Source organism: Lygodium microphyllum, chromosome 13, assembly GCF_053477565.2.
Source record: "Lygodium microphyllum isolate KBCC chromosome 13, Lygodium_microphyllum_v1.1.10, whole genome shotgun sequence".
In the NCBI taxonomy this organism is placed as follows: domain Eukaryota; kingdom Viridiplantae; phylum Streptophyta; class Polypodiopsida; order Schizaeales; family Lygodiaceae; genus Lygodium; species Lygodium microphyllum.
The window spans coordinates 77,152,414-77,283,994 of record NC_141147.1 but is presented as its reverse complement, the minus strand read 5'-3'; the positions used below and the strand labels follow the sequence as shown (position 1 = coordinate 77,283,994).

The window sequence follows — 131,581 nt, the reverse complement described above, 5'->3', positions numbered from 1 at the left end:
AATTTTGATTTGGGATTCTCAAATGCAAAGACCCAAAACTCTAGTGCAAATTCATAATTGCCATTGGCATATGCTTGAGTAACCTTACGAGTGCAAGTCCAAGCTCACAAGTGCAATAATAGACTCATTGGTTATGATTTGTTAGCCTATGCCAAAAAAGGTAAGGTATACAAGACATTTTTAAAAGTTGGTACAAAAACCTTTAACCTTGATAGTTTGGAAGTTTTTTCTTAGATTTTTGGATTTTTTTGGTCATTTAATAACTAAGACAAGCTCACAAGTGCAATAATAGACTCATTGGTTATGATTTGTTAGCCTACACCCAAAAAGGTAAGGTCTACGATACATTTTTAAAAGTTGATACAAAAATCTTTAACCTTGATAGTTTGGAAGTTTTTTCTTATATTTTTGGATTTTTTTTGGTCATTTAATAACTAAGATGACCATAAGGTTTAAAATCTAAAACCCTATCTCGATTAAATGTCAAAATTTTCCCCCAATTTATTAATTCAGATGACACGAAACCTTGGTTATTCAATATTGATTGTGAGGAAGCCTTGTGCTCATGGGGCTTTGAGTGATTTGGAGGGGAGGGGGTGGATTTTAGACCATCTAAGACGCAAATCCCCCATTATCAACTTTCTCAAATCGATGTTTTGTTCTTGCCTTTTGTGAGGGCCCAAAATGTTGAATATACAAGATGTAGTTGTGATCATCATGAAAGTGAGGTTTTGCTTAAACATAAGGTCTAATAGAAATTGATTTGACTACTTGAATGCCAAAACAAATGAATTTCACAAGTCATGGAATGAATATTGAAGTTTATATTTGGAATTTATTGTACTGCATAGAAGAAGCAAAACTTATACTTTATGATTCAATAGATATATGAAATGATATATATGAATTTTATAGGTTTCTAATGCGGAATGGAACCTTTCTTGAAAGATCTTCCATTCCCTCTTGCTGTCTTAGTCCTAAAACAGTAGGTATATCTCTACCTCCACTTTAGCCAAATATGCTTGTTTCTTTCTTTGCATTAGGCATTGAAAGTTCAATCAAGCCTACCTATGCGTGGTATCCCAAGTAGTTATCTCACGCTTTAACTTTGTCCATGACTCACGACACTCATCATCATGCCAACAATTGTGTTGTGGGGTAGTATTGTGTGGTGGGGTGGAAGAAACCATAGTATGAGTGAAGGCACGTGCCATTGATGCATGGGAAACTTGTCATTATCTCATCCAAAGAGCAATATGGATCCATAGTGAATAGTCCATCATATACTATAGCTTATATACACGAGGATGTCCTGTAGAAACTGGTATCTAGGGTTTCTAAAAACTAGAATAATAAGTGAGTTCTTGGTGCAATCTATCATGGTAAAACTCAAACATGCATGGTCCACTTCTAAACCAACAGGTCTACTTGAAAGGGTAAAGCCAATTATATCTCGCAATAAAGAGTGTGACCCAATCAAATAAGTCTACTATAGTTGATCCCCCCTTGGGGTTCCAATATGTGAGCCCTCTTGAACTTGGCCATTGTGACATGCCATTAAAGATGACCATCTTGTGTGCACTCCCAATGTGATGAAATGTCTACCATACATTGTTATCTCCCAATGTCACATGATCTTTGCATGTTTATACCTTCTAGGGCAATATCTTGATACATGGCATCATGTATGCCATACATTATGACATTAAAATCTCTGACTAGCAATATGTTGCCCATATTTGCAAACCATATAATATCCTCATATAGGGGCATGTAAGAGGACTCCTTTGATGCATACCTAGTAACCATATAATATCCTTGTATAACGGCATGTAAGGGGACTCCTTTGCTACATATCTAGAATTGATTGGTGGAAAGTAGCAAATTGCTATGTACAACTTTGAGAATTCATATGGGCTAGAAAATCACTTGCAATATCAAATTTGCTAAGGATAAATGCTTAAGATATTAAAGAGACACTATAAAGGTGATGCTTGAAAGGCAAAACATACAGGCAAGATCAACAGACACAAAAAGGGCATGAAAGGTCAACTGGTGTGTTGAGGAAGAGGCAAACATGGTGTAAAGAACATATGGAATAGTTGTGTATAAGAGTCTATCTCCTTCATTCTTTCCTTTTAACCATGAAAGTTTACAATGTTAACTCTTACTTTCTCTTTTAATGTCATTCTACATCCATGCCACTACTCTTCTCTTATCTTCTTACATTTAATCACTTGCTTCCACAAAATCACTTTAGTGTGTAATTGGGAGTGTGGGAATGACTATTCTTATGCAATATGGATCAAGGAAAAATGTGCTCATGTGGACATATTGACAATGGGTATGATAAATATGAGTCCTATGTATTGTCAATAATGTGGATTACCTAGAAAACGTGTAAAATGCGAGTTCTAAAGCATTACATTCATGTGAAGCACAACGAATGGTTTACATACACTAGGCTTAACTTTATTTTCCCTAGATGGCAAATCCAAAACATTGAAGTACAATTAGGATATTTCAAAAATTAGTAACACCTTAGTTTTAGGATTATGATTAGTTATGTTAACTTAGAATTACAAACATTGAATTAGAATGAGAATACATTTCCATCACAAATGCCTTAGTTTTAGAATTACAACCAATTAAGCCAAGTTTATACATTTGGTCTAATGACAAATGCTTACATTACAAAATATAGGATATTTATATGTTGAGAGGGAAGTAAAGGCAATGTTGTCTTTCAAGTCTCTCATGAGTTGCCCCCCCAATAGAAAACATTTTGAGCCTACCGTTTTCGTCAAGTAAGCAAACAATGAAACATAACTCTTTGATATTATTGAGATCACTAGAGGCTCTCTTCTTGAGATTGCTTTTCTTATGTGATCAACAAGGCTCTCAATTGTTATAGGTTGGAGTCTCACACATCTCAAATTTTGTTGGCTAATAAATTACATTAGAGAAGATATAGCATTAAGTTATAGCCAATGGTGTCAATACTAGTCATAATAAAATGCCATTAATGTTGAATGCTGAAGAGTGCATGAAGATAATGTTTAGTGGTTTTACAACTTACAAAACAAACTAGCAACGGCTAAAGTATGGAGGTGATTGTAAGGTGTTTAACTTTCAAGCTTTTGTTCTCTACATGCAATATCCAATGTGACAAACGTTATTGCTTATTGTGAGAATTCCAAATATAAAAAAATTATGCCATTGGTCCGTAGCATATGCCAATGGGTGAAGCAACTTTGAGCGACAAACAACATTGGCTTAACCCTTGGTGGACACACTTGTATTTCAAATGAATATTTATTTCAAGATGTTTCTTGTCGAGGTATTTTTTGTTCAACATGTGTTAGTAGATGCTATTATGCCATCTCTCTATGATAACATATTAAGTCGCATAGTGAGATGTTTGCTATTTTGAGAAGTTTGCCATCAATATGTATTGGCCAATGCGGGATAGGTTATTAAGTCGCATAGTGAAATGTTTGTTGTTTTGAGAAGTTTGTCATCAACAAGTATTGGTCAATGTGAGATAGGTTATTTCTCTATATAATACATTTTGAAACAAACGTGAAGTTTTGATACGAAAAAAGTTATATTTGACTTTAGCATTTCAAGTGGCCACCCTTAAGATGTTAAACATATCTTATGGAATTGTGGAGGTTCCAAAGCATTGCCTTGCAAGCACTCTTTATGGACTTGTATTTTCCTATGGTATGTGGAGGAATGCATTTTTCTCTTGAGAGTGGTAACCAGCGAGAGAAGTGCTTAAGCAACTATATAGAAATGATCGCATTGTCCCCAAGTTCTTTGTTTTAAAAGATCGTAAGTATTCATTAAGTAGGTAGAATAGGTTTTGGATCAATAGTTTGTGAAAGCACGTCATATATTATATGTTCAAATTGTAGTAGATGGGAATCAGGGCAGTATAGTGGGTAGAAAAGGTTTGGAATGAATATGCTTTAAAGCATGTAGGATATGCTAAGAAGGTAGTAAATGGAAATTAGGTGGTATGGGTTAAAGATTTGACCGAAGAGTTTGTTGAGAAAGGGATTAACATACAAAACGAGTGGTGTGAAGTCAACTTGGGAAAGGCGTCAGGGATGCGATACGTGTGGTCGTTGCCAAATTTTCTCTAATGCGATTTCCATTAACGTCACTTTTTTGACTAAGGACACATGTTGTAAAGCTGCCATTCACGCATTGGGATTGGTTGATCCCGTGTGCGCTAAGGTCTTGGATGTTACGTGTTTGACTCAGCGTAGGGTTAATGGAGTCCTAATTAATTACAAATAGCAGTATTGAGGGAGAGAGAGAGAGAGAGATTCGTGGGACGTATGACTACATGATGATGATGATGATCTCCCACGCGTAGATGAGTTGTTTTCATGGGGGGGACTATTATTCCAAGAATGAGCAAATGAGATAATCGATGACGCAACAATTGATTCATTCATCCATCCGAGTCATTCAAGAAGGTCCATCGCACACTCCAACGCACGACATTCGCCCTTGACGCAAAGTTCAACCCCCAATTTTAAAAAAAAGGGCAAACATTTAATAAAAGGTCTAAAGCTTACCCCCCCATCATCCCTTAGACTAGCCACCCATTATCACCATACTTTCAAGCTTTACTTCTTCCCCCAACCCCCTCCCACATAAACACAAAGGTAAGGGATCCTTGTCACACATCTCGCTTCCATTATCTATAAAACTACTTCGCCCTAATTCATCAAAGCAGAGTTGACATCTCCTCATGCATCAGCTTTGCACTTCCTTAAGTCGAGCGTTTTTAAAAGGCCTACTCAAAATATAGAGGCCAAACCCCTCCTTTATCATTTTTAAGGTCCCCTCCTTCCCATCCATTGCTATTAGATGGTAACAAGAGTATGCATCCTTTCCCTCTCAACCCCTTCTTTCCATTTTTAGAATGTCTTGAATGCTCTCATGAGTTCAAGACTCCCCTAGGGTCCACAGCTATTAAATAGTAGCACGAATGTCATTTAGTGGTAGTCTCTATTTCCCATCCAAACAAAGTTGATTTGATGTTATTCCTAAGGCACGCTCACAAATGGTGTTGTAGATATTTGTATAATACTACTTTTTTCAATTAAACAAACCTGTTGATATGTCAAGGTTGTTTCTCCTACCACACAATTATTAGGATCCTTTCTAGCATGCACATTCACCAAATGATTTTTCCATTGCCACAAGTCATTAGATCTAGGTACTAGATATAGATAGAAGTGCTTTGCAAAAAGCAAGCATGGTTTTGAAAAAGAGACTAAGGCCATAATCATGAATGCCAAAGGTGGATTAGTAGGGAAAGTTCAAAAAAGCTTTCTTAAAATAGGAAGGCACATTACCTTGTTTCCAAAAGTTGCAACTTTTTTGGAGCACCCCCTCACCAAAAAGAACAAGGTAATGAATGTTACATAAGGGAAACCCCTCCTCAAATGAACAACATGACATCAACACAAGGCATGCATGAAAGAAGGCTTCACCTTTTTACACCACAAGGGGCCTACCTAAAGCAAGGGTCGAAACAAGTATGGATCTTATGATTTTTAATGTTAATGTTTTGTAATGAATATTGAGCCTAAGGTTGAACGATGATCTAATCTAGTCGCATAATTAAAAAATGTGACATATGTAGCAATGTGTGATGTTTATGTGAAAAATTGACTTCCCTACAACATACCTCAGTGTGCAAAAAGTATAGTTTATACACTCTCGAGATATAAATTATGATCTCAAAGCTTTAGCTAACATGTGCCATGTAATTTGTGGTTAGTATGCTTTGGTTAAGATGCAAAAGAAGGGGCCTTAGAGAGTAATAATTGCTAGGCCACATGTTAGTCTATTGACTTGCACATCCATAGGTTGATTGGCTAAAGAATTCGTCCATGCATAAGTATTGCTTGCCCTAGACCCCATGTGAAAGGAATTTCAAAATTGTTTGAGAAATGAGCCTTATCCAATCCGTGTTTGCCATGTGAGATACTTGGAGGAGCGAAGCTGATACCCCTCTTTTTGGGTACTTTGTATACTTGGATAAGTCCCTTGTTTTAAAAGGAATACAAGTCTATGACACTCCTCCACATGCAAACGTACTTGAGTATGTTGACTTATGTACATCATATGGCTCTAAATGATGAAACCCTCGCATATAGATCCAAAAGAGTAAATGTGGCATGAAACATACATAAAGGTATAGGTGCACAAGCATACATGTGCACACACATATGCACATATAGAACTATTACCAATATTTATTGAAGCAACCACAAAGATAACATGTGTAGAAGATTTAAATGCCCTAAATTCTCAAATAATAAGATTTTGTATGTAGTCATGATCTCAAGTTTTTAAAAACCACAAATTTTCCACGTAAGAAAATCTTAACCAAAGAGATAACAAATGCAAATGCCAAAGATAGAACTAATCTTAAATGTAGTTATGAACTCAAAGCATCAATTGGGTTGAGCGAAAATTTGACAACATTTTATTTGAAGAAAAATCATTGTCCCTACATGTTTCATGAATGAAAAGTACGTGATATAACCTTCCATTGGGTGTCAATAGAACTAACAATGTATTATGACTAGTCTACAAATGGACAAAGAAGAAGAAATAAAAGCAATGTGTTGTAGGGGAACACATTCCATCCATTTTATCCACTCCTTTTACTTCAAACAATTTTCCATTTATGTTCTTGGTAACTTATGAATTTAGATTGCATATGTTGTATTTTGAATCGTTTTTCATAATCAACACCAAAGTCATGGAAGATGTGTATGTCTCACTTCTAATTCCTTGTTCATCCAATATGTCAACATAGCTTGTGATGTGTCTTTGAAAACATAAATTTCCTATGGAGAATTTGTGAGTTTTAGAAAAAGACACTTACTTTGCCTTTGATCACATAAACTAAATAACAAATGTTAATTGATTAAAGATACTAGATTAATATCTCATTCCTAATGTTGGAGCAATGTATAGAAGTAAAACACGTGTTAATTGATGAAAAATAATTCCAAGTTTTAATACGTTTGTACTCTTTTCCTCATGTTTTTTCAATTAATTGATTTAATGATCAATGAATTGCTAATAAGACTAAAATAATATTTCCATAAAAAATACTTACAAGCATCACTTAGGATGCATGGGGCATTTTACCAAAATAATAAGTTTCTTTCTTGATAAACTTGAATTGTATCTTACACCCATATCATTTCTTCTTTGAACGTATAAGGACACCAAGACCTCTCTAACAACTTAGCTAAACAAAAATTTCTACTCAACTTTCCTTATTAAAGGCGGCTATATTCCCGTGCTTTTAGATAGACCTAATTGCAGTAGCATTGTTACATGCCAAAATTTAAGTGATTCATCATCAATATTTTTATTGTAGCCAAATTGTGCCATTTTGAGAGCGATCTTAAGTCCCAAACTTGTGGCTTGGACCCATTTCTTTATCCTGCTTCACAATCTTGCATTGACGGACAATGCTATAAGGCATCAAGGACATTTTCCTTCTTCTTGAGGTACATTGGGTACTATGGTGATACCCACAAGACCTTAGCCACATGGTCTTTAGTGCCACCTCTTTATTCCTTTCATAGCCATCACTTTAGACAACTTCCAATCTTTGGTACTACAAGGGGAGGGGGTAACAATCTTGGATTGCATAGGGTGTCACCCATGTGCTCATTGCTCATTGTTGCCAATGAGCCACCATCACCTCTAGGCCTATCTTCTACCCGTTTGAATTGATTGAGTGTTGATTTCTAGCTTTTTTAGATGTTATTAGCTATTTTGAATTTTGTTCTTTCAATGTCAAACTTAGCTAGGAGCACATAATGCAAACTAAGCTTAGACGATATGCATAGGCATGTTGTTGCCATCCAAGTCCTCATTATGTAGGCCTAAGGGACTAATTGAGCTATGGAGTAGCTTGAAGAACATCCTTGATGCTTTGTGTGAATGAGTCAACACCCAAGCTACCATTATCTTTGCTTTCACATATTAGGATATCCCATGTGATTGAGTGCTAGTTCTTGGTGCCAAAAAACTCCAAATAAACTCTCTAAACTTCTCCTCCAATGCACATCAATTTGCCTAAGTAAATGGATAAATGGTTGCAACAAAGGTGGCACTCAAGCTAATGATGGTATTCAATGTTATAATTGTGCCACTTAGGCTTATTGATAGCCCCCTGTACTTCTTTAGCCCCCTATCAATGAGTTTTACCAAGTACTTTTGTTCAATGAATATATTTATTTATATTGACTTGTTGGTCATAAGTATTATAGGATCAGTAAAATCAAATGCCTAGAGGGCCAATAATACAAGCTATTGCTTAAGATTAAGTGGTATGCACAAAGCAAACACAACATAGTTGTAGTTTACACATTCTTAAGTGCACCATCAAAGTAAGAACCTCCCATAATGCTTGCTTCAAAACTTGACTTGCTACTAAAAAAGTAGATTTTAACCCTCATGACTTAGCATGATGCAAAATCTTTTTATTATCTTATCACAAAAATTTAGAATTTATTTTATTTTATTGCAAAAAAGGTGTGTCTAATTATAGCACATGGAATAACTCTAAAAAGAAACACATATGCTCAACAATATCATTAAAGTTGGTTGAAAATAAGAAAATAATCGTATATACAAGCATTTCAGGGTGGTTTTTTGGGGGGGAAAGACCGGGGCGGGGGGGGGAGGGGGGGGGGGATGTATCCCCACCTTGGGCTAGTTGCTTACAATATGAAAAACAAGTCATTGCCGCCCTAAGTAAGAATAAATTGAAGTTAGAGCTCCTAATGGCTTCGAGAATGTTGAGGATTTTCCTATCCTGGACAAATCCTATCTATTAGTCACACGAATGATTCCTGGAGAATGGTGTGAAGTTAGTTGCCAGTCATCTTTGTTAGTGGCTAATAAGACACTAACAAAAAATTAATCGACCACCATTGGGTTAGCTCCAAACAATCACCTCCTTTTTGGAAGAGTTTGGTTAGGCTTATTGACATGCTTCTTCACATCTAGCTTAAATTGAAGATCTCTTGGAAGGCTTGTAGGAAGGGGTCCTTCAGGAAAAAAAAAAAAAACTTTAGATAGTCTCTTGGGAAAATTTTCCTATCCTTGGATTGGAAAGCATGAAACAACTCATACTTGGTGAAAGGGGAAAAGAGAGACTATCCCATCATATTTGTCACTAGGGATGGATGTAATCCCACATGTGATGCTTGCAATGACTTGCCTAAGTTGAGACCATCTCCCACTAGAAAATCTATCTATGGAAGTCAATGGTGAGTCCCATTGCCTCGTTAGAACATTATTGAACCCTCTCATACCAATCATGTAGGCTATGGACTTGGCCCCTTGAGGGGTGAGGTTGGTGCACTTGGAACAACTCTCTACACATGGTGGCCCCTTTCCATGCCCAAAAAATAGTCAAGCTATGGGAAGAGAACTCTTTCATCCTGTCTTGTAGGCTTCTAAGAGTAGCTTTGAGCATGGAGAGTGCTCATTAGGTGACTCTTGTAGCAATCTTTGAACTCTAACACTGATATTGAGCTTGGAGAGCTACCACTTGATATATCCTCCTGACTTCTCCCAAGGCTTTTGCTACTTCATATAAATCCCTCCATTGTGCACCCACTTTGTAATCCAAAGCTATCTGATCTATCTCCTTAAATCCTCACACGAATGTAGGTCGAATACTAGATCTGTGGGGTTCAAGGGCTCAAGTAAGAGCACCAAGGAGATGATAATTGGGGCATGTAATAGGATGGTTCCTATTGGCTACCCCACCTATCCTCCTTGAATGCAATCTCACTACTCAATCTAGAACCTATCCAACTATTCTAAGCGGATGCCATCAAGCCATCTATAGCAATAAGAGAAGTCCATAAGCCATCTTGCATACAAAAAGTGAAGTTTCTCTAAGCATCAGAGGCTCCTATTGCAAAAATGAAGGCCTCCCATGTGTTATGCTCCTCATCTACTATGCCTTAGAAGTCCTTGCCTTTTCCTTGCTGATCTTAAAAGGTCTCCAAGTTGCTGACATCACCTACAACAATCCAAGAGTCCACCTCAACCAAACTAGCCATGACCTCCAACTTGAAGCCAGTGTGTGCCCGAACCTCTATGGATGCATTCAGGATCCCAATGCATGAACCCCCAATGTCTAGCCTAAGCCACAAGGCACTCCTTGCAACAATCATCCCATGATCTCACACATAGGACTATAAGCTCAAGCTAATTGGGGTGCATACTTGTCCACTCTTGCCATGGGTACTGATAGCATACTCCCAATAGGTGTGAGAACTTGTTGGAGGCACCTTCTTTACTCTGTTGGCTTGGGAGGAGAAGAGCTTATTCTCCCTGAGAAGAAGAACATTGACACATCCTATAAGGATTGGCTACATCTCCTATCAGAAAATCAATTTCTAGGGACCTCATGCCCCATTAAAGTGGAGTTTGTCCACATTCCAAGATGTGAGGTATATGCTCATGGGGACGCTGCATAGTTTATCAAACATACTCTTGCTTGATGTGGTCAAAGATGAGGATGATGTAACTTGGTGATGTGCAACTGTGCTTCGAGACTAGATTAGTAGCCAAAATCCACCCTTGTGCAACTGTGCTTGGAGACTAGATTAGTAGCCAAAATCCACCCTTGTGTGGTGGTTTATGGCCATATGAGGGGGTGATGTTTCCTCCTTGAGCTAGTGAGAGTGCCTCCAAGAGCCATATTGATAATCAAGTCTATGAGGCCTAATAATATTGCGCAACTTGGGCTAGTGGCCACATGTTCACACCCAAGGGTAGGCTCCACTTAGGTATGTGGCATTGAGGTGTGGTTTAGCAACTTACCGATTAATGTCAAACCTACATCTAGACCATTACTTTGAGAGTAACTCCAACTCTAGCTTGCGTAGCTAATGTGAGACATCCTCAAATACCTAGTCTCATATGACTTCCTCAACTTGAGCCGCCTTGATTTATCCACTAGAGTACAAATTTTAGAGGAAGGAGTAATGCATCCCCATCCCAAGAGACTAGTACATATGGTTGCAACTTAGAGAATTGCATCTTACACGAAGATCCCCACGTTGAAAGTAAGTGGAAACTCCTCATAGCTTGTAACTCTCATGTATGTCTAGAGGGTCCACAATGGTAAAACACTTGTAGTAGGAATTGGGCATGTCATGGAAATGTATGGCTTCTTGTAGTGCTAGCTCTAGAGCAAGAAGGGCTAATTGATTGCTTTCAGAGAGAGGATATGGGTGCGTGTGGCTCATGATTGCCTATCGGTGGGACTAAGAGTGGGTTTGGGGGTGTGAGGGGGCAGTATCCAGAGGTGGAGGTGAATGTGGGTGTAGAGTGTCAGGGGAGACCAATCTACTATAGGGTAAGCTATGGAGGGGTGGATGGGGGTGGGGGTTGGAAGGTGTCGTGCCAAGGGTGGGGGAGGGGGGGAACATGATGAAGGTTACATGGATGGAAATGTTGTCGAGAGGGAAGCAATGGTGGGATTTGCCATCGAAGCTATAGAATGCACGAGGCTTGAGAGAAAAAGAGAAGCATATTGTTTAGTGGATACAAGGAATGCCATTCTTTTGATTTGTTATCTTCATTTATATATAATTATACAATGTGTAATTCTACAAGGGCTGCTTGCCTAGCTAATGGCTATTGGCCTTTGTCCCAAAAACCTCCCCTTTAAAGGCTAATCTGCCTTTATGAGAGTATAAAGAGAAAGTGAAGATATTATCCAATGGCCATTAGCATTGCTGCATAGTGTGCAAAGTGCTCAGAAGGTAAACCCTTCATAAGAATATCTACAAGGTTAAAATCTATTTGGACTTTGATAAGCTCAATACTCTTGTTGTCCTCAAGTACCTCCTTGGTGAAGTGATACTTTACCTCAATGTGCTTTGTGTTTGTACAAAAGACATGTTTTTGTGCCAATTGAATGGAACTTTGACTATCACAATGCATTGCACCATTTGTGAAAGTAAAGACAAACCTATAATAGATCTCTTACAGTCTACATTCCCTACAAAATAAATGTCTACACATTTAATAACAAATGCATTCTTCCTTTCAAAGCATATGCATACAACTCTAGTACCACTTACGTATCTCGTGATACTCTTTACTACCTCCCAATGCTTCTTGCTAGGGTTTTCCATATCCCTCCTAACCACTCCCCATGACTACATATGCAATGTCTAAACATGTAGCAACCATGGTATACATCAAGCTACCGAGTCTCCATGCATAAGGAACCTTGGCCATTTCAGCATCAGGTCATCTAACTTGGGCAAGTCCTTCATGCCAAAGATTTCATGCGATTGTTTCTTTAGTGTGTCCACATCCATGAATGGCTTCCCAGCAATGACCACATCATCCACATAAATAATCAAAATCTTAAAGCTACCATCCACAGTGTTCCTAAAGTATAGGCAAGTAACTAGTCTCACTTTTAATATACCCTTGAGATTGTATAAAGGCATCAAAATTATGATACCATTCCCTAGGAACCTGTTTCAAACCATATAACTGTGGTGTCAAAGCAGAACTCTCCCATGATATACCACCCAAAGCTAAGGCGTGGCTTCCAACAACACCATGGGAAATGATGCAGGGAATGTAGCTAACCCATATATTGGGGATTGAAGACAAGAAGAAGAGTCAATGTCAGGAATGGATAAAAGCTCATGAAGAGAAAGTAGCTGGATTGGAGAAGCAATTAGAGGACATGTCAAGCCTATTGGATTCCATCTAGAGGAGCATGCAGCAAAAGGAAGAAGAGAAGGAAGGGAGAAGAAAGGCTAAAGAGGAGCAAGGGCTTAAAGAGTGGATGAAGCAACAAGAAGAGTAGGAGAAGAGATGTAAGCTACAATAGGAGATAGATAGATTAGCTCTAGAGCAATGAGGCATAGGGTGGGACATCTCTTAGAAGGACCCCGATAACGGATCTTTGATAAAATTGATAAAAAATTATGTTATATTCTATGTGCATGGTTTTTAAGATATGTCCAAATGATGTTTTGAGAATTCTGAACATCCTTGTGGATATTATGAGTTGGATATTAATTATGTCCTTATGACTTGAATGCCTAGATCATTCCATCATTGGGAACAACCCAATTTGTATGTGAATTGAAATAAGGTGTAGAAAGCTCTTCTAACCTTTCATACATCTATTCATGTTAGGGATACTTAAAAAAAAAAAGAATGGGGCAAAAAAGTGCAATGTTAAGTATAAAGCTTTTGGCTAGAAGTCCCTAAAGGAAGTATAGAGGCTATTTATCACCTTTTTGTGAAGTAGATAAAGATTGACCAAATTACATTTTACCACACACAATCAGTGAAAGCTAATCAAAGTTCTAGTTTGGCCTCAAAATTGGCCCTAATGTGAGAGTTTGTTTAAAAGGAAACAAGCAAAATGGTTGTTTCTCTATAGTCCTTCTCTTGATTACAATGTGTCTTTAAAATTAGAGCCACTAGTATATAGATGGTCTCATTTTTTCTAGACTCTTTGGATAGATTCATTGGTGTGCAACATGTTAGTACAGATATTATTGTGGCCAATACTAAATCGATGGTACTTTCCTAGGCCACATTCTATTTTCATTGGTTATAATAATAGTGTCTCCAAGTGGTCGAGCATTGGCACAATGTTCTTCAAAATAAATAAAGATGGGGGCCTTGCCCTAGTTGTTGAATGTGCATGGCCATTTTAATAATAAGCTTGGATTGCCATGCGTAAACTATACAATTGCCTAGGTTACGATGGACATACATCCTTAGTCTTGCACACATGTTTCTTTTACAACCTAATACACAACTTTAGAGAAGTATTCTGGGAAAACCTGCAACTATGCATCTCTTATGTGTCAATGGTGTCCCTCTCTTGATGAATTTACCCATGGCAACTTATTTGTTGTAACGTTAGGCCATGTTTAAAATGTATAGATCTCCCTTTTGGAGGGGTAAGCATTGAATCATATTTCCTAGGAGGAGGACAACATCAAGTTACAATATGAGTGGCGATTTCTAGGTCTCTTGTTTCCCCAAAAGATGCTATAGTAACAAAACCACGATCCACAATAGTCAATGAGTGAGACTTTGTGTGTGTGTGTGTGACATAGAAAGATTTGGGTTTCTTGAGGATGTAAGGGTAGACTAGAGGCTTAATGATTCATTAGGTTTCAATATGAACCTTAGTCTTTAAGAATGGTAGCATATACTAGTAGGTAGTTGATGTAATCGTTGATGCATTCGAGAATTTCCATTATAGGAGGACTCTATATGGTGCATCTTTAACTTTAGGTTAGAGGAATCAAACTATGGACTAATCCTTGGGAGCTTGAAGATATCTAGGCTATATCTTTTTAATGGTACCTAATGAATGATCAACATAAATGTGTACATTCATTGAACCTCTCTTTTCCTTCATTGCACCCCACCACATGGACCTCATGATTGATTGATTTCTAACATGTTATCAAATCCATCTCTCGACTTTTTCCTCCTTAAATCTCATGTGGTCTCACATTATACAAGTTTCTTATCTCACATAGATATTGATTGATTACCAAATTCTTATCTCCTTGCAAGTGTGTCTTTATCTATTGTTCATCTTGTAGGGCCTAAAGAGTCACATACTGTCTATTGTTTTCACACAAGACTATGGAATTACACAAGCCCCTAAGCAAATATTGTTGTTTCACATTTTAGAGGATGTGTGTCTATTTCCTAAAACACTATTTTTATCTAGAATCACTTGCTGCAAACTCATTGAAAACATAGAACACATGTTTAAAAAAGTAGGATTATTTAGCAAACATAACCACATTAATGTAGTCTAGGTTGACATACTTATTTGCATAGTCCCTTTCCTTGAACTTGTCAACTACACACCACAAGCATTGTAGCATTCCAACACCATAGCCACACACTATGAGTGGAAGATTAATCATGTTTAGCCTTACTTTCCTTTAGAAGATAATCACCTTCCATGCACTTCTTGTATCTTTTTCAAGCCATTTCTAGAAGATAATCACCTTCCATGCACTTCTTATATCCTTTCCAAGCCATTTCTAGAAGATAATCACCTTCCATGCACTTCTTGTATCTTTTTCTCATGACTACACATACATGAAAAGAAAAACTTCTATTCATAACCATGCTTAGTTTTCCATAAGTGCAATATTTTGTCTTTGAACAATATCTCAAATAGGAGTTTATTGCACACTTCTATGTCTAACCAAGTAAAAGAAATTGTAACACTATAGCAACATGTAATTGCTTTGGCAAATACATTTAGTTTCATTTTCTACTCAAGAAAAAACTAGGGTAGATTTAGGTCACACTATGATGCATCCATGCACATACCTGCGTGCGCGCGCACACGTGCACGCGCACATGCACACTCACACGCACACGCACATGCACACATGTAAGTGTGTGCACAATCACATTTATACAAGTAGGTTTAAAGCTATTGGTGGAGATGATCACTTGTTGCATGGCTTAGGAATTCAAACTAATCAAAGATTTTGGGGGGGGGGGGGGGAGATGAAGCAACTAGACTCAAATGATTATATCTCTAATGGAAGTTGGAAGTTTGATGGGAGTGTAAGTGATGGATTTCTAATTGGGGGATTCCCTTTGTTATAACCTAACATAGCAAAAATTAGGTTTTTTGATTCAAGATTGATATTTGCATATTCTTTATTACAAATATGCATATAAGTACAATTGTCAAAATTTCTTGAAATAAGAAATGGAAAGTTCATTTTTAATAAAACCTTTATAAGGCATCTTTCCTTGAATTGTAGTGGTTGATATATGATTTTCCCAGTAGTTTTAGCCCACAATGTCCTTGGAAAATCTCAAACTAATCAAACAATGAAGAGAATGAAGCAACTAGACTCAAAGTATAATATCTCAAATTGGAAGTTTGATGGAGAGTGTAAGTAAAAGATTTCTAATTGGGGCATTCCCTTTGTTATAGTATATCATTAAAAAAATTAGGTTTTTAAAATTCAAGATAATTGTTTACACATTAGTTATTAAGAATATGCATACAAGCATAACTATCGAAAATTCTTGAAATGAGAAATGGAAGGCTCACCTCTAGTAACACCTTTATAAGGCATATTTTCTTTAATTGCACAGATTGATATACAATTTTCCCAATAGTTTGAGTCCACAATGTCCTTGGAAAATGAAAATATAAACACCAAATTCTACCACATTTCAAATTGCTACCTGGCATGCACCATATATCAAAAGCAAAATCTCATTTGTTCAAGTACATCTATTTCTCCATCTTAGTAGCAAGTCAATAAAATGGGAACGAACACCCATAAATATTAGACAAAACTAAACATACACAACTCTAAACAATTCTAGAGTAAACGAACGTTATTCACATCTAGTTCTCCATTGGTAAACTATTGTTATTCACATCTATTCTCCATATCAAATAGTAGATTAGTAATATGGAGATGACCACTAAAAAAATATTAAAAAAATCCCAAATATAGATATTACAAGCTTTAAAGGAAAATGATGAGGCCTTAAATAAGATGATGCACTATAAGAAAGGAACCTACTTTGCATATCACCACCCATAGCATGCCCAACCAAGAGCATATCCACACTCCTAGCCCTGCCTATTTAGGGCTAAACCTTTGTTGCCTTCTCCTCCACTCTTGAAAACACAATCACAATAACTAAATCCTTACATGCCCCCCCTCCCATGTGGTCCCCATTAGTTGTGTAAGAAGTCACATTCAACTTTTCCCTCTCTTTGCTGTATCATTCTCTCCAAAAGAACAACACAATGGAATCCTATGGTCCAACATAATGGAAACTTGTGGTTTGACACAAGAGCACTCCATTGGTGCCCCTAAATCAAACATCTTATGTGCTATTCTCACTGAGCAACATCTTGGGTTAGCTTGTGTGATTGAGAAAGAATAGGAGAAGACCATTGTTTCTTGATCCAGAGATACTTTAAACTAACAATTATCATGTCTAGCATGTAGACACATGTGACATCAATTACATAGAGAAAGAGGTAGTTATTTAAGATAATATTTTTTTTTGGAAACATGATAATAACAAATATCAAGAAAAAAAAGCAAAAATTTGAGCTGATATTTGAAATACAAGACAATATAGTAGTAGAACATATAATAGGATTTTCCCTTAGGACTTTGATCAATTTAAGACCATAAATGAGGTCAAATTTCCCGTTCCATTCATTTTGAGTATGACATGACTCCAATTTAAGCCCTAGAGTGAAAATTGTGGCCATTTTGAGGTACAATTTGCTTGGAGCTATGATGACCTACGAGATAAATTGAAAATGTCAAATTTTTCTCCTAGTGCACTATAGTATCTAAGTCAATTTGAGGTCCAAGTTTTGCTAATTTACATTGTTCTTGGATTATTTTTTGCACTTAAGTACAAATGGTCCAAGAGGAGAAGAAAATAACAACATCATTTGTTCATACAATGCCCCCAAGATATTTGGACATTGGAGAGGAGATAGGAATTGATGCAGAAGCCTCAAAGCAACCTGACATAGAGGAAAATTTTATTGGATAAGACATTGCCACTGGAGACAAATCCATAGCTGAGAAGTTGTTTTTCTTTCCTTTACAAAGATAGATGTAATATAATCTCCCCTGGATATTTCAAGTCACTAGCTATCTCAAAATATCCCTAATATTCAAATCTTCCTTCAAATTGTGAAAATATCAAAATCTTATGATTACTGATCAATGGAGGTTTAAAAAATTCAAACTTGATTGTATCTAGATTATTGAATTTGCAAATATGTAAACTTAAACTATGGCCTAAGAAAGTGCAAAATATAAAGTCTTTTGAGTAAAAATATTAGGAATGATTTATTAGATTTTAGAAGGATCTTTTATTTTGACAATGAGAGAGAAATATTCAATGCACCATTCAACACACAAAATGTCATCTTGTCAAATATGTTATACTCTCAAGAGGAGTCCTAGAGATTTAAGAAAATGGTGGAGATAAATAGAGTGGCTACAAAGTCCAATACTTTTATCCTAGAAGCTTCCTAAAGATTATAGAGCAACATTGGAATGTTCATCCCATAAGTAGAGGTGTGAACTGTATGCATTTTGTTCAAGGTTGTGTGCTTCTTTACCTACCAAAAGAAGTTTAGTTGATCAAATATGTTGAATAGGAAAATATAGATATTAAGGGGGTATTGCCCATTGAGGAGTAAAGACTACACTAGTGAAACTCAACAAAGCAACTTTTAAAGAGGTAATTTGATAGAATAAGAGGAGGAAAAAGGATAACCCTTAGGCCATTGAGCTATTTAAGTAAATATTCCCTCCTTTGCCATAATCATTGAGAAGTTTTTTTTTTTCTTAGAGAGGACTACTACATGCGTATTATTGTAGAGGAGGACTTTGTGGATGACTCAAATGAAGAATTCTCCTTCCTCTACACCAATGCCATAAATTGTTTGGATTCCACTAGCACACTTGGCTTTTACATGTAGAAATCTTAAATGTAGATAGGGAGTTTCCTAGTGAAAAAGAGTTTAAGGATATCCAAAGAAGATTTGGTGTTCAAAATAGATGGGGAAGGAGGTGGATAGGAGTATTATTGTAGAGAAGACAAGAATCATGAAAATATGCGAACCACCATTATATTTAGATGGAAATTCTTTAAATGCTTAAATAATCTATTGTCAAATACTAACTTGAAATTTCAATTCTTTTATAGGTATTAGTTTATGGTGACAATCATTTTCTAGCTTGTTCTAGTGGAACATGAACTAAGTTTAGGATGCATTTTACACTTGCCCATTATGTACCAAAGGCCTAATCAAAACATTTTGAATCCAAGAATTTTGAAACTAGATCATGCCAAGTACTAGGATGAGCCTATCATGTTGTTGTATGTGCTCAAAATATTATCTAAGTTTTTGGGCTTTTCCCACATGCATTTACATAGAGACAAGACTATACTTATTGAAAAGTATGATGTTAATAGAATTTTTTGCTATGATCCAAGTTTCAAAGGTTCAAGAAGTGGCTATCTTTGTCTTGTAAAGTATTCCACATTACAAGCCTATATGAGACAAAGATATCTCATGCATAACAAAAAAACTACTCTCTTGCTAGAAGGAAAGAGGAAATATGAGAAACCTAAAAGTAGAGAAAAAAAGGTTTCTTGATTGAATTCTTTACAAACTAAATTTATTCAAATCACATATGTTGTAAAAATACTCATCATACTAATGAGAAACTTCATATGGAAAAAGTTTCAGATCTTCTTATATGTTTTCTTTAGTTTGTTGTGAAGTGTTTGATAAACTTACACGATGAAGTTGCCTTCTTTAAAAACTATAGAATATCTCAAATAAGGATTTTGTTTTTGTTAGCTTCTACCATGTCTTATGGTTATATTCTTGTTTGATAGAGTAGGATTTCCCCATACCTTGGGTGTTCCATATTGCAATGGTCCACAATTCTCAATCAAGAATATTCCAAACCTTATTAAAATATTATCATAAGGAAAAAAAACCATGCTTCACTTTTGAAAATATATAAGATATGAGCTCAACTTGAAATATCTAAAGTTTGATGTCCTTGTACCTAAGGTTTTAGCCTTGTGTCTATTGAAAGAGGAGGTCATTCCATCCATACAAGACAATCATGGATTTGATGTTTTCTTTTCCTCCAAGTTTTCAAATATAGATTTGGTTATTTTTCTCCTCTTTGAGAGCTTCTCTAATGGAACCCTCGATGATTGTAACTCTATATTTACCTTATTTAACCTACTTGCCTATTGTTTATATTTTATCTTCTAAGCACAATTATTTTAATAAATCATTTGCCTCATATTATGAACCTTAATTTTATGTTAAGAGTGCAAATGATTACAGTTACATTCTTGTAACACTATTTCCATCACCAATCAACCTAATCATATCATAAATTGTGTGAAATTTTGGTGTCTTGCATATTAATCAATCTATTGGATATAACCCTCAAAATATCAATGTGCTTTTTGTATTCGTCTCTTAACCTTTTGTGTTCAACTTAATTGGCAAGAAACTTGTGGTTCTTTCCTATCCATGTGGGATATGGGTGTGCACCACTAAGTGTGTATGGATTTTTTAATTTATTGGAGCTTCATCCATGTCTCATAGAAGGAAGAAAAATGCCTATAGCAACCAACACTTCTTCAATATATCATAAATACAAATAAGAATTTAAGAATTGAAATTAATTGAGAACATTCTCAAGGCAATATTTATTCTAATCCATAAAGAAAGAGGACCATTGAAAATCCAAATAAAAACTTTGCGTATCTTCTTATGGTGTGTTCAAGTACCTAAGGGAGAGGAGGGAGAGAGAGAGGCATGTGGCAATCAAATATATGTTTATTATGACTTTTTAAAGCCACAACAAATATTGGAATCCCAAACAAATTCTTGATGAGTTTCTTGTTTCTAGCAATCCAAACAATACCTTAAGCTTTCAATGGTGCATATAAATACAAAGAATGAGAATGAGAAATGGTGAAAGATGAAAGAAGATGAAGAGAAAGGCCTATAATAATGACACTATACTTATTAATCCAAACACAAAGAAAAGTATGCTCTTAGTTTTAGAAAACAATACCTTGTAAGTTTCTCTCTTCTTGCAATCCAAAGATATCTTAGTTTCTTTAACCTTTTGTCTTCAACTTGATTAGTGATGAGAATGTTGTGGTTCTTTGCTATCCATCTAGGATATGGCCATTCACCATTCTATAAATATGACTTTTCCTCTTTGTTGAAGCTTTATCCATGTCTCATAGAAGGAAGAGAAATGCTTATAGTATTCAACACTTCTTAAATATATCATAAAAACAAGTAAAAATAAAAAGGGACTTCTAAAACTACTCCAAATGCAAACACAAAGAAAAAGTGTGCTTCTAGTATTCCAAGAAATCCCTTGAAAGTTTCTCCCTTCTTGCAATCTAAATGGTATCTTAGGTTTCCACCAATGGCGCATGTGAATGTGTGAGAGAGGGAGAGAGAGTGTGAGAAGAGAAAGAATAGGATAGTTTGGAGCCATAGTCAAAATATTTGAGAAATGGGATGTCTCTAAGAAGGTCCTAGCTGAATTTTTTAGAATAGGGCTATTAAACATGAAAGAAAAGGGACAAGAGAGGAAAGAGTGAGGTGTTTCCACTATTTCATGCTGATATTGGCCTAAGTTAGAGAAAAATAAGCATTAATCTATCATTCTCTTCCTATTTTTATCTAGTTAGAATGTGATCAAGAAATTAATAAAATTATCTCATGACTTGTTTGGCCACAAAATTGGCCCTAGTGACTTATATAAAAACCTACCAAAAATTCCTTAAGAAAGGAAGTTATAATGTAACTTTGACGTCTTTTTTTCCTATTTCTATCTAGCTATAATGTGATTAAGAAAACAATCTAATTCTCTCATGGCTTGTTTGACCACAAAATTAGCCCTAATGATTTAGATAAAAGTCCTTAAGAAAAGAAGTTCTCATGTAACTTTGACATATTTTTTCACTATCTTATGTGGGTGGTACAATCTCATACATAGGACATTTGGATTCTTTTCATATGGAATATAGCCTTTTAGATGGTTACTTTTTTTGCCCAAGGAAGAAAAATATCATGATGAGATATACTAGGAGATTGAGATGATGTAGTTGGTGAGGATGGGCATATGCTTAAAACAAGATTAAAAAACTTGGAAATAACATGTAGCTTTGTGTTTGGACCCAAACTTTATTACAATAATTGCTATACCCTACAAAACTAAGCTTCTATTAAAAACTAGAGCACATCTCTTGATGAAATTTTCATATAATATGCATAGAGAGAAGAAAGAAGGAAGGTCACCATTATGATCCATTTTTCCTTATATCCTTGGTTGGTGAACAATGGAAAACATTCCTTTTTGTTTAAGTAGCACCTTTCCATCTTTGTAAAAATGAAGGCTAACCACATCTCCTTATCAATTTCTAGAATGAAGTAATAATCAAATGAATATGTATGATCTAGTCCTCTAATACCAATTTAATAATAATGGATTCAATCAAAGCCTTTTACTTTCGAGTAATTTGAGGCTTATTTATGTTTTGTCTGCTACATTATGCAAAGTTCTCTTTTCAGATTATTCTTTAAAAAAAATCTAGCCATACATGTCTTCCATGTGTTGCTAAGCGTTAAGATTTCTTTGAATTATCCTTACCTTTCCTTTCTTGACACATTTCCATCTACAAATTTTTGGAATTAATCTCATTGATTGTGCCCATATTCTCTCTTTTGTGATACATGTCACTACTTACTTTTCTTTTAGAGCCTTTTATGTCCTTTCTAACCCATGCCCACACATAACTTTTCGGAACTAACATTGTTGAGTGTGCCTACATGCATTGTTCTCCTTTTCTGGATACATATCACTCCTTGCTTTTCTTTAAGAACATTTGAGAATGGAAAAATGTCAATTTTACATGTCATATGTCGATTTGAATCTCTAATGTATTTTATTCAGAATCTTGAATGTAAGTGTCTCTTAATGGAGTAAACATGGAAATCATATGTAATACTAAGCATAGTCTTTTGTGTGGGATTGATGACCATGACCCACTTATACCTTGTGTGAGATTAGATGACATGTGTTTATGCATTAGATCGATATGATGTGACATATGTTACATGATGCTTGGTAGAAATTGAAGAGCATGTAGTGATCATTTTTCTTTTGTGTGAGGTAAGAAGATGTGTTCCTAAAGAGTGAGCTTAAGCATGTGACAAAGTAAGAGTCTCTGGTAAGTAGACAAACACAATCCTTGTTGAGTCAATTGCAAGCATACATTTGTATTGCTCTATGAATGATTTACTTGCTATGTGTATATTGGAATTCAAGTCGATATTCTAATAAGATTAAGTCCCATAGCTTTCCGCTTCAATAAACAACTTTTAAAGCATTCCATATAAGAAGTGTGCACAATCTATAGGTTGTTAATATTTTACTACTTAAGGCTATATTTAAAAGGGTTGATAGACCTTCATAGCCCTTAGAAACAAGACTTGATGTTTAGTTAGCAAGTGGAGACATGCTATAAAGAGAGAGCTACATTGAAATAGACTCTACCAATCCTCTTATATTTCAAAACCTTGTGCTATTAGTATATATCTTATGGAGAAAATGAGAGTGGTTCTAGAGATTTTGAAGGTGCATAAGGGATCCCCACAATATGCATAAGTGTCTTATGAATCGGAGGGACGCATGTTGTGATTTATAGTTATAATAATGTGATTAAGGTGACAAATTGTTGCAAAGGAATAGATAGTATATATGGGGATATAAACCCTTACCACTTTTAGTATCCATATCTCGAAAAGAAATAAGGTAAAGATGAGGCTTACTAGTTGGCGTTTCTTGAATATGTGGACTCTTATAGAAGTATCCAAATCCATGAAATTGGATAGATTGTTGTTTGCACTCTTTGGTTGTGTATTAGTGTTTTATTTAGGATTGTAGGAATGCACATACATAGATTGGAGAAGAAGAATCCTCTGAGAGCATCCAAACAACAGTTCTTGTGCCACCCTTTTCCCAAAGCTTTGTATAAAATTTTAGAATGTCTTATACACAACGCCAAGAGGGAGATCAAGAGAGTATTTTTAGTGCTATTGCAACCTCTTTTATCTAAACTTACATGTAAATAATTTGATGTACAAACATCAATGAGAGGATTTCAAAATAAATATATAAAGTATGGAAAGTTGAAACAATAAATAATTCTTTCATAGTATAAGTTAAATGTGATATTGCAATCTTATTGTTGTAAAAAAACTTAAATGTAAATGGGTCAATCATTTACACTAAGGCAAAAGGAGAGATGAAGCTTCCACACTAATCATTGTAGCGTCATGATGTTCGAGTTTGTTTGACAAATGTTGCTTGGGATTGAGTCATGCAATAGGCAAGATGATCCTCAATGTTTGCATTTGTTATCACTAGATTTATTTGAATCTCAATGTTTGTTGCAATGGTGTGACTCTTACTCTCAACAAGCTTGATCCCATCATAGTTTGAGGCCTCAGTCTCAACATCATCACGATTGGACATTCACATGGCCATTCCCTCGTAGTCGCTACTCTCGAGAATTTACAAGATCTTGCCATTGCAAAACATTTATTCGAACTTCTGAGCCTTGTCTACAAACAATTTGTTTTGAATAGTACTATGCACATATTTATACATGCTCTACTTCCTGCTTCGAGCTGGAGTTGCTAGTACATTGCACTAGCACACACATAGCAAGGGGTCTCAAATGTGGACAAGTATCCCCTAGAAAATATGCACAAAATCAACATGTTCTATATAACTCAATATAAAGAAGATTTGAAGGGCTATTACTTTCAAAAATATTGCACAAAAGGACAAAATAGCATGCATAGGACTAGCAATAGTGCAAATAGAGGTTGAAACGAACCTAAATAAAAAATCTAATGATGCTAAGCCCTTAGAGGTTGTCCCATCATATTTGTTGATCTACAAATGCTTGTCAAATCTTGTCCCAATCTAAGGAAATCAAGTACAATGTATTGATGACTTTGGCAAAGAGGTTAAAGCTCACTCTAATACCAATCGTTGGATTTAGGGTTACAAGAATAGACATATATAGCTTGGAGAAGAAAAAGATTAATAGAGCACAATTGATTTACAAGTCTTAGTATGCTCTAAAGTGAATAGGCATGTATACAAGACCAAGGGGAAAAAACCTCCTATAGAGGGAAAAAATGCCCAGATAGGTCTAAGTGTGTTCTCACACATATCACTATTGAAATATGGTAATAATTAGAGTTGTGCTAGTATGGGCTTTTTAGTTTTATACCATAGTTGTCCTTTGGTTGGAACATGATAAAGAGATGGATGAAGGTTTCGGTTTTAATTAAAACATCAAATATAAAAACAAGATTTTTGGAGATGGACTCTCAATGAGGACAAGTTTCAATAAAATAAGATTAAGTCTAGCTAAGGGAGTTACTTTCCATGCATGTGTAGCTTTTTCTCTAGGATTTTAGAGGGCTAAGAAAATCTCTTCCTCCAAAAGGCCCAAGTTTTATTGAGGTATTATAAAGGCCCTTTTTGGAAATACTTTTTCTTCCTACAATTTCATATCACCTTACCAACGAGCAATCAAAAAGCTTTGTATGAGCTTGAAAATTTTGGTCCTAGCTTGTTTAAGAAGAGTGGGATGCCCTCTTTGGCCAAGATAGGACCCTATAGAAAATCTAGCCTTGAAACAAGAGCTTCCATGGAATGATGGTCTCACCTCCACTCTCTTTTGCCATCCTTGACCTTTGTGGTGGGCTAATGAAGAATCATGAACATCCACCCCTCCTCCTTAAGATTGAGTTCATATTGTTGATTAAACCATCAAGCTTTCAAATCTCTTGTTGTCCTACCTCTTAAATGTCTAGGTGCCTTCTAATACCCTTAGAACAAATAGCTTCAAAGGTTCTTAATTTATCAAGAGTAAGATTTAGAAATTTAAAAAGATCTAAATATTCTTCATAAGTGCAGAATCACCCCTCTTGTCTTTTACACCAGACAACTTGGGAATTTCAAAACAATTTCAAATGTTTGAGTAAATATAGGAACAATGATCATTGATTTGAGAAAAAGCATATACATTCATCCGACATTTGTCCACCACCCTCTATGTATTTGGCAACTAGTAATCCAATTCATCAATAGAAATACACACTCTTCATCACAATCCAACCTCTTGAAAAGGGAGAAGTAGAGTTTATTTGCTTTATCATTGAGCCTCTTTATGTGACTTATCTCCATCGTTCTTGTCTATAATACAAAAGTAGAGTGCTATAATTACATATCCTTGAAACCTGTAATCTCTAAATGATTTCTCTATCCTTGCCATGTAAACAATCTTAATGAGATAGAACACAATAACAAATATGCTCAAAGAGGTGAATGTTACCTAAAGGATCACAAGCTTGCTAGAAATTTAAGAGGACTAATACAAATTTGCAAATTTTGATGCACATTTTGGACTTGAATCATTGCTTCATAGATATCCCAAGTATAAAAAGAATGATCTATGTTTGACATTCATATACCCATAGTCCATCAACAAATTCTGAGGCTCATTCAATCCCAGAAAGACTAGTTCCATTCTAAGAAGAGGCTTTATAATCTTTGCAAAGAGGAGAGGGGCTAGAGGACACCCTTGACTAATTGAACACCTCAATACAAATGGATCCAAGGACCACACACACACAGACACACAGCATTGCAAAAATAGTGTCTACCATTTGGATGAAGATAGGAAGTCTTGAGGGCTATCCCCATCGAAACTCACAGCATGGTCCATGGAAAACATAAAATTTAATATTGCAACATGAATCTTCTGCATATGACCAGGCTTGAAAAGCTTAGGATAAACAAAACATGGGAAGAAATTGGCTTCTATAGGCCAATACCTTGGCCATTGACTTGCACCTAATGTTAAGCATAGTTAATGAATGCCATTGAGAGATGTCTCTCCTATCCATAGCCTTTTAGATAGGACGAGTTAAGACATGTCTTGATGCCCCATGCAAACACGTCTAGCTTGAATTGATGCCACTTGTGAGGTAGGGGGATGCTTTTCCAAGTGACCCACAATGGTGTTGATTTATTTAGAAAACATAATATACACAATATTAGTTGTGCGTGTGTGAACCATTCGCCCTAGAGACATGGATTTCTTAGTTAGTTTATGCCCTCTATTCAAAACCCACCCTTCATTATTAACATCGCCCTATTTTGAACCCACCATTAATTAGCAAGGGCCCTTGGCATAGAGCCCAACACCTTGCAATGCCTCAATAACCACTCACTAGAGCACAGATTCTATGTAAGAAGACCATCTAGCGTTGGCAAATTTCCCTGTTCATTTTGAAGAGGGCATGTATACCTTCTTCTTCCAAGAAAGGTCTCTCAAGCCTAAATTTGAAAAACCTATAGTAATGTTTTGGCAACATTTTATTAATAGGATAAAGCTTAATGGCATGAAGAGAATCCTACATGATGTACACCTATTGCTATGTTATTTTCCATATTCATGCTTTCCATGATGGTCTGTAGCTGAGGATATAGCATGAATGCACCGCATCCAATTCACTTCGCGATTACGATAAGTAGACCTAGAGTCACACCAAGCTTCTTTGAGATGCTTGAGAAAACCTACTTTCCTTTAAAAAGCTAATGCTTAAGACAAAAGGACCTTATTGTGATCGAGTGCATAGCTCAATCCTAAAGATAAGGTAGGGGAGCCAATAAAAGAACACTTGTGAAGCTATGAAATCTTAAAGGTAGGATAGAGGAGACACTAAAATGACACTTAACCTGCACATATTTAGAGTACGATATGAGGCTAAAACATCTTTTGGAAACCTAAGGGCCCTATGGTACTCTACTACACAGCATGGTCATAAAAGGTACACATAGTCGGCATGTGATTTGAACAAAAACATAATTTAAAAGCCTTTAACTACAATTTGTATTAGTCTACCATGAAGCCCTATGATTGGCAAAAATTCTATAAGAATTCGCTCATCTCCATTAGAACCCATTATGTTTGTTGTGCAAAGTGGACAGGAGTCAAGGCCCTTGATTCAAAATTCAAGGGGATTAGAACTCATGACAAAGAATGAATGCCTTTTAACTCTCTTACCTCTTGACTTGTCCAATCTTAAAGGGACACATAGTTTGTACCATACTAATTATTGGACTAGCTCGTTCAAAAATCCTCAATGTATATAGCCAAAAAGGTTTGTAGCATGCATTTAGTGCATTGTCTCATTATCATTCACCTTTCTCAACTATCTTTTATTGACACACTTTATGCAATTAATTGTAATTCAAAGCATATTCAAAGTCCTTAGAGATTTGTTCGTTGGCTTATTATGAAGTTTCACTTATACAACCAAATATTTGACTTTAAACATCTATTGTGACCAAGTTTGATTTGTATATGACGTTGGCTAATATAAAAATACAACTATGATGATGGTGTGCAAGCATAACAACTTAGTCCAAATGAACCAAACAATACTAGCAATCAATTCACATCGTGACACTATCTAAGTCCCCTCTATCTATAGAAGTTAGATAAATTTAGTGTGGAAATTGTACAACACTATATAAAGGATTAAGAAATCCATGAATTGCTAAGTTTTTGATATATCATAACAAGCAAAAGTACTCAATAACATATATTATTTTAATGAAAATGTCACTAGCTTATGTGATGCATGCTACCTTCCTATCTTATTTAATAGTTTGACAATAGTCTTCAATCCATCCACAAGAGCTCATAGTTTGAAGCTCCTCATAATCTAGCATAGACCCATGCATTCTTCAACAATAATGGTTTGAATCACTTCGCTAAAACCCATGTCATGCTGCAATCCAACATACATAAGCAAGCATTCAAGGCACACAATACATCAAAATAGGAAAACCCCCCCTAATCCTCAACTAGTTCCATAAGCTCCAATAGATTGCCTAGGGATTATCCTCATGCAATAAAAAAGTCAAGTAAATGTCCTCAACAATACCTATTCTAGCACCTTTCTCTTCAACTCGATTGACTACTGATAGCACCAACTTTTACATGAATATCATTATCAATTTTTGTAAATGAGAAGTGTTTGTATAAATTTGGAACTCTTAGAACTTGACAAAGCTCACCATGTCTTCAACAATACCCATTCTAGCCAACTTGTACATGATCATTATCAATTTATGTAAATGAGAAGTGTTTGTGTAAATTTGGAAGTCAAGAATGTCTTAGCCACATCTCATCTTAGAACTTGAGAAAACTCATTTGAACTTGGAACACCTTCACGATTCTGAATGGCTAATCGTGTAGCCCACAATAATTATTGTCCAACATAGAGATCAAACACATACCTGACATCATTTCAAACACAATTGTAGAATATCTTCCTTGTCAACTTCGTTAACCAACATTGGCAACCTCCCATGCAGAAAGTAGCTTCCTAACATCCATCAATCTCATCAGCTTTGCACTATGGAACATGCCAAAGTAAACAATGTTACTTGTGTGTGTCTGTCCTTGCTTCATGATCTTCCATTCTTGTAGCCTTGTATTATCATAATCTTTTGGCTCCATGTGTATCTACAACACGTCTTTGAGTGTGCTTGGTTGGCCAAAAGGCCTTTTGTAAACTTTTTTATTCATTAATTCGAACTTCATGAAAAAAAAAGAGAAATTTAATAATTAAAAAATTGTGCTCGTACAGTACATGAACCATATTGTATGATTAAGAGAAAACCTAGTATGAGCATATATACCAGTGTGCACAAATTTACTGATTAAGCCATTTGCACAAGAAAAGCTCTAATTTCAGCCACAAGGCATATCTATATTACACACGTGCTTGTTTTGAAGACATATATGCTAGAATAACATGTGGGCAGTTCAGATCCTGAATAGTGAGGTTGTCCACAATGTTTAAGAGTCTTTAAGATCATTGATTTCATGAAGAGAATTCTTAAATAATTGGATCCATGTCACTTGTGGACACACAAATATCTTAAATTTTATACCTAGCATATGGAGACATCCAGATTGTTAAACAGTGAGGATGCTGGTATCATGAATGTGATGAAGATATGGGTCTAACCAAAAACTACCCAGAGCAACTTTCTTCACAGCCACAATTAGTCCACAACATCAAAGCCCTGATAGCTAGAGTGATTTACATCATGTCATCGATCCTCACTTCTACCATCTTCATGCCTAAACTATGCTTTTTCAAACTTTTCTTAAAGAATTCCCGTGACATGCAGTGGGTTCATTTGACTACAGTAGATTCATACTTTGTGCCACTGAACTTGTCGGGTCCAAATCAAGCAGACCAACCCCAGAATTATGTAGCTGAACCAGAAACTTTAACTTCATTGAATTAAAATTTTGAATGACATATAGACAGTAAAACGATGTTAGACTTCATTATCAATTGTATTGTGGTCTCAATTTCTATCTAACAACACCTGCACAAGACTTCAACACATTCTATTGCCTTCAGAAATAAATCACGAGACAAACAAAAGCTCATTCCCCAGAGCCTGTTCTTAGTTCCATCCAATGCTAAAGCTTTACAGCTTAATATGATAGAACTCTGCCTGCAGGACTCTCATGTATCTAAAACCATTCGTGATTATTGTAAGAACCACCCAAGAAAATTCCTGGATCCACTGCCAGTTTTGATTATGAATTTAGTTCAAATAAGGGGATGCATGTCTACTATTTACAGTGTCATCCCAATCTTTACATAAGTCATTATTTACCATGAGGCATCTCAGTAATATGGTGAGTTGAACCATACTCTGAGCATCTTTCTGCTCATGGTGTCTCACTGAATATCATTTCCTGCATAAGAGAAAATATCAAAACAATTGATCACTGGAGGAACCATGCACAACTTAAACCTTGTTAAGGCTGTACAATCACTACAAAATATAAATAAACAGTATCCTAACTGGTAACTCCAATCAGTAATAAGTGTCAAAACAAGTTCTGAGGTACTGAACACCTACATTCTGAGTAATAAACACCTGCGTAATGATTAACAGAAAAGTTGATCTGATATGAATAGAAACTTCAGAGGCTGTCAACATACAACAAAGTAAGATATTCTGGCTGAAACTACCCTGCCACCACACCTGCCTGCTGTCGTGCACAGCCTAAAGCCCTTTCACCTCTTCCCTCATGCCCTAATTGCCTCGTATGCCTCCTCAGCCCTTCTCCTACCACTGCCAAATCCCTCTTGCATACTACCGTGCTGCACACTGTTATGCTGGACGCCACCTGGACTTCCTCCTCAGCCCTCTCCTGTTGCTGCCAAATTTATTCTGCGCACCCTGCTGTGTTGCACACCATTGTGCTGCATGCTGCTGTCCACCACCTGCACTTTCCTCCATCAGCCCCCTCCATCCATACCACCTTGCTTGCTGCTCACCCCCCTGATCATCTCCCCTCGGCTGCCTTGCCCTTCCTCCCACTCAAACTTCTCCCCACCAGCCCCTCACCCTTTGAGGCTGACCGCTTCACTCTCCTCGGTATTCCCTTATGTTGCAGCAGCCTTCCAAAAAGTCTCTCACTTGCAAGCTGTTGGCACAAGAACACATGTAGGGTGTGCACAATAGAAACCCCCACTCCAAGCTGGTGCAACCAGCTGTTGCACACTGGAGTCCCGCCACTTGGTAGAGGACTTTGGTCACCTCTTTGGCACCACTTTGCCAACATCATTTGCAGATGCATTGACTGGTGCCGGGTACTGAAGATACGTCAAGGATTCCCACCCATCAAGATGGTCACAAGATCCATGTAGATTTACCAAAGTTACTGTCACTAGATGGCCCAAGCATCACCGCCAAGGTACCATGAGTTCGATCAGCACACTGCCAAGTGCACTTTGTTTGGTGTTGCGAGTGCAAAGTTGCCCAAGAGTCCACCCCATAATTGGAGCTGAGCTACCAAGGCATGGCACAACTACATAGCAGTGGGATGACCACCTCCACCCTAACCCCCTCTATTACATCCTTGGACATCTAGATGGGCATTGGTAGCATTGGGCACAAAGCTTATAAAGTGACTTAGTGCGAATGCACTAAGGGCACTTCAGAGTTAGGGCAGCCGAGTCCTATTTACAAGACTCAAGGCACTATTGTGCACATCATTGTGTGATTACCACTCTTGGACTCTTGGCCTATAGGCCAACACATCCATACATTGGGACAGTGTAGGCGCATGGTATGGGACAAAAACTCTTGTTGTGACCCGAGTACCTACTAGCTCCTAGGATCATGAGTGAGCCCATTTGGCTCTATGGCTTGGAGATATTGGGTATGGAGCTTGTATATGACCAGTAAGAGGGTGAGGTTCCATGAGAGAGAGAGAGAGAGAGAGAGAGAGATTGCAAGTACAAAACATGCCGAATAGATTGATGTGATAGTTGTTGATGGAAGTACAATAGTTAGGGCCGCATTATATAGGCCTAGGGTTTCTCCCAAACTGTTGAACCTTATTAAATGCTAGAGCATTGGAGGCATAAAAGGTGTTCACACCTTTGACACACATACACACCTAAGGTGTGTTCACACATGGAAGCGTGTATAATACTAATAAAACCCCTTTCAGGTCATGGGTGGCCGAACCCGTGACACGATACACACAAAGCAATGGGTAGGTTTTACCTCAAAGAGAGAGTCTCATCCTGTATAATGATTCTGGAAAAGGAAATACATAAGTGAAATAGGTGCAATGGGAGGATGACATGGTCTACCGAGAAGCTTTGGGACCAAAAGTAAAACATAGTTCAGAGGTGTGTATTGGCTTAGAGGCTGATCAAAAGCTAGCATGGCTCAAAGGCAGGCACTGGGCACATGACCAGAGATCAAATACATGGGTATGGCTTTCGGGATCAAACTTAAAGGTCATGTGTAAAGTAATTACAAACCCCCTCAAAATAAAACTTCTAATAGAACCATGAAAGGAAAGTACAAATCTTTTTGGATAAAAATATGGGCAGAATACCTCACACAATAAATGGATGTGTTTGGAAAGGCCTTAATAGATGCATTGGCATGGTCAATGCCTAACATATTATTTATTTATTTATTTATTTACGATCTAATTCAAAACGCATACTAATAGGGTTCATCATTGCCAAGAGACAATGATTGAATAGATACATTAAGGGCCGTGTTAAGATGTAGTAGGTGGCTCATCAGGGTCGCTATTTGATAATGTATTAGCAACGGCACATTAGGTGTGTTGCTTGTCTTATTGCATGTCCTTCTTCTTGTAGCATTGGTCGACAGTGTGACCAATACCAACACTTGGTGGTTGTTTCTTGGTATAGAAGATTTTCGGTGCAATGTTAGCATCTTTGTTGTGCATTTCATCATCCAAAAGAATGGCAACCATTTCTTCATATTTCATCTCTTCAACCACCTTGAGAGTTGTCACGGTTTCATGGAATTGTGCTTCTTTTATCAAGCAATGAAGAAGTACAGCTTGTTTATCATTGTCATCCAAACGACTATTGAGAGCAATCAATTGTTGCTAAATGAGACTTAAATGATCAAGATGTTTCTTGAGTCTCTGAAGGACTATAAGAGATGCATAGAAGGGCTAGAAGATGGCATGCCATCAAGGCACTTTGTTCTCCACACCACATAGAAAAGTGATCATACGACTATAGACGAAGATGGGCAGTTGCAAAGTGTCGCCAAGTAGGGACAATGGGTTAAAGACTGACAGGCGGTTGCATATCTGTCATAAGTAGGTAAAGAAAATATGCCAAACTTCAGGTATTGACCAAGGCAACACACGTTTGTAGCAGGCGTTGACAAGACATGCCACAATTTCTACTCTTGTTGTCATGTGTGGGACTAGGTGACAGGAATAGGTCACAGATTCTCTTCTTGTTCTTGTTGCACATGCAGCCACAAGGAAAGACAACTCCTAGTGTCAGAGTGAAGCATTGCGGAAGTGAATGACCAAGACAAAGAGTGAACAAAGAGAGAGAGAGTGAAACACAGAAAATCTGCAATGAAGAATGCTGTATAAGGATGCAGAATTATACACGGGTGCAAAGAGAATATCTGCGTATGTCTCCACCTTGAAGATCTTAGTCTCCGTCAGCCCCCCAAGGGCAATCTCCATAGTCTGCAGCCTAAAATCTGTGAAAACAACTAACTGAGGCTGCTGAAAACAAAGCCTATAAATAGGCTGGAAAAAATGCCCCAATGAATGCAAGTCAGCTGCATTAAATGCTGTCCAACTGGACTGCCTTCCACATGGCACTTGCAATTGGCCGACCTGCCACATGGCATCTTGCCTGTCTCGGAGATGTCATGCTCTAACACCCCTTCTCATATCCTGGACATGATAGAAGGCTAAGGGATCTAGAATGCTGCCAAAGTAAAGCCTGGGGAAGCGCCTTGGTAAACAAGTCTGCAAGGTTGTCCTCTATCTTGCAATAGACCAGGGAAATGGTCTCATCTAGAATCTTCTCCCGAATGAAATGGTACTGGATCTCAATATGCTTCGTTCGAGTATGAAACACAGGATTCTTGGCCAAGGCAATGCAACTCTCATTGTCGCACTGGAGAATAGTAGGACCTATCGGCGGCAAGTAGCCAAGCTCCTCCAGAAGCATAACATAGGTCAACATGGGTATTAAGAAGCCAAATCAAGGAACCAACCAACTACTTGTAACAGATAGCATCCACCAAAGCAGAATCGCAATGAGTTGTTATAACGTGTTTGACAGTAATACGGGACTATCTTCTGCAAACGCCCCTTTGAGCTCTATCGAGTCTTGAGGAAGCACAAGAAATCTCTATCTCTCCACCCAACCACGCTCAAGAAGATGCTGGAGTGGAACCCCATCGCGACTCCTCTGCCAGTCGTCATTACTTGGTGAGTTATACTATTTTTATGACTCACTTACTTCCTAAGCTCCCCTTAAACCCGTACGGGCGCCCAAGGCCCTCGGACGGTCATCTCTCGCGCTTGTTTCCCAATAAGTTACATTTATTGATGTAACCTTTTCTCCCCCTTAAGAATTGGTTTCATCCTTGAAAACGATACTTGGAAGGTCCAACTATAAATTGTGAAACCTTTTTCTTAAAGTGCTTACTCGCTCCCATGTTGAGCTTTCTTCTAAACAATCCCTCCATTTTACCATACATTCTTGATAAATAGTATGCCTTATTCGTCTATTACAAACATTTAAATTTCTTTTTGGTTCATGTGGAATAGATTGGTCACCTAATAGCTCCTCAATGTTATCATTTAATATTAGATTATCCATATCACCCAGCTTCTTTCCTAGCTTTCTTACATGAAAAACTAGATGTATTTTACTACCAACAGGTAGTTGGAGCTTGTAAGCCTCTTTTCCCACCCTATTAAGTATTGTGAAAGCGCCACAATACCTGGGTGAAAGTTTTGGACATCGTCCCATTTTCATGGTTTTAGTTTGTCCAGGCACTTTAGCATAGACCAATTCCCCTTCTTTAAAGGAGATGTCTCTTCGGTGAGGATCTGCATAAGCTCTAGCTCGGTCTTGAGCTTTCTTAATATTTTCTTGAGCAAATTTTAACATACTATTCATATCCTCCAAAAAAATCCTTTGTTGCCTGAACCTTTTCCTTATGCAGTCCTACTGCATGAGGAGCTCTGGGCTGAAACCCATACATTAGCATAAATGGACTATATCCGGTGGAAGAGTACTTGACACTATTATATGCAAACTCTGCTATCGATCAATACTCTTCCCAATTAGTTTGCCTTTTACTTACATATGCTCTCAACATATCTTCAAGGATTTGGTTAACCCTTTCAATTTGCCCATCAGTTTGCGGATGCTCCGCCGTACTCATGCTAAGTTTAGTATCCAACTTCTTAAATACAACGTGCCAAAATTGACTATCAAATTTTCTATCCCAATCAGAAACTATATTTGCCAGAAGGCCATACAATCGGTATATGTTCTCTATGAATAATCTAGCAAACTCTGGTGTTTTAACATCAATTGAAGTTGGAATAAACCTAGCCATTTTGGTTAACCTATCCACAATCACCCACACAGAGTCGTGCCCCCTCTGTGTCCTAGGTAATGCAACAATGAAGTCCATGGAGATACTCTCCCATTTTCCCGAAGGAATCTCTAATGGATGGAGGAGTCCTCCCACTTTCAATCTTTCAACTTTATTAACCTGACCTTGCATCATGCGAACAATGTATTGATGCTCACTCTCCTTATTCATTCCAAGCCAATAGAACTACCTTTTAATAAGACTATAAGTCTTATTAACTCCTGGATGTCCCGCACTAGGGGTATTCTGCTAAGCGCATTAGTCACTATATTGTACTTTCCTTTTCTATACCTTATCTCATAGTCGAACTCTTGAAGGAGTTCGGCCCATCTGGATTTACGCCCTTGTAGATCCGGTTGGTCATTAAGACACTTAATGCTTTCATGATCCGACAAGATCAAAAGTTTGGCACCGTACAAATAGTGCCTCCATTTCTTCATTGCATGTACTATTACATACAACTCCCTCTCATAAACGGAATAATTCCATTTTGCACGGTCTACTTTCTTGCTTTCAAAAGCAACCGGTCGACCCTCTTGTAATAAGACCGCGCCTACTGCCCTCTCACTAGCATAAGCTTCAACCACGAATGGTTTATTGGGATCCACAATTAATAGTAATGGAGCTGTAGCAATAGCTACCTTAAGTTTTTGAAAACTTTCATTTTGGTCTGTTCCCCAATTAAAGCTCTTCCCTTTCCCTTTAAGTTGTTCCGTCATTGGAACAGCTATCTTGGCATAATCTCAAATGAATCTACGATAAAATCCAAATAAACCTAGGAAGATCTGCAGCTCTTCCAAGTTCCTTGGAGATGGCCATTCAATAATTGCCCTTACTTTTTCCGGATTCATCTTGATTCCCTTTTTTGAGATAATATGCCCCAAATATTTAACTTCTTGTGCGAAGAATTCACATTTAGTTTTCTTCGCATAAAGGGAATGGGTTCTTAACAATTGGAATACTAACCGTAAGTGTTCCAAATGTTCTTCTCTTGATTTACTAAAGATCAAGATGTCATCCAAGAAGACTACTACAAAGTGTCCTAGATAGGGCCGTAACACACTATTCATCAGTTTCATAAAAGTAGTTGGTGCATTAGTGAGACCAAAAGGCATCACCAAAAAATCATAATGCCCGTATCTAGTACGAAATGCCGTCTTAGGAACATCTTGGACCTTAATTCTTACTTGGTGATAGCCTGATCTTAAGTCAATCTTTGTGAAGAATTTTGCCCCTTGTAATTGATCAAAAAGATCTTCCATTCTGGGCATAGGAAATTTATTATTCACCGTTATCTTATTAAGTACTCTATAATTAACACAAAGTCGCATAGAACTATCTTTTTTCTTTACCAATAAAATTGGCGAAGCCCAAGGTGAATTGCTGGGTTGTATAAACCCCTTATCAAGGTAATCCTTGATTTGTCTTTCGACTTCTTAGTGCTGTGTTTCACTTAGCCTGTAAGGTGGTTTAGAAACACGGTGTATATCCCTATCTATGTCAATTGGGTGATTCACATTACCCCTATCTGGTGGAAGGCCATTAGGTAAGTCAGATGGAAACACATCTTTAAATTCATCTAACAAACCACTTAATTCATTATTTACATTTAACTCACAAACATACGAAAATTGTTGGTTTATATTACAAGAAGTAAAAGTGTCTTGTACATGAAAGAACCATAACATATATACCTCATAAGCTTCCTTCTTTATCAGCTTCTGAACTTCAAGGGAACACATCAAAGGGTTATTAGGTACTTCATGTTCACCTTGAATCACAAAAGTCTTACCATCCCTTTCAAATTCCAGTGTATTATGATGATAACTACGCTTTAAGGATGGTTCCAATCGCCATAGCCACTCCCTCCTTAACGCAATATCGGCTCTTTCCATATTCATAATCTGGAAATCAAGCTTATCTTTATATCCTTGGATCTCGATTTCCAAATTGGATACCATTGTATCCCATATTTTATTATCCTGACCTTGCATCATGCGAACAATGTATTGATGCTCACTCTTTTGTTAGGGAAGTTTCAACTTTTTGACAAGTGCATAACTTATGAAGTTGTGGGTGGTAGAGTCATCAATCATGAATCTAACCCTCTTTCCACCTATCAATCCATGCACTCTAACTAAATCATGTAGTCCGAAGGTAGGTTGCCACATAGAAGTTGACATACAATACTTGTGTTATACATCCTTGTGCAAGACCTCTAAAGATTTATACTTTTCATGCCCCTTTAATTCCAGGGTCTGCACTACATGGATTTGTTTCTCTTTTCTCTTGCCCTTGTCCTTATCCTTTTCTTTATCTTCCCCCTTCTTTCTTTGAGAGCAATTTCAAGCAGCATGGTTAGGGAACAGGCAACTGAAATACAGCCTTTCTTTTTTGACCTTATCAAAGTTATCTTGACCTAGCTTCGGCCGTACATATTGTTTCTTTTCAAAGGGTTGTTTCTTACCCTTAAGGAATGGCATTTTCTTTTTAGATTTACCTACAAATTTTGAGGTCTCAAATTCCTTAGTCTTAGGCTCCGTATCGGTGAGACTAGTGAGTGCACCTGGACGCGTATTATCTTCATTGATTAATGCAAATTTAATCGCCTCTTCAAGCGTCTTGGGTAAACTCCTTTTCACTTCCTTTTTACAGGCCTTATCTAGTCCCCTTATGAATCCTCGTCTTTTGAAATTCATCTATTTCTTCCAATTTGAGGATTATCTAATGATACTTCTCAAGATATGTCAACAAAGGTCTTCCCTTTTGTCTGACAAAATCCCAATCTTCCCAATTTCTTTCCATTTCATTTTTAGGAAGGAATTCTTTCAAAAAGACCGACTTACCAAGTTTCACGTATTTTATTTGCCTTCTTTTAAGTCCACCATTTATATGCCTTTGGCCCCAAGGTTAAATTGGCCTCCAGCGCTTGAAGATGTGGTGGAGTATTCTTTAATTTATGCAAATCCTCCCATTTTTTAAGGAAGTTAAAGATAGTATCATTATTTCTATCTTTTTTCTCCCCATAAAACTGAGGGGGTTTCATAACTTTTAATACTAGGTTATCCCTCAGCTTTTGGTGGGATTCCCTTGGGTCTTGCATAGTCACATCTACATCTTTTGATGAAGATGGAATATCCGAAGTCTCTATCTTACCTTTATCCCTTTCTAGTAATAAAGCTAATTGGGATTTTATTTCGGTGAGTGCTTGAGTTATCAACTCCATTTGAACCCCCTGTGCTTGCACACGAGGAGTTAAATCATCAAATTATTCTCGTATAGCAAAAAATTCTTCCCAATGTTCTTGTTGCATTTCAGTTTCACGGGGATCCACCATAGGGTGGTCCCCGGAACTAGAGCCTTTCGTTGCCCCCCCTCTCTCTTTCCCCTCTATCTATGCATTGGAATTGGGAAGAAAAAGTAAGAAATTTGCAGACAAAGGTGGGGTACTTTCCTAATTACGAAGGTAGAACAGATGTCGACGGCCTCTATAGCTCAGTGGTAGACATGACGTGAGAAGCGATGCGGCTTTCCTTAGATCTACACTAGTTGTGTGCAAGTTGCATTACACAAGAAACAAGGCCTGTCAGCAAAAACACTGAATAGCGTGTCACTAGACATGGCCTTGAAAATAATGAAGAAATTGGGCATGTCGTGGCCGGAGTAATGATTGGTGTGGCCTGTGCTGAGGCAGGACGTGGCCGAAACGGCTAGAGGCAGGACGTGGCCTGACTTGAAGCAGAACGTGATCGGAGTGGCGATTGACATGGCCCGACTACAATCGCCAGCGCGAGACGTGATCGGAGTGGCAATTGGCGTGGCCTGACTACAGCCGCGAGCAATCCATAGCAACGATACCGGTTTCCAGTCGCGATTAAATCGCCCATTTCCAAGTTCCCTGCTCTGATACCAATATAACGTGTCTGACAGTAATATGGGATTGTCTTCTGCAGACGCCCCTTTGAGCTCTGTCGAGTCTTGAGAAAGCACGAGAAATCTCTCTCTCCACCCAACCATGCTCAAGAAGATGCTGGAGTGAAACCCCGTCGTGACTCCTCTGCCAACCGTCATTACTTGGTGAGTTATACTATTTTTATGACTCACTTACTTCTGAAGCTCCCCTTAACCCCGTACGGATGCCCAAGTCCCCCGGACGGTCATCTCTTGCGCTTGTTTCCCAATAAGTTACATTTATTGATGTAACAGCTGTAGCCTTCCAATTTGGGTCCATAGGAGTTGCAAGAGACTTGCATCCCTCCATCTCACATGTAGCCAAGAGTTCCTGTACATATCGCTACTAGGAAATAAAGATCCCCTGACAGATCTCATGACCGAGAAAGAAGTGAAGAAATCCCATATCCGTCATTTCAAACTTCTCATGAAGTGTTGCATTCATCTGCTCGACCATCTGAGTATGGTCACCTGTCACAATCAAGTCGTCCACATAAAGAACAAACAACACATGACCTCCACCTGAGGTATGGCACACAACTTGGGGTCAGCTTTAAAACATCGATACCCTAATGTCTCCTAGAGGAATGAGTCAATCTTCTCATTTCAAGCACTAGGAGCTTGCTTAAGGCCATAGAGAGCCTTCCGCAACCTATACGCCTTACCATCAAAAGAACCAAAGCGTGGAGGCTGCTCAACATAGATCTCCTCCAACTCTTCATTCAAGAAGGCATACTTCACATCCATCTGATAAACTAGCCATCTTCTGTGGCTAGCCAATGCAAGAACGACGCAAATAGTGGTCATCCGAGCTGTAGGGGCAAAAGTATCATGGAAGTCAATGCAAGGGCACTGTGCAAAACCATTAGCAACAAGGCGGGCCTTGTGCTTGTCCAATGTACCATCACTGCGGTACTTGGTCTTAAAGACCCATTTGACTCCAATGATCTTCTTATGAAGAGGCGTTAGCACAAGATACCAAGTGCCATTCCTTTCAATTGACTCCAGCTCCTACTCCATTGCTTTTTGCCAATGATCATACTGTGAAGCCTCCTTTACGGAAGTGGGCTCTTGATCTTGCATGACACGAATCGTCAAATAGTAATCAGTGTAAACAAGCTCAGTGTGGTTTGCTTGGTTCCTCCGAGAACGCTGTGGGCCATCTTGCAGCTCCCACTCCTCAAGGATCCCCTCAATCCCTGCATCACGAAGAGAGTCACGAGCCCAACGACGAGAAGGCGAGATCTCACCTTATTGCTCTCCATCTACCAAAGTTTCTGCAAGGTCCATTGACGGCAAGGAAGCAATTGGTGAATCCGATGTTTGGAAACTAAGCTTCTCATCCGAAGAGTCCACAAACACCTGTCTTTTGGAAGCTGCTTTAAATTTGTCACGATGTGTCTTCGGCATGTGAACATAGGCATCACACCCCAAAACCCTAAAATGAGAAACATCGGACTTGAACCCAAAGTACGCCTCATATGGAGTCATACCAACAATAGCGGAAGTAGAGGGACGATTAAGGATGTGAAGTGCGGTAGCCACAACCTCAGCCCATAGGCATTGAGGTGTCTAACAATGCTCCAACATTGTACAGGCCATCTCGATCACACTGCGATTTTTTCGCTCCAAGGTGCTATTCTCCTGAGGGGTGATTGTATTGGGAAACTCTTGGTGAATACCACGATCTGCAAAAAAATTAGCAAACTCATTAGAAACAAATTCTTCGTCCTTATCTGATCGTAAAGTCTTCAGCTTGCGACGCGATCGGTTCTCCTCAAAGAGCAACCAATTCTTAAAGTTGGAGAAAGCCTCTAACTTCAGCTTTAAGAAATAAGCCCATGTTATCCTGCTGTAATCATCCACAATGAGCATGAAATACAAGCTCCCTTTAAGGCACTCCGTCCTCATCGATGCACAAAGATTGGTAGAAGCAAGCTCCAAGGGTACTGATGAAGACCGCCTTGAAGCCTTGTTGGGACCAACATCACGAGTCTACTTTCCACGGATGCAAGATACACAAGGCTGTTGGCTCACCACAATATCTCGCAAACATCGAACAAGTTGTCCCTTTTGACGCCTTCTAAAGGTAATCATAATTAAGGTGGCCAAACTGATCATGCCAAACCTCAGACCGAGTTTGTGAGGTAAGAAGAAGAGAAGCCAAGGGAGAAAAAGACCGCAACTTGTAGACACCGTTCTTCTCATAACCTGAAGAAAGAACTTGTCTCGATCCTTGATCAAGAATTCGAAAAGAATCCACATCAAATTTGACCAAAAGGCGAAGGGCACAAATCTTGTGCACCGAAAAAAGATGGTGTCCCAAAGCCTGCACATAAAGTACCTCGGATGTATGGGGACCACCATGTCTATCTAGAATAAGATGCAAATTGCCCCATCCCTATATAGGGATAGATGAACTGTCAACAATGTGAAGGCCGCAAATGAGCAACACCTGCTAACGAAGGAGTCATGTGCCAGGAGGCACCACTGTCAACAATCCACTCCCAAGTGTGTGGGGCCGTCAACGCAACGTCGGAAGCTATCTTGGTCAAATCCTCAACCACCTCCAAGCGAAGGAAAGCAACTGATGAGGGAGCAGCCACCGTTCCGGAATCCTTTGAAGATTTTTCCTTCTCGTTCTTCTCCTTGTCAGAGCGATCCTCCTTCCAGTGACCTATTTTGCCACAAATGTAACAAGTAGACTCCTTTCCTTTCTTCTGAGAGGACTGACCAATCAAGGCCTCAAATTTCGAAGCATTGGTTCCTTTTAGTTGCTCCTCTTGGTCCAAGACCATAGGAACTAACTCTTCCCACCGAAGAGTCCTAGACCGCCATGAAGCAATCAAGGCGGAATAAAAACCACTGAAGCGGGATGGTAACTGTGAAAGAAGAGTTATCGCCATGTCTTCAAAAGTGTTATCACCTCCCTTGTGTTTTGAACCTACAAAGAGCAACCCCCTTAGACTATGAAAATACAGCTAGGGCTATGGTTTTCTTGTCCCGCTCCTCCTCCACCCGCCGGAGGCGATAAAAAGGTAAAATCTGCACTTGAAGGCCCAAAATGCAACCTTCTTCCTTCTCTAACAACAAAAACCAGCAGTAACTTCAACAAATCTTCTCCTTTCTCACATGCCCACACTCGCCTCAGCCTTTTTCTGATGCGCAGCCCTCCTGCTCCCCCTTTGTAATGTGTGTTAGAGCATGTATCATTTCAAGATGCAAATAGTCCTATTTGACCACTATACATAACGCTGAAAACGCAGCTTTCTGTTGCACTGAAATCTCCTCTTCAAATAGGTCCCCACCCCAAGTCAATCCTTCAATGCTCTGATACATGTCAAAGTGAAGCAATGTGGAAGCGAATGACCAAGACAAAGAGTGAACAGAGAGAGAAGAGAGAGAGAGAGAGAAAGAGACAACAAAACACAGAAAATCTACAGTGAAGAATACTGTATAAGGATGTGGAATTATACACGGGTGCAGAGAGAATATCTGCGTATGTCTCCACCTTAGATATGCTCTGTCTGCCCCGAGGGCATTCTCCACGGTCTGTAGCCTGAAATCTGTGAATATCTGTGTTTGTCTCCACCTTAGATATGCTCTGTCAGCCCCGAGGGCATTCTCCACGGTCTGTAGCCTGAAATCTGTGAAAACAACTAACTGAGGCTGCTGAAAACAAAGCCTATAAATAGGCTGGAAAAAATGCCCCAAATAATGCAGGCCGACTGTAGGCTGAGTCCAATTGTCCACCATGTGGCACTTGCCACTAGCCAACCTGCCACATGGCATCATGCCTGTCCCAAAGATGTCACACTCTAACACTTAACATAGACTAACTGACAGAGTGGCAACGCTAGAGATGTGACAAGCTGAGATGGTGGTCCCGCTCTAATACCATTGTTGGGTATGAAGCTTGCATGTGACCAGTAGGCTATGGAGGGTGAAGCTCCATGATTGAGAGAGAGAGAGAGAGAGAGAGAGAGAGAGAGAGAACTCGTGCAAGTACACAAGTTGAATAGACTGATGTGATAGTTGTTGATGAAAGTACAATGGTTAGGATCCCATTATATAGGCCTAGGGCTTCTCCCAAACTTTTGACCCTTATTAAATGTTGGGAGGTGTAAACAGTGTTCACACCTTTGGCATACAAACTTACACACCTAAATGTTCACATTACAAGAGCGTGTATAATACTAACAGGAGGTGTAAATAGTGTTTACACCTTTGGCATACAAACTTACACACCTAAATGTTCACATTACAAGAGCGTGTATAATACTAACAGGAGGTGAGTTTAGCCTTCATTCCTCATATATATTTGTGGTTATAGCTTGCATCATGTCTCGTATACAAGTTGGATCCTAGGTGGATGTTTCATTGGTATCAGAGCATCAACTTGCTATTTGATGCAATATTCAATGACGTGCACAAAACCAAGAATGTTTGTCTTGTTTAGGATGGTATGAGACGCTTGTCACAAGGATGTGAAATTTTGATGCTTCGCTTATATCATAGTTACCTGGAACGGGGAACAAGAATGGGACCCCCTGGAACGGGGAACAAGAATGGGACCCCCTGGAACGGGGGGAACGTCCAAGGTCGGGGAACGGGAACGGGGGGAACGGCACGTCTTGAGTGCCCCAAATATGCTTTGCATGACCCAAATTGCCCCAAAGAATGTCCCTCTAATTGCCCCAATACTCACCAATGCATGAAATTGACCCAAATGTCCCAAAATTGACTCGATTACCCCCATAGCTCCAAATTGCAATGAATTTCCCCAATTTTTCCAATTTTCCTTGAAATTAGACAATATAAATGGATGAATACCTTGAAATTGAGGATCAGCTGAAATTTGATTTTGATTTGCAAGAGTTGATAATGCATCAAATTTGAACTTTGCATGAACTCCTAATTAGCTTGTGGGTTGTCTTGACACTTTGAATCTTCAACCCGAGAGAGAGAGAGAGAGAGAGAGAGAGAGAGAGAGAGAGAGAGAGAGATTAGTGTGTGCACATTAGGCAATGGAGATGGGGAATATGTGGTAGAAGGACTGTGACCCAAGCAAAAAAAAAAGGGGGAAAAACATCAATTTTCAGTCAACAGGCCTAGAACGGCCGTTCCAAACAGGGAACGGTAGGGGGAACGGCAGGGAACGTTCCCTGGCCGTTTCACCTCCTTGGAGGGTTTGGAACCCGTTAGGCCGTTCCTGTAGGCCGGAACGGCCGTTCCCTATTTCTATGGCTTATATTTTGCTTGGCATTTGATTAAGTTACTAAGAAAATGTGCAAATGTGAGATGCACATGTAGTGTGCAAGTAAGCTACTTCACAATATCGGGCCAAGGCCAAATTTCACTAAACATTTTGAGACTTGCCATTTTTGTGCAATATTTCTCAAATTTTCTCAGGTGAAATTTGTAGCTTTTCTCTTTCAAGCCACAATTTCACTAAATTGCATCATAAACATTTAGGGGTTTCATGAAATTTGCCCAAATTCATCGACATTGAGGCTCAATTTGTCATCTTGTGTGACATTTGGAGACATTGCAGAAAGGTTGCTTTGATTTTTCGGCAATCAAGTTCTCCGTTGACATCTAAGCCACAAATTGAGAGTTTTTGAGCTTCTTTGCTTTCTTTTTGTGTTGTGTCTCCATTTGTACTTTGGACATAAGCTAGTAAAAAATACTAGCAATTTGCAGCACATAATGGCTACTCAAAATGACTTGCTCAACATATTTTATAACAATGACAAGTTGGATAGGACCAACAATCCCATGTGGGCATACATGATGAGACTTGTTATGGTTGAATGGGAATATGTATCCGCCCACAGAGGAGGATGCAAGCCCTAGTATGCAAAATGATGCAAGTGCATCTAGCTCCTCTTCAATGAGACTAATGAAGACACTAGACTGTTAAAGGGCAAAAGACGAAAAATCTCATTGAGGGAGATGCCACGAGGACGTGAAATTTTATTGCTTTGCTTAGCATTTAATTAAAAGTTAATCCATCCTACAGGAAACAGCAATAGTTTGGGGCCCGCCAAGTATAGGTGACAACAGCCCAAGATCCTTTTGATACAGGTGATAGCATACAAGAGGGGGAAACATTCTTTCTAGTAGTCCTAAGGTATAGGTGATAGCTTTCATGGTTGTTTGAGTAGGGCAACAACAGTTCTTAACATTTCTCATGATGAAACTCTAAATTTTCTCTCTCCAACATTCTCACTTATCCTCTAGTCATCTCTCAAGTTGTCTAAACAAAATCTAGCCATTTGAGTCATTAGAGGTGGAGATGTTGGAAAATCTTTGTTGTAGACCCTAGAAATTAAAGTTGGACAGCCACCTTAAAATGTGTACTCACAATTGAGAGCCCAAGACTTGAATTCCAAAAGCTAAAATTGAGGGATTTTAGGGAGATTCAAGAGGCCAACTAGCCAATATCAGATTTGGGGCTGAATGCGTCTTTCAAGGAGTAGAGTAAAGACCAATTCCCGAGCAAACCAAGGGGCAAATTGGTTTGGAGACTTGCTGATCAGTTTTGACAGCAAATAGCACTTGGATTAATGGAGGAGGTCAAAGGATCTCAATTGTACTTCATCCATTTGCAATAAAAGTTAAAGAAATACACAAGGGGCGCCAGTTTTGGGACCAACACATTGTCCATTATCCGAGATTAAAATAGTAAAATGTGCATGTCAATTTATGTGAATTTTATGCTTGCTCTAATTGCTGTTAAATCAGGTTACTACCACCCTATCCAGGGAGGGAAGCTCGTTTCAATGTTCTATTGCCGGGATACCATCAAGTCCCTTAAATTGGTGGGACTGGGGCAACTGATTGAATATCAAAAGCTTTGCTCTAGTGCTGAAATGGTATTCAGCTGAGCTATTACAGAAATGGAACAATCAAAGCATATGCAAGGCCAACTTGGAAGTGCCAATCCAATGCTTTTTGGACAACAAGGCATGTATGCAATTATGGAGCAACCAAGGTACTTTGGTGGTGGAACTAATTTCCATGCTATGGTGGGTCAGGGACCACATATGGAGATGTATGGCATAACTCCTTATGGTATGCAGCAACCAATGTATGGTGTGCAAGGCCCAATGTATCCGAGTATGGATGGTGATATGTATAACCCCTTGTATAGCAATATTGATATGATGCTGGAGCACAAAGTGGGAAGTTTGGCAATACATATCCATTGTGTTTGGGACTCATGGTATTGATACTGGTCATGCAAATGCTCCATATAGTGCTGGTCATGAGGAAAATGCAGCTATTAATGTATGCAATATATGGGAACATGTATCTTGGTATTGTAGGAGTTCTAAAGCAAGTGGTGGGGAGAAGGAGAGGGGTGGGAGCTCTACAATCAGAGATTGATGTTGCAGTTCATCAACAAAGGTTTGCCTCCCATAAGAAGGCAGTGTGCCTCACAACATACTTTTGATCACTAGGCATCCTAATATAAGAGCAGTTCTGCTCTTTGGCACCCCCCTAGAAACCTTTTTTGTCTAAGAGGGCAGGCTCTCTGGACAGTGGATAGCATGGACTAGCCTTCCCTTACCTCTAATGGAGGACCTATGTCATTCCGTTGTAAAGAAACCCTTGAAGCTAGACTCACGCATTGCTTGGAGGGAAATCCCTAGGTAGCGGTTGTGTTGTGGGAGGGCTGCACCATGGATGAGTTGGACAAGAGAAAGTAAACTTGGCCGGTCTTTAGTTTCACAGATTACCATGAGTTTCTTCTCTTACACCACTTGGATCAAGGTACAAGAGAGAGTAAACTTGACCAGTCTTTAGTTTCACAGATTACCATGAGTTTCTTCTCTTACACCACTTGGATCAAGGTACTCACAGCTAGCATTGAGCAAAGTAGACCATTTTACAGTCTTTCACATGCACTTTCTGAAAGTGCTTCTGGATAGTTGGTCGTGCCATGGAGGGTCTCCTTTCTCTCTTGTAGCTGGTTGCCAAGAGAATCTTGCAGTGTGTAGATGGTTGGCACAGATGCAGCAGGGTGGGGTTTGCCAATGCTGCCCAGGCACCCGGAGCAATGTTTGGAAACCCCAATGTAATGTTTCCGGTCATGTCACACAACCCAATTGGTGTGGAGAGGGTCCTGCAGGACTCTCCACCAAATAGAGCCTAGCCAGATGTATTTCGTGGGGAGTGCCTTTTGGTGTCAGTTAATTATCCAGGGATGGCATTTGCTTTGTAAGGCTAATATGCGGGACACGATATTCATCACAGAGGCTGGTTCATGTGCAGTGGTAGAGCTGAAGGCCTCACCCGGCCATCTTGACATTGAGATCAAAGGTGTAGGAGCTCCTTGGGAACCTCATAGGGTGCACCCTCTTTTGTAAAAATTAAAACAAAGGGTCATAGACACCAAAAGCCTGATTAATGAAGTTAATGAACAAGTATGACAACTGAATACTGACCACTCGTGACTCTATAATACATAACTTAGATAAGTAAGCAAAAGAAGGTTCACCAGCGTTCAAATTGGGTACTCCTGTCTGTTTCCTGTGTACCTTTTCACATATTCATAGTGCTTTTCTGAAACCCTATTCACAGTGCCCCTTCAGCTCAAAGGAAGTCTTCTAATCATCTTCATCATGCCCCATCAGCTCACAGGAAGCCCTCTAGCTCAATACCCCATACTCTTTGCATGTCACAAATAGGACACCAGACATTTGAAGTGCTAGCTTGGTAATTAGGACTTCGGCTCATAACCAAGAGTTGTATGTTACATATGCATGATGTATGTGGCTCTTGGAAACGACTACTACTGCAGTTGTTCTTTTCCCTAAGGTTGCACTCATTGTGGGAAATTGTTAGAAAAAAGCATGGTTCTCAATCCCCCTTTCCCACCAAAAACCACAAAAAGAAATAAAAAACAGAAACAGACTCACTCAAGTGGTAAGCCTTTAAAAGCTATCCAAGGCCACCACACATATTACCACCCAGCAACTTCTAAGCACCACATGGGCACCTTAACTTTTTCAATAAGGACCCCATCTAGGCTTATGGGCATATCAACCCACTCCGCCTTTCACATACCTTCTGGATCACACAGTTATAGAAGGTCGCCCAATGACTAGAAGACCCAGTCTTCACTTGAAGATGCTAAAGCTCCTGTCCCTTCTGCTAGTGCTGTCATAGGCTTGTCATTTCACAGAGAACTCAACTTGTCCTTCTTGGCCTTGTTCTTTTATCAAGAGAGAATCTATCCAGCTGGCTGCCAGATTGATTACACTCTGTCTCAAGTTGAAATCTTATTTTCTGAGTGTGAATAAAATATCCCTGTTCATCAATATCAAAGCAAATACTTGAGCATCACAACTCTTGGGACTAGTGCAAGTGAGACATCAAAATCATCATCAGTAAGTTTGAAAATTTCCATCCATTTTCCACAGATTGCAAGCCACAAATTGGCTCTTGCCTTTTATCTTTCATGATGGATAGTTGATTCCATCCAACTTCCTTCAAAATCCCAGTGGTAGAAGTGTAATGTGAAGGGAACTCTGACCCTGATGGGCTTCCCTCTGCAGTAAATCAATAGGGTGTCAGGTCTGTCTAGGTCAGTGAGTACTAAGGCAATCATTGATGGGCAGAAAAATTTGATCCTTGAGGATCAAGTAGCAGGGGTACCCCCTAGCTTCTTAATTTTCCTTCTGTTCCAAAGCAGTGGCTTGCTTCCTTTGAGCCCAAGTCACAAACCTTTGTTACTTAAGACTGCCTGTCAAAAGGGAAACATAGATTCTGGATTGTCGATGATATGGCCCATCAAATGGAAGAGGACAATGTGGCGTTTGAGAGACTTCAGCCAATTGTAAAGGCCTTTAATCTGGCCTATCAATTGATGCAAGTCAGTTTAGTCTTTTCCAAGACCTACATGTTTTAACAGATTGGGGAACACACTAGGGATAAAGAAGGCAGTCAATTTAGTTTTGGGGTTTCAGGAGCCTGGACTAATTTAACAATACATCAATTTATTCCAGTTTGGATTCCACTGCATGGAAGATGACCTGCCAGAGCAGAGCCCACACTTTTCTTGAGCGAAATTGCAATGAGCAATTATGTCTTATAGACTTCCATGCGTAACTAAAATAGTCATCATAGGGTGATAACTTGTTGTGTTATCACATAGCTATGTAGTTGGTTGTAATGCAACATTGCTATTTCATAAATGTATATCTACACATATACCTGATCGCAAACAGGACAATACTTGCTTCTTTCCATCCATTCATATATGCAGCCAAGGTGGAAATGATGCCCACACTGCGCGCTTATTTTAGGGTTCTCCTTTGTGTAACCTGCCAAAAGATGAAATAGCTTCATCGGAGTGCAACAGCAATCCCTGATTTTTATAAGATTGTACAATACCAATCGCCCTTCTTTCCAAATGTCCTAACAAATACCTTCTCCCCCAAAAGTACACATTTCTAAAGCAAAAGTGAAAAACAGTACTAAAGATGTAGAACCTTCATTACCTTGATGCCCTTTTTCACTCTCCAAAAGATGGAATAGAATCATCAGATTTTAGAAATAAGAATATGCCATACCAAAGCCACACTTCAGTTATTTCCTATTGCTGAACAACTAGACATTTTCAAGGAAAATCTGAAAACAGTAATGAACATGTAAACAAAACTTCAATGGCATACTTTAACCTTCAAGCAACCTAGATTTCCTCTTTCCATTTCTCCAATTTTGAGCCTGTTACAAAATGCTAGAATGTATAAAACACCATAATGCTTCATAAGTAAAAGCTTCAGGACGTATCTTTCGTGCTTCCAGCAATTGCACCACATTACCATATCATAAGGCAAAACAAGCTAATAGTTATCATAATATATTGAAGAGAAAATCGCTATGGTACTATTGACATCACGTTGAAAGGCGAACCGGCCCCTCCCCCTTGACAAGAATTTATTGAAACAAAACAATGGGCACCAAGTGCTTGAACCATACACAAAAGGGCTGATTTGCCGCAATTTTAAAAATTAGGATTTTGAAACCCTAATTTCTACAAACTTCGAGTCCGAGCAATAAGTTGGATTCTCTTCTTTAATGCTTTGATTAGATCAAGCTAAGTAGAAAGTGCTTCTTGGATAAGAGATAGATAGGAGAGTACAAAGCATATGGCTGAAATTTCGGCACGAGAGTTTGTTTCAAATGAAGAGAGACACCTTCCATATATAAAAAATGACAAGTGTAGGGGGCACTTGTCTCTTCAAAATGACATATGTCCTCTTTTAGATGCCACATGTCACTTTTCTAGAGAAAAAAGTTTCCAAACCTTCTACTCTAAAAAACTCTCAAATGGTTACGAAATTGAGATAGCTACTGACGACAAAATTATTCCTTGTGAAATTCTGAAGCCTTTGATGCGAACAAAATTTCCATTTGAGCAACTTTCAAAAATAGTACCCTCCTAAATTTTAGGAGTTGCCAAATTTAGCTTATAGAGAGCTTCATTATATAGATTCAACAGTTCATGGTTTGTTTCTTCAATCGTGAGCATTTGGTTTCACTTTTTGAAACCACTCAATATAGGCTTCTAATCAATGTGACTATCTGAGTGTAAAAGCCTTAACCATCTGAGCTTTCTGGTCAATTAACTAAACTTTTAATTTATCTTAGGCATCTTCTCAATGATGACCCAAGTATAATTATAGGATGTTCTCGCTATTGGCCACTCTTTTAAAAAAATATGAACATTTAATCATAGTTTGAAACACTTGAATAATACAAATCGTCTTTCAAAGTACACAAGCATCAAATTAATTTAAAATTATTGACCCAATATGCCTTGGTAACATTTCATATACAAATCATTTGTTACATCTCTCTCTCTTAATATCTGTCTTATCCTCAAGATGTTGCTTGAAGTATTTCTGATCCGACAACTTCTTCATGAGTTGCAAGTATTTTTGAATAGTCTTTAAAATACTCTTCTGACATTCATTTAAAATCTAAATGAGAATAATTTTTAAATTTCAAAAGGAAATTTCTAGAAATGTTTCTTTCTTGTTTTCCAATCATATAAAAGACTATTTTCTCTAGTTGAAGTATCTTCTCTATTCATCTACTTCAAGTGGATTCTCTATTAGAGGTTTCAATGGTAGAGCATCTACTTCAAGTGGATTCTCTATTACAGGTTTCAATGGTAGAGGCTCTTCATAAGGCTTTAGAAGATAGATATAAAAAGCATTGTGAAATCTCCAATGCTCTAGAAATTGTAACCTGTAACAAACACCATTAATTTTTCCAGTGACCTGAAATGGCCCATACTTTCTTGATGCAAGCTTAGTGACTTGAGATGAAGGTTTATTAATATCTTCTTAGACGAGCTTTGTCAAATTTCAACAACACCCAATCTCCTTTTTATAAAATCAGTTGCCTTCAATGCTTATCTGCTACTTTCTTTTGTTTTTCTTAAGATCTTTGGATAGCTTTAACATGGGCGAAAGCTGTATCCATATCATGCACATACTCATCGACATGAAATCTCTATTCCCTGGTTTTGAGAATAGGTAATAAGAGTGGTTTTTCATATATTATCTCAAGTGATGCTTTACTTGTACAAATATGAACTGTATTGTTATAGACATATTCTATCAAAGATATACTTTTTCCATTGTTGGTTAGCTCCATGGCAATAGCACTTTAGCATATAAAATATTGTGAAATTGGCTATCTCACTTTGGCTCTCTCTTTGAGGATGATAAGAAGAAGAAAATGTAAACTTTGTATCCAAATTTTCAAAAAGAGCTCGCCAAAAGAAACTAGTGATTCATGAATCTCTATCACCCACGATGGATCATGGTAACCCCTAATATTTAAAGATAGTCTTCTCGATTGAAATTGAACAAGCGTGTTTGCTAAACCGATCAATAATAGTCCATATGCCATCATTGTCATTTGTTGATTTTGGTAAGCTAAAAATAAAATCCATAGCAATGCTTTTCCAAGGTTGGCTAAGCGTTAGTAATGGTTGTAAAAGCCCTGTAAACTTTTGGCGATTAAACTAATCTTTTGACACACTACATTTTTTGATAAATTGTTCAATGTCTCGTCAAAGACTTGGCCAAAAACAATACATTTCAAGTGCCTTGATTATGGTCAAAATACCACGATGAGCCATGTAAGGAGCCACATGACATTCTTCTATTACTTTAGGCATGAAATCTTTAGTAACACATAGCTTATTTTCCATCAAAAGAAATCCAGCTTTGATAATGTAACTAGACTTCCTTCTCGGATAGGGTGGTAAATAACCTGATTAAGCACTATTTACAACAATTAAACAATTCACAAAACTAAAATGCACGCTTTACCATATAATCCTGGACATTAAACACCTTGTTGGCCCCAAAACTAGCATTCCTTTCGATATTTATTTAACTTAATTGAAGAAGAAGTTGATGTACAATTGGATTCTCCCAATCCCTTTCGGTATTCAAACTTCCCTCACTTTCCAAACTGACAAGCAAGTCTTCAATCTAATTTTTCCCTTGATTTGGGCAATCAATTGGCCTTCGTCCGCTTTGATGGAGATGAAAAATACCCCGAATTCATTGATTTGCTGGTCCCTTCACTTGAATTTGACTAAAATCAGCTTCGACCATATTGAATCCAAGTCTTGGAGCTTCTAATTTTTGGAACGCTTCTCAAGGTTCTTGCTAAACCCTAATTTCTGCTGCAAATTAGGGTTTACACCAAAGAAATCTGAAATTTCTCAGCCTTTGGTGATCTCAATGCTATAATCTTTGAAGCAAGGTTGTAAAAGGCTCGGAGATGAGAGAGAATACAGAGGACAGAGAAAATTTAGACTTTCTTTACAAAGAACAAAAAAAAATCTGTCATTTACTGCGTCTCAACAGCTTGTAAATGCAAAGAACTAATAAAAATCAATCATTTATTGTTGCCCCTATCTCAACAGACTGTAGATGGTCACCTGCTTTTGATTTGTCTTCTCCTCCTCCTGGCTGCCTCAAAAGGTCCACCAAAGGCTGCAAATTAGACCAGGAACATCTCCTCACTCTCTCTTACAGCTGAATACACTAAAATGCCTCTCTTCAACCTCTAAAGACATTTTTCAATCTTACATGGATATTTTTGACAAGTTGCAACCTTTCCAAATGATTTTTCCAGTATTATCTATAATAAAATATTTATTTTCAGTCTTTAAATATTGAAAATTAATCTAATAATTATTTTAGTATCCTGAAAAATAATCTGACTGACTAATAAGGAAATTGGCTAGACAACTTCCATTCCCGAGTGTCTCTGCCATCTTTGACCATCAGATTGATGTTATGTACTATTAAACGTCACTTCTCTAGTGTCACTAACTGACACTTATGACCAAATGAATGACCTAGATCAACAATTGACACCAAATACCACTAAGTACTTGTGTAATATAACTTATAGCAACTTTTGCCTTTGGCATCCCATGATTTTATTAGGTCTCGGGCTCATAAATTTAGTCTAACTCCAATTACACCTCATATGTCTAACATTTACTTAACCACGTGGTTAAAAAATAATCCACATGTTAAGTGAGGTTTCAAAAATACATGTCCTCATGACCGATAATTTAGAAGTTTATCCTTTTACCAAGTTGTAAACTCTCCTAAATGATTTTAAAATCTTCATCAGAAGCATACATGTCCCTCGTATTAGTAAAATCTGTATGATGAATCATGGACACTACATGAATCCAAGATCTTCTTAACAAGGCATTAGCTACCTTATTTTGCTTCCTAGGAATATGTAGTATTTGATTAAATTAAGCTAAATAATTGGCCCATCAACTATGATTTTCAGAAATCTTTGATTAGTTGAGAAAATGTCTCAAACTTTCATGGTCCGTCTTGATGAGAAATTCTCCACCTAAAAGATAGTATCTCCAATCTTTTAAAGCTTGAATAATGGCCATTAACTCCTTTTCATAGGTAGTAACAATTATTTTTTGCATTTTGCAACCTTCTAGTCGCATAAGCAACTGCATGCTCTTCCTAGTTTAAGACTACATCAATGTAGTCTTCTTAAACATCACATTCCACAAAGAAAGGTTTCGACAAATCAAGTATAATCAAAACAAGTCCTTCGCTAATATAAAACTTTAGAGCTTTAAAATTTTACTTCTCTAATTTGGTTCATCAGAATGCCATTGCTTTCTTGATTAAATCGTATAATGGTCCAGCAACCACCACAAACCATTTAATGAATTTCCTATAATAAGAGTAAAATCCCAAGAAACTTCAAACTTCATGAACACTAATCAATTCTGGCCATTCTATAATAGCCTTGACTTTCTTTGGATCCATCCGAATCCCATCTTTGGATATAATACGGCCCAAGTAGTGAATCTCTTCTAAGAAAAATTTACTCTTTTTTCCATTCACATAAAATTTGTATTTGTGGAGTTCTTGAAACACTATTTTCAAGTGTTGCTTATGCTTTTCTTTATCTTTTGAATGAATCATAATATCATTAAAAAAAGTATACGTAAACTTCCAATGTGCACTAAAGATTCTTTTTATCATTCTATTAAAGATTAAAGGAGCATTGGTGAGACCAAATGGTAGCACAAGAAACTCAAATAAACCAAAAGTTGTCCTAAATATTGTTTTATGAATATCTTGAGAAGTATTCCTTATCTGATGGTAGCCACTCTTCAAGTCAATCTGGCTGAATACTTTGAATCCAACCAATCTATCCAAGATATCATCAATTCTTGGAATGGGAAACCATTTCTGAATTGTAATTTTGTCTAGGACCTTGTAGTCCACATACATGCCCCAAGATCCATCTTTCATTTGCACTAAGGAAAATAGAGAACAAAAAGGTGAGGAACTAGGTCTTATTAGACCCTTTTCCAAGAGATCATTCACTTGCTTCATGATCTCCTCTTATTGTATTGGACTCACACGATAGGGTGGCCTATTTGAAGGTAAACTCCCAAGAATGAGATCAATGTGATGATCTTCTGGCCTCTCTAGTGGTAACTCGTCAAGTAAAGTGTCTGCAAAACAATCATCATACTCCTTTAAGAAACTCATTCAATCCTTGTTCATATCTAAGATGGGCTCTTCAATTCTAGACTCTTTGTTAGAAACTTTGATAAAAATCAAGCACGAGAAAATAGACTTTTTCATTGCTTTACAAATTTGTATATGGGATAAGATGAGAATAGAGTTTCTTTCCACTCCCACATCAAAAGATACATTTTTACCCTTGAAAGGGAATCTAAACCTATTTTGGTTCCATTCAATGGTTGGATCTATTCTTCTATGCCAAGGTATTTCTAATATAACCTCAAAATAACCAAGATTTCCCATTACAAAACTCACATGATCTACATAATCTTCTGTCTCAATTCATAGTTTTCCAAGAATGGACATAACTTCAAACTCCATTCCTTGAAAAGTAGCACCTGCCATTTCTGGTATCCCAAATCTCTCCTTTGGTAGATGCAGAGTTTCAAGAATCTGAGGAAGAATATAATGATATGTAGCCCTTGTATCAAAATGAATGAAAACAGGTTGATTAGCAATCTTACCCCAGGCCATAACAAGCTTACTTTTCTGTGACGGAGTTTCAACCTATTGCAAGGATTCCTTAGGTACAACATTTGCTTGAGGTGTCTTTTGGGGCTCATTTTCCTTCTTTGCCTTATTAGAACATTGACCAGCCATGTATCCTTTTTCTCCGCAAGAGAAACTCCGTCCCTGTCTTGTATATTCTGCTAACTACTGATATGTTAGCTTCTTTTAGATGGCAAAGATGGCCTTGATTCTTGTTTATCTAACTTCTTTTGGTCAAACATCTTCGTTTTCTTCCTTTGTGGTTCTTCTTTTGAGGCTTTATGAAATATCCATGGCAATATATAATCCTTCAGCTTCTAAGCCTGCATCTTGGGCTACTTCCAAAGTATCAGACTTTGTCATCTTGACAGCCCATTCCACTATCTAATATAATCCATGGATAAACTTTCTCATCTCCATATTGAAAGAAACTTCATTAAGAGATGTAAATTTAAGAGAAATAGCTACAAACTTGTTGATATATGTTTCAACATTGTCTCCATGGCTTTGCTTTAGTTTATCCTATTCTTGTTCCACATCGGCTTCAAAGGATGAAGACATAAATTTTTTGTTAAATTTGTCATTAAACTCTTTCCAAGACTTTGGTTACTTTCCCTCTTAAACAACTTTGAGCCATCAATTCAAAGTAGCATCCTTTAGATGCATTTTAGCCATCTTAATTTTGTATTTTTTTGTATAATCTTCACCACCCAAAGCAACATCAAAGTTCTAGTAAAAGATGCAGCTTTCTAAGAATCTCTCTTACCATAGAAAACATCAAACTTGGCACTCTTCTCTCCATGCTTGAAGTCTCTTTTAGCATTGTTTTTATTTGCTAAAAGCATCTTTGGAGATTTAGCTACCATGGAAATAGCCGATTCTTTGACTTTCTCTGTGCCCTTCTCCATGGAGGGATTCTTGGGACAAGAGGAGACAACTTGTTTATGATGAGACTTTGAAGTCACCGCTTTGGGTGGATCCTTGAACGATAGATAATATGTTACCTTTCATAGACTTAGTTGTGTCAATAACATTGATACCTTTCATGTTGAGATAGACCTTCGCAACTATAATTCCATCTATCTCAAGAGCCTTCTCCGTAAGGCAATCTTCAAACACCTTCGCTTCAGACCGTGCTTTAGCCCTTCTCTCCATCAAAGCTTGTATTTTTAAATCACTTTCTAGCTCCTCGTATCTTTGTATCTTCCATTAATCAAAGAACCATACACATATAGAGTGACCGGAGCCTTTGCTCTTCACCTCTTGGCATGGTGAGAAAGTTAGGCCCAAAGATCGTCACCCAGAAAAGTTCTAGCAAAGAAAAAGTCCTTGCTCTGATACCAATGTAAGCACAGGGAAGAACGTGAGAAACAATACTTTGAACTTCACTAACTCGATCAATTATTACCATGAAAATTAGAAGAGAGAGAGAGAGAGAAAAGAAGAGTCGATGCCATGCTGAAAGGGAAACTGGCTCCTCCCCCTTAATAGAAATTTATTGAAGCAAAACCACGGGCACCAAGTACCTAAACCATATAGAAAATGACTAATTTGTTGCAATTTTAAAACTTAAAATTTTGAAATCCTAATTTCTGCAAACTCCGAGTTCAAGCAACAAGTTGATTCTCTTCTTTAGTACTTTGATTCAAATCAAGCTAAGTAGAAAGTGCTGAGAGTACAAAGCAAGCGGCTGAAATTTCAGCACGAGAGCTTGTTTCAAATTAAGAGATACCTCCAATATATAGGTGTGGGACTTGGGTGCTCAAAAGCGGAAGTAGAGGCTACAAATCACAAGTGTTTGCTAAAAATGACAAGTGCAATGACACTTATCTCTTCAAAATGACACATGTCCTCTTTTAGATACCACATATCACTTTTCTAGAGAAAAAAGCTTTCAAACCTTCTACTCGAAAAATCTCTCAAACGGTTAAGAGTTTGAGATAGTTGTTAAAGACAAAGCTGTTCCTTGTCAAATTCTGAAGCCTTTGACGAAAACAGAATTTCCATTTAAGCAACTTCCAAAAATAGTAACCTCCTAAATTTTAGGAGTCGTCAAATTTAGCTTTAGGAGAACTTTATTATATAGGTTCATTGTTTCATGGTTTATTTCTTTGATCATGAGTATCTGGTTTCACTTTCTAAAACTACTAATTATATGGGCTTCTAGTCAATGTGACTATTTGAGTGTAAAAGTTTTAGTCATCTGAGCTTTCTAGCCAATTTAACCATCCGACTAAACGTTTAATTTATCTTAGGTATCTCATCAATGATGGCCTAAGTATAGTTATAGGGCTTTTAGCCATTGGCCACCCTTAAATAGAAATATGAACATTTAATCATATTTTAAAACACTTAAATAATACAAATTGCCTTTCAAAGTACACGAGTATTAAATTAATTTGAAATCATTGAGCCAATATGTCTTGGTACCATTTGATATATAAAACGTTTGTTACACATACATACATGTGTATCTGTGTGTGTGATTCTTTCGTGTATTACCATTTCTTCCTAGGAGCAGAACTTCATTTCAATGGTCTCTCAGCCCTTTTTGTTGCTTTGTTTCTGAAATTCCAAGCAACTATGGTATGTTGGAATGAAGCTTAGGGTGGATTATGACAACCACATGCAAACTATCGAGAGCTTTGGGCAAAAGAGTACAAATGGGAAGAGAAGATTATATATATAAAGGAAGATTTCATACATATGGAGAGAGATTTAAAAATTTTCAATAAGAGAAAATACAAATGTGGAGTGCGATGACACTTGAAAGCACGATAAGGATACACCTGCATATGAGACAAGAATGCACTATAGATGAAACTCGTCTTTGTTTTCAATACAAATATAAACAAATGAATAAAGCAAAGGAGAGAGGGAGAAGAAGAGGCGAGTGGTGTGATCGGTCTCCACTAGGATAGCTCCAACCGATCTCCCCCTTTTGGGAGAAGACTAAAAAGACCTGCCAATAAACTCCTTGGCATCTGTCCTAAGCCAAAAATCTCCTAAAAGGCCAGTAGTAGAGGGTCCTTCACCACCTCCCAGTAGGTAGTGAAGAAGGCCTTAGACAGACCATCCTCCTTGGGCATTTCTGTCCGTCTTGTGCATTGAAGGCCTTAGCTAGCTCCTTCTCTGTGAAGGGGTCTAGGAGGGAGCGTCCCATCTCCTCTATGACCAGGGGCAGAATGCAATCCCAGACCTGCTGTCTACATTGCTATACTCTGGTTGAGACTGCCTCTTACTAAAAAAGTTGTCTATAGAAGTTGGTGGCAATCTCCAACACCTCATCTGGGCTAGACCGAATCCTCTTGTGCTTATCACAAAGGCTATGAATCTGGTCTCCTAAGGTGTGAGTCTGATGCACTTGAAAAATTTCCATACACATCATGTCCCCCTTCCGCACCCAAAAAGCTATTGAGGTACGGAAGGAGAACTCAGAGCGCCTGTCTTCAAGGCCAGTGAGGGCTGCCCGTGCGCACACCTCCTACGTGTGGAGAGTGGAATCCCCTGGTGCCTCCTGGAGTAGTCTCTACGTGGCTGCTAGGTCTCGCCGGAGTGCTCTCTCCTCCTCCCAACTCTGCTACCTAGCCTATAGGGCTGTCTCCTAGCAGATCCTACTCGACTCAGCTTAGGCCTCTGCAACCTCCTCTACGATCTGGTCCCCCTTGGTCCACTCCCTAGTCTAGAGCTACTCAATCTACCTCCTCTCTCCTGTAGATTGAATCTCGGATCCGAGAAGATCACGCGCCATGGGCTAAAGAGGGAGCATCAAGAGTGAGAAGAACCGGGCAGTGATCAAACAAAGTGGTACCAGCCAACTGCCCTACCTGGCCTCCGTGAGAGTACCCCCACTCTCCCACATAGAACCTATCCAGCCGTTCCAAAAGAGCTCCGCCCAACCGCCTATATCCCCAAGAGAAATCCAGCAACCTCTCCCTCTTGTGGAAAGTTCGGCCCCGCCAAGCATCATGTGCTCCTACTGTGAGGAGGACTGGAACCAGGTGCAAGGCGAGTCTCGAGCCCGTCCAAAACTCCGTTTTCACTTTGTGCGCACTTGGGACGGCCATGACCTGTTCTTCATGATGCAAGCGGGTAGCCCCAGATGGTGTTCACCCACCCCCCCCACCCCCCCCTCCATGGCTTCTTGCCCCCAACCCCCCCCCCCCAAACCACCTTGAAAGGCTTGTATACATGATGGATTTGTGATTTGCATCAGCTCCAGCTAGCCTGTTGAGCATGTGCACTTCGTTGTATTCGGCCTTCTGAGTAACATAATTAGCCACACTTTACTTGCCCAAAAAAAAAAAAAAAAACAGCATGCATGCTCTGCTGTCCAAAATCCATTGGATTGGCACTTCCATGATGGCCTTGCATTTGCAATCCTTGCCCCATAAGTACCAATTGTTTTGCTTCATTAACATCTTTGGGAGCTTCACATCAAGACTTTGGCATTTGCTTCGGTGCACCTGGCTGTCTCGAAGGTGTAGAAGATGACTTCTTCTTCTTGCTCTTACTATCCTTTAAAGCATTCAAAAATCATGTGAACTGAGGATCCTTTGCTAATTCAGCAAAGAGATTTGCTACTGTCCTCATTCGATTCTTAAACTGGTCATCAAATTTCTATTCACTTTCATTGTCATTAGCCTCCTTATACCTTGAGGACCCTACATCTTGCCCAACAACAATATTTTCAACTTGCTATCCATGGTCTCCAAGATAAGGCATTGCATTTCCTTTATTCCAATGTGAATGTTCATACTGAGAGGCATCACCATTGCTTGATTACACCTCACTATATGAAGACATATTGCTGTAATTGCTCACCAAAGAGCCAAAATCAGCACAAGCACAAGCTTACACTTGCAATCAGGTGCCTCGAGCCCATCAAATCAAGGGATTGAGTGGTATCCCGGCAACGGAACCATGAAACTAGCTTCCTTCTTGGAGAGGGTGGTAATTCCTTGAGTAAGCACTTAATTGCAACAATCAGCAAATAAACATAAACTGAAATATGCCATTTACCTAAATATAATCTTGGATATTGAATACCCTGTTGGCTCCAAAAACCAACGCCCCTTTCGGTATTTCTTTAACTTTGATCGCTAATAGAATGAGTACAAGATGAGATTCCACAATCTCCTTAGCTATTCCAAAAGCCCCTTGTTGTAATAACAATTAGCAATTTGGGCCATTTGCCCCTTAACTTTTCACCCATGACTTGCACAATTGGAACCACAAACTGGAAAAATGCTACCCCAATTTACAATGAATGGGTTGGCATCTAAATTCCCTAACAATTACACAAATTTCAAATACCAATTTCACAATGAGATGCCTTCTCCTATTGGCATGGGTCTTAAGGTGGCTGTCAAACCCTAATTTTTACAGAAATTTAGTATTTACAGTAGAGATCTCTCTGCTACCCACCAAATTTGGCTGAGATCTAATCCCAATGGCTGAGAAATATCGAGAACGACTGAGCACAAGTTGGAGAAGGTGAGAGAATGCCACAAGAGAGAAATTTCTAATTTTCACGTAAGAAAAACCTGAAATCTGATTGCTGCCTGTCAAACAACATTTAATATTGTCACCAGCCCCAATCTGCTTCGCTAGTTCTTGGGAAGCCAAGAACTACTGTCACCTGCTCCAATTTGGTTTTCTCATGTCCCTAGCTACCTCAGATGGTCTTCCAATGGATGTAGATCAAACCAACATCTCCTTCCTCTCTCTTGCAGACTGAATGAACTGAATCCCTCTCTCCAACCCCTCAAAACATTTTCTAAGTCTTAAATGGGCATTTTTGTCCAAGTGGCAACCTTTTAAACCCATTTTTAGCACTATCCAACTACTTAATTAATTTTTAAAAATTAAATAATTCTGAAAATTAATTTCACCCCTTCTGACCCTACCCAAAATTAAATGTAACCATTCATAATTAAATCGGCTAGGCCATTTGCAACCTAGAGTCATCCCTAACCTCTGTTGACCCTTAGGCTAGTTCCTAGTATCGTCACTGACAGTTATTGGCCAAACACCTGTCCTAGGGTCATAACTGACACTAGCTAACCCCAAAAGCCCAACTAGCATAGCTTATCACAACTTTTACCTTTGACACCCACTATATCCTCAGGGTTCTTGGCCAGTTATCATGAAATAACTGCCATGTGCATCACATGTGCTAAACAACCTTACACATTTGATTAATAACTTAATCAAATGTTATCGACAAGATTAAAGCATCTCAAATTTTCAAATCCCCGTGACACATTACAAAGCCCTTCAAAAAAGGGGTGCAAAAATTTTGGGAGAAGGGAGGAAAAGCAAAGTCCACTGTGGTTCCATCTGCCTTTACAAGTCCTCGTAGGCTACTAGGCCACCGATGAACACCCTTTATTCGATGCCTTGGCCTCTCCAAGGTGATCACTTGGGCTTCCTTGGTAAGATAACCATCATCTCTATAGTCTTGGTAGGCCATTGGACAACCGACATGCATCCTTTGTCCATAGCCCTCGTTGCTTTGAGGTGGGGCACCTTGATAAAAAGAAAAAGGTATGGGCTTCGGCTAGTGCAGTCCCTTTCTAGTTCCAATTTTGGGCCTAAGAGGGGGTGTTGAGCTAAAAATGCATTGCCTGCTAATTAGCCACTTAAAACAGCCCCGAAACAAGGTTAGTTGAAAATTACAGGAAACTTTCATTATGTAATCCTAGAGAGTATCAATGTCCCATAAGCCAAACCTAATTTGGAAGGACCTAGCCATCTGTAAATATACAAGCTGCCCACCACTCAGCCTAAATCTTGTTTATGCAGCCTGCAAGTGCCTTCTCACTGCTGTCCACACCCTCTAAGTAGCAAATATCTCAGCCAGAGCTGCTGCTCATTGCTATCTACCATCTGACCTTTGTCTTCAAGCCTTCTGCTGTACTGGAGCCTTCTACCAACTGATGCCTGCTGTTCTAGGCCGGAACAGCCTGCATTTACTGTTTCCTCGCCTCCTCCTGAAGCTGTCGTACAGCCTGGTAGCCTGCCAGCATGCTGCTGCTACGTTTGCTACTGCCAGTGGACACTCACAAAGGCTACCTACTGTGTTTCGGAATCCATCAGAGTACAACACACTCTCCCACTCATACTCGCTTCCCTGTTCCTCGAGATGCAAAAGTTCAGGTGTTAGTTTTTACCTTGCATAGTGTGTTTGTTGCGTTGAGCATTGTATATATTCATACATTATTTAGATTTCACTATCTTCTATGTTCATTGTAGCCCTAGCTGTGTTTCTTTATCAGTCTATGCATTTGTAATATGATTGTGTTTGTATTTTGTAGATGAGCGTTCTTTACAGTTCAAAGAGTATTAATTTGACTATAAGCATGACACCTGTTTGACAAGGTTGCTAGCATAGCATGCTGACATGGCAACAACCTGAATAAATAGTCAATATTCTAATGCTTTCTTCTTTTTTAACTGCTAAAGCTGTCTTTTGCTGTATAAAGCTGATTCTTGCATTTTGCTTTGCTTTTCTCATACAGAAAGAAGATGTACCAAGTTGGGATCAGCATAAAGATGGCATAGTGATGCTCATCGCAAGTAGCTGAGTGGCATATAGTAATCTTCATGGTTGGCTCTGGTAGTAAGAATGTTGCTCTAGATGCTCATTCTTCTGTTAACAGCAGATCCACTACCAATTCTGCCTGACGAAGCTAGTGGATGCCCTAGGGATGGTGTTTTCTCCTAGGTGGAGCTGTCCAATTTCAGACAAAACTGTTCTATAGTTGTTCGTGGTTAGTTCCTCTATTGTAGAGGCTGATTGGTGGTTGTGCTACTGTTCAGCCTTCATGGATGTTGACAACTAACTACTGTTCGCAGTGTTCTCGACCTGAGACATGTGGCAAGAGTACCAAATTATGTTAGATCGGCTGAACCAATCCAGTGTATGCCTGTTTGCAACTGAAACCATGTACCGGACTTATACTTGAAGGATCTAGGATTGCTCGTGAGTGGCTGAAGTGCCAACTTATGGTACTTTCATGTCAGAAATAAAGAGCTACCACCAAGGGTGAAAAGGTTTTGGGCCAATGCTGTTTCAATGTACTAGAGCATCTGTGCAAGAGCAATGTAGCTCCCCCTATATCTTTATTCAAGTTATTGGATCTGTTTGTATGGTTTTATTGAAGGCTGGTTGCACTTCCTCTTGCTGAAAAAGCCTCCTATAATACTTTATGGCTATATACATCACCTCCTCAAGGTCAGTCAGAACTCTCCCAAACTGATACTAAGGTCAATCTCTCAAAGCACTAGGACAATCAACCTCAGAAAACCCCCTACACATGGTGTTCCCCTTCCAAGCCCCAAAGATTGTAACCAATGCAGTAAAGCCCCAGCATATGCTACAAATAATGTCAAGGTATTGTCAATCACTCCAAATTACCAAGAAAATAAGCAGTGTATCCTTTCAGATGAACTTCCATGCAAGTCATTTAAAAGAATACATTGGACAAGGTGAATTGGTAGTCCCCATCAAGGAAGACCCATAGCTCAAGGACGCTACTCCATATAGTGTGTTGGAACCTAAAGTGATTCTTATTATAAAATTAAACAATCCCAAAGGACCATTTACCCAGAATCTTTAGTCAAGTGGAAACTTCATCTTGAGGCGGAGGCAAAATGGGAGTCAATTTGCTCAATCAAGAGTCGTTTTCTCAACTTTGTCTCTAAGAATACTGCTTAGGACAACAATCGTGCTTCAGAGGGGATCTAGGCCAACATTCCCTCATTTTTCCCCACACCAAGTGGTGTGGGTTGGTGGTATGGGACGCCAGCACTTATAACATGAGTATGGCCCATTATGTTGTTAATACAAAGCTTAAGGGTGAACCTGTTTGCTTGTATGGTCAGGAGATGAGCTTGATGTCCATATATTATGCTTTATTTCTACATGCCCATGGTTTGTGTTGTCCCTTGTGTGCAGGTTGGATCTAGGTGGCATTTCATTCCTTGGATTTCCCTGGTTTATAAGTTAGCAAGTTTCATTTCTCTCATTAGCTAAACAAACATTACCAATGTGGAAAAGAAAAAACAGCATAAGGTTCTAGCATATTCTTGGCTGGCCATTACGTAGGATGGCGAGCATAAACACAAAGCAGTGCTAAACAAGGGTGAGAGAGGACACAACTACAAAGAGGAATACTTCTACTGATTTTCTTCTCTTCTACCTTAAGAACAAATCATATATTTCGAACCCAGTCCTTATCTCCAGTAACAAATAATGAAGATCCTCGAAGTGCTGTAAACAAATCCTAGTAGCTCTATTAACCCCAACGTGGATTTAAGTGACTACACGTGAAACAGTTACAACCAGCCATATGCCAATAGATAGCATCGAGATATTCTGCTCCAACTTAAACACTACTCCTATGAGGTAAGAGCCAATTCTCTTGTTATCTGGATACTGTTGTGTGATGGCTTTGAGAACTGTTGAACATTTGACAAAAAGAGGCATTTCGTGAAACATACACACCAAGTTGATGAGAATTTGTGCCTACAAAGGCTTCAAATCAGTCAATGTTAAAAGATCATCATTGGAAGTGTTATGGCCATAAATAGTCTAGTGCCACTTAAATGACAAGTTGAAAATTTACATAAGCAAACTTTTATATAGTGTATATGATCAAGTATAGATTGATGCAAGGAAACGAAAATTAACAACGACTCGAGAAAACTTGATGAGTCAGTATGCATTGTGTCTTTTAGCTATTCTTGGATTTTTAAGAGAGAGAATTTTTATAATTACACCAGTTTTCTTGTGACATTGTGCCATGTTTGTCTCTCTAGCTGCAGAAACATAAAAGCAACCTGATACATACTTTTCTTATGAAATCAGAATTCATACAACAACTTTCATCGTTTAATTCATTAAAAATACATAGCATAGCTATTCTTGTTAGAAGGAAACACAAAAGGTCAAAATAATGACGTCATGTCTACACAAATTTCAAAGAAAAGAGCAGAATGCTTACCATCAAGACAAGTTGGGCAAATGTCCTCATCATCACCGAATGACATTATGGACTCCACTCGTGCCATTGACTTGGTTGACTGGCGTTTACCTGGAGAATCAGGCTTGTAGCCTTGGGTTTCATCATCATACTCGATACCATTCCGTCTTTGCATTGTGATCAGTTGCTCTCCCTCCTCACTGTTGCTCCGTCGCAACGGTTCGGTCTCCCCACTATGCACATGGCTCATACCTATCTTTTCACGCCTTGAAACCAACCCATCCCTTTGTAGCCTAACATACCTTGGATCCACATCATAAGGAAGTGGCCTTGGGGGAGCTCTATAAGTATCTGGAGAAGTATCAAGAGCTGTTGCAACTAATAAACCAGCAGACGAAGGAGCCCCCACAGTTTGCATTGCAGCAGCTAAGTCACGACCATCTGGATTGTGAAATAAAGCACCATACTGCAACAAAGGCATTGTAAAGAACTCATAAGAAACCAGCCAACAATAAGAAGCACCTGCGCACCTTTTAAGCATTACAAACAAAAAAGCTAGACTTAATTCCGTGATTGACTCACACTACAGAATCTTCTACATGGAAAAACAAAAAGCTAAAACCACACCTTCACAGGCACTATTTGAAATGGTAGACACTGATGAGCATTATAACTACATTGGTCCAGAACACAGCCGATTCACAGATGTCCATCTGGTACTCATCTCTAGTCTCAATTTCAAAGTCCATTTAAGTTTTTTAGCCAACATGTACCCTGATGTGTCCAAATTTGTTGCAGCTAACCTTCACACACTTACTCACACACATTTTACACAGGAAACATATTTGTTTTAGCCTTTTCAATCTGTTCCCGTGTTTCTGTCAAGCAAGGTTTACAGACTCGTCATCTGACCTCCAGAGATAGTCAAACGTGCATGTCGTTGCCAAGAGAACCTTGAAATCAAAAAAGTGGATACTGGGCAAGTAATCCAGCTCTAGATTAACATCAAAGTGCTAAGTTTGCAGCAGACATGATGCTTCTACATGCATTTTCCCATGCAATTACCTTGTAGAATGGATGCTCTTAGATACCCATCTAGCCAGCTAAAGGGGAGCCTGGTATATGCTATGCTTAGATCTCCAATTATCAAGCCCTCATATTTACATACAACAAGATTACTGAACCCAGTTGCTTGTATTGTCAACACATGGTGGCAGTACTGAAAACCTAATTTTTACATGTCAGAGACATCTTCATTCACTACCCTCAGTACCAAAGCACCATATATCTAACACTATACCTATTCTTGTTGGTTACTCACTTGGCGTGAGGATATAACAAGCACATCTAAACAAGTCACCTAAACAAAAGAGGTGGATTTGCATGTCCCACAAATCATGGGATTGGAGGGAGGTAGCTTCCTTTCAAAGAAGATGTTCACCCACTTGCTCCAGTGATTGCCGTTCCACATTGGCTTGGTCTCTTTTCATTGGAGACCTAGAAACAAATGTGGCTTTTTAGGAAAGACAAAAGAAACTCTAACACCTCAGCTCCCTCCCAGAAAATCACCAACTTCTTTGTAGCCAACAGGTAAGAGATCCCAGAGCTGTTTCATAACCCCACTACCATTGAAAGCTAGTGAGGAGTGACAGCAGGTTAGCACTCGTGACTACAAAGCCACTACAACATTCAAAGCTTATTCAACCTACCAAGTCCATATTAAAGAGACCATCCAATGTTAGGGTGATCCCACTATTTTAACACCTACTCATAGAATACAGAACCTCCCATACTAGATAAACCCAGTATTGGACATTCTTGAGCACTAGTTAGACCCATTTCTGTAGAAAAACGGGAGGAACAGATATGTTTATTTGATCCAGCATTAGCCTACACCCTCCCTCCATGCCCCAAAATCCTGATTCCCTTCGTGCCCCCTGTCCCCCTTCTTTTCTCATCTCGTTACTCCATAACTCTCTCATTTTCTTGCTCTCACTCCAATAAAAACAAAAGACAATTTTGAATCAATTTGCTATGTTTTTTCTTCCAATAATGACATAGATGACAAGGAATCCAATGAGGACTCCAATTTTAGCAGAGGCAAAAACACACACTTGCACAATCGAACAAGCACATATTCAACATCATTGTCATAAGGTTCACCAACCCAAAAGTAGATACATGCATTTAGCTGCTGTGATCATAGCATAATATCCTGAGAAAAACTCAATGGTATCACCTAAAGCGGATGCAACATTGATACATACATCCTCGAGCCTGAAAGATGAGTTATGTGATCATCGAAAAAATGAACAAGCATGCATTTCAACTCTTATCATGGGTCTGCCAACCTTAAAGTAGCTACAAGCATACAGCTGGTATAGCTGCTATGATAATAGCATACCATCCTGAAAAAAACTCGAAGGCAGCATCTAAAGCAGAAGCAATGTTGATAAATACACCCTGAAGGATAAGTTGTGTAATCATCGACATCTTCCATCCTTGGGCAGCAGCACAAAGCTCCCATTTGCTATTTTGAGCTTGCTAATATACAGTAAATAGTGCAGTCCTCAGTCTCTTGAGTAGATGAAGTTTGTCATGTCTCTTAAAGCCTGCAGTAAGCAGAGCAGGGTTAGAATACAGTACTCACCAGAAACCTCAATTAGTACAAGATTTGATGGCATCCATTGTCTCATACAAGGAAAAGGAAAACCTGTATTTCAGTCCGCATGCGAAATACAGATACTTGTTTCACCTAGTAATAACTGGCAATAGAATTTTCTTTGATGCTGAGAAGATTACTACATGTATTAACTCACATGCACCAAAACTTTAACAAACACATTGAGATGCAAACTCTGCCACTTCAATAAATAAAGCCTCCTCTATATAAAGTGTAAATCTGCCGGGGTCCATCTTCTCCGTCATCAATGTTAACCTTAGGACTCCCTCAACCTAAATGTGGCAATGATTGTGATCTTGCTAAACATAATCATGAAAGGCATAATGACAATAATCCATCTCGTGTCACCAATGGTACTAGCAGCTTGTGCAGCACCAGTAGCTCATACTCCAATAAAACTACGCCCTCTGTCATCAGTGTTAACCTTAGGACTCCCTCAAGCTAAATGTGGCAATGATTGTGATCTTGCTAAACATAATCATGAAGTCATAATGACAATAATGACCCCTTCCTCCCCCCTTCCCCAAGTGGCTCTCCTCTCACAATAACCAATGGTACTAACAGCTTGTGGGGACCAGTAGCTCCTACTACACAGCAACTATGCCCTTCAGCCAGAGCATGTGCTTCCAACATATGCCTAGATAAGCTCCCAATCCCATCTACACTAGAAGCATTGGCCATGGCTACACACATTAAGCCACTAATATTAGGGTTTGCACTCAATCATAATTATGGTTCATTAAATCTTAATTTAGTCTCCTTAAAACAGCCCCAAAAAGCTATTAACACAAAATTACCAAAAATAAGTTGCTTGTTTTTGACAATTGGACAAATACACCCCCAATCCTCTATACACTGAAGTTTTGTGTGTGTGCATCTTTAATCCCTCACTACAGTCAACTTCTCTCAGCACACTATCCACTACTACCTACACCCCATCCCAAGGGACATCTCAGTTCATGGAACACATCTGCGAGCTGCCCCCACTAAGTACAAGCTCCTCATAGCTTGGAGACCTTGTTTAGAGAGCCTCTTCATCTTAAGCACCATCATTACCTCTTCATCTAGCCTCCTCCTGCAGGATGTTTGAAACCAGCCTTCCTACTCCAGAAAGTATACAAAAATTGAAATGCACACTTTACCACTTTAATCTTGGACAATGGACAACCTGTTGCCCCCAAAATTGGCACCTCTTGTAGTATTTCTTTAACTTTTATTGCAAATGCACGGAGTACAACTGAGATCCTCAGACCTCCTCTACTAATCCAAGTGCCTCTTGCTATCAAAACTAACTACCAAGCCTCCAAACCAATTTGCCCCTTAGTTTGCTTAGGGATTAGCCTTCACCTTGCTCCTTGAAAGATAAATTTAGCCCCAAATCTAATATTGGCTGGCTGGCCTCTTGGATCTCCCTAAAATTTCTCAATTTCAACTGCTAGAATTCAAGTCCTAGGCCCTCAATTTTGAGCACACATCTTGAGGCAGCTCTCAAACCCTAATTTCTGTTGTAAATTAGGGTTTCCAATAGAGATTGACTGAAATCTCTTCCTCTAATGGCTCAAACTACTAGAAAATGCTGAGATAACTTGAGAGATAGCTCGGGGATGAGAGAAGATGTTGTAGAGAGAGAAACTTCAAAGTTTCATTGCAAGAAACACTAAAAAGCTACTTATGCCCTACTCAAACAACCATAGAAGCTATCACCTACAACATAGGACCATCAAAAAGACTATTGCCCCCTTTTGTATACCGACATCTACACCAAAAGGACCTTGGGCTGCTATCATCTACTCCTCGAGGGCTCCAAACTACTATCACATGCTGTAGAACAGATCCCTAGCGGCTCAAACCACATCAACAACCTCTCCTTGCTCTCTAGCAACCTTGTTCCCTCTCGCAATGGCTAGAAAGAACTTCCACGAACCCCTAAAAATATCTTTCCCACTTACATGGGCAAGTTTTGCCAAATGCCGCCTTCTAATCTCATTCTCCAACATTATCCACCCAGCTTATTAAATTGATTTTTAGAATATTAATTTTGAAAATTAATTTAATAATTGATCTAGTACTCAAAAAATCAATTTTTCTTGCTAACAATTAAATTCACTAAGCTAAATTGTCTTCTAAATATCCCTAAGTAGTTATTGACCCTTAGACTGGCATTAATTAATTAATTAATGTCTAGTCTCTAATGTCACCACTGACATTAGTGGCCAATAAATTCGTCTAGGCCCAAATCTGACACCGAGTACCATGTAGTATCTATCAAGCATAACTTATTACAACTTTTGCCTTTGGCATTAACTAATATTTCAAGGTCTTAGATTCCACACTGTGAAATAATTAACTTGCACCTCACATATGAAAATCAAATTAGCACATTTGATTAACTTTTAATCAAATGCCAAGCAAAGCAACAAAATTTCACGTCCTTGTGACAGTGTCTACTGCCTAGCAATCTATTCCAACATACGCAGCAATTGTGTTTTCTGCTTTCTGCTACCACCCAACAAATCATGGATTCCTTGTAGCGTTCGACGTTTTGCTGCATCCCAAGCTGCTCAACATCCATGACATCTTCCTAAGCTTCCACCTACATCTAATCTATTGCTGCTATTTATCAAGCCGCTGCACTTGCATTTCCCATCTACACAGGCTGCCCTACTATTCACCTAAATCCTGGAGGTTTCTCGGCTTTATTCGACATCATAGACTCCTTGACTGCTGCCACATCACACAAACTTCTACAAACACCTTTAGATTGCTGCTGCTATGCTTTGGGATCCAATCGAGTACAACACACTCCGGTATCACCTTCATACACCTCTGTCCCAATGCTACCGAAATAGAGGTTTAAGGCTCGCTGATTGTATCATCTTCATTATCATTCCCACATTCTCATTCAACATTCTACAGATTGTGTTCTACCTGTTGTCATACAATTTTTGATTTCTATGTTTGCTATATCATTTCTCTACATGGTCCAAAGCAAAAGTGCTCTAAGAGCTAAAGATCCCCCCTCTCTAGGAAAAACGAAGTTTGGCCTTTCAAAATCCAAGAACACCTTTTGTTGACTTTCACATCATCACGGAAGCAATCTCCCTCAAAGCCTATCTCAGAAGTGGGTGCAATGATGAAAGTGTAAGAATTTATTATAATAGACTACACAACACAAGAAAGAAGAAAGATTGCAAAAGAATCCCATATCCCAAGACATGAGACAATCAAATAATATAATGAGTCCCTGGTTGAGTTGACACTAGCATCGACTCCCACTCCCTAACAAGACCTGCTCAAGAAGTCGGCAAAAGTGATGAATCACTCGATGAGAAAGAGCCCAGCTAGAAATATCCAAGATCATGTCAACCAATTGAATAAAATAATAATAAAATATGTTGGTTATCCAGATCAATATATAACCAATAATAAACACTCAATCACCAAAAACAAGCCCCAGTAGATCACGCATCTACAAACTAATGTGCCTATACCACAGACTCACACATGAAATGACTAATCTGCTAACACTTTCTCTCAAATCATAGGTGATCTGGTACAATACAATGGTACAATGATAATGGCTCATCATAGTACATACAACAACGACCATCAGAATAAGACCATGGATAACCAAATAGTGGGTGATCAAGCCAACACCAAGGTGCCTCAAAGAGAGAACTTGATGTCGATATAGATCATATTAGCTCCTGAAAATAGAGAAGAATCATAGCAACTCTCTATGTTTGTCAAACAATGCCTCGCAATAGCATATGTGACCATGGATTTGTTGGGCTAAAAAAGATGCATTACACAATAAATCTAGCTCAATAAATCAACCCCAAAACTCAAAGATTACCAAAGTTTCTGTCTCTAAGTCAAAACCCTAATTTTGGGAGGATCCACATCTATAAATAGGTGGCTACTCAGCCACTCTTCTTATCCCTTATCTTGCAGGTTTCAGCTATCAGCTCTCCCTCAAATGGCTGTCCAGGCCACCACGATTGTTACCACCACCCCTTCATCACCTAGCGACCTCTATCTATTGTTTCCCATCTTGCAAGAGGTGCTCTATGGCTCTGTTTTTCTGATCAACTGCCCAAGGACTGCATCATCCCACTTCCATCACCAAACAATTGCTCCAACTTAGCAGGCAATCAATACAACCCTGTGTTTGGTGCTTTTGCAAGCCACCTTACATCAGATCTTGCTCCTACAACTAGCACCCAACTCCAACTTGCTACTGATAATCATCTACCATCATCTTCAAGCAATCACATTGCTGCATTTACCAGACTGTTGTGTTTTGGTTTCCAGCCTTCTACCTTTCTAGTTTCAACATCATCTCAGCTCCAACTATTGGTTACAACATCTGTCACATACAGATGTTACTCTCCAACTACTCCTTCAGCCCACTCCTATGAGCATCATCGGTTGGACAGCTCTACCTTCGAGCATCTTGTACACTCTTTCCTTCATTTACAACATTCATTCATTCACTTTAGAGTTCTCTTTCTTCTCTGTTTGTGTTTTTTGTTTTGTGTTTGCCATTTGTGTCTTAAGTTCTCTGTGTTTCAATCCATGGTCATACACTTAGCATTTTCTTTTGCAAACCCTAGCATATCTTCACAAGATTCCCCGCCTTTAGGCAAAGTACCAAAGTGTCCCCTCATGTGAGCTCGAACTAGGAGCCAATCCCACTCTTTGTCAAGAAAACCCATCATGAACTTGGATGTCCATCCTAGCTCTACGATTTCAAGACCTGTCAAACTTCAATCAATGTAGAAGCAAAGTCCCTCTCTGAATCCTTTGCACTTATATGTATACCTATATAGATGAGACTCATCTAACCCACCTCACCACCCTCTCTCTCTCCCTCTCTGACACTACAGAGTCGTAAGGGATGACCGCATCTATCACGAGGACATGAAATTTTATTGCTTTGTTTAGCATTTGATTAAAAGTTAATCAAATGTGCCAATGTGACTTGTACATGTAAGATGCAAGTCAATTATTTCACAATGTGGGACCTTGGACCACAAGATATTAGTTGTTGCCAAAGGCAAAAGTTGTAATAAGTTATGTCTGACAAATATTGGGTGATACCTGGCGTCAAATATTGGCACCAGGTATCACCTAGCATTTGATTAAAAGTTAATCAAATGTGCTAATGTGACTTGTACATGTGAGATGTAAGTCAATTATTTCACAGTGTAGGATCTAGGACCACAAGATATTAGTTGTTACCAAAGGCAAAAGTTGTAATAAGTTATGTTTGACAAATACTAGGTGATACTTGGTGTCAAATATTGGCCTGGACCAATTTATTGGCCACTAATGTCAATGATGACATTAGAGACTAGGGATTAATTAACTAATGCCATTCTAAGGGTCAATAACTACTCAAGGATACTTCCAAAACAAATTGGCCTATCCAATTCACTTGTTGGATGGAAAATTTGATTTTCTACGTATTAGAATAATTATCAAATTCATTTTCAGAATTAATATTCTGAAAATTAATTTAATAAGCTGGATAATACTAGAAAATGGAATTAGAAGGCTGCCACTTGACAAAACTTGCCCATGCAAGTGGGAAAAACGTTTTTAGGGGTTGATGGAGTCTATTCCAACCACTGTGAGAGAGAAGGAGACTGTTAGAGAGCAAGGAGGTGCTACTAATGTGATTTGCAGCTACCATGGACTAGTCCTACAATAGGTGACAGCAGTTTGGAACCCTCCAGGAGCAGGTGACAGCAGACCAAGGTCCTTCTCGTACAGATGGCAGCATACTAGAGGGGGCAACAATCTTCCTTGTGGTTCTAAGCTATAGCTGACAACTTCCATGGTTGTTTGAGCAGTGCAACAGTGACTTTTCAGTGTTTCTCGCAATGAAACTCTGAAATTTCTCTCCCTACAACATTCTCTCTCATCCCCAGCCATCTCTCAAGTTATCTCAACATTTTCTAGTAGTTTGAGCCATCAAAGGAAAAGATTTCAGTCAATCCCTCCTGTAAACCCTAATTTACAGCAAAATTTAGGGTTTTGATAGCCGCCTCGAGATATATGTTCAAAATTAAGAGCCTAGGACTTGAATTCTAGCAAATAAAATTGAGGAATTTTAGAGAGATTCAAGAGGCCAGTCAGCTAAAATCAGATTTGGGGCTAAATTTGTCTTTCAAGGAGTAGGGTGAAGGAGAATCCCCGAGTAAACCAAGGGGCAAATTAGTTTGGAGGCTTTCTAGTCAATTTTGAGAATAAGAGGCACTTGGATTAGCGGAGAAAATCAAAGGATCTTCGTTGTACTCCTTCCATTTGCAATATAAGTTAAAGAAATACCGAAAGGGGTGCAGCTTTCAAACCAACATCCCGTCCAAGATTAAAGTGGTAAACTCTGCATTTTCAATTTTGTAAATTTGCTAACTGTTGTAATTAAGTGCTAAAAAAGGTTTCACCACCCTCCTCAAGAGGAAAGGTTGGTTTCATGGTTCCATCGCCGGGATACCATCAATTCCCTCAAATTAGTGGACCTGAGGCACCTAATTGAAGATCAAAAGCTTTACTCTAGTGCTGAAATTGTATTCATCTCTCAATCTGAAAATTCACCAAAGTGTTGGGGAAAATGCAATGTCTGATCTTGGACAAGACACAGAGTATGGGCAACAAGTTGAGAACAAGAGAATTGGACAAGAGGTGGGTCCTTCTAGGTCTCTTGAAGCTAATGAACAACAAGAGGAAGAGGAATTTGATGACCAGTGTAAAGATCAACTGAGGACAACAGTTGAAATGTTAATGTAATTGGCAAATGATTCTTAGTTCATACGCCTTTTGAACCCCTTAAAGAAAGGCACAAAAGGCAAGAAGAGAAAATCGTCTTCGAGAGCTTTGGGATGGCAAGATACACCGAAGGAAGAGCCAATACAACAACATAATGTTCTAAATATGGGTAGTGAGCATAAGCAAATGATGCCAATTTGCAATTGATGCATATACAAGGCAAACTTGGAAGTGCCAATCCAATGCTTTTTGGACAACAAGGCATACATGCAGCTATGGGGCAACCAAGTTACTTTGGTGGTGGCATTAGTTTACATACTATGGTGGGTCACGGACCGCATATGAAAACATATCACACAACTCCTTATCATCTGCGGCAACCAATGTGTGGTGTGCAAGTCCCAATGTACCATCCGAGTATGACTGGTAATATGTATAACCCCATGTATAACAATGTCGGCATGACGTTGGGACACAAAGTGGCAAGTTTGGCAATGCATATATGAAGTCCACTATGTTGGGGACTCATCGTATTAATATTGGTCATGCAAATGCTCCGTATAGTGTTGGTCATTAGGAAAAAAGTAACTTACTAGTAATGTATGCAATGTATGGAAAAATGTCTCAATGTATGACTGATAGTATGCAAATTTTCATGCACAGCCACATTGCAATTGTCCAAAGTATGCAAACAAGAATGTTTCCTAATGCATCAATTGCTCCTAGCATGTCAGGTACACATGAGGGGCTAGTCAATCGGATGCAATAATGCATATTAGTTAAGTTGGAATTGCAGCAGTATGAAAGTATAAAGCATTGCAATGCCTAAGGAGAAGAAAGACCTACAACCTAGTGGAGGTTTCAGGCAAGTAAAACTAGAGGTAAAGTTTCCATATGCTTCTTAGTGAAGCTTCAACATTATTTCACCGACAGATGCAAAGTGGATGGAAAAGGATGACTTGGCTACCCTCAGTTGTTGCAACTATGCCAAGATGCCTTATAGTTACAGCTGACTTCAGTTCGCGCTCAATCAAGTTTAGAGCAAGGATCTGGAGCATTGCCTGATTCGCAAAGGGGAGGTAGCACTTCCACTCGTCCAATTGTGGACAACTCTTGCATGTAGTGGATCTTGGATGTGTTCAACATGCCCCCAAGGTACTGTGCTGACAGTATTTCTTCTATGGGGTCACTACTTAGTGTACTAGTCTCACTGTGGGATGTATGCAGATGAGTATGATTGTTACTACAACTCTCAAACTATACTTTTGTATCAATTTAAGATCAATTCATGATCAATTGGACATGAGTTCTTAGCTCAGTTTTGAGATCAAGTTCTAATCGGTTTCACCACAATTTTCGATCTGTTGTTTGAGAATTGTTTATAGTCACTTTTGGAATCAGTTTTCCATCAATTGCTAATCAGTATTTGCAATCAATTTGGGATGACATTTGCAACAATTTGTGATCAATTCTCAAATAAGTAAATTATCAGTTTATGATCAGTATTCAATGGTTTACAGCTGGTTTCATGGGTAGCAGCATGTTAGCAAATGCCATTGATAGTTTCAGCCATGGTTTATGCTGAGAATATACTTTACCGTGCTTTTAAAGCCAAACAATTAAGAAACATGAGTTATGGATGTATCCAATGTGTTTCTAGCAATATTTCTCGACTCATTTTCAGTTTTATGTTATGTATATGCTAGTTGGAAATTTTCAATAGATTTGGGGGGATAAGGCATGGTTGGACAATTGTGGCCAATGTTGTGACTGTGATGCCTTACAGAAATTCTAGTGCAGTACGCTTTTCCTTTGGCACAATGCAGTGCAATCGAGGACGATTGCAAAGATTTCAAGGGAATGGTCTCTCACAAGGACGTGCAATTTTATTGTTGTATTTGCATTTGCTTAAAAGTTAATCAAATGTGCTAATGTGACTTGCACATGTGAGATGCAAGTCAATTATTTCACATTGTGGGACCTAGAACCGCGAGATATCAATTGATACCAAAGGCAAAAGTTATAATAAGTTATGTATGGCAAATACTAGATGGTACCCAATGTCAGATTTCAACCTAGACTAATTTATTGGCCACTAATATCAGTAGTGACATTACAAACTAGGCATTAATTAATTAATAAATGTCAATTTAAGATCTAATAACTATTCAAGGATACTTAGAAAACAAATTGGCCTAGCCAATTTAATTATTGGCTGGTGAAATTAATTTTTTGAACACAATAATAAGTATTAAATTTATTTTTAGAGTTAATATTTAAAAATAATTTAATTAGCTGGATAATGCTAGAAAATGGGATTAGAAGGCTGTCACTTGGTAAAACTTGTCCATACAAGTGAAAAAAACGTTTTTAGGGGATACTGGAGTCTATTCCAACCATTGTGAGAGAGAAGGAAATTGTTAAAGAGCAAGGAGATGCTACTCGTGTGATTTGCAGCCATCACGGACTAGTCCTATAGCAGGTGATAGCAGTTTTGAGCCCTCCAGGAGTAGGTGAAAGCAACCCAAGATCCTTCTGGTGCAAACGATAGCATACAAAAGGGGTAGCAATCTTTTTGGTTGTCTTAACCTGTAGCTAACAGCTTCCATGGTTGTTTGAGCAAGGCACCAATAGCTTTTCAACGTTTCTCACAATGAAACTCTAAAATTTATCTCTACAACATTCTCTCTCATCCCCCACGTATCTCTAAAGTTACCTCAGTGTTTTCCAATAGTTTGAGCCATCAAAGAAACAAATTTCAGTCAATCTTTACTATAAACCCTAATTTACAATAGAAATTAGGGTTTTGATAGCTACCTCAAGATACGTGCTCAAAATTGAAGGCCTAGGACTTGAATTCTAACAACTGAAATCGAGGAATTTTAGAGAGATTCAAGAGGCCAACTAACCAAAATCAGATTATGGGCTAAATTTGTCTTTCAAGGAGCAAGGTAAAGGTCAATCCCCGTGCAAACCAAGGGGCAAATTGGTTTGAAGATTCACTGGTCAATTTTGATAGCAAGAGGCACTTGCATTAGCAAAGGAGACAGAGTTGAAAGAAATGGAGAAATAAAAGCGGAAATGGAAACGAAAATGGTAATTTTTTAGGACGAGAAAACGGAAACGGCATGTCATCAGGAGAGAGAGAGAGAGAGAACTTAGAGCCTAGGTACTTAGAAGTTATAGCGTAGATTACAAGTTTCATACTCAAAATCAAAGCTTTTTAATTTCTAAATTTTAAAAGAGTTCTACAAAGGCATAAGCTCAAAGGAGCTTTTTGATGCATACAAGGATTTTGAAACATAATTTATATGCTAATTGCAAAGAATAAATAATTCTAAATAAGTGCATAATGCAAAAAAAAAAGTTATTGATCAAGCCATAGACATCTTCGAATCAAATCCCACCTTGCGGAGTTGGGTTGTACCACACAGCCCAAGAAGTCCCGTGGAAAATTTAAGCACAACACTATTTAAAACAAAACGTTAAAAATGTTTCCCTATTAAAAACAAAAGATGAAAAATATTTACTATCAAAAACATTTAGACGAGTCAAGAAACACTAAAATGAAACATTTAAAACAAACATTTAGACGAAAAGTAAAAAAAGATCATATTTAAAATGACAAAAAATTAAAAACATCACGTAAACAAAATCTTTAAATGTTTAATCAAAAATGTTCCAGCTATATTGTGAGATAAGTCAGCCTGAAACATTTCTCCTTGAGAAAACGCCACATGGCAGCTATTTTCTCAAAGGGAAAACATTTCGCTAGGGAAAATGTGTTTCTGGGCCCGCCTCTTCACGTTTTGGTATTTCGGGTCCTCCCAAGGGGCATTTCCCGATTCACTGGAAGGAGATTAAAGGATCTTAGTTGTACTCCTTCCATTTGCAATATAAGTTAAAGAAATACCAAAAGGGACACCAATTTTAGGGCAAACAAGATATCCAATGTCCAAGATTAAAGTGGCAAAATATGCATTTTCAGTTTTGTGAATTTGTTAATTGTTGTAATTAAGTGCTTAATCAAGTTTCACTACCCTCTTCAAGAAGGAAAGCCGGTTTCAGCATCACCAACACCAAAAAGCAATAGAATGAGAGACAACCAAGCCCTCTCCTATCACTAAAGAAAATGACCCCTTCCATGCCTTAGCCAAAGGATCCGAGTTGAAGTCAAAGGAGAATGAGAATGCCTCATTGGAGGAGTTCATATCCTGCTTCTTCTTCTTCTGTAAAACCACCAACTCCTTGCAATCCTTGCATAGGCATCGCTTCTTATCACAATGGTAACACTGGGCCTTTGACTTCTTCTTCCTACCATCCCTCTCTGAAATTGCAAATGCCTCATCGTGGTCACCATGTGGAGATGGAAAGCTCCTCTATAACCTCAAGAATGCCTCATGCTCAAGCAACATAGAAAATATATGAGGGAAGCTCGCTAGCTGCAAAGATCTGTGGGCCCATAGAGCATTGGCTACTCCATCAAACTCCAAAAAAAGCTTCTAGAGCATAGTCCCCACTACATGAGCCTCTGGAAGCGCGGACTATGAGTGCCGAAGCTGATCCTAGACTTGTGCAACACAAAGTAAGAAAGATTGAAAAGTATCCTTTGGCTCGAACTTCATCTACTAGAGCTAACCATAAAGGGTCACCACATGCATGGTTGATGGAGCCCCATACAACATCTAGAGCTTCTCCCACACCTCTAAAGTTGTCCTATAGGAGGTGACTGCCGATAGAACCTCCTTAGAAATGCATCCAGAAGAGTAGAATACACATGAGCATCATTTATATCCCATGTAAGCACAACTTTCTCATGGTTCTCACCGTCCCAATCATTTGGGAGAGGAATTGGAGTCCAAGGCTGCACAATAGCTCCTAAAACCACATATTGTAATCGCTTCTACACACACCATGCTTTCATAGTAGCACTCTAGGAAATCAAGGCCATGAAGTTTATCTCATCGATGGAATAGCAAGGGATGTCATTTATAGAGGATAGGATGAGAAGATAAACACAAAGAGGGAGAGAGAAAGTACAAGAAAAACATAGTAGATATTGTACTATCAAGAGTACAACCAAAACATAGGATAAGAGAGAGTACAACCAAAACATAGTAGATATTGCACTATCAAGAGTTCCCATGCAATGTGATCCCTGGTAGCTAGCAACAATATTTTTGGTTGTCTCTAATCAAGGCAGCAGCTGATTTGATCAGATTTTGGAGACAAATCTCTAAATTTTCTCTCTCTTCAACATTCGTCTTTATTTTCCAGCCACTTCTCAGTCATTCTCAACAAATCTCAGCCATTCATACCAAATATTAGCCATTGAAAGTAAAAAGCAGGAGCTTTGGTTCTATAAACCCTAATCGCGGCAAATATTAGGGTTTACCAACCACATCAGGGCTTGTACTAGGAAATTGAAGGCTTAGTACTTGAAATCCGCATCTAGAATTTGAGGATTTTCCAAAGATTTCAAGAGACCATCCATCGCAATTGTATTTGGGGTTTGCTTGAACGACCAAGGATCAATCGGAGGCCAATCCCATATTGGATGAAGGGGCAAATCAGATTGAAGGCTTACTAGTCATTTTTTATAGCAAGTAGCATTGGAATTTCAAGATTGGAGCAATCTCAATGTACTTCTTCCAGTTGCAATAGAAGTTAAAGAAATACCGTGAGGAGCATCAATTTTGGGGCCAATTAGGAGTCCAGTGTCTAAGATTAATCGATAACATTTGTATGATCTGTTTATGTGAATTTATTGCTTGCTGTAATTAGTGTATAATCAGGTCATTACCACCCTTTATCCTAGTGACTCCATCTATTGTCTACTAGTTGCCATGACCCCAGCAACTTTGTTTTGTTTATCAGCAAGCTGCATTGCCACTACCCTACTGCCATGACCTGTTCCAGTTTGCAGATGATCTGTTTGTAACCTTCTGCCCAGCATTTTCAGCATTGGAACTGCTACATTCTATTGTTGTACTGACTGCCCTAGCTGACATAATCCCTGGACTCCTGGACAGTTTGTTGCCTGTGTTTCCACTAGTTCTTGTTGTTGCCTGCTTTGTGAATCATCCAGACAATTGTGTTTTCTCCTTCAGAAATTGTGTTTGCTATTACCCACTTCCCCAAGGCTGCTACAGCTGCACTTTCTTCTTCTCCAACTGTGGTACCATTCTCCAACATCCAAACTTTGGTGGTGTGATGCTTCAAGTTCATCTAGAGGCTGTCTCCATCAAACCCCTCTGCTCAGCCCACTCCTAGAGAGAGTGATTTGAGTTTTTCTCTGATTTTGGACATATATTATTTCATTCAATTCATTGAGTTATTCCTTCACTCTACACTTTTGTGTTTTGTGTTTTCTTAAATTTCTCTTTGCGTTCAGTTGTTTTTAGTCGAGTTCCTGCATGCTTTCTATTTTCTCTACAAACCCTAAGGTGTTCTCCTCACAAAAACTCCCACAAAACTCTTTCAAAATGGATAGGGGAGACAGTCATCTATCATCCTTCATTTAGCCATCTTGTGCCTCAGCACCATCATTCTCCTCCAACACCCACGGTTCATCACCAGCCTCATATTCTGTCTGCTACCTGGCGGCCTTCCCTATTGCTACATGTGGCTGTCTTACCTTCCAAAAGTAGGTTGAAGCAGGCCATTAAGCAAGCTCCAAGATGCTGCCCAATTGCTCCAGCCATCCAAGCTGCTGCCACATTATCCAGGTGATCCTGTCCTGATCTGTTTGGCCCCAGATACAGCCCAACAGTGCCGCTTTGACTGCTCCAATGCTGACACCTGCTGCTTTGGAGGATCATGCTGTAGTTTTCTGCTACAAACAAAGATTTTCAGCTGCCATCTCATCCTATCAGCCATTGACTGCTATCTTTTTTTGGTCTCCTTTTGCTGTGCAGCTGTCCAACATCTAGTGTTGGCTGCGCACTTGCATTGAGAACCTGTATAGCATCTAATGACTCTACTTTCAGGTTGGCACATCCTGGACAACTCCCTGACCCCTATGCTCCACCCGCTGCTTCAATGAAGGCTTCACCCTTGGTTCGGCTTCTCTTTGAGATGGCACTTGTCCTACCGTTCCATATTCATTCATTACATCTCATACCTTGCTTGTGCACAGGATATTGTACTTATTCTTCCATTTATCATTCCACTTGTTCAAGCACTCATTTATTTTTTGTGGAATTTGTACCCTTTGTGCACTTTGTTAGCCCTCATGTCTTTCACATTGTCCCCAAAAAGCTCCAAATAAGAGTGTCAGAGTAACTGGGAAGCCAACCCCCCATCAATGATTATCAACTTGCTTAATCTATTTCTATTCAGCCCTCTGAACATTCTCCTTACCTTGCATTCAAACCCAGGTACTACCCCCCTCAAATCTTCTACTCACTACTCCAAAAACAGATATGTAAATCTGCCCTTGGACCTGCAAAGACCAAGCAGCCCGAGACTTGTATGAGCTAAGGTGTTAAAAACATAGAATGTAGCTAGCTTCCCTATGACCCATTGCACACAAGAATGTGTAACACAAAAGAAACAAACAATGATCTCACACAATTATATCTTCGAACTTCCAATTGAACACATGAAGATAAAGCTAGGGCTTGCAAAGAAAGCGCTAAGAGTGCATGAACACAACTAGAACACGATGAACTCAAACAATAATGCAAAACACAAAAAGAATGGAGAAGGATTTCATAAATGAATGAAGAAGGTCTAGATGTGTGGGTGCTCAAGGAGTGGAGCTGTGCAACAACCACTAACTCTCATGGAAGTGGTCTAAGGGACAGTGCCGAAAAGTTGCCCTTATTGTACAATCTCAAGTGCAACAAAACTACCAATGAAGATGTTAATGAAGTACACTACAGTTGAGGATGATAGAAACCCCACTCCATGCAAGAGATGCTGAAGATGATGATGTGGAGCAGCTGGCAGAAAAAACACAAGCTAGAAGGTGTGAGAGTGCAGAGTGGAAGAGGAAACACGAATAGGAGAGTGAAGGGAAGAGCAAGACTGCAATGGAAGAAGAAAATCTGCACTAAACTTTGAAAGAATGCTGAATACAAGGTGTCACTGAGGGCACCTGATCAGGCAGATGATGAAAGACAGCACGAGAAGATGGAGGAGATTCCCGAACGTTGAAGTATGATGAAACCTGCAAGACAAAACGACCAGCCAACTAAGGGGGCAAGCTATATATATCCCAAGAACAGCCAAATCCAGTCGACCTGCTCCAAGAGGCCCTAAAGATGCTGGTCGACCAGTATAAAATCAATAAAATAATGCTAGCGAAAAACAATCACCAGCTGCCCATAATAAACACAAGCTGCCCACCCCAATGGCCATTGAAAAAGAAATGCATGCTGGAAATAAACTTCAACCTATGTGGACACACCTAAAACTTGACTGGAAAAGAAATGCATTGAAACCAACCTTCCTTCTTGGAAAGGGTGGTGAAAACGTGATTAGGGACTTAATTACAGCAATTAACAAATTCAGAAAACTGAAATGCACACTTTACTATACAATCTTGGACATTGGACACCCTGTTGGCCCCAAAACTAGCACCCCTTTCAATATTTATTTAACTTATATTGCAATTGGATGGAGTACAACTGAGATTCCTTAGTCTCCTCCCCTAATCCAAATGCCCCTTGCTGTCACAAATGATCAGCAAGCCTTCTAAGCAATATGCCCCATGATCTTCACTCACAACTCATCCAAAATAGACCCTTGATTTGGCCAAATGCTGCCCCAAATCAATTGGGATGGACTGGCATCTGAAATCTCTTGCAATTCCTTGAATTCCAACTGCTGATTTTAGTCTTCAATGCCTCCAATTGCTGGCACGGGTCCCAAGGTAACTGCTAAACCCTAATTTTTGGTGTAAACCAGGGCTTACAGCAGAAATTCCCTAGTTGTCCACCAAATTTGGCTGAGATTTATTGAGATTATCAAAGATTAGGCTGGAGAAGGTGAGAGAATGTTGTAGAGAGAGAGATTTCTGAATTTCCACGTGGGAAAACCCCTGAAAATGGCTGATGCCCTATCAAGAGCTGCTCAAACGCTGTTGCCTATAGTTTGGAGAGCCACAAACTCCTATCGCCACCCATTAAATGCTGTCCCCAGCTACTGGAGATGCCACAAATGATGTCACCTACTCATGATGGATCATTTGCTGTAGTCGCCAACCTCTCGAAGGTATCCACAACAAGGAAATGTAACGATAGCCTGTTTCTCTCTCTCCCTCAGCCCCAATGCACTGAATGAGCCTCTACAACCCCCCAGCAACCTTCTTCCCATTGCATGGGAATTTTTGCCAAGCGGCAGCCTTCTTTTTCCATTTTCCAGCAAATCTCCAATCATTTAATTAATTTTCACATTAAATTAATTCTAAAAATTAATTTCAACCCTTTTGACCCAACCTAAAATTAGATATGTCCATCCACAATTTAATTAGCTAGGCCATTTTCAACCCCAAGTGGTCCTAAGCCTTAATTGACCCTTGAACAAGAATTAATTAATTAATGCTTCGTCCCTAGTGTCACCACTGACACTGTGATTATCCTAGGGCCAAACTGACACCAATTGTCACCCGAAACCCAACTGGCATAACTTATTGTAACTTTTGCCTTTGACACCCAATATTTCCTCAAGATCTTTGGCTTGTTATTGTGAAATATTTGCTATATGCATCACACATGTATCTCAACAATGCACGTTTGATTATTGAATTAATCAAATGTCTAGCATAAGCAAAGCATCCAAAAATTTCACGTCCTTGTGACAAATCTCCCCCTTGAAATCCTGCAATCATCCTTGATTGGACTACAATGTGTCCAAAGAAAAAGTATATTGCACTAGAATTTTCATAAGACATCACAGTCAATACAACATTGGCCACTGTTGTTTAACCATCCCACATGTTCCACAATTGGTGAAAATTTCCAGCCAATGTAAACACAACATAAAACTGAAAGATAGTCCAAAATTGTTGCTAGAAACTCATTGGATGCATCCATTTCTCATGTTTCTCAACTATTCTGACTAAAGAACCATAATACAGCATAAACTGAGCATAAACCATGGCAAAACTATCAATGGCATTCATTAAACATGCCACTGTCCATAAAACCAGCTAACAACCATTGATAACCAACGATAAATTAATCATAAACTCATCATATGCTAATTCTGAAAACTGATCACAAGCTAATGGAAATGGGATCCCAAACTGATCTCATGCTGATCATAAACCAATCTCTAACTGATGCGAAAGTATAGTTTCAAAGCCACAATAACAACCATACTCATCAGCATACATTTCACAATGACTAGTACTATCATGAGGACATGAAATTTTATTGCTTTACTTAGCATTTGATTAAAAGTTAATCAAATATACTAATGTCAATTGCACATGTGAGTTGCAAGTTAATTATTTTATAATGTGAAACCCAAGACCCCAAGATATCAATCGGTGCCAAAGGCAAAAGTTATAATAAGTTATGCTTAACAGGTACTAGGTCGTACCCGGTGTCAGATTTCAACCTAGATCAATTTATTAGCTACTAATGTCAATGGCGATAATAGAGACTAAGCATTAATTAATTAATTAATGCCAATCTAAGGGTTAATAATTACTCAAGGATACTTGGAAGACAAATTGGCTTAGCCAATTTAATTATTGGCTAGTAAAATTAATTTTTTGAGCACTAGAATAACTATTAAATTAATTTTCAAAAATTAGTATTCTGAAAATTAATTAATAAGTTAGATAATGCTGAAAAATGGGATTAGAAGGCCACCACTTGGCAAAACTTGCCCATGCAAGTGGAAAAAAACGTTTTTAGGCACTACTGGAAGTCTGTTCCAAGCATTGTGAGAGAAAAGGAGGTTATTAGAGAGCAAGAAGAGATTGTTGATGTGATTTGCAGCCAACAAGGATCAATCTTATAGCATGTGACAATAGTTTTGAGCCCTCTAAGAGTAGGTGATAGCATCCCAAGGTCCTTCGAGTAGAAATGACAACATATAGGAGGGGGCAACAGTCTTTATGGTGCTCCTAAGCTATGGGTGACAACTTCCATGGTTGTTTGAGTAAAGTAACAGTAGCTTTTCAGCGTTTCTCACAACGAAACTCTAAATACTTTATCTCATCCCCCAACCACCTCTCAAGTGATCTCAGCATTTTTCAATAGTTTGAGCCATTAGAGGAAGAGATTTCAATCAATCTCTATTGTAAACCCTAATTTACAATAGAAATTAGGATTTAACAGCCACCTTGGGATGTATGCTCAAAATTGAGGGCCTAAGACTTGAATTCCAACAGCTAAAATTCAAGAATTTTAGGGAGATTCAAGAGACCAACTAGCCAAAATCAGATTTGGGCCTAAATTTGTCTTTCAAGGAGCAAGGTGAAGACTAATCCCCATGCAAACCAAGGGGTAAATTGGTTTGAAGGCTTGCTAGTCAGTTTTGACAGCAATAGGCACTTGGATTAACGAAGGAGATCAAAGGATCTTAGTTGTACTCCTTCTAGTTGCAATATAAGATAAAGAAATACTACAAGGGATGCTAGTTTTGGGACCAACAAGCTATCCATTGTCCAAGATTAAAATACTAACATTTGTATTTTTATTTTATGTGAATTTCATGTTTTTTGTAATTAATGTTAAATCAAGTTAGTACCACCTTCTTTGGAAAGTTAGGCTGGTTTCATGGTTTCATTGCCGAGACACCATCAATTCCCTCAAATTGGAAAACCCAAGGCACCTGATTGAACGTTAGAATCTTTGCTCTAATATTGAGATTGTATTCATCTGAGCATTGCAACAAGAATGTCTTTAGATAATGAGATGAGATCAAGCAGGGATGATACCTCTCAATCTGAAAATTCACAAAGTGTTGGGAAAAACGCAATGTTTGATCTTGGACAAGGCACGCAACATGGACAACAGGTTGATAATGTTGGTTTAGACCAAAATGTGGGTCCTTCTAGGCCTTCGAAAGCTAATGATTAGCAAGAGGAAGAGGAATTTGATGACCAATTTAAAGACCATCCGAAAACAATAGCTCGAATGTTTATGCAATTGGCAAATGATCCTTAGTTCATGCGCTTTTTGAACCCCTTAAAAAAGGACAGCAAAGGCAAAAAGAGGAAATTGTCTTCAAGAGCTTCAAAATAGCAAGATGCACTGAAGAAAAAACCAATACAGTAACATGATATTCCAAACGTGGATAGTGAGCATAAGCAAATGATGCTAGCAAGGCAATTAATGCATATGCAAAAATTGATATTGAGCTAAAATTGCATTAGCCTGACTTAAATAGCCCCAAAACATGCTTAATTAATGAAAAAGCATTCTTATTTTAAAAGAAACATGATCCTATAGAGTTACTAACTCTCACATGCAAAACCCTAATTTGGGTGCCCTAAACTTTTTATAAATAGTTGTGCAACCTACCACTCTCCCTCAATCTCGTTTTTGCAAGTTTCAAGAGCCGTATCTCTAATGCCCACACCGTGTTCGCAGAGGACATCATAGTCAAACATTCCCCTTGTTGTATGTGAGCTCTCGCCTGCTGCCTAGAACTATCGCCTCGTACCCTAGAGCTATCGCCTACTATCCGATGCTTGTGTTTGCTACTGATATCATCAACTAGACCTATCGCCATCAGTTAGACACTGTCACCATCATCCAAAATCTGCATTTACTAAGTGTCTCTCTCTCCAGTTGTCGCCTGCACTTCTTGTATAGTCGTCTAATGCTTCTAGCTATCACCCAGTTTTTCTCCCTCCTCAAGTACCTGCGTTTTTTGTCTCTCTCTCTCTTCACTACCTTTGCATCAAATCTAGTCTCTCTAGCTGCATTTACTCATATTCGACACACAGAGGCTGCCTTGTTGCGTTTCGGGATTTGTTTCGGAGTATGACACTCTCTCTAGCTCGTAACCTCTACCTTGATCCAGAGATATGAGAGTTTGAGGTTCAGTATTCATTTCATAGTGTGTTTGCTACATGAGCACTATATATTTAATAGTCATTCACTTCATTCTCCATTGTGTTAAGTCTCTAAGTTACACTAACCCTAACTATGTTCTATGTTATGAATTTGTGTCTTGTCATACGATTGGTTTTGTATTTTTTGCATTTAGAGTATCCCTTCACATGGTATCAGAGCTAGGTACTCTTTGAGAAACCTTGGTCTTTGATCGAAAAGCTCGTCTGCAAAAGCAAGAACAAGTCACATGACATCGAATGCATTCACACCACCACTCTAGTCTCCCCAGTCAAATGTGGACAAAAACGACCAAGAGTGGGTCTCACAACTTGCTACTATCCGATCTAACATAGACAGAGAACCATCGAACTATCATGGAATCCATAGACCATATCAGATTTCTACCGCTGAGTTTGATCTTATCCTTATGCACAGGGCTCAACATGAGATTGAAGGTAACCCTAAGTTATCTCCTTTAGATTTGGTGCACAGAACTAATGATCTTGCGAGAACTTCGGAATCTCCACTACAAACTAGCCATCCATAAGTAAAACCTAGCTTGGATTACACTCCCCTTCCACAGTTCTTTTTCCCAATGTCGAGAATAAGTCCTATTATATTAGATTCTATGTCGACTAATTCTGTATTTTTTGTTGAATCAGGGGATGCTCATCAAGAAGTGACTCTTCAAAATAACCTTTGGTTTCTAAGCAATGAGGAAGACATGTATTTTTTAATGAACTCAAAACTAGGTGAGAAGCTCAAAGAAGAACTTGTAACTATTCCTTCCCTTCCTTTTCGTTCAAGTGATTTTATTTCTCATTGTCAATTTGGAGTAGGTGCATCTTCATCTAATGCATTTAACAACCAACCATGTTTCCCACAATAATATCTATTACTAATCCATTTGGGCTCCCACCCATCCCTCCCTCATATTCCGTTGCATCTTCCTTTCCATTTCCATTAAACACATCACATTTTCCACCTTTTGGGGGGGGGAGGGGGGGGGGACACGTGGTTTACACACTTAGGCATTGTCTTTAGAACCTCTACATACCCGCTTTCGTGTGGTGTACATGTGACGGAGGCTCGACCTCCCACACACACACTTTTGAATCATCGCTTTGGGAGTACATCCCAAACATACTCGAGTGTGGATCATTTGATACCATAATTTGCCTCTATGGCATTACCAAGTGGACCATCTGGTCCTTATGTTGCGCCCCAGGCTAACATTTGGATAGGGCTATCATGTCCCAGTACCTCCATCTCCACCTACCGTATCATATGGAACAATGTCCGTTTCTGTACCTTCGCATCAATCAACACTCATTGGACATCAACAATCTATTTTTGCCTATCCAACATTACCCCCTCCTCCTCCTTATCCACCACCACCACCACCACTAACTTATCCTCCACCTTACCCCACTTATCCATCTTCACAGACACCTCATGGTTCTAGCTCCTCATCTGCCAAGCATGCATTTAATGAGAAGACTCGTTTCAACGGGTCAAACTACACCACTTGGTCAAATTTGATAAGGCATGTCTTAGACTTTCAAAACCTATGGTATTTAGTGAAAGGGTTGGAACCCCAACTTTATCCCACACTTGTTCCATATAACACCATCCACTCATGGAAGACTTGTAACATCTCTGCCGTTGTCAAGCTTGTGCAAGCCCTAATGCAAGAGTTTCACTCTCAACTTCAACATTTTAACTTAGCATCCGAGCGTTGGGCCCACTTAACTAACCTGTATGCGGCTCAAGATAGGATCCGTCGCATCAATTTGAATCATGAGCTCCAAAATTTTAAAATCATCGACAAGGATGACTTGAAAGTCAAGTTAGCTAAGTATCGGCGTCTCCTTACTAAATTCTCAACCACGGGGGCTCCCAAGTCCTATAAAGATCAGGTACCTTGTTTCTTAACAAGTTGCCAAGAAAATATCTCCATTTTGTGCAGCAAGTAATTTCACAACCTCAAATGCCCACATTTTATAAGTTTAAGTGTCAATTGTTGCGTTATGCACAGTTGTTCAATCAATTTCATAATACATCCTCGATAGAAGGGGCTCTCGTTGCATCTTCTCAGAGGGGGCAACAAGGCAAGGAAAAACAAAATTCAAATCAAAATTCAAATCAAAACAAGGATAATGAATCCCAAGGAATCACATAATCTACTCTTAAACCTGAATAGCATAATATATCTAAGAAGAATAGGTATTGTCAATATTGTCAAAAGGCTAGCCATTATGACGACGAATGTCGATCTAAGCCAAGAGGCGCACAGCCAAAATCTAACCCAGTCGGGTAACCACTAGAAGGGAAAGTAGGGTAGTGACAACTCCCAGTAGGGATAGTGGCAAGACCAAACCCACACTGCCGCCAGTCAACTATCACAGTTGATAAACTACTCAACTCCAAAGGGTTCGTCTTATGGTCCAAAGAGGCCCACATTGTCTCCTTAGAGACATTGGATATGAGTCTTGTTCACATCTGCAAGTTGCCTTCGAGCGAGGTGGCTATAGACGCCCACTCGTCACAACCAAGTATATCAGCACCTGTTTGGCTTGTGGACAATGGATCTACCCATCAAATGGCTCCTATTTTCAGTTTCCAAGCCCTTGCAGCTGAGAGTATCCGTATAGGAAATAACTCCTTGGTAAAGATTTGTTGGGAATAAAAGCTCACCGTGCGTTTTATTGTGTTCGAGTATGAACGCACACCCTTACACTTTGTACTTTATATATATTAAAAGCCTAAAAATGTGGTACATTCGTCATTGTACCGAATACCCATTGTGTCATACTCACTCTCTCACTCTACTGCTCTCAACTCTCTGTACCTTCACTCTCAGCTCAGCTCACGCACAGACTCCGAGACTACAAACTGGTATCAGAGCGGATGACGGGCATGAGGTAACTGGCATGAGGTGACACACCTAAGGTGACGAGTGCTAGTCAAGACGTACAATAGGTTGCAGGCCAGTTAGGGCGTGCACAGTCAAGACGTGCAACAAACAAGTTGCAGGCGGGCTCAATAGGCAGGCGTAAAAGACAAGTCGCAAGCAAGCTAGTGTGCAGACAAGCGCCAAACAGGACAAACGTGTTGCAACCTCACAGGACGAAACAAACTGACATGACATGTTGACATTGACATGATGTGTTGAAGGCACACGCCGACAGGTGTTGACGGCACACACTGGCAGGCATTGACACCATCGGACAGGTCAACATGTCCACGGACGTCTTCCTATTTTTCATCAAATTTTTTGTGAAATTCCTGAAATTTTACCTTCTCCCCTCTACCAGTGTTCATATGCACAAGCACAATGTGCAATTTTTTATCCAAAAATTTGGGCCTTTTCCGGAATTGGAGATCTAATGCAGAAGTGAACAACCTGACTTAGAAATTGCGAAATCAATGCACAATTGCTCATGAAATTTTGGGGCTTTTCAAATTTCAGTAAAATTTCTTCAATTTTAGTGAAATTTGCGCACATCGGACCCAAAAAAAATTTGGGGCTTTTGCAGAATTTCATCAATTTGTGCAAGAATTGCTTGGTATATGCATTTGGGCACTTGAATTGATGCAATTTTGAATAGATTATCCTCAAAAAATTTGGGCCTTTTGACCCAAATTGTCAAATTTGTGCTCAAGAATGCTTTTGGAGCAGAAATTGCAATGAAATTTTGGGGATTTCACATGTAATTGTTGGCTTGGTCTCTAATTGTGTCAGAAATTGCTTGAGGAGTGCAGCATTTTTAATTCTGAAAATTCATTTGCAGATCTGAAAATTTCTGCAATCTTGGGATTTTCACTACTGGTTGGTACTCTTGTGCATTGTGGTCACTTGTTTCATATTTGGGCTTGCCTTTGGTGACTGCTTAGTCAATTTGGGACTACAAATTATGGTTGGACACAATGACAATAATAATCTTTTGCACATTAAGAAGCTTGAGGGTGCCCATAATTTTGCAATCTGGTAGAAACAATGCTATAATGTCTAGGGAAAAGAAACATGTAAAGCCCATCAAAACAAAGGGAATCAAACCAGCAGACATGGAACAAGACGAGTGGAATGACTTGGACGAGCTTGCTCGCTCTACCATCGAGCTCTCAGTGTTAGACAACTTGCTCTTCAACATTGAGAAGCTGAATTCAGCATATGCAATGTGGCAAAGGCTTGAAGAATTGTATGCTCAGAAAAGTGCAGCCAGCAAGGTTTGTTAGCTGAAAAAACTAATGGACTTTCGAATGAAAGAGGGTACAGTCATGTCTCTACATTTGAATGAGTTTAACTCAATTTTCAGTTGGCTAATCGCTTTGGATTTTCATATTGATGAAGAGTTCAAAGCTACCTTCTTGCTATGCACTCTGCCTGAAAGTTGGGATACTTTCAGGATGGCTTTGAGTAATTCGAATGCTCAGGTGTTATACTCTGATGTGGAAAGTTCTTTGCTGATGGAAAAACTCAACAAGCAGAATTACTCAGCAAACAAGTCTTCAAATGCATTACACACTAGAGGTAGATTTCAGCATAAGAGAGATTCTGAAAGCAGAGCCACAACAAATCTCGTGGAAAGAATGTGAAGTGCCATCATTGTGGCAAAAAGGGGCACTACAAAAGGGATTGTTTTCAGCTGAAGAAAGAGAAGGGCAAAAACAAAAACAATGAAGCCAACAAGGCTGAAAACAAGGACAGCCAGCATGCCAAAAAGAGTAATGTGAAAATAGAAGAGGTTAATGTAGTCACTCATGATAAGGGCAGTGATGCTGATGTACTTCTAGCTTCTTCCTTGGATGCACATGCATTGATTACAAATTTTGAGGATGATATTCACACTTGGATACTTGATTCAAGTGCGTCTTTTCATGTCACACCACATCATGAGTGGTTCTCTGACTACAATGTTACAATACATAGTATTGTTCACTTGGGGGATAAGTATGCATGCAAAATTGCAGGCATTGGCAGTGTGAAATTGGAATTTCAGCATGGCTCCATGTTTGTTTTGCATAATGTGAGACATATACCTCAGCTCAAGAAGAGCTTGATAAGCACAGGGCAACCAGATGATGAAGGCTATCACACCACCTTTGGGTATAACAAATGAAAAATATGTAAGGGCTCTCGCATTGTTGCTAAGGGGTCCAAAAATGATACTCTATATCCTCTCCATGTATCTAGTGTGCGTAACCATGTTGTTGCCATAACTAAGCAGCCAAGTGTTTCTTTGTGGCATAGCCGGTTGGGACACATGAGCCAATCTGGAATGAAAGTGCTCTCTCGTTTGGGTTATTTACTCTCTTTGAGGTATGTTGATTTTAAACAGTGTGATCGTTGTATTTATGGTAAACATGCTCAAACGTCACACAAAAAATCTCTTTCTCTAAAGTCTTCACCCTTAAGAATTAGTACATTCAGATGTATGTCAAATGCCAGGATTATCTCTAGGGAGAAAAAAGTATTTTATTACCTTTGTTGATGATGCCACACGCAAAGTTTGGGTTTATCCAATCCATCGCAAAGACAAGGCCTTGGATAAATTCAAAAAATTCCTAGCACTTGCTGAAAATCAGACCAGCAAGACATTGAAATGCTTTCGCTCTGACAATGATAGAGAATATGTGTCCAAAGCCTTTCAAGAATTTTGTAACATCAAAGGGATTAAGAGGGAGCTTACTGCTCCTCATAATCCGCCCCAAAATGGTGTTGTAGAGCATATGAATCGGACCATTCAAGACGAGGTCCGTACAATGCTGTCACATGCTGCTTTACCCCATGGTTTTTGGATAGAGGCTGTTATGACAGCCGTACACATGATTGATCACTCACCAAACAAGTCTTTTGGGGGAGGAGGGGGATGCACGGGGTAGTTCCCCAAGAAGTGTGGTCGAGCAAGCCACCTTCATATGCACACTTGAAAGTGTTTGGCTGCGAGGCATTTGTGCACATACGCAAGGAAGAGCGCAGCAAACTTGAGCCAAAGTCCTGTAAATGTATTTTCCTAGGATATGGTGATGAAGGTGAAATGGGATATAAATTATGGGATCCCGAGAAAAGAAAAGTAGTACGCAGCAATGATGTCATCTTCTAGGAAGATCGCATGCACAAACAGCCCGAAAGGACAAAGGAGGTCCGAAGGGTTGTATTCCGAGAGGATGTACCAATAGGACAGCAAAGAATGCCTGTTAGACAACAACAAATACATGCTCAAAATGTCCCTGAAAATGCAGGGAATGATGCTGAAAATGATCAACAAGATCTTGCCCATGATGTCCCACAAATTCAGCAAGAACATGTGCACTTGGAACAACCTGAACCATCTTGCCCATGATGTCCCACAAATTCAGCAAGAACATGTGTACCTGGAACAACCTGAACCGGTTATACAACAAGCTGTTAATGCAGATTTATAGGCTGAACAGCCAGCAAATATTGACCACTGGGTCTGTAGGTCGACCAGAGTGCAAAAACAGCCAAGCAAATTTGTTCCTGGAGTAAATTATATGGCTAATTATATCATGTTAACAGATTGTGGTAAACCATCATGCTTCCAGGAAGCAATGGACATACAAGATAGTAAGAAATGGCAAAAAGCAATGCTATCAGAGATGGAATTTCTCATGAAAAATGGCACTTGGGATTTGGTACTTTTGCCAAAAGAACAAAAAGTGTTACCCTGCAAATGGGTTTACAAAATGAAAGTCACTTTTGGTTCTTTGCACAAGTACAAGGCACGCTTGGTTGCTAAAGGGTACAAGCAAGAACATGGAATTGATTTTGATGAAATCTTTTCTCCTGAAATCAAAATGACTACTTTGCGAACCATCTTGGACTTGGTTGCATCTGAGGACATGGAACTCATACAGATGGATGTAAAAACTGCCTTCTTACATGGTGATCTGCATGAGGAAATCTATATGCAGTAGCCTGGCGATTTTGTTGCAAAAGGAAAAGAGCACATGGTATGTAAACTCAACAAAAGTTTGCATGGGCTAAAGCAGGCACCACGCGAATGGTATCACAAATTTGATACATTCATGCAATCTCAAGGATTTCATCGTTCTCAAGTTGATCACTGCTTATATACCAAGAAGGCAGCAGATGGCAGCCTTATTCTCTTGGTTTTGTATGTAGATGACATGCTAATTGCAGGCAAGGATGTTCACGCCTTGGACTCCTTAAAACAGAGCCTACACAATAGCTTTGATATGAAAGATCTTGGTGAGGCAAATCACATTCTTGGCATGCGTATACTCAGAGACAGATCAAAAAGTATTCTTTATCTGTCACAACAGGAATATATTACAAAAGTTCAGCGACGTTTCAATATGGAGGGGAGAAAAGCTATTAGTGTACCATTGCCTCCATATGTGAAACTTAGTGCAAATGACAGCCCTACATCAAATGATGGCAAGGCTGAAATGGCCAAGATACCTTATGCTTCAGTTGTTGGTAGCTTGATGTATGCTATGGTTGCTACACGTCTTAACATTGCATTTGTGGTGGGAGTAGTTAGCAGATACATGGCATATCCTGGCAAAAAGCATTGGGAAGCAGTGAAGGGTATCATGAGATACCTTAAGGGCACAAAGGATTTGTGTACCTGCTTTGGTAAGCAAAAGTCATCTGTTGTTGGTTTCACGGATGCAGACTATGCTGGCCATCCTGACTGCGGAAAATCTACTTCCGAATATGTGTTTATTTTCACAGGAGAAGCAATCTCTTGGATATTTAGGCTGCAAAAGTGTGTTGCACTGTCTACTACAAAGGCAGAATATGTAGCTGCCAACACAAAGGCATGCAAAGAGGCTTTATGGCTTTCACATCTAGTGAGAGAGCTTCGGATTACAGAGGTTCGTATCCTCTACTGTGATAGTCAGAGTGCTATCGTGCTAGCACGGAATCCTGTCTTTCATGCAAAGACAAAGCACATACAGGTGAAGTATCACTTCATCAGGGATGTACTTGACAACAAAGGCATTGAGCTTATCAAGATACATACAGATGATAATCTTGCAGACCTTCTCACGAAAAGTCTCCCAAGCGAGCGGCTTGCTCATTGTCGCCAGATGATAGGGGTTGGATAGTATATGTGTCTTTCAACTTTGTACACACATACACTTAATTGATTATTTCCTCTACCTTCAAGCACGTTGCCTTTAGGTGGGAGGTTGTTGGAAATAAAGGCTCACCGTGCCTTTATTGTGTTCTGGTGGGAATGCACCCTTACACTTTGTACTTTATATGTATTCAAAACCTAAAAATGAGGTACATTCGTCATTGTACCGAATACCCAGTGTGTCGTACTCTCTCTCCCACTCTACTGCTCTCAACTCTTTGCACCTTCACTCTCAGCTCAGCTCACACACAGACTCCGAGACTACAAGATTCAAGCCTAGGGTCACATCAGTTTTCCCACTGACTAGGGTCCAAATCTAGCTTCGTTGGATGATGCCTATCATGTCCCTCAACTTGGGATAAACTTGTTGTCCATTCAACAACTTTGCCAATTCGAACAAGCAGTTTTCTTCACAACAACCCGTCGAGGTCCTAGACTCTCAGGCTGGTTTAGTGATTGCTCGAGGCAAGGCACAGCCTAATGGCCTTTACCACATGACTCATTTTCTTATTAAGCCAACTGCCGATGATTCAGAGTTCCGTTGCTTCCAGGCCTTGGCCACTATACGGGAGCCGACATACTCTGTCTTTGGCATTTTCGCTTAGGACATATTGGCTGCATCTCTCTCTATGAGTTGTCATGTCAAGGGGTGGTTAAGGACCTTCCACGCCTCAAACTATCTCGAGAGGTCTGTAAAGCATATCAGCAAGGTAAGCAACATCATACACCCTTCCCTCAACAAAAGCTTTCCTATATATTTTGCATGCATCCAAGGTACCATGATGACAATATGTCTACCATGAAGTCACTACTAGTCATTGTGAGATGCATGCAAATAAGTATGAGTTTCACCCAAGCATTGAAACTATACTTTTGCATTAGTTTATGATCACTTTGGCATGAGTTTTTGCCTCAGTTATGAGAGAAAATTTCTGATCAATTTCAGCTAAGTTTTTAATCAATTTAAGAACCGTTTATGGTCATTTTTGGGATCAATTTTGCATCAGTTTTTACAATAGCTACTGATCAGCTTTTATAATTAATTTGTGATCAGTTTGGGATCACATTTGCAGTAGTTTGTGATCAGTTCACAAATCACCAAGTGATCAGTTTATACTCAATTTTCAATGGTTTACAGCTTGTTCCATGGACAGCAGCATCTTAGTAAATGCCACCGACAATTTCAGCCATGGTTTATGCTGAATTAATGCTTTTCTATGGTTGATAGTCAAAGCAATTGAGAAACCTGAGTTGTGATAGTCTGAACAATTGAGAAACCTGAGTTATGGATGCACCAATGGGTTTCTCGCAACAATTCTGGACTAATTTTCACTTTATTGTTGTATATGTTGGCTGGAAATTTTGGGTAGGTTTGGGACATATAGCATGGTTGGACAACAGTGGCCAATGTTGTAACAGTGATGCCGTATGAAAATTCTAGTGCAGTATGCTTTTCCCTCAGCACAATGCAATGCAATCAATGACAATTGTAGAGATTTCAAGGGGATGGTCTGTCAATGAGGACATGAAATTTTATTGCTTTGCTTAGCATTTGATTTAAAGTTAATCGAATGTGCTAATGTCACTTGCATACGTGAGGTGCAAATTAATTATTTCACAATGTGGAACCCAAGACCCTGAGATATTAGTTGGTGCCAAAGGCAAAAGTAGTATTAAGTTATGCATGATACGTACTGGGTGGTACTCGATGTCAGATTTGGGCCTCGACCAATTTACTGGCCACTAATGTCTTTGGTGACATTAAAGACTAGACATTAATTAATTAATCAATGCCAGTCTAAGGGTCAACAATTGCTCAAGGATACTTAAAAGACAAATTGGCCTAGCCAATTTAATTATTAGCTACTGGTTAAATTAATTTTTTGAGCACTAGAATAATTATTAAATTAATGTTTAGACATTAATATTCAAAAAATTAATTTAATAAGCTAGATAATGCTAAAAAATGGAATTACAAGGTTGCCACTTGGAAAACCTTCGCCTATGCAACTGGAAAAAACGTTTTTAGGGACTGATGGAAGTCTATTCCAGCCATTGTAAGAGAAAAAGAGACTGTTAGAGAGCACAAAAGGCTGTTGATGTGATTTACAACCACCAGAATCAATCCTACAACATGACATTAGTTTGGAGGCCTCCAAGAGCAAGTGACAGCAGCCCAAGGTCCTTCAGTTACAAATGACAACATACAAGAGGAAACAACAATCTTTCTAATGGTCTTAAGCTATAGGTAACAACTTCCATGGATGTTTGAGCACAGTAGCAATAGCTTTTCAGCGTTTCTCCACAATGGAACTCTCAAATTTCTCTCTCTACAACATTCTCTCTCATTCCCTAGCCATCTCTCTCAAGTTATCTCAATATTTTCCAGTAGTTTGAGCCATCAAAGGAAGAGATTTCAATCAATCTCTATTGGAAACCCTAATTTACAATAGAAATTAGGGATTGATAGCCATCTCAGAATGCATGCTTAGAATTGAGGACCTAGGACTTGAATTCCAGCACAACTGAAATTAAGGAATTTCAGAGAGATTCAAGAGGCCAACCAACCAATATCAAATTTGGGGCTGAATTTGTCTTTTAAGAAGTAGGGTGAAGGCCGATCCCTAAGCAAACCAAGGGGAAAATTGGTTTAGAAGCTTGATGGTCAATTTTAATAGCAAGAGACACTTGGATTAGTAGTGAAGATCAAAAGATCTCAGTTGTACCCCTTCCATTTGTAATTTAAAATAAAGAAATAGCACAAGGGGTACCAATTTTAGACCCAATATGCTATCCATTGTTCAAGATTAAAGTGATAATATTTGTATTCTCAGTTTATGTGAATTTCATACTTGCTATTTTTACTGTTAAATCAAGTTAGTACCACCCTCTCCGAGAAGGAAGGCTGGTCTCAAGTACACTAAATAGTGACCTCATGGCAAACATACTATCAGCATAGTACCTTGGATGTATCTTGAATACATCTGAGATCCACTAAATATGAAAACTGCTCATAGCTGGCCGAGTGGAAGTGCTACCTCCCCCTTGAGCATCAGGCATTGCTCTGGACCCCTACTCTATTGAACCTAACTGAGCCCAATCCAAAGTCGACTCTAACTGAAAAGCATCAAGGTAAAGTTGCAACAATTGAGGGTGGCCTACTAAGTCATCCTCTTCCATTCACTTAGCATCCATTAATGAATAGTTCTGAAACTTCACCAAAATCCTTCTCGAAACTTTACCTTTGACCTTTCTTTCTTTATGTGCCAAAAACTACTAAGATACCAATATCTCATCCAACTCCTCAACCTGGGGATAGATTTCAGTAGATATATCCCCTTGCACCTCATTATGAAAAGGCCTCAACAAACTAACATGAAAGGCATTGTGTATCCACCAATGTGGAGGCAATTTCAGCCAATATGTAATATCACTGATCTTCTTCAATACTTGGAAGAACCCATAGTATCTGATACTTAACTTTGGATACAACCTCTCTATACCTTTCATCTTTTTCAGCGCTGCCTTTTCAAAACACAACATCATCAAATTTCTCTTCCCCTTGTTGGTCATCAACATCATTTTACCTCGAAGACCCTATATCTTGACCAATAGCAACATTTTCAGCTTCTTGTCCATGGTGTGAGCCTTGTCCAAGATCAAGCATTGCATTTCCTTCTTTCCCATGTGAATGTTCATACTGAGAGGCATCATCACTACTTGATTCCATCTCACTATATGATGACATCTTGTTGTAAGTACTCAGATAAGTACAAATTCAATACTAACACAAAGCTTCTAGCTTGCAATCACATGGTTCAGGCCCACCAAGTCAAAGAATTTGATGTTATTCCGGAATGGAACCATGAAACTAGCCTTCTTTCTTGGAGAGAGTGGTGAAAATCTAATTAAGCACTTAACAATAGCAATTAACAAATTCAAAAAATTGAAATGCACACTTTACCATGCAATCTTGGACATTGGACATCCTATTACCCCCATCCTATTAGCCCCAAAACTAACGCCCCTTTTGGTATTTCTTTAACTTATATTGCAATTGAATGGAGTACAACTAAGATTCGCCCCTTATCACGAATGATCAACAAGCCTTTTGAGCAATTTGCCCCTTGATCTTCACCCCAAGACTTGTCTAAAATGGACCCTTGATTGGCCAAATGCTGCCCCAAATTAGGCTAGCTAGCATCTAAAATCTCTGGCAATTCCTTGAATTCCAACAGCTAATTTCAGTCTTCAATGCCTCCAATTGCTGGCACGGGTCCCAAGGTGGCTGCTAAACCCTAAATTATGCTGTAAAATAGGGTTAACAACAGAAATTCCTTTTCTGACCACCAAATTTGGCTGAGATCTGCTCCAAATGGCTGAGATTTCCTAAGATTAGGTTGGAGAAGGTGAGAGAATCCTGTAGAGAGAGAGAGACTTCTGAACTTCCACATGGGAAAACTCCTGAAAATGGCTGCTACCCTAGCAAGAGCTACACAGAAGCTATCACCTACTGTTTGAAGAGCCACATACTGCTGTCACCAGCCATTAAATGCTGTTGCCGGCTGCTGGAGGTGCCATAAATGCTATCGCCTGCTCTTGATGGGCCGTTTGCTGCAATCGCCAGCCTCTGGGAGGTCTCCGTAGCATGAAAATGCAACCAACAGCCTAACTTCTCTCTCTCCCTCAGCCCTAATGCATTGAATGAGTCTTTTCAACCCCCAACACCATTCTTGGGAATTTTTGCCAAGCAACAACCTTCTTTTTCCATTTTCCAGCAATTTCCAATCATTTAATAATTTTTCAAAATTAATTAATTCTGAAATTTAATTTCAGCCCTTTTGACCCTACCTAAAATTAGATGTGCCCATCCATAATTTAATTGGCTAGGCCATTTGCAACCCCAAGTGGTCCCAAGCCTTAATTGACCCTTGGACAATGCTTAGTCCTTCATGTCGCCACTAACACTTATTGACAAATTAATTGCCTTCGAGCCAAACTAACACCAACTATCACCCAAAACCCAACTAGCATAACTTGTTACAACTTTTGCCTTTGACACCCATTGTTTCCTTGAGATCCTTGGCTTATTACCATGAAATATCTGCTATGTGCATCTCAACATTGCACATTTGATTATTAAATAAATCAAATGTCTTAGCATAAGCAAAGCATCCAAAAATCTCAGTCCTTATGACATCCATGCTCTAGAAAGAGCTACCTCCTCCGTCAAAACATGATAGACTGAATGTCAGAGCTCCTAATGTCCCCATCTGGCTGAAACTGAGACTCATAAGCAAGAGATGACTATGCATGATAAACATGACTAATAACATCCCCTCTCAAATTCTCAATATTATAGAAGGCCAAAGAAGATGGAATGGATCCAAGGGTAGCAAAATAAGTGCAAAGCTTATGAAAGTCCGTCGATGAAGAAGCTCCTCACAATCTTGGGAATCCTCCTCTAAAACACAAGGAGCAAGGAAATCCACAACCACATCACTAATATATCATCCCCTATAAAAGGGATTAGTATGAGGGAACCACCAAAGGAGAGGGTGGGGGATGGATGGAACCTGTGGGATTGATGGCGCACAATCGAAAATGAGTACGCCTATAGACAATTGCCTCGGAGGACCTTGCACAAGGGAGGGGAAATAGATCTTGTAAAGCCCTCTCTCCTATCAACTTGTCGCTAAAGTAGCTCTTGTAGAAGAATCTTCAATAAAGACAACTTGCTCAGTGAAGACAACGCGGAGACTGATTCTAGTAAGGCAATGAGCAGAAAGGAGTGGAAAGTCCAAGTCTGAAACATGTAAGACTTCTAAAACAAAGCTCAATGAATGGTCTGGCAATAATGGCAAAGTGACAACACTAATAAGCACTAATAAGATAAGCCCTCTCTCCTATCAACTTGTCACTAAAGTAGCTCTTGTAGAAGAATCCTCAATAAAGATGGCTTACTCGATGAAGACAACCTGGGTACTGAGTCTACTAAGGCCATAAGCAGAGAGGTGGAACTCCTAAGTCTCATACATGTAGGACTTCTGAAACAAAGCTTGATAAATGGCCTAGAAATAACGGCAAAGTTACAACACCACTAATAGGCACCAATGAGATATCACCAACATTGATAGTACCCTCAAATGGACAAAGATCCTATAGGAAATCTCCTTGAGTTGTATGACTTGAAGCACCGTCGTCAATAAGCCAAGGCCTCTTTGAAGACAAGGTAGCCACTAAAGAAGACTTCTCCATCCCATGGATATGAAGGAAAACGAGCTCATAGGTAACAATTGGTGCCCCTTAGGATGAGTGCCCTTCCCATAGTATAGGCATTTAGGTTTCTCTGAATCTATGTCACAACAAGAGAAAGACTCCGAATGGTGAACCTGCTTCTTCTTGCTATTAGCCTTCTTGTCCTTCTTGTTGCCCCCTATTGAACTTGTAGCAAAAGATTTTGTAGAGCTGGATCCAAGCTCATCCTGCATGTTCTCCATTTGGTTGATATGCTCCTGCACAGAGGGAGAATCATCAACTAAGAGCATTCGAAGTTTCTTCTCTAGGGTGATGTAGTGGACAAAGGTTTTCTGATAATAGAGGAAAACTAACATTTGTCCACACTTCCATTGCCATCCAAAGTCAGTGCACATGGACATGGACAGAATCTTGTGATCTCATAAAAAGGAAAGACCAAGCTCTAGAGTTAAGCCGATCCCATAGAGTAGCATGGTCCATCGTAGAGCCAACGTGGGGATCCTCCACTAGACAAGGAACTAGGTTGGTAACCAAATCCCAAAGATCAAAGGTATCGAGGATGCACTCCTCTTTGCATAACCAAAGGGAGTAGTTCGACCCATGAAGTTGATCTTCTTTGGGTAGGCAAGGAAGCATGGGCACTTTAACATGGGGTGTCAACATGGCAATATGAGGGCCAGAGGTACGGGCCCTGCGTAAATATGGAGAGAAGTAAGAGGAGGTGAAGGGGGCTCCAATCTTCTCGATATAACATAGGGAAAACAAGGCTCTGAATATCAATCTTCACATCGCTTTTCGCAACTATTTAACTAGTATGATTACCTATCAAGAGAAGGGAGAAGCTCCTCTTCAAAATCGTCAAAAGCATAGAATTGGTAGTAATCCATCTCTGAAAACCTGAAAACATTGGAAAATTTTGTATTTTGGTGTTAGGATGCCCCGAGGGAAAATCAGCTACACCTTGCAAAAGGAAGTTGTAGTTGCCCTGCACACTTCATAGGAGACCCAAACAATGCAAAAAATGTGTTCTTTGTGACAGATTTGCTCCAAACAGCAAGCTAAGTGTGGTTTTCTCTTTGTAGAACCTCGGAGTCCTCTAATTGGCCCTGATACCATGTGAGAGTGCAATGGAAAAGGAAACATGAACATGGAGAGAGAAGACAAGAGAAAGAATGCAATTGAAGAAGAAAATCTGCACTGAACTCTGAAACAATGCCGAATACAAGGATGCTTGATCAGTCCCAGCACACAGCCCAAGGCATCACTAAGGACACTGGATCAGGCCAGTGATGAATGGCAACACTGGAAGATGGAGGAGAGTCCCGAACGTCGGAGTGTGCGGAAACCTGCAAGACAGAATGACCAGCCAACTAAGGGGGCAGCAGGCTATATATAGCCAAGAACAGCCAAATCTGGCTGACCTGCTCTAGGAGGCCCTAAATACGATCGCCGACCAACATTAATCAGTAAAACAATGTTGGTGTAAAAAAGTCAGCAGCGACCCATACTAAACACAGCCTACACACCCCACTAGCCAAGAAATGCATGCTGGAAATAAACCTCAGCCAATGTGAACACACCTAAAACCCAGCTTAAAAAGAAAAGCATGCTCTAGAAAGAGCTGTCTCCCCCGTCAAAACACAACAGACTGAATGTTGAAGCTCCTAATGTCCCCGTCTAACTCAAATTAAGGCCCACAAGCAAGAGATGACTATGCATGACAGACATGGCTGCTAATAAAAGGTGCTTGATAGTAGGTGATTGCTACAAATGATGTAGACAATGCTGGACAGCAGCCTGAAACCAGAAATGCGAGCTCTAGAGGCTATAGCATAGCACCGGCGATGGCTGCAAAAGGTTACGGAGATGACTGCAAACTAAAATGCTGCAGCTAGGAGACCTTCAGAAGGCACCTTAGGGTGGCAGCAGCAACAGGCGAAGCTGGTGGAGCTGGGTGGCAGCAGTGGCTAATTGGGCAGCTCCGTGGAGAGCTGGGCAGCAACATCTGGGGCTGGAGTAGGAGGTTGATGATAAAGGTAGTGAAATAAGAGTAATGATGATCAAGCTGATAGCATTGACCATGGGGATGAGGGATGAAAGTGGTGTGCACACAGAGTCCCTATTTATAGAACATACCAGAGCCAAAAAAAGGTCTCATGTGTCGTACAAAAAGCAGAAATGCTTTTTGAGGCTGTTTAATGAGCTAGAAAATATGATAATTTCTAAGGCAAATTTACGTAGCTATGGTTGACTCTAATGTTAAAAGCATACCTTTAATGAAACAGTCCTCCAATGCTATAACCTATCTATAGAGAGGAATGTTATAACCTATCTACAGAGGGGCCCCAACTACAAGTCCATAAAAAAGACAATCGCCAACTGCACACACCAATGTGTACAGCCATTTTCCTCAATATCTCCAAATCAATGCTTGAAAAAGGTAATTCTGTACAAACCATTGCATGTCAAAGTTTGTTTCTTCTCCCTAAAGCTCTTAAAACAAATACACAAATTACATGTTCAGTGAGAAAATTTGAGGGAAACAAAATCTATACTCCATAATAACCAAAAAGACTTCAACACATGTGAGATATCTGCGTCAAAGCCCAACACAGACCGAAAATATGTAAATCTGGCTCAGACTGTTTTCCTGGCAAATGTCCCTTGTCACTTGAGAAAACTGCATATGACCACTTCAAGCAGGTCACTTGAATGCAAATTGGGGCTAGATTCTACATGGTAATCAAAAGAGCAAACTCCTACAGTGTTTAAAACATCAACAAGAATTTGTGTCACTGTTTCAAAAACTTGAAAAACTATCCAATCCTGACGCTAAATCATTTTTCCATCTAAACACTGGATTGGCTTTGCAGCTCCAACACCTTACTGAAATAGCCAAATTGCCGAATGCACAGGAAAGTGCATCATTTGCAGTTGGACTTTTTATTGGCTGAAGAAATAGCAAGTATACAGCCATTTCAATAGGAATGGCAAGAATCAGAATAGGAAAGGCTAGTTGAAAACCATCTAGGTTGATCGCATCGTTTTGAGCATCACAAGAAACAGTGCAGAGCAAACGCGTTTTCCCACTTCTCAAAAGTCATTCCAGCTACAATTTCATGATAGTAAGCTCAATGCAGTCAATTGCTTCGAAAATAATGATCATTGTGTTTGAATTAGTCAAGACATCAGAGGGCTTGTAAACCTCCAACATCCTGTCATGCTATTTACAGCCTGTAAACTTATGTTTGAAGTATGAAGTCATTGATGTCAGAAAACACATCATTGCTGTGGCATAACCACCTTCTTATTTGACAAATCATTAATGTCTCTCTAGCAGTGCACTAGTAAGCTAAACTTCGTTCTCGAGCCTTTCTAACTCACAACAAGAATAGCAGTTGTACAAAGGACTTCCACTTCTGTTCGAAGTCTCAGCCCATCAGCAAGAAATCAAATCAATCAACAAAAACTGTGTCATATCTTTGCCAACATGATGCATAAGCTGTTCCCAGCAATCCAAACCATTCAAAGAGATCCAAAGATGACATATTTCATCAATAGATGATTCTATCATGTGAAGACCAAAAATCCAAAACAAAATTCCTGGATATAGCATATATAATTGCAGGCCAATTAGTGCAGGGGTATTGCTTTCATTTGCTAGATTATAAAAATCAATGGGAAAACAATGACCTGCAACTTGTAACAGCTTCAAAAATCTAAGACTGATTATACTCACAACTCTAACTCACTTATCAATGCAAACCTTGCCTGACTAGCCAATCCTTGTGCTGCCACAGCTGCTGCCACAATGATGATGATGCCAATAACAACGACAACAATGACGAAGCAGATGATGATGACGACAAGGATGACAACAAAGGCAATGATCAGCGAATGGTGATCATGTCAGGGAAGATTATAATAACTACGACAATGACCGTAACGACCTGTCTCCGATGACAACAATGTAAAGGAGAGCAACCAACAGTGATGCAATGAAGAGATTGCCCTCAGTGCAAGGCCGGAATTTCCCTGTCATGCAGCCCCAATTTCAATGAGCTGAGCAGGCAACTCAGAACCGCCTCCTTGCCGAACAACTGATGCCCCGGCCCCCCTCTCCTGTGGTTATCCGAGAAAATTGAAAGGTTCAATTGCAGCAACCCCTGTCTTTCTGAGCAGCAGGTCAAACGAAGGGGCAAAGAATCCAAGGGATGGATTAAGTGGCAACCCAAAACATGAGATCTGGTATCAAGTTGTATGGTCTTCCTTATCAATAACAGACTCTCTCACGCTCTGTATATTCATTCCTCTTCTGTAGGTTGGGAGCGATAATTTTCTGTCTTTTCTGCGGTAGGCGCTCGCTGAGAATAGAGAGATCATACTGGCCTTCGATTATCTTTTTTTGACTTAGGGACCCTCCTCCCACCACCATGGCCGGAGGGACTGTTCTCTCTCTCTCTCTCTCTACCGTCCCAACAACAAACCAAGTCGCCCACCTACCATTCATTTCACTCTCCCCCCCCCCCTCTAACACTTATGAGCTCTTTAGGCCTAGGTGTGTTGTGGTGAACTCTCTCTCTCTCATGAGCTCTTTAGGCCTACGTGTTAAGTGGTAGACACATCTCTCTCTCTCTCTCTCTCTCATAGGCATGTGTGCTCATTGGTTCAATCTCCATTTCGAAAGTTGCCTATTGTTTTTTTTATCAAAATTAGGGGCACATACACGCATGATGAGCCCTATTAGACCTTTGAAGAGAGCTATCTAAGATAAAGGCACTTGCAAAATGAATTTCTTCTAGGTAAGAAATCTGGCAAGCAGATGATGTGGCAAGAATTGTTGATGCCTACCTATGACTCGATATCTAAATCACATCAGACCTTTGAAGAGAGTTATTTGGGATAGAGGTACATGCAATATGAATTTCTGCTAGGTAAGAAATCTAGCAAGAAGATGATGTGGTAAGAGCTGCTAATACATGCCTATGACTGCATACGTTAAAATGTTCGATTAGTTCAATTTGAAAGCTCTAATAGGCTTCTGTTTTGAAAGATGCAAGGGTGTCCTTTTATGTAAAAGGAAATATGTCAAACTAAGCACATGTGCCTAGGCTCTCTCATGATGGTGGATAAACTTTCAAGTTTGAATTCACCACTTGTAATGGATCCAAAAGGGGATGCCTTAAGGCATCTCCATGTGTGTGCACATAAGTGGAAAAGTAATGTGAGATAGCCTTGACTTGCTTACTACAAGCCTTTCATGGGCACATAGAAGAAAATTAATTGCTCCCTTTTGCACAACATTGAGCACATGAGAACAATAGAGATTCATCATAGACAAGAAGGAAATAAGGCTTAAACATGTCTCTTTTAGTCAAGTTGCATGTGACTAACTAATGCTTCAATAGGTATTTCTTATAACCATGAACCAAGCTCATCCAAAATCTAATATAGGAGACATTGGTGAGACCCAGTAGAATCTACCAAAATTAGTGACCCATTGATCAACTATGACCCATGAGCCCCTTGTTAAGACAAAAACAATTGAAGCCCTCTTTAGGTATTACATGGCAAACTCCATATTGCAACCCATCATCTTATATTGTGAGCACTTGTGATGGACTTGCATCAATCCCATGGAATGGAGGAAGGTCCAAATGTTGTTGTCTATTGTTTCCCACAAATGAGCATTGTCTGCTCTATCTTTTAACTTCTCTCTCTCTTCAAGCAACCATGCTAGATGCGAGCAATTGCATAAAGGTCACTAACTTTTTTCAAAAGATACACCACTTCCTTTTCTAGTCACATAAGGTGGTCCTTCTCTCGTCATAAGTCACCGTCTCTCTCTCTCTCTCTCTCTCTCTCTCTCTCTCTCTCTCTCTCTCTCTCTCTCTCTCTCTCTCTCTCTCTCTCTCTCTCTCTCTCCAACTCCAACTCCAAACCAATGCAAATGCTACCTTGCTTCTTAAGTTAATTTCAATGTAGCTTATATAGTCATTCTCTTTTTGCTCTACATGGTCCCCCTACACAAAAATAACGTTTTGTGTGGGTTTTGTGATCTAATTAGAAGCTCCAACTTAAATTTTAAGCATGCTTATATTCGATGGTAAATCAGGATATGTTAATCGTGATGGGACTGTGTATAGAGCTTTAGTTGGCCTTTTACTCCTATCAATCATTTGTAAAAAAGTTGAAAAATATTTTATAACTACCTCATTCCAGTATAGAAATGTGCACAAATGCATAAGACCTTTGAGTACTTAGCCTCATTATGGATTGCTATCAAGAATAGTATTTTAATCCAAACATGTAGCATTGGAATCTTTTAGATTTTGGTTTGGTTTCTTAATCCTCGTGAATTTCTCAACACTTCTTTCCTAGTGCAACTTGATATTCTATAGCACAATATAAGTTATGATATATAAATACATGTGAATTATTCTTAAATGTTAAGAGACAAATCAAGCATGCAAAATTTTGAGTGGGATGGAAAGAAGGTAAACAACTAGTTGTGGAGGACATTAGTGATACATGACTTTCCTAAGGACTTTAGTACTAGTTCATGATGTGATTTACTTAACTCTAGGATTAAGACAAAAGAGGGAAAATTTTTAATGCATGACTCAATTTTTAATACACGACTAATGACTTTCCTAAGGACTTTAGTACTAGTTCATGATGTGATTTACTTAACTCTAGGATTAAGACAAATGAGGGAAAATTTTTAATGCATGACTCAAATTTCAAGAGCAATAAACGCCTACTCCTAAAGAAATGGGAGGAATGTGACGATGACCTTGCCTTTTATGCTCAACATGGTTTAAACATCACAAGTTGTTGAATATTAAATCAATCCTTTGTAAAGGGCCACTTGCATAATGTGTTAATAGAATACAACCATGTAATCATTTGGAAATAATTTAAAAGCCTCTACATTGGTCATTACATGTAGAGACCTAGTCCCACCTCTTTTACTAATGAAAGAAATACATCATTATAGAATTTGAACGAACCATTTCTACAAGCGGTTATAAAATCCTCCCTTTTGTCCTTATATTGGCCCCTCGAGACTACCTAACAGGAAATAAGATGTAGAAGCTAATTTATATGATGACTTGGTCGTCTCACTATTATCAGATATGCAAAGCATTGAGCATAATGTTGGAAAGGTTTCTTATCCTTACTAACAAACAAAGGTTGTAAGGTGTAAAGATGTCTCATGGTGAATAATAAACAAAGAATATGTTAGTGTTCTTATAACTAGCCAAGTATGTAGAGTGAATGATTTTTTAGATTACATTTATTTCAAATGAGTTTTCTATTTTTCTTAGGTGGAGGCTATTGGCATTTAGGATTGCTTACATCATTGTGCCAAAGAAGGGCTAGATTCTTTGTATGGCATCTATTTAACCAAACTTGTTAAGACTAATACAAATTAGACTTTCAAAATTTACATGATGGAGTTTTGGTTGATTTTTCAAGTTTGAGATATTTAAATTTGTTGGATGTTGTTGGAAGCATTGACTTCTCACATGCATGACTCATGTCTAGTATTTAGCCAAATTCGTCAAGATTATTACACGTTGGTCTTTAACTATTAGCATAGAAGTATAATAATTTAAAGAACAAGAATGGTTAAGATCTCATATAACTCCTTTTGAGATTCTACTTTTAACTACTCATTTTTTCTAACCCTTTAGTGGTGGCTTTTATAGAGGTTTTGTTTTGTCAAATTTTCACCTTTGTTATAGTAATGTTCTTATATCAAGAGGTCTATTTTGACTCTTCCACCTCCTTTTCATTTAATTAGTTGTCCTCTTCTACAATTTAGCTCTCTTTTTTACATGTTGATGTCTATTTATGTGTTAGTTTCCTTTCTTTCTTTTTTAGGGGTTTTTTTTTTTGGTTTGGGGGGGGATACCCCCTCGCCCCTCCCGACAAAAAAAAAAAAGTGGGTACCAACAGTAATATTGTACTTAAACCATTCCAATAAGCCAATCTTTATGAAGTTGCAAAGCATACAAAGGGAGAGGTGGGTACCAGCAATGATGTTATGGCATACAAGAGTCTATGAGTGTCCAAAGGCTAAAACATGGCAATAATGGGATTGTCAATAGCTTGATGGAAAAGTAGATAATTAAATAGAGCATCATTGGTACTTACGATTCATTTTTTAATAGATGTCTAATGCTATAAATCACTAAGACAAGTCTATGTAAAATATAAGTGTTTGGTTCACTCTCATGCATCCCATAAAGGTGAAGAGCCAAGCATTGTAAGAGTGAAAATAGGATCCAAAGGCTAAATAGAATGGTGAAAACCCTAACCCTATCCAAAATTGCATATAAAGTTCAAGACCATATAATGAAAGGTTAGGTGTTTGGTGTGTGCAACTTATAAAGCTTTTTCTATCCACTTTATTCTCTATTCTCTACCATGTTCTCTCTTCTCTACCCTCCATAGCTTGGGCTTGAGTGAGAGCGAGGTTGCTTGCTTGGGAGTGAGAGCATTCACGAGCTTGAATGTGAGGTTCTCTTATTACTCTTGTTGCTTTAAGGAAGCCTACTAGATGCATTGCATCTCTCCTTCTTTTGAACTACAACAATTGAGGTCAAGATGAAGGTACATGCTTATTGTGGTTCTTGAGATTTCTATAAATTTTCTTTTATTTTTAGGAGAAGAAGATCAAGATTGGTTAGGAGTGAGGAGCTTGGGTATCAAGCAACCTAGCTAAGAGATAAGTGAGCCATTGAGTGAATGGAATTACTAGAAATAATAAGTGCTTGCCAAGTTCCCTTTTCGAGCTAGAGTGCTGCAATATTGTTGATTTTGTGTTGTTAGGACCAATAGAGCACTATGCACTCTTTTGAGAGTTTTAGATCCTTATCATTATGATAGAATAAGTTGGGCCATTATTCTGAGTGTTGGAGTGATCTTACTCTCTAATACAATGAGAATAACACCTTGAAACCCACTATGACTAGGTTTGAGTTTAGGGTGATTGGTATGCTATTTCTTGAGATGACACAGCCTACCATCTTTTTCATCAAATTCCATACCTAAGAGATACCAAATTATTCAAGAGGAGGGCTTTCCTACTCATGGATTCTAGCCATAGGAGAAGAGTTAAGCCAAGTCCCAAAAATATCTCAAAGGTGCCACTTTCCTATATCCATGTTTCCTACACACCAAATTTTTTTAAGCATGTGATTAGGTCCCACTTTGTTAGGTCCCATTGGTACAGAGATCCTAGTTGTTTCTATCAGAGTACACTTACAAATTGAGCATTATGGAAACTTACAAAGAATATTTGAATTAATGGCTTAAGATGCACAAGCTACCCACGTAAGTATATGTAAGATCTAAATGTATGGTTACTCTTATGGAAGTTACAAAACCCATGGCCATAATGCAAAAGCTTATGGTTAAGAGTAGGAATAGCTAAATGGAAGGGTGGAAATCTCAAACCCAATCCAAACTTGAATATAAAACCACATAATGAAAGGTTAGATCTTTGGTGTATGTAATCATGGAGCTCTTTTAATTTACCAAATTCACTATTCTCTTGTGTATGCAATTTGTGCATCACTCTCTCTTTATTCTCTATGCAATAGCTCAAAGTTGAGAGCAAGGTTACTATCTTGTGAGCAAGAGCATTTGTGAGTTTGAAAAAATGAGATATTCTCATCTTGCTCTGTCAAGCATTCTTCCCTATTCCGCTTCTCCCTTGCTTGTTTATTGTGGGATTTGTAGTGTTGCAAATCAATTGGAAGAAAATTTAGTAGAGATCTTTGAGCTACCCATTCATTAAAGTATACATGATGCATATATCCTTTCTAGTCTACTATGGTGGAGAACAAGACAAAGTTAAGTGCTCATTATCATTTTTCAACTTTCTACAAACTTTCCCGTATTCTTGGGAGAAAAATAGTGAGAGTGAGTTCTAGAGAGGAACTTGAACATTGAGCAACCTAGATAAGAGACAAATGAGCCATTGAGTGAGTAGGACTACTTGAAATAATAAGTGGTCCATCAAGTCCCCTTGATTGAGCTTGAGTGGCTCACATTTTTGTTCTATTGCCAAGACATGATGGAACTCTATGTGCTCTTTTTCATGCTATAAATCCCTACTGCTATGATGGAACATGGTGTGTTGTAATTGCACTTGTTGGATTGGATTTAATCTCCAATATAGTGAGCATAACACAATGTGAGTGTCAAGGCTTAGAGGGTAAGAACCTTGACCTAACTGATGACTCTTGAGACCGAGAATACACTTTCACGCACTTGCACTAAAATTTGAGCAACCTTTGTAAATTAAATGTCAATCAAATATTAATTTGATGTGGTATATACACTCTAAGGATTGACTACATGGTGGCTTCTTTCGCTCAAGTGAATCTTCTCACCTAGCCATTAGGGCCCACTACTCCAACTTATCATGCTTCAACAATGACTACTCATCTAGTCTAAAGAGGGACCCTTTCCAACCACATGAAACCCCTTAAATATGTCTTAAATGAAGGAGTGACCACTTTAAAAATAATCATAAGACATGGATTAGCAAGGAGGGAGAAAAATATGCTTACAAGATTGTTAAACTTCAAGTTAATGAAACCAATTCAATTGATTGAGATAGACCATGAAGATGAACCAATATCCCACCTACCTATGTTAGGGAGATATTAGTGGTGGTAAAAAGGGATTTCACCTTAGGTACTCTCATAAATGAATAATCGAATCATAATATCTTAAGGACTAGGATTGGACTTAGATTAAAGCAAGTTGAAATTATACACTAAAAAGGCTAAAATCGAACATATGGGGAACAATACCATACCTAAATTGTTTGTATTTTGTCTTATTATGAGTATGCAAGGGAGTAAGTGTTGATTGGTAAACAATTCAAGTTCCAATGGCAAAGAGGATTCACTTGAGAGAACCAAGAGCCAAAACCATTGCAAATAGCAAACCACAAAAGCCAAGCATCAATAAGAAGTCCCCTCATGCTTTCCAACCTATTGCCTTGACTAATAAGGGGGGCTAATTGAAGGCATCATATGATTTCATGTGGAGGAAGAAGAAACCAATGAGCCAAATCAACCCATTGAAGGAAATAGAAGTTCAAAAAAGACTATGGAATATGATTCTACATATGTAATCTCGACAACAATACAATTGATAGCTCAATCGCATGATACCCGTCTTAAGGAGGTAAAAAGACACCCATTATTTCATAAAATCTAAATGAGGAGGAATTGTATCTAGTGAGTTGTCTCCAAATTATCAGTCATAAGATGTGTTAACTTAATTCAAGCAGCATTGTCAAAAATAGTGGCTAGTAAATGTAATAGTATAAGAGTCTAGAAGTGAGAAAGGTCAATTGGTGTGCCAAAAGAAAATTTTTGAAAGAATTTTAAATGTTGAGAACTTTATGTGTTGAAGGGGAGCTACAAGCTCTACCCCGAGACCTACGGACCGCTTATTGATCAAGCGTTTCAAGCCGAGCGGCCATGGCTACCTCTCACATAGCCGACGCGCCATGCCTACCTTACGAGTGTAGTGAGCTTACCTTGATGCTCGATCGAGTACCCTCCTCTCTCTTGCACACCGGTAGCTCCACGATCCTTGTGGCAAGCTCAAGCAACCTCAATCCCTCTCCCATGAGCTCCATCCTCCATAGCCATGCGCGAGACAAGGGAAGAGAAGAGAAGAGAAGAAGATGGAGAGAGGGGATGGAGAGCTTCTTCTCCACGATCCCTCACTCTCACACACTCACTCCCTCACCCTCTCACACTCCCTCACTCCCTTTCTCAAGCACAAGCAAGAAGGCAAGAAACAAGAGAAGAAGAAGAAGAAGCTTTAGCCACACACAAAAATGAGCTTCTCATTCACTTTTGAACTTTATATACATGCCCTCCCTTCTTTGGACGATCATCCCCTTTTTTACATGGCCGGCCATTTCCCACCATTCTAATTTATCCTATTTCCAACTAATGCATACAATTTGCACAGGAGCGAGCCTGGCACTCTTTTACAACGATTCGGGAGCGCTTCCACATTTAATGGTGCGCTTTTTACTCTTTTGCTTTCTTGGGGCGACACTGAGACTTTCTAGGGGTCGTGCCCGAACATTTAAAATTTTCAGGGTTTGGTTACCAGTCAAGGTGTCTTTTCCTTCTTTTATCCTGCGCCTTTTTTGCTATTTCCTTTTTTCCATTTTCCCGCTCTTCTGCTCATTTTCCCGCTCCTCTGTGCTGCGGTAAACGCGGTAAACATTCGCCAAGTGCCAGTCCCATGGCACTGCGGTGGGAAGTAGTGGGATAGTTGGGTCTGCTGCTAAGCGGAATTGGTGGGTAGATGACATTGATTCAAAGGTGAGGGTGTGAATGAGAGGTGATGGAGTTGAATGACGATGACTAGGAGAGATTCCGGCGTGCTTTAGGCTTCATGAAGATGCTTGGCATTTCTCACACAGTTGTGGCTTCCATTCTGCGAGGACGACTGATAGGGGTTCCAGTTGGCTGGTGAAAAATATGTAGCTGGTCATCCCTTGAGCATCAGAAACGCTTGATTAATAAGCAATCCCTTAGGAGGATGGTGTTGGAGGGATTTATCCTAGAGAAGCCCCCCCGAACTCTGCCTTGACAAAGATATGCTTTGTCTTCACATTGAAGATCTGTGTCTGTGATTTGAAGATCTTTGTCTTTTATTTGAAAATCTTTGTCTGTGATTTTCAAGATCTTTAGTGCTGCGTTGAAGATCTTCAACCTTGCATTGAAAATATTCAGGCTTGTGGAATCAATAAGCGATCTGTAGATCTTGAGGCGTTAGGCATGCATCTTTGGAAGATGAGGTTCCAAAATCTATGCCAATGGCAGATCTATTACTGAGTACTCCTTTTGCTTGATTTGGTTCAGTCATGGTAGCCATCAGCAGGCAGATGGTTGGCGACATGAAGCATGTTGGTCTGTCCAATCCAATGCAGAAAAGCTCCTGAAACAGCAGCAGTGGTGTCATGTTCGACACATGGAAAAAGTTTTGGTCATTAAAGGATGCCGTGGATAATCTTCTTTAGCTGAGTAGCCAGTTCTTGAAACACGAACATAACCTGCAAGAAAAGTTGTGCACTCCCTAAGGGGTGTGTCTACCTCACCGTGTAGTGCATGGTGCCCGTGGCAGTGGAGCTGGGAGATGGGTCTAACCTTGGGCAAGCCCTTGGTAATGTCCCACACTTGAGGACCCAGTTCGTGTGTCATTGGAGGTGTGGTGCAAATCTTAGGGTGACAGGTCTGAAAGTCCTGCCCTTGATGTGCCCTAAGTGTGAAGTGGGGAAGGGGCTAGGGAGAACCCTAGGTGCAGTGACTGTGGTGCACAATAAGGTGAAGGGAAGTTGCAAGCTCATCATGTGAAGTCTTCTCTCTCTTATCTTTGCTTGGTAGTAGATTCATCCCTTGGCTTTGCTATTCTTTGCTGTTGTCTCTTCTTTCCAGTTCACCTTTTCTTTTGTTGCCTTGTGGCTTTTTTTTTTTTTGAAGAGGTTATACATAGATGCATGTGATACAAGGGCATGATGGGAGTTTAATCCTCGTCATCCGAATGGCGGGTAGGGGATGGTGGAAGGCGAGGGGCTTGTTAAGGAATCTGCGGCTCAGCATGTAGCCCTTGAGATTGAGGCGAGTCTTGAGAGTGGTGGTGGAAAGGAAAGGGTGGTTGCACTGTGTGAATTTACTATCGCTCATATCCTCAAGCAGTGCAATACAGAAGGATGGCAAAAGAGTAGCGCGCATCATGAGGCGAGTCATGGTGTTGCTATCTATGGCATTGGGGTCGAAGTAAAGGGTGGAAGGTGGCATTCTTGAGGTGCAGGCTCTTGGTAGATTAGGACCCTAATTAGTCTAAGATAATTACAGGTTGTTATGAAGGCGGGGTCAGAACAGGATGTGAACTCACTAAGGAATCTATCTATGGAACTATACAAATTAGGGAGGGTAAATACAAGGGCATCTTTATCGGAGGTGCTATTGGCATTATAGATGATAGGGAAGTCAAACCTGCAGTGGATGGACGGATTAAAATCCACGCCTATCCTTCGAGGATACGGCATGAATGTGGGGTCGTTTCTCTCAGAAGGAAGGGTGTTACAAAACGCCATCCAAGTGTCAAGGTTGACATAAAAAATGCGTCTTCTCCAGGTGGGTTGGCAATTGTAGCCCTCCACCGATCTAGGCACCTGGAAGACTTTATCATGCCAAAATTCGCGGTCCTCGGTTCCCCAAGCAGTTGGGTTGGCCTCTCGCTCCGCTAGCCACTTGTCCTTGAGCCTTGCACCCATAGCGATTACATCATTTACAACTTCAATGGGCATTACTCTATTTAGTTTGGTGGGAAGCTCGAAGCTCAAGTCGAAGGGGTTGCAGGCATATTCTTGCTTTTCCCAGATGATTAGCTCTGCATGGAATCCAGCGGGGAGGTCCTCAGGGCGCGGTGGGAGAGAAGCAGGTTGCCTTGGGACAGGTCTAACTTTTAGCTTCTTCCTTGCCTTCTCCACCATTTCTCTTCTGCGCTTAGCCAAGGCTGCTTTCCTCTCAGAGGATGTGTTAGTGGGTTGCACTTCATCTTGTCGTGGAGGAGAGGGTGGTGGGACGTAGTCCTCCTCCTGAGGTCCCAGATCAAACTCTGGTCCACCCCCTTCTGCTTGCACTTCTTCTTGCACCTTCTCTTCTGTGAAACCAAGTTCATCAATTTCTTGCACCGTCAGGCCTACCTGTGTAAGGTATTTTCTTTGCTCCTCCAGGCTCTGCGACGGGCCTCTTAGTTGCAGTGGTACGTGTAGGCCTGCTGTTAGGGCTCTGCGTGCAATGGCTAGCTTCTTCTACAGTTGATCATTGGCCTCGTTTTCTTTTGTTTTGGTGGAGTGAAGCAGTGTGTTGAGGAAAGTGTGCTGCTGGGCCATCATAGAGAGCTGGGCAGCCTTTGCTTGATTTTCAGCCAACACTCTATCTCCTTTTGCTTTGGCCAATCGGCGTGCCAGGTCTCGTACCCTCCATTCGTTGTGGTCAGTCCATTCCTTGCTCTCTTCTCCATATCTTCTAGGCTATCTCCCTAATGGAGGGTCATAGCCATGAGTCGTTGCTCTTAGTCTTCGAGCTCGCGGTGTAGGCGGGATTGCTCCTGGTCTTCATTGGCGATCTGCACACTGAGCTGATCCAGCTGCACCTGCATTCTTCGCACCTGCTTTTCTCTTAGCTTTTCTAGCTCTGCAGTCTCCTGACCGATCTTCTCAAGCTGGTTTTGTGCCTCTTGGTTGACTACAGTGAGCTAGTCGTTCTTGTGCCGCAAGTGAGCAGTGGTCTCCCTCTCTCGGTTGAGGCGATCCATTAGGATTTTTCTTCTTCCCTCCCAGGCAACATCATGTTCCTTTAGGGTTTTTGCTTCTTCTGCATCTCTATTGCTGGCTTCCTCCTTTAGCACAGCAATCTCCTTTTGGTACTCTGCTATCTGTTTAGTTTTCTCCAACTGAAGAGTGGCTCTTGATTCTCGCTCTATTGCCAACTCTTCCATGCCAGTTCTCTTTCCTTCCTTGGCCCTTTCTAGCTGCGAGAGCAGCTCTTTAACATACTCATCGTACTGGCCTGTTGGAGGTGGGGGATGGGACATGGTGGCGGCGGTGGTAGTAGCTTCTGTTTTCTGTCTTTTAAGCTCTGGTCCTGGCTCCACATCAGTCATGGTTGTCCTCTTCACTCCTGACACTGGGGTGGCTACGCCAGCTTCTCTTGCTAACTCCCTTTCCACCAGGAACTGTAGCCATGTGACCATATTGCTCTCATCGACCTTTGGCAAAGTTCCTGGGGTGGGGATGGTTATTATGGAGGCAGCAGGGCTAGTTGGCACAAAACTGGTAGGGACAGGCGTGATGGCCTCCTTGCCCTTGCCCTCTGCGATCGGCGGCAGGATGGGATCTAGCACATTCAAGCTCGTGTCCGGGTTCTCATCCTCCTGGGGCAGGGTTTGCTTTCTTTGTCATTGATGTTGTTCCACAGATAGGCGAATTACAAGTTCTATATCTTCTTGTTCCTTCTTCCTCAAGGCTTCTTCCTCCTCCTCAGCCCTTATTTTCCTCTCCTCTTCTGCCTTTCTAGACTCCTCTTCCACTCTCTGTGCATCCTCTTTTTCTTTCCTTTTCCGCTCTGTTTCCTGGGCTCTTGACACTCTTTGCGCTTTTTGCAGTTCTTCTTTCTCTTTCTTCCTCCTTTCTTCTTCCCTTTGCTGTTGGAAGCGCTTAGTGCGCTGCTCTCTTTGCTGCTGTTGGCGCTGTTCTTCTTGCTTTTCTTCTTCATCACTACTCTCGTCAGTTTTTGTTTCCTCGTCAGAGCCAGAGGATTCTTCGTTGTGTGGTGAGGGTGGCGGTCTCTCCTGCTTCTCCTCTGCTGCTCCTGCCTCCTTTACTGCTTCTTCAATTAGGGCGGTTAGTACACCTCCATATCCAATGAATGATGCTTTGGAGGCGGCCTTCTTCCTGTCTTTTGCTGCTGGGGATTCACCTCCAGCAGGTTGGCTTCCCAGATCAAGCGCTACGGCAGCCTTCTCGATTGTGTGTCTTACATAATCATTCCAGTTGATCTCTTCTGGTGCATTGGTCGCGAGGCTTTTGAGCACAGACACATGTATTATGCCCATATAGGTAGTGTATCGATGGCTGGAGAAGAGGGTGTGCATGACTTTAGCACGCATGCGGATTTCGTCATCAGGGATGTCCTGGATATTGACTCCGTCGTTGGACCGCACCTGGCCCCTGTCCATTTTTAGCATGGCAAAGACATCCCTTTTTGGTTTCTTTATGACCCTTGATTCCAGGCCCAGTGCCTTTTCTACTAGTTCCTTGCTTAAGGGTACCCTGACTTACCTGGCAGCATCCCCCCTTCCCACAGTCACCGTGGCACTCTTGAAGGCAGAGTCAAAAGTTCGTAAGAACTCAACACACCTTGCAAGATCCACATTTTGCTCCGCCTTCTCCACATACTTGGTCATATTGCACTTTTCTATGACTTGCTTAGCTGCTTTCTTCGTTTCCACGACCTTGGATAGGTTGTGGACAGTTCGGAAATTCAGCCATCCGTAAGCTTGAATTTCCAGACTCAGCATATATTTTTGCTTTTCTTCTTCTGTGAAGGGAAGCTTATGAGCGCGATCTTGATGAGCCATCTAAGGTAACTGCCCATCAAAAATACTTTTCATTAATCACAAGTGGAAAAGGGCAACATGGCTAAATGAAGCTAAGCATGAAAAATACGCAAAACAGGAATGCAAAGAACTTGAAAAATTTTGCTAACTAATTTTTATTTTTATTTTTATTTTTTAATTTTTTAAAAATCAATGAGTTCAACCTTTCAACAATTATTTATGCCTTCTTAGCCTTATTCCTCCCCCTCGGAAAGATGAAAATCCTTCCTAGGATTGAACGAAGTGGTGAGGATATCAAAGGTGATTGTGATGGGGTGTTCTGGCCAACAGCCACTCATAAAATGCAGGGTTGTACTCAAGTTGAGCATGACGATCGAGTTCACAAGGTTGTACAGAAACTTGGGAGATATAGGTCAAGACATCGTGAAAAATATCTCCGGTATTAAGGCGGCTTGCAACGTGCAGTTCTTCTTCTGTAAGGAATTGGTCAATGTAAGGATGGGCTAGGACCTGGTCGTCTAACTGTTGGTTCCAGGTAATGGCCAAAACTCTAAATGAAAGAGGTGCCACATAAGTAGGATCGTACTTAATGGTCTTGATTGCCCTCCTTTGTTCAGCATTTGTCATGATACGACAACCTTTCTTTTCCCATTGGGTCCGCAAAGTGAACCACTGTTATAAGAACAAGGAAGTTGAGCTTGCAAGTTGCATGAGCTCATGTAATTCTTGTTCGGGAGCAGAACGAGGAGGCTTACGGTATGAGGTGATTAGTCACCTGAGAACAGCTTGCTCCTTTGAGATTTCTTCATTTGCTATTAGTTCAGCAGCAATCTTGGGGAATTTGACGGTCATAAACTCGTATTCCTCCCAAGTGCATAGTAATGCATGAACATCGGAAGCAAGTGGTTCATCAAGAAGACCTAGGTCCAACCGCTCATAACTCCTAGCAAATGTGGTGAAAGTGTGGTCTAACACCTTAATGCAGGTCACAAGGTCATCTCCCGAAGTTTCAGCAAGGTCTTTAGCCAAGGAAAGGAAAGATCGTACCGCATAGGAAGGCCTGACCTGCTGGTGGTGATGGTGTAATTGAGCTGGATAGCAGTGACTCCATTGCTGGTGTCACGGGTGTGGCTTTGCACTCCGAAGCACTTTGAAGTACTGTAGGAAGCTCTGGGGGCATGGAAGTTGTGCTGGGTTCTGAGTGCACAGTGACGAAAGTATTTAACTCTTTTGAGTGAGGTAAGCTTGAGGCTTTTAGTGATTGCTTTGGTCAATAAATTAGCTGGGACTTATTAGTCACAGCCGGTAGTGGTTTGCCAACTACGGCCCGGGTGCTATGTTTGCAAGCCTCTCTCACTGGAGTGAGGTTGCTTGGAGATGAGCCTTTAGACTTGCCATTCTTAGGCACCCAAATCCAGGGGTTGCCTTCATAGTAGCCTTGCGCTGGCAAGAGAAATCCCATCCAATTGATTCAAAACCAACTAGAAATTCCCTTTTACTAGTAACTCGCGAATACCACCTTTCTTAACAATGTTCATCCCCATGATCAAGGCTTTATATTCCACCATATTATTAGTGAATCCTACCCCAAGGTAGGTAGTTGATTTCATCATGATTCTACATTAGGGGTCTCTAATGAGTACCCCAATACTCCCTTTCTTATTGGGACCCCTAAATGCTCCATTAAAAAAGAATGTATATGTTTATAAAGGGTTCATGCATCCGGCCATCGTTGGATCCTTTATTTTTTGGGAAAATGAAAAATTTGTAGAACCTAGTTGTCTTTCCATTTTCTTTGTTCATACTTCATCTTCTTTTTCTTTTTCCTTTTTGTGTTGCCCTGTCATCTTTTCCGTCCTTTGTCACTTACCCCTGCAAGCTAGGAAGCTTGCTAGGTCTTTTTGTTGCAGGAGGGCAATTGGCAATCCATTTTGGCATTATTTTTATAAAAAGGCAAAGGTATAGTTTGACTTTTATATTTTGTGTGATGGTTAGCTAGAAATTTCTCAAGATGTGGCCTTATCTTTTGATTAAGCAGATGACAGGTTCACAGTTTGAAATGTCTACAATGTCGACATTGGTGGCTGTCAAGGATCATCATTATGAGGACAGGGGAGTATTCACTGTGGAGCAATGCAAGGAGTTTGGTCTAGAGACCAGCATATGGAGTTTTGGGGCCTTGAAGTTTCGTCAACTTACCAACTTGGAGAATATTGTCAACAGGTATCCTAAAATTGGGGAGTTGGTGGCTAAATGTGGGCTAACCGACTATATTAGAGCAACCAATGGGCCTATTCACTTTGCCAATTGCTACAACTTTGTTCAAAACTACGATCCTAAGACTAAAACAAGTAGGATGAGCTACTGGGATGAAAAAGAGCAAAAAGTTGGGGAGGTAGCACTTACTTCTAAGCTGATAGAACAAGCCTTAGGTCTTTGTCAAGGGTCAAGAGGGCATGGTAAAGCTAGTAAAACTCATCTAGTGGATCAAAGGTGGGAGGGTAAGCCTAATGTTACTACTGGTGGTCTATTGTTCTCTGCCATTGAGGAGTTGGATCTTAGAGCCACTGCACAGGTGTTTCACCATTTTTTTACCTACAACAAAACTAGCACTCATGCAGGGAGAATACCCAAGGGCTTCATGGAAGATATCTTATCAGACAGGATACTTGATGAGGATTTAAATAAGTTTTGGATGGATCAGATTTGTGAATCCCTTGCCAAGGCACATGAGACTCTTCCTAAAACTCCTGAAGGGAGACTCGCCACTACTGAGGCCAAGATATGCATGATAAATTACGGTGGTGCACTCAGTAAGGTCATCACCACAGCCTTGGGACTCTCCGAGCCCTTTCAGGTGACACCCGCAGTTGCTGAGATGGGTAAACTGAAGGACAAACGACCAAGGGAGGAACAAGAGCCAAGTGTTGAGAGTTCACCAAAGAAGATGGGTCAAAAAAAGAGTAAGAAAGGAAAATTTAAGATAGAGCACCACGTAGCGATCGAGGAGTCGCTAGAGAATGCACAACACTTGGGGGAAGCTCTCCACAAGGAAAAGGAGAATCAAGCCACAACCATACAGGAATCATCCATTAAGGACATGAGAGGGAAGGAAGCCTCTGCTCCACAGGAAGTTGAAGAAGACATTGCTAGGAAACCTGGAGATTCTGACAAAAGGAAGGGAAAGACTCAAGGAAAACAATCGGTGATTGGTCCAGGAGATTTTCAGATGCTCATGACCACTTTTACAAACCATGCAAGCCCAGATAAACATGTTGGAACATGGTAGACAGAATGAAGAAATTACAGTCACTTCTAGTGTAGAGAAGCTGCGACCGGATGAGACTACCACTAGTTCAAAAGTTTGCACAAGAAGGACATCAGCGAATTTGGATGGTCTTACCACATTAGAGCTCTTATGTGAAGAGTTGAAACAGGACAAGGATCAAGCAATTCTGGAAAAATTGGAATTACAAAAGAAGTATGAGGCAGAGAGATCATCTCATCAAGAATTTTTGAAACACTCAGCCCAGCAGTTACACGACTTACAGACTCAGATTGTGGAGAACAATAAGGAGATGCAGGGGCTAAGGGAACAGTTGCAAGAAGTTGAGGTCCTGAGGAAAAGGGAAGAAATTCTCTGTGTGCTCAGGTTGTAGATCTTGTGGTTCAGTTAAAGGAGGAAAAGGCAAGGACATCAACTCTCACCAGAGAGTTGTCAGAAGCACATCGGACTCAGACGCAGATGAAGATAGCCTTTACAGGGTTGCAAGATACAATTGCAATGAGTCTAACTACTGCTGTCAATCAAGTTGAGGAAAAATCTAACAGAGCTTACGAGGAGATGTTACAACAGCTACTCACAGACTTGGCTCATTCCCTTCACAAGGAACGCCAGTTTAAGCTTCATGCAACTGCCTATCAACATGCACTATCATTACAGCAAGGGCTTTATCATCAGGCCATTTGCACTTTATCATCCAAAAGCACCGATGATGTGGAGGAACTCAAAGCTCAGTTGGGAATTGCTACCGGTGCCTTAGCCGCTTTTGACTAGGGTAAGGAGCTCATGCTGTTGACCTTAGACCCAACTAGCAGCCAGATGATTGATCATTTGCATGACATGGGCTATAATGATCAAGAATTGAGGGATGTAGAAATGATGCAGCCAACATCTACTGAGCCATGTGACTTACAATATGAGACACTTGTTGAAGACCCTATTGCAGTAGAGCCTTTTGAAGATATGGTTCCTTCTGAGGATTATATGGATCCTCAAGATTTTGCTGAGCAGGAAGATGGAGCTACTGAGGAAATACAGGTACCCCCAACAGTGTCGGACAAGGAACTTGAGGTCCAAGAGCGCTTTGATAGGATGGTTCACGTTCTTAGGGCTACCCCTCAGGATGTGCCAGAGTATTCCATTGACATGCAAGGCATCGAGGCACAGAGAGAGGATCTAGATGAGCCCATTAAGACCTATCATGAGAAGCAGACGAGGGAGGAGACCATCATTTTTTATTTCAATGTCTATGGAGATGCCAAATTCAGAACACCCTTACCAGTCAGTACAGTACAAAAGCTTATTAAAGTGGGAGAGAAGATTGCTAAGAAGTGGTTGAAGAAACAGGATAGGTCGGCTTTGAAAGGAGCTTGTAAGATTCCCAAGGAGAAGAACAAGAGGGAGTATCTCACCGAGAAGCCACGAGAGGTGTGGAAGCTTCAACCGGAATGGTGATATCCTATCCTTGAAGCGGATGAAATGGCCCATCCCGCCTTTTGCTACTCAAATCGGAAGACAGATGTACTCCATTGTCCCTATCCGAGAAGGTATGGCAGAAACTATGATGCTGAGAAGCATGGCAGGCATAACTTTCCCAAAATTCCCAATATCAATGCTCCGCATGAGAGTGATATCTATCACTTCCAGTTGCGTGATCTGCTACCCTCTTTTGACAGTTTCCTTAAACTCTACTCAAATTGCCCCGATCCTGCCTTCATAGTCACTTGCAATTATCTCCGCCTCATAGTCAAGCTCTTACAGCAGCCACCGACTCCCTATGAGGATGGCCTGCCACCCTTATTCTTCGACATCAACACAGGGATTGACCGCATTGCCATGGCAAGACTTCTTCTTCGAGCTGTATTATTCCCCTCTTACTGCGTAGCCTTGCTTGAGGATATGGTGGATAGCATATTTGCTCGGTGTACCCATCCTTTTTATCCAGAATCACCCATTTATCTCCGAACCTTTCTTAAGCCATATCTTTTGAGCAAAGGGTGTCTTTCACTTACCTTGCAGCCACTTCTTGAGGAGTGACTCCCTTGTGCATCACATGATGGGAAAAAAAAAGAGAAAGCAAAAAAGAAAAAAGAAAAAAGAAAAAAAAAATAAATATATATATATATATATGCCCTCACATGCACTGTACTGCACCTAGGGGTCCTCAAGTTGGATGCGTCCAGTGGCTTTGGTCGGCTGGCTCCGTCTCTAACCCCCTAGCCCTTTTTCCATTTCCCCACACATTTGCTTAGGGCACATCAAGGTCAGGACATACCTAGGGAGTCTCGGCTCGCCTAGGTTAGACCTGTCTCCCTGAGTCACGTGCACTTTTCATTTCTACTTCATTTATCTCAGTAACACCACATCACCTCAGGTCACCTACCACATGTGGTTGATCCAGTGGAGAACCATGCGCTTCAAGAATTCCTTTATCTATCCCACTTAGGTGTCTCCCTTGCATCTTCAACAACAACCTTTTTTTTCTTAGTACCTACCATTCTTTCCATCTTCATCAGATCAAGCTCCCTTGCTTCCTCATCCTCGAGCATCATCATCAACAGAAGCACCCATGGAGAAGTCTTCTACCTATGTATTAGACTATGTATGCACGTGCACACACTATAGTATTTGCACCATAACCTATTCACGGTTTTGGGTCCTCATGTGTGGGACAACACTTCAGGCTTGCCTAGAGTTCGACCCATCTCCCAAACCAACATCATCATATGTCCTGTGCCACGATCAGAAGACTAGCACTTTTCCCCTAGGGAGTGATTGCACGTGAGGTTTTACTTTGCAGGTATTCGAGTTGTGGAGAATCATGCGCATCACTTCTACATCAAAATTGCATCTCCCATCTTCGACGACCTCTATTCCATTTTCCAATGACCATTCAAGTTCTATTCATCAGAAGGATCAACAATCAAGTGTATCTTCAGCATAGCCAACTTTTACAGGATTTGTCACCAGCAACACCATCAGTCTCACCATCTACCACAATTTGAGCAACATCCTTTGTACCACCGCAGCAGGCAACATCCTCATCTTCAACAACCACCGTTCTTCATCAGCCACATCCATTTCTTCTCCATCAGGACTACTACTTGATCAGGACTGTTCCCAGCATTCCGCGTCTTCGGTGCAAGCTACAGCATGCTACCTACGACGTGAGTGCCCTGGGACTGGCACTCGTCTAGGGGGGGAATAATGTTAACGGTATTTTGAGAAGGCTGCAGAAAGCGCAAGTGCTGGATACTATTTTTTGGTGGATTACTATTTTGTGGAGCTTCATTGTATTACTTTGGGCACTTGTGTATTACTTTTTACTCATGGACATCATCAGACTATCATGGTTGTATTATTTTGTGAGAGCCGGGCTCACTCCCGTGCACATTGTATTTATCACCCGTAGTTGTATTTGTCGCACCCACATGTGTTGCATGGGTTGCGCACATGTAATTGTGATTAGAATAGTGTAGGCTTGGTCTATTTAGGCTAAGGTTCAAGCATGTTCCAAGGATTGACCGGCCTAAAGCCCACTATGTGGGTAGGATGCCCAAAGAGGGTGCAAACCCTATTTCACAGTTGTGGAAACCCTAAACGCAAAAGTGACGCAAACCCTAACCCTAACCCTAACCCTAAATGCAAAAGGGGCGCAAACCCTAACCCTAACCCTAATTCTATGTCTATATAAGGGTGGGAGGTCTCAGTTGTATTCACCCCCTTTGGCACATTCATGCTGCGGAAGCTCTGTTAGTGCAACCATTCAATCTTTCTATTCTATCATCTTGCTTCCATTGTGTTGAGAGTGACTGAGAGGGAGAGAGTGAGAGGTGTGTTGAGCGAGGGACTGAGGGAAGGTGAAGCTCTTCGTCGTCTTCTTGCTTTTCTCGTCGTCTCTACTAGCTCTTCGACTCGTTGGTGTGCTTGGTGGTGGATGCGAAGGAGCGACGGCATCGGATCGTGTTAATCGTGGTCGTGGAACTATCTTCGAGCCTTTGAAAGGTAAGTTAGGTGAGTTCACTACAACTCGAGCTCGTCTTGTGTTCTTGCTTCCTTGGGTTGGAGAGGAGAATGCTTGGTTAGTTAGAGCGGAGCGTGAGAGACAAGGTGAGAGATTGTCGCCAACGTGAGTTGTAGCTTCTGAAAGAATAGAAGTCCGTCCAAAGTCCCGACTGTTGGTGCGTTTGCCTCAACAACAGCTCTCCCTCCTGTCGCCAGGGCCTTCGCCGAAGCCTTAATAGTCTTTCTCATGAACCCATTAAGGTTCACCTCATCTAGCGATTGTGCCGCAATGCTGTCAAGCAGAGGTACATTGATTTGGGTCATAATGCTGTTCTACCTCTGGCTTGAGAACATGGCGTGCACCATCTTTGCCTGTAGCTGAATTTCTTGGTTGGGGATGTCCGCCAGGCTAATTCCGTAATTGGTGTGAACCTTCACTTTATCCATCCCCAACATGGCATAGATGTCTCTTTTTGGCTTCCTTTCCACCTTATTTAGCAGCCCTAGTGCCCTTTCCACCAACTCGGGGGTTAGCTCGATCTACACTTGTCTGGTAGCTTCCTTGTCATGCACCGTGATGGTGCCCCTGTTTCTGTTGAAGGTACGCAAGAAATCAGCGCACAGGGTGTAGTCTATCCTCCGGCCCACTGCGTCCAGGTACTTCTGTAGGTGGCACTGCTCTATGATGTGACGTACCACTGGTTCTTCGATGACTACGTCTTCCAGGTTGAAGACGTGGTGAAACTTTAACTGGTTGAAAGCTCTTGTTTCCACCGTGAGGCCGTACTTTACTTGTTCCTCCTCCGAGAAGGGAAGCTTGCTTGCTTTGTCCTGGCTTGCCATGGTCGCCACCTGCACATTTAACCATTTTCATTTTTAGTATTTTTTGGCGGACTAATTTGCTTGGAAAAACAAAAGCATAGCAGATTTTATTGAACATAGCCTTAACTTTGCCTTTCAGACTTCTATCACCACCTTTTATATTTGCATTTCACTTTTAAGCGTTTCACACTTGGTTTACTTTTTAGATTTTATTTCGTTTATCCCTTTTAGACTTCTATCACCACCTTTTATATTTGCATTTCACTTTTAAGCATTTCACACTTGGTTTACTTTTTAGATTTTATTTCGTTTATCCCCTTACTACCCCTTCCCCCCTTTGGGAAAGAAGAATCCGTCCCAGGATTGGAGGTTGTGGGGCCAAGGCGTTCATCTTTATTTGTGTAGAAGGCAAGCATAGAAGTTGGGGTTATATTCCAGTTGTGCAGCGCAGTCCAGATCAAAGGGTCGAATTCTTACATGTGTGATGTACGTGAGGATATCAGTGAGGAAATCACCGGAGTCAACCCGACTCGCGATGTGGAGCTCTTTCTCTGTTAAGAGGCAGTCGAGATAGGGGTGCCCCGTGATATGTTCGTCCATGGGTCGACCCCGAAGAGTGGTTAACACTCTATACGAGGTAGGCGCAACGTAGGTGGGATCATACTCGGCCGTTTTGATGACTTGGCGTTGTTCGGCATTGGTCATTATGCAACATTCGTCGACTTCCCATTGCAACCTAAGAGCGTACCACTGCCTCAAGAAGGGTGATCTTGTGTCAGCCAGGTGGGATACTCTTGCGATTTCTTGGTCGGTGATGGCAGACGTTGTCCGTGGATCAAATGATGTGATGAGGCGTTGCTTAATGGCTTGCTCTTTGGAGACCTCACTAGCGAGCAACTCAGCGAACCTGTGCAAAGGCGAATTCAAACGTGTCCCAAGAACAAGGCATATTGCGCACGTCTGTTGCAAAGGGTTCTGCTAATAGACCCAAGTCCAAGCGATCATAGCTGAGGGCTAGTGCAACAAAGGTGGCATCGAGCTGTTTGATGTAGTCCACCACATCATCTCCAGTGTCCTCTGCAAGGTCAGCCAGCGTTAGAAATGACTTTTGTTCATAGGAGGGCTTAAGGCCGACGGGTGGTTGAGGTCTGCTGGAACTGGAGGTTCTGACTGTACAGAGTTGCGGCGGGGAGTCTGTTTGAGTCGGCAACCTTGCCGTTGGCAAGATAGATGGGCCGGGTTTGGTCAAAGCAGCTAGGCTGCTACAGTCAGCTGGCTGCGGAGCGGCGGGTTGACTGGGTCGGATGATGCCACTTGTGGTGGCGGCCGTTGTTTGGGCCGATAGGTGTGTGGGACTCTCTTGGGGTGATGCGTAGAGGGGTTGGATGACTGGGGTGAGCACTGCGGTTCATGGTCTTGAGGCGTCGGGGGACAAGGGCTGATCAGACTTGAGGTCGATGTAGGGCTAGTGCTTTTGGCAGTGGGGACCTTAGGGATCCACAGCGAGGCATTCCCCTCATAGTAGCCTTGTGCATGCAGGAGGATTTTAGGGACCCATATTTGTTTAATCACGCGGCACTTGCGGTGATGGCATCTTAGATTCCTAGATTTAGATTTGTAGGTCTTATGCAGACATGCGCGTCTAGTCCTAGGCGGTTCTCGAGGCTGTTTCGGTACCCATTGCAAGCGAGGCTGTTGGGGTTTTGCTTTGGTTGTTGTGGCCTGCAGTTTATGGGGATCTGGGAGCGGCAGATATGCATGACCCCCCTCCTTAGTCTAACCTATTGCTGTTTCTATCGGTGGCCCTGTGAGCGGTGATGGTGTTAGGAGGCCCTTGTTGAAAGCTGTGACAATGTGCACGTTGCCGATCGCTAAGTGGATGCACTGCGACTCATAATCAACATTGCAGTGAGTCTGCTTTTTAAAAGTTCGTCCGAGCAATGACTCTGTGCTTGCATCCATGGTACTTGGCAACACGTAAAACAACATGGGGATAGTTTCAGACTCGATAGAAATGGCGACTCTACATGTGCTGAGAAGTGCGTAGGATTGAGCCCCGTATGGGCTTAATTTGGCCGTTGTGGGATGAAGTAGTGGTTTGCCGAGCTGGATCCAATGCTTGTGCATTAAGACATTGAAATCTGCCCCCTCATCAATCAGGGCGTTGAAGGAGCACGTTTGCTTGGCAGTGACCGTGACACGGAGGTAGGCGGGTTCTACAAGCTCCTCCTCATTCTCGTAGACTTCCGTAATTGTGGCTACTCGTATTTTGACGAGTGGTTCTACCATTGGTGGCTCATGCAAAGGATGAGTGGGTGGGTAGTACTTCTTGACACGGCTACCATTGAAGAAGCCTATTCCTTCACCATCCAGTGTCTCAAGCTCGACATTACCAGTTCGGCTGATTTCCCGAACCTTGAAGGGTCTGAGACCTCTGAATTTCATCTTTTGCTTATGTCCTTTAACTGAGTAGAGGAGCACTAGGTCACCCTGCTCAAACTCCCGTTGGTTGACATGTTTTTCAAACCAGCTCTTGCGTTGGGCTTTCTCGCAGATAAGAGCGTGGGTGGCTAGAAGACGAATCTCTGATAGGCGTTCTAGCTCAACCAAGCGTTGCGTCCATGCTTTCTTCCCTTCCCATCGTTCTTGGAGCGCTATTCTCAGGCTAGGGACAAAGAATTCTAATGGGAGAATGGCTTCAGTCCCATAGGTCAGCCTAAAAGGTGTTTGACCAATGGTCGTTTTATAAGCCATTCGGTAGGCCCACAAGACTGCCATCAACTTGTTATCCCAGTCGCTTCGTGAGGCTGAGACTACTTTAGTCAGGACATTGATGAGAATTTTGTTGGCTGATTCCGCCTGGCCATTAGCTTGAGGGTAGTATGGTGAGGATTTGCGATGGATGATAAGAAAGGCGGATAGGAGATGGGCTATCACTTCGTTGATGAAGTGCGTTCCCTGGTCGCTAACTAGTTCGATGGGGCAACCAAAGCACGAGATTACTTGCTCCCATAAGAACTTGGCAGTCGTCCTAGAATCGTTTTTTCGTGTGGCT

The 131,581-nt window shown here is 40.0% G+C and overlaps 1 protein-coding gene across 5 annotated transcripts; it reads right to left on the bottom strand.

The window, feature by feature from the left end:
- Positions 1–30,120: 30,120 nt before the first annotated feature.
- Positions 30,121–107,728, bottom strand: LOC148026803 (E3 ubiquitin-protein ligase At3g02290-like). Of its 5 annotated transcripts, none has more exons than XM_087691329.1 (5): positions 106,985–107,728; positions 68,765–68,972; positions 66,382–66,826; positions 49,977–50,086; positions 30,122–30,561 (listed from the first exon to the last, which is right to left on the bottom strand). In XM_087691329.1, the coding sequence occupies exons 2-5, from the start codon at positions 68,885–68,887 to the stop codon at positions 30,535–30,537; spliced, it is 705 nt and encodes a 234-aa protein (XP_087547455.1). In that variant the 5' UTR covers positions 68,888–68,972; positions 106,985–107,728; the 3' UTR covers positions 30,122–30,534. The 5 variants fall into 5 exon arrangements, with proteins under 5 accessions (XP_087547458.1, XP_087547455.1, XP_087547456.1 ...); XM_087691330.1 differs by having other exon boundaries at positions 106,999–107,728; XM_087691328.1 differs by having other exon boundaries at positions 107,004–107,728.
- Positions 107,729–131,581: the final 23,853 nt, after the last annotated feature.

What these genes read in the sequence shown, in the direction of transcription:
- LOC148026803 (XM_087691329.1), bottom strand. Translation starts at nt 68,887, where the DNA reads ATGGGAGCTTTGTGCTGCTGCCCAAGGATGGAAGATGTCGATGATTAC. An exon ending in TTCGAGTTTTTTTCAGGATG is followed by an intron (nt 66,827 to 68,764) that starts GTATGCTATTAT and finishes CCTTTGTTGCAG; the next exon opens with TATGGTGCTTTATTTCACAA. An exon ending in TTGCCCAACTTGTCTTGATG is followed by an intron (nt 50,087 to 66,381) that starts GTAAGCATTCTG and finishes ATCTTTTGGCAG; the next exon opens with GTTACACAAAGGAGAACCCT.